Source organism: Lepidochelys olivacea (assembly GCF_965140295.1).
Source record: "Lepidochelys olivacea isolate rLepOli2 genome assembly, chromosome: 1".
In the NCBI taxonomy this organism is placed as follows: Eukaryota; Metazoa; Chordata; order Testudines; family Cheloniidae; genus Lepidochelys; species Lepidochelys olivacea.
Window position 1 is genome coordinate 118,295,161 of NC_140411.1, and position 121,896 is coordinate 118,417,056.

General features: G+C 42.4%; 3 protein-coding genes across 6 annotated transcripts; 1 reads left to right on the forward strand and 2 right to left on the reverse strand.

Annotated features, from left to right (window-relative positions):
* Positions 1-21,355: 21,355 nt before the first annotated feature.
* On the reverse strand, positions 21,356-55,003 carry TMEM182 (transmembrane protein 182; the record flags this gene model as incomplete). Of its 2 annotated transcripts, none has more annotated exons than XM_084621491.1 (5): positions 21,356-22,264; positions 36,304-36,441; positions 49,470-49,568; positions 50,126-50,225; positions 54,158-55,003. In XM_084621491.1, 5 exons carry the CDS (start codon positions 54,260-54,262, stop codon positions 22,029-22,031), a joined length of 678 nt encoding a protein of 225 aa, XP_084477617.1. In that variant the 3' UTR covers positions 21,356-22,028. The 2 variants fall into 2 exon arrangements, with proteins under 2 accessions (XP_084477617.1, XP_084477616.1); XM_084621490.1 differs by lacking the exon at positions 54,158-55,003 and adding an exon at positions 50,621-50,761.
* Positions 55,004-64,844: 9,841 nt separating this feature from the next.
* On the forward strand, positions 64,845-83,384 carry MFSD9 (major facilitator superfamily domain containing 9). 3 transcript variants are annotated; one of them, XR_014710220.1, is made up of 7 exons: positions 64,845-64,978; positions 69,452-69,539; positions 73,756-73,799; positions 75,304-75,433; positions 77,438-77,647; positions 78,222-79,227; positions 82,638-83,384. XR_014710220.1 is itself a non-coding variant. In XM_084619052.1 (7 exons), exons 1-7 carry the CDS (start codon positions 64,865-64,867, stop codon positions 79,131-79,133), a joined length of 813 nt encoding a protein of 270 aa, XP_084475178.1. In that variant the 5' UTR covers positions 64,845-64,864; the 3' UTR covers positions 79,134-82,157. The 3 variants fall into 3 exon arrangements, 2 of the variants coding, with proteins under 2 accessions (XP_084475178.1, XP_084475177.1); XM_084619052.1 differs by lacking the exon at positions 82,638-83,384 and having other exon boundaries at positions 78,222-78,396; positions 79,082-82,157; XM_084619051.1 differs by lacking the exon at positions 82,638-83,384 and having other exon boundaries at positions 78,222-82,157.
* A 957-nt stretch (positions 83,385-84,341) lies between these two features.
* On the reverse strand, positions 84,342-121,111 carry SLC9A2 (solute carrier family 9 member A2). The gene is made up of 12 exons (XM_084647474.1): positions 120,791-121,111; positions 112,185-112,648; positions 109,271-109,521; positions 100,604-100,821; positions 98,770-98,972; positions 97,807-97,896; positions 96,435-96,505; positions 95,244-95,405; positions 94,309-94,408; positions 93,280-93,411; positions 91,146-91,236; positions 84,342-86,749 (listed from the first exon to the last, which is right to left on the reverse strand). The coding sequence occupies exons 1-12, from the start codon at positions 121,053-121,055 to the stop codon at positions 86,379-86,381; spliced, it is 2,418 nt and encodes an 805-aa protein (XP_084503600.1). The 5' UTR covers positions 121,056-121,111; the 3' UTR covers positions 84,342-86,378.
* Between the last annotated feature and the right edge of the window lie 785 nt (positions 121,112-121,896).

Consider the following 121,896-nt stretch of genomic DNA (forward strand, 5'->3'; position numbering starts at 1 on the left):
CTGATTGCTGGCCCTCTTTTTGCCTGGATGATGGCAGCAGAGCTGATGGGCCTCCTCCTTGTCAACAGCCTTCCCAGCATTGTAGCAGCAGGTCACTGTCAAGGCTTGTGACCATATATACAGCCCTCTGCCATGTGCAGAGATGGCTCCACAGGGCAGTTTTCTTGGGGTGCTGATTTTCCCTCCCCATCACTTTGCTAGGTGTTCTCACTGAAGGCACATTGCTACATGTTCTGGGCCTGAAACACATGCAAAATATTTCCAGACAAGTGTCCTTTCTGTTCCTCAAACATCCCCCCTCCTTAGCTCCTGTTTTCCCCCTCTTCTCCCCACTGCTGCTCTCCCTGATATTGTTTGAGAGAGCCAATGATTTAAAACTCTCCCCTTGCCTCCTAACATCCTCACAGCTGAGCACACAAAGCCAGTATATGGAAGGGAGAGTGTACCAGCACTGCTGACAAAGGGGCCCATAACCATGGGTGAGTTCTGGTATTTGCACAAATTAAAACTCCTCCTCCAAACATAGGTGCCAACAAAAACTGGCAAATGTTTGTGCAAAGGGAATAAAAAGGGCAGAAACGTGACCAGATGGAATCACTAGCCAGCTTTAGCAAACACGCTTGCTAATTAATTTTTCCATTGTTTGCCCAGCTTTGTATGTAACTGAGACCAGAACTGGTTTATCAGTAATTACCAAAAATTCTGAAATTTTACCTGTCAGCATACTGTGTTACTACCCAGTGTACTGATCTGTGAACTGTGTATCTCTTAGTCATTTATCAGAAATATTTTAAAACTCAGCACTCGTATTTACTGTTGTTGTCTTTGTAAAAGGGGGTGAAAATTACTTATGTATCAGATCTCATTATGAAAGTTTTTCAAATCTAATGGCCTGTTATCTTCATGGCTCTGTCAGTGTACTCTCTGGCTGCAGTTAGGGCTCATAATCTGTGGTTTGGAAATCAGTTCACTAGAACTCGAAACACATTTCCCCATTCCACAGTGACACCTGCTGGGAAGAACTGCGCTGATCAGAGACAGGATCCCCTGCTGCTTAGCTTGGCAAGGGGCTGTGGAGTGCAAAATGAAGAGTCTATGGCAATCAGGCAGATTGATTCTCCTCCTTTTCTTCCAGATTTAGCTCTTCTCTTATCACAAGGAAAACGGATCTATGCCAGCATGATTAATACCCAGAAACTCTTTGCACAACTCCATAGTCCTGAGAAACAGCGCTAGTTTTTCAACCAGAGACCTGAAGGAGAAAAAAGAGTCTAATAGATCAGATGGATTGTTCAAACTCATGAGCCAAATTCATCCCAGGTGTCAATGTGATTAAAGCAGGGATGAATTTGCCCCACTGTGCCCAAACTCATGACATTGTGTTTTGTGTTATGTCCCCTTCTCCTTATGTGCCTTTAGCCACTGCTCTTATTCAGTCTTTGGCTCCCTGATACCAGCATGTCTGGCCCTGGAAATGTTTTCTGCATAAAGGACTGCAATAGTATAATGTACATAATGACAAGGGAAATTGAAAAATCCCCCCATAACTGAGGGAAATGATAACTTTAGAAGAAAAGTGCCAAAATGTTATAGAAATAAATGACAAACACCAGAACATTAGGCAGGATAGTGAGCTATGTAATGTATCTTTAACAGTGTGGAGTTCATACAATGTCATATCTAGAAAAAATTTGGAAAAATTGAGGGATTATAAAGAGGAGAGAATTTCTAAAATTAGAAGCCTCTTATTAGAGCTTTAACTCCCCCTGTTGCTGGGAATATTCTTCTCGGCTGAAGGACAGAAATCCCTTTTGATTGCTGTGAAAGATCTTTGTGCTGTACGCGATCTAGGAAATGTTCAGTTCCTTTAATTGGTAGTTTGGCTTTTTGCTGCTCCTCCTCATTTTAGCTTTTCAGTGATCCCAAAACAGCTTAACTATAGCAGGGTAGTTTCCAAACCCCTCCAGTATATTTCCTTTTTCTCTTCAGAGCAGTACCAGCTTCCATGCCATGTCCCTTGTTTGACCTGGATGCTTCCTGCTGTTTGTTTTGGTTCCAGTGCCAGCCTGAAGGTGCTAGAAACTGGACCACAGGCCATTCGATGAACAATGGGAGCCTTTATACCAAGAAAGTCTTAAAACGTTCCACAGTGGTGGCTCTTGGGGCCCATATTCTTTAATCCTCCAACTTCTGATGGCTCCAATGAGATTTCACCAACTGGGAGAAATCTCAACCAAAGATAAGGACATTTGAAAAGAAAATAGAGCATATTTTAATCAAAAAAAGCTCTAGCTTTCTTTTTCTTGTTAAGTAGCTCATCAGTGAGATTTTGTCACAGACCTATTAGGATTTTCAGCAAAAAGCTTCTTTTACAGATGAAATGATGCCCTCTGGTGACAGATAGCAGCATTGCAGCACACATTTTTATTCCTTTTTTGAGCCCTGATAGAAAAAACAACACACGTCTTTCTTTCTCTCCAAACTAAGGAAGCTGAATTTGGATTTCACTGTAAATCAGGCTAAATTGCATTTCCCTCTTTGCTTCTATTCCATAGACCAATTATGTGCTCATTTCCCTATACATTTGCAAAAACCCTACTACTTCTGCTTTATCACGGACTGCATTTTGGTTCGTCATAAAACTAGCTTCAAGAGAATTGGTCTCAAATACTCCACCTCTCTACAGAGAAATTTCTGCCTCCATTTAATGAGTCAGAGTAGTGTCTCACTGACAGTTGCACATATAGACTGACAATATTTCTATCTTGCTTACAGAGTGTGATATATTTTATATAGATTTCTCATGTATGTTATACATATCAAATATGAGTGTAGATGTATGAAATAGATACTGTAGTTCATCTTACACAAATAAAGTCGCATGTGTGTAGATTTATACATAGGACAGAAAGTTTAGTTTCCAAAGCCTCATGTTCTAAGGATCAAAAGTTCAGGAATTCATGTGGTATAAGTGCTCCTTGTAGACTTTAACTATATCTCTCAAATTGCTTGCCAGCAATATCTTGGTGCAGAGACTTTTAGGATGAAAAAGTCAGCATGGGTTAAATCCTCTTGTTAAATCGCCGCCTTATTTTTCCTTCACTGCTCTGTTTGACACACCCTTGTGTGCAGCTGTTTGGATGATAAACGTAATATCTCTATGCACTCGGTACTACACTAGTAACAGAGCCAATGAACCTGCAACATGACTGGTCAGAGAGCATGTGTTCAAAAGACATATATGCCAGGATCTGGAGAATTCGTGTTTTATCTGTGGCTCCTGTTTGGTTTAACTCATGAACTAAATTCCCCCTCTTTCTGAATGTATGCAACTCCCTGTAAAATTAATGATTACACTCTAATAACTTTAGTGTGGGTTATAAATCCAGAGCAAGAAGAGAATATATACCATACTCCCCGAAGCACTAAATGATGAGTAGTGAATGGCTGTAACTGGGGGCAGAATTATCTTACTGGGTGGCTGTCCCACTAATCTGATAGCCTCAATTCCAAGGCAGATTTTCATTTAGCTGACGTAACAGAGGTCTATAGTTCTTGAGTTCAGGTGCTCAAGCAGCAGTAATATGCGCTGTCTAGCTGATGGCCATAATGTATGTGTTGGTACATGGGCATGGACTTGTAACACTGTTTTCTAACAAACTTAGGGGTTGCATAAATGTCATGGAACTACTTTGTTTTTTGCTGTGTGGTTAATTTATGGGGATGCTGATTTTCTTATGCTTTGTGTCATGCATTTTGGGACAAAAGGGGTGTATCTTTTTTGCTCCACTTGTTAGCAGTGGGCCACAGAGCAAATAGTCTAAAGCTCTTTGGATCAAGTCAGGCAAGTTAACTTGAATGGGTTTTACTGAAAGAAAAATGTATTATGTATTATTTGTATTACTGTAGCAGCTAGAAGCCCTGAACATGGACAAGAATCCCTTTGTGCTAGGACCTTTACAAACACAGAACAAAAAGACAGCCCCTGATGCAAGAAGCTTACAATCTATGTATTAGACAAAAGATGAGATGGATACAGATACACAGGGAGCAAGGAAACAATGAGACACTATTGGCTGGCCTGATAGGCAGCAGACTCAGTACACCAGCAACCTAACCATTCTCAAAAACTTGTCCCATTGTGTTTAATTTGAGAATGGAGGCCAAAACTAACAGGGAAGTACTATCTTTAAGACCAGCATCCATGTGCAAAGCCAGCTCTGGAGGAAAAAAGATGAGTTTAAACATAGATGAAAGTGGTGTAAGAGATCTGAAAAGTGTCATTCTACCATGCAACAGTTTCAGCATGGTTCTCCAAAGATACCACTCTGGATGTGCCTGTATTGCATATCAATTACATTTGCTTATTAACTCTTAAGTTGCTTAATCAGTGTATAACATAAGGACTTGTCTACACTTGAAACGCTGTAGCACTTAAGTGTAGACAATCACTTTAGTCTGGTGATAGGAGGGGTTCTCCCATTGCTACAGTTAATCCACATCTCCAAGGGGTGGTAGGTAGGTCAACAGAAGAATTCTTCCATTGACCTAGCGCTGTTCACACCAGGGGTGAGGTCAGCTGAACTACCTCGCTCAGGAGTGTGGATTTTTCACACCTCTGAGCAACATAGCTGTATCGACTTAACTTTTGAGTGTAGACCTAGTCTAAAAAAATGAGAAAAAAGACTTTCTGGCATAACTGATTCTTCAAGTTTGTTTGTCAGATCCTCTATCTTGCTATATGTTTCTCAAAAAAAAAAACTATTAAGAAGTTGAAATATGTGTAGCAATACTTATTTTGTTTTCAGGCACTTTTCTGTTCAAAAGAAGCCAGACACAACTTTTGCATAATAACTAAGAAATATTCTAATAAAGCCAGATTGTGAACCACTTACTCACAATAGTAAGTAGTTACCCAAATAGTCTAATTGATTTTTCTGGGACTACACGGTTGAGTAATTGCTTAATATGTTGAGTAAGGGGTTCACAGTCTGGCCCTTATGAATTTAGAGCCTGTTTCTGCTACCCTTACTCATACTGAGTAAGACTTAGCAAGTAGCCCCATTGGTTTCAATGGGATTATTCATAGAATAAGGTACCACCCAATGTGATTAAGACTGGCGAAATCTGGCAAGCAAGAGTACATCGAGTCAAGTTTTCTTTCTGTGACAGTGGCCAGAGCCAGGTGCTTCAGATGAAGTGTGAAAATTATGAAATAATCTATCGGAATTTCTTTCTCTGAATCATGAGGGTTTATAGCCTTCTGAAAAAAAAAGAAAAAAAAAGATTCTATCTAACGTAACTGTTGATGAACATATCCTTACAAATATCTCACCTTTTTTGAATGTCACCATGCTCTTGGCCCTAACAATATCTAGTGATAAGGAATTCCACTGGCTGTGTTGTGATTAAATACATTTATTTTATTCAAAGGTGGAACTAGAATAACAGGTCTCTGCTCTACAACTTATGTTACTTGTTATTTCTCTCTCTGCATCTGATCCATTAGAGGGAGAGACTGAATCCCACAACGCCAATCCTTGCCGCACCTCAGCCATAACTGTTTATTTCTCCAGTGGTCTTAGCTTCTCTTGGAAAACTCTGTAGCACTGAACTGTTTAACCACAGTCAGTGTTTCTAAGCTGCCTTTCTGCCTAGACAGGATGGCTGAGATTCTGTGCTGTGTGTCTTAGATGTGCGAGTAGCATAGAACTCGCAGCACAGGAGGACAGGGGCTACGTTGGCTTTAAGCCACCTTTACCCACTCCTGCGCAAAGGAGCCCTCAGAAGGCCTTACATGGTTGTCTTCCAGGGTGCCTGCACAGGGAGAATTTTCCTATAGTTGGAACTGGAACTTTTAGGGCCAAATTTATGCTGCTCTGACTCTCATATGTGGCATAAGGAGCCACAGTAGGAGTGAGGATCTCACCTAAGCAACTTAAGGTAAACTTTATCATTTGTTCAGGAATATTCCAGAAAAAGGACATTGCTGAAACCACCCAGTGGTTGTTCCAAACCACCCATGGCCAAAGCCTTACAACCTGCAAAGATTTCCGAGTTAACTGCTCTCCTTTTCATGACTGTTGCTTGCCTCACATTTAAAAAAAAAAAAGAAAAAAGGAGAACTGCATCCAAAAATATAGTGTCCTTACCAATACCTACCATTCCTCTGATGCTTCAGCGTACAACATTACCACATATTTTCTGAGATAGGTTAAATGTAACTTGATCACCCAAACTCCTCAGTTCAATTTATTCATTGGGGTTAACAGCTGCATAAAGCCAAGATTGGTCACTTTACTCCACATAGAAAATCCTCCTATCCTCCGCGAATAAAACCTCCAAATCCCCTTCTGTACGAAGTGCTTATTGGTTAATCCTTTTGGGGAGTTGCTTGTCTTGACTTTGTTGAATGTTTTGTAAAATTCAAGATCAGACTCATTTTATTAAGAGCAGGATTCAAATCTATTTCCCATTTAAGCATCCTTGCCCTCTACTGCTACAAAAACCAGGTCTCGGACTTAATTTGGGAAGACAAAAAGGGTCCTTTTCAAGAAGCAACCATCAAAGATCAATGACCATCAAAACCCTTTACTTAGGAGAAAAAAAGAAAAAGGCCAAGTTTCAAGATAACATAGACACTGAGTCAGATTGGAGTGCCTGAAGCTGGTTCATTTTTTTAAGTCATTCACAAATACTATATCTGTCCTTGACAGGTCATTTCATTCTATTTAGCACTTTTTATTCTCTGTGGTTTATAAGCTCTTAAGCAAATGTAAGAGGGAGGAAAAGCTAATGTATCTGATAATACAGTATATCAGACTGACAACCCAACTGAATTTCCCCTGTGGTGCTAGCACAACACTGTTCTAAAAAGTAATAATGCAAAAAAAAAAAAGAAAGAAAGAAAACAAAAGAAAGGATCACAGAGATCATGCCATCACATTTAATTTTAGAGAACAAAACCCAAAGCTGATTTCTGTTTAGATCAGTTGTATACTAGTTGGAACATGGGTTCCTAGCATTGCAACAAAGCAATATGATATGAACTTTAAATAGCTGCCAAATAAGCATGTGGTGGCTGGCAGCATTAAACGTGTTGCAGTGAGACTGATCTGTTTCAAAGTAAAGCCACATAACAGAGGATAAGTCAATTTGAGAGGAAACATTTTTCATTCTGTTTCTGGGTTTCTGTCTTATTTACTTTTGTTTCCATCTTAAAGGGACACTAATTCAGAGATTTTTCTTGCCCAGTCTGATGTCTCAATCCTACCTAAGTTATTTTAGAGGGAAATGTCCTTGTGTGGTCCCCTCCCTGCTTTACTGATGATGCCCATGCCATCCTTCTCTGCTTTCCTTCAGGGCATTGTATGGGAAAGAATAGTTTGCTGTATGTAGAAGTGACATCACAGAGACCATCCCTTTCTATTTATCCAGTTTTACATCACTGCCTATTCTGCAAGTCACCTGTAGCGGGTTTCACTTAGGAGCCAGCAGACCTAGTAGTCAGGCCACAGCCAAACAGTCTCTCCAAACCTTGAGGCTGCTCTCCTGGGAAGTCCAGTGGCCCAGCAGCCAAGCCACAGTTCCTCGGCCCCCTCCCCTTTCCCGAGTCCGGAGGATCTCTCAGGAGGTTGGGGGGAAGGGGGAAGGATAGGGGAATCCGAGTCCCACTCTCCAGCAGGTCCTGGCCCAGGGCCCAAAGAGAGAGAGGCACGGGGTGACTCAGTCCCTTCTGACTGCCAGTCATCAGCAGCCTCCCCTAGGGAGCTTCCTACTTTCCATTTCTCCTTCAGTTTGGGTGTGACCCCAGCCTTCTGCCTACACACTCAGGGTACTCCAGAGCTTCAGCTGGAGGTGGAGGGTGGGGATGGTTCCCAGCTCAGCCTCAGAATTCAGTTGTCCCTCCATAGTCAGGGGGAAGCGAGATCCGGGCCAAGTCTTACTCACAGTCCCAGTCCTTCCCCTGCAGCTTGCTCTGCCTCAGCCTTCTTGCAGCCAGTCTCTCTTCCACACTCCCTCTTGCCAGACTGCAAGAACTCCCTTTTAAGCAGATCCTCCACAGGGAGCATGCCTGACAGCTGCTGAGGGGCAAGGCCTTCTTGGCCCAGTACTGTTCCACCACTCCTTTTACCTTAGTGCGGGGTCTGTAAACCCCATCACTCACCTAACCCCACACACTGAGCATCACAAGATCAGTCTGTGCAGACAGGTCTCCTCTATCCTGAGAAAAGAAGTCTGTGTTCTTGTGGTCACATCCCACTTAGAGCAGGACCTCAAACTTCTATGGCTGTAGTGAGCGTTACAGCACATAATCCACAGGTTATGGTTTTTCACAGTGTCCAGCCACAGGAGGGGTGCATGAGCTGTCATGAGATGGAGTGGCTGTTCCCACAAGTAATAGAAGAGCGTTTCAGTGGTCCATTTTAGTGCTAAGGCCTGCTTCTCTATCACTAAGTATGCCATTTCCCAGGGGAACAATTTCTGACTAAGGTAAACGATTTGTTGTTCTTCTCTCTCCACTTCTTGGGACAACATAGCCCCCAGGCTAATGTTGGAGGCATCCATTTGCAGGATGAAAGGTTTTGAAAAATCAAGATGGAACAGAACAGGCTCCCAAGTCTGTTGATCTTTTAATTTCTTGAAGGCTATGGCACAGTCCTAAGACCACCGCTCCATCTTGGGGGCTATGTCTTTCACTAGGTCCATCAGTGGGGCTGCAATCATGGCAAAATCTAGGATAAACCACTTATAATAACCCAGCAGTCCAGGAATTGTTGTACCTGACTCTTTGTGGTGGGTTTCAGGCATTCTGGCTAGGCCGGGACCTTTCCTACCAAAGGGTGCAGGCATCAGCTCCCCATTATATACCCCAGGTACGTCACCTCTCAATTAACTGGGTGGCACTTGGTGGGGTTAGCTGTAAGTCCAGCACTTCTGAGTGCCTACAAGACCACTGCAACATGTTTTAAATGCTCATTCCAGGACTTGCTATAGATGGTGATGTCATCTATGTATGCAGTTGCATACTGATCATGAGGCCAAATCACCTTGTCCATCAGCCTTTGGAACGTGGCACCATGCCATGTAGGCCCAATGGCATAATCTTTAATTGGTACAGGCCAAACATGTAGAAGATCATCTTTTCTCAGGACTCCAGGGTCAAAGGAATCTACCAGTAAACGCTGATTATGTCAAGGATGAGGATATATCTGATGGCTCTTAACTTTTCTAACAATTTGTCAACCCTCGGCATCAGGTAGGCGTCAAGTTTGGACACACTGACCTTCCAGAAGTCTATGCAGAATCTGGTCAACCCCTCCTGTTCAGATATCAACACTATAGGGCTTCGCCACTTGCTATGTGACTCTGCGACCACCCTAAGGTCTAATGTAGCTTGCAGTTCCTTCTGTACCACTTCCCACGTGTGCCTCGGCAATGGCTAAAAATTCTCTCTTACATTTTTCCCTGTTTCAGTCTCTATGTGATGGAACGCTAGGTGAGTCTGTCCTGGAACTGTGGCAAAGACTAACAAGAAGAACTGAGTGAGGTTTTGAATCTGCTGCTTATGCTCCATATGCAGATCTTCTCCCACTGGGACTTGGGTGGAGCTGCAGGAGTCTGGGGCCCGAGTTCCAATTTTGGGGGAAACGGCACTACCAGGAGCCTTTAGCAGGTTGACATGGTACACGTTAGTGTCTTTCCTCTTGTACGGTTGACAAATCTCACAGTTTACTGCCCCCGTTCATCTCATCACTTCAAAGGGGCCTTATCATCTAGCCAACAGTTTGGATTTTGAGGTGGAAAGGAGTAACACCCAGTCCCCCAATTGGAACTCCTGGACATGGGTTCCCTTGTTGTATGCTTGTGCTTGCCCCTGTTGTGCTTTGGTTAGATTTTCTCTTGCAGACTCTTCTAAGGACATTAACATCTCTCTCGGTCATAGAACATACTGTACCAAGTTCATGGCATGGAACTTCAATCCTCCCACATCTCCCAAAGGAGGTCTAGTATTCTCCTTGGCAGTCTCCCATACAGTAATTTGAATGGGGAGAACCCTGTTGACTCTTGAGGGATTTGGCAGATGGTGAACAGGAGTAGCAGAAATAATTGGTCCCAGTGGAGAGGCTCCAAGACTACAAACTTCCGCAGTATACTTTTCAAAGTCTTATTTAATCTCTCTACCAGCCCATCGGAGTGGGGGTTGTGCTCTTAAAGATTTTATCTTGACCAGGCTATACAGTTCCCTCATAAATTGGTACATAAAGTTGGTGCCTTGATCTGTGATTATTTCCTGAGGGATAATCATCTGGATGAACACTTTCATGAGCTCTGGAGCAATGGCTGTCGCTTTCGTGGAGCAGAGTGGAATTGCCTCAGGATACCATGTGGTATTATCTAATATGACTAGTATGTGCTGGAAGCTGGCTGCACTGTTTTCCAATGGGCTCACCAGGTCCATGTCAATCCTCTCAAATGGAGTCCCTACCACAGGTATGTATATCAGCAAGCCCCAGGGAATCACACTGGCATTCCAGGCAGGAGGCACACTACTCTTGTACCTCATGTCCAGCCAACAGAAATAAAACTTCACTCAGTAGAGAGTTTTCTCCTGAGCAACATGTCCCCCACAGGGTATGTCATGTGCCAGGCCTAGTATTTCCTGTAGGTACTTAATTGAGACAAGCGAGTGCATTCTAATCTCCCTCATCTGATGGTCCTTCACTGTTCTATTTTCTCTCCAGCTTGCTCAAAGTGTGGCCATTGTTTCAGGAATCAAGGTTCAGCCACCTCACCATTCACCCCGACAAGTAGTTCATAGGCTTGTCCCAATGTTGAGTTGTTTCTTTGTTCTTCAACTAAATCCACATTGTCCAAAAATATTTCAGTCAGCGCCAGCTCACTTAATTTCTCCTATCATTTATCCCCTTGGGGGAAAGTCTGTCCCGCCCAGCTGAGGCATCGTCCACAGGGGCCAGTGTTCCTTCTCCCGGGTCTTCCTTCCTGCCTTCACCTGCTAAGGCTTGAAGCTCTGCCATTTCCCTTTCTCCAGTGTTGCTGTTGGTCCCTCACAGGGCCTCCCCATTCTCAGACCTCATCAGATCTCTAAAAGCCCTCTAATCTCACCCAGTTATCACCAGATATGCCAGGTTCAGGGCTGTCCCCACACAGATCTCCTCATTGTGATTCTGCATCCTCAGCTGTACATTCTTCGTGGGGTAAGGATGCATATCTCCATGAATGCACTGCGAAGAGACAGTCCCTGTGGGAACTGTTTCAGGCCACTCCAGATTCTCTCTTACCAGACTCTGGCAGCAACTCGAGTCAGTCAATCCTCGCACTTCCATGCCATTGACCTGTATGGGCTCTAACAGTTTTCCCGTCCCCCTTTTATGGGCCTTAATTCAGCCAACCACACTTGGCTGTAGAGGCGGTCCACGTATGGGCAGGCACAGCAAAAGTGTTCTGGCTCCCCACACATGAAACAAGCCCCTGTCCCCAAGGAGGGCCCCATCTTGTCTCCTGACACTTTTATGGAGGGGCTGGCTCCCAGGTCCCTCACCTGTCTTATGTCCTGGTTCTGGTAGAGGAAGCGTGTCCCAACCTTCTACTCTTGATCTGCCCCCCACCCTTGCTGGGCCCAGGTAGCACTGTTCTTCTGGGCCACACCCCCACTCTCCCTTTCTGTCGCCTGGGTCAGTTGAGGTGGGACTGGACCAACCCGAGGGGTTCCACCCTGGGCCTTGTGGAGAAATGGTAATCCTTCACCAAGGTAATCCTTGGAGAGGGTTTCAGGATGTTGGCACATCACCCATTCCCATCCTCCAGCCAGGAGAATCTGTGTGAACTGTTCTAGGACAATTCTTTTGGCTATTTTCATAGGACTGGAGCCACTGCCAGCAATGTTCTCTCAGGTCCTGGGTCACTATCCATAGTTGTGCCCCAGGTAGCCCCTGAAATCACTGGCAGTATGTCTCTGCAGAAATATCAAAGGTGCCTCGGTTGGCTGTCTTAAGCAAGTCTTGTTCAGCCCTCGTGTTGAGACCCCAGTTCAGAGCCTGGGCTGCCTCTGTGGAAAGGGATGCTAGCAGAGTGGTCCAGCTCTTTGCAGGCCAGCTAGCCACCAGGGCCATCCTTTCAAAGGTTACCAGGAATGCCTCTGGGTCATCCCACCTCTCTATTTTTGTTTCTTTCAATGGATGACTTGAGGCCAGGTCCAGGCTGGTGTTGCCTGCTGGGGAACTCCCTGACATGCCCTGGGGATGAAACAGTGTGGCCATCTGCTGCACCAGTTGTTGCTGTTGGTCTCTTTGCTGGGCCACTAATTCCCTGATGAGTTGTTGCTGCTGCAAGGCTTGCTGCTGTTGTTGGGTGGCCAACTGCTAGATTAATTCATAGAATTGTAGGACTGGAAGGGACCTCAAGAGGAGTCCCCTGCACTCCTAGCAGGACTAAGTCCCTGAGAGGTATTTGTCTAACCAGCTCTTAAAAACCTCCAGTGATGGAGATTCCACAACCACCCTGGGCAATTTATTCTAGTGCTTAACCACCCTGACTGTTAGGAAGTTTTTCCTAATGTCCAACTTAAATCACCCTTGCTGCAATTTAAGCCCATTGCTGCTTGTCCTATCCTCAGAGACTATGGAGAACAACTTGTCTCCCTCCTCATTGTAACAACCTTTTATACACTTGAAAACTGTTATCATGTCCCTGCTCAGTCTTCTCTTCTCCAAACTACACAAACCCAGTTTTTTTCAATCTCCCCTCATAGGTCATGTTTTCTAGACCTTTAATCATTTTTGTTGCTCTTCTCTGGAGTTTCTTCCACATCTTTTGTCCACATCTTTCCTGAAATGTGGCACCCAGAACTGGGCACAATATTACAGTTGAGGCCTAATCGGCGTGGAGTAGAGTGGAAGAACTACTTCTCATGTCCCGCTTATAACACTCTTGCTAATACATCCCAGAATGATATTTGCTTTTTTTTGCAACAGTGTTACACTGTTGAATCACAACCCAGATCCCTTTCCGCAGTACTCCTTCCTGGGCAGTCATTTCCCATTTTGTATGACTGATTGTTCCTTCCTAAATGGAGTACTTTGCATTTGTCCTTATTTAATTTCATCCTATATATTTCGGATTATTTCTCCAGTTTGTCCAGATCATTTTGAATTTTAATCATTTTGAATTTTAATGCAAAGCATTTGCAACCCCTCCCAACTTGGTATCATCCACAAACTTTATAAGTGTACTCTCTATGCCATTATCTAAATCATTGATGAAGATATTGAATGGAACCAGACCTAGAACTTATCCAGCTACTGAAGTTATGCTGACTGGTCTGTAACTCCCCAGGTTGTCCTTATTTCCCATTTCATAGGGAAATAATATAATTGGGGCTGCTGTTGTTGTTGCTGCTGGCCTATAACACATTTCAATGGGTTGTCAAAATCCATCTTTTGCTTGTTCCTCTTCCTCTCTAGTGTGCCCGCATTCTCCACCAGTTTGTAGCGGGCTTCGCTTGGGGACAGCAGGCCTCGTAGTCAAGCCACAGCCAAACAGTCTCTCTCAGCCTTGAGGCAGCTCTTCCAGACAGTCCAGGGGCCCAGAAACCAAGCCACAGTTTGTTGTCCCCCACCCCAGACTCTGCAGGATCTCCCAGGAGGCTGGGGGAAGGATAGGGCGACCCAGGCCCTCCCTCTCCACTGAGTCCAAGTCCAGGGCCCAAGGGGAGAGAGGCGAGGGGTGGCTCAGTTCCTTCTGACTGTCACTCATAATCAGCCTCCCCTGGACCACTTCCTATATTCCCTGTTTTCCCTTCCATGTGGGGCATGGCCCCAGCCTTCTGCTTTCACAGTCTCAGTAGTTCAGGGATTCAGCTGCTGGGAGAAGGTGGATGCTTCCCATCTCATCCTCACAGTTCAGTTGTACCCCCAACCCCCACCGTTAGTCAGTGGTAAGGGGGATCCCAGTCGAGTCTTACTCACAGTCACAGTCCTTGACCTATAGCTTGCTCTACCTCAATGGCTACAGCCTGTCTGCCTTCTTTCAGCCAGTCTCTCCTCCAACCTCCCTCTTGCCAGACTGGCAGAGCTCCCTTTTAAGCAGGCCCTCCATAGGAAGCATGCCTGACAGCAGCTGAGAGGAAGGGCCTTCTTGGCCCAATACTGATGTGCCACTCCTTTTGCCTTCATGTGGGGTCTGTAATCCCATCACAGCACCCTATGCTTTATTTATTTGTTTTGATTTGTACAAACTACAATACAAGAACACCCAGCCAGAGCTCTGCCCACCCTTGAGCACCTTTTAGATATGTATAAATAATAAATGACCTGTAAATTACCCCAGTTCTAATAACCAATGAGAGCAACAAACTAATCAACCTCCCCACATATCCCACATCACCACTACTCAGTTCTGCACAACACGCATCTCCTCACAGCCAAGGGAGAAAAGATGGGCCTGGCAGTATGCCCCAAGGCCCAAGACTAACCACCTGAAGTTGTTACAGACCTGGGTAAAAAACAAGATCCAAAGCTGAGGAGCACTAATGGAAAACATCTTGCCAGCCCCCCACTATCTCTTAGAACAGTGGGGCTCCAGCTCAGGTGCCTTCACTAAACACTATTTGGCAGCATGGGGGAGAGAGGCATGGGGGAGAGAGGCAGTCTCTTAGGTAGGTCCTATGATCCAGTTTCAAGCTGACGAGGAGAGGGAAATTATCCCCCACTTAAACTGGATATAATGGAAAGGGGAGGGCTGAAGGACAATATGATACAGTTATATTTGCATTTTTCATCTCTTCCGACACCATTAATCAATAAGTACCAACTTCTGTTCTGTCATAACTCCTTTGCCTCCAATTGAACTACACTAGATTTACTCCAGTGTACCTGAGAGTATATTTTGATTCTAATAAAGTGAATTTCAGCAGTCAGGACTTTCCCACTTGGACCCTGAAATTCTGGTTTGGGATTTCACCAAATGTAAGGTCATCAATCTAGGACTAAAGAATGTAGGCCACACTTCCAGGATGGAGGACTGTATTCTGGGAAGTAGTGACTCTGAAAAAGACTTGGGGGTCATGGCAGATAATCAGCGACTGTGAGCTCCTAGTGCAATTCTACAGTCGAAAGGGCTAATGCACTCCTTGGACGTATAAATAGGAATCTCAGGTAGGAGTAGGAAGATTATATTACCTCTGTAAGTGGCACAAATACAACCACTAGATCCAGTTCTGGTGTCCACACTTCAAAGAGGGTGTTGATAAACTGGAGATGGCTCAGAGAAGACCGATAAGAATGATTAAAGGTTTGGAAAATATACCTTATCGTGATAGACTTAATCTACCTAATTTATCAAAGAGAAAGTTAAAGGGTAAGATGACAGTCTATAAATACCTAAATGAGAAATTGAAATTGGATAATAGAGGGCTCTTCAATCTAGCAGACAAAAGTATAACAAGAACCAGTGGCTAGAAGTTGAAGCTAGGCAAATTCAGACTAGAAATAAAGTGTAAATGTTTTAAAACTGAGGGTAATTCATCATTGGAACAACGTACCAAGGGCTGTGGTGATTCTCCATCACTGGTAATTTTTAAATCAAGACTGTGTGTCTAAAAGCTATGCTCTATTTCAACTACAGCTATTGATCATGAAGCAGGAATTAAAACAGGGAAATACTATGGTCTTTGATATACAGGAGGTCAGACAAGCTGATTACAGTGGTCCCTTCTGGTCTTAAAATCTATGACTCTATGAATAAGTTAGTGTTCTAATTAGTATACTGAGGCAGGGTTTTGCTCTCTCTTGAACACATATAAACAGTCCATTTTTTGAACAGTGCAAGCAAGCCAGTTTGTGGAAGTCTGCATCCCAACATGGTATGTACCTTGTTTCAATTTGAAAGAATTCTTAATTGTACCCGCAGAATGGTACATTTGATTCAAGCTATTCAGTAGCTAGCATGCTCTAGACATTACAATCCTCTATGGCAAGACTGTGGCATAGTGTCTGATTCATAAATCACTGGACTTTAGTGCCTCAGCCTTCTGAATTCAGCTGTTACTAGCTCAAATTCCAGCCTTGGGGTGGGGCTAAGTAAAGTTATTCCCATTTAAGAGGACAGTGAATTTCAGCTTTGTGCAGTGAGAATATTTTGACAGGTTTCAGAGTAGCAGCCGTGTTAGTCTGTTTCCATAAAAAGAAAAGGAGGACTTGTGGCACCTTAGAGACTAACAAATTTATTAGAGTTTATGCTTATATATATATATCTTATGTAAATTTGTTAGTCTCTAAGGTGCCACAAGTCCTCTTTTTCCTTTTGAGAATATTTTGTAGTCCTTTAGGTCCAGATTGTGAACCCCTTATTCTTACTGGTGAGCAATTACTCACAGGGGCTAGGATTGTAACTTTACAGTCTGTCCTGAGTAAGGAGCAGCACACAGCTGCACTGCCTCAGGAACAGACTAGGGACTGAATTATGACTCAAATGATCACGGTTCCCCCTTGCTATGGGGAAGAGTTCATTACTTCATCCTTTTAATGGAGCAGTTTACACTCCCTGTGCACCTGGCCAGCTACTCTGGTTGACAAGTGGGGAGAGGTGGGGCACAGAAGCAGGGCTTTTTCCACTCTGCCTCCTTTAAGGTTTTATGCCGCTGCCCATCAGTGCAGTATCTTTCCTGTAAAATCAATTAGAAATATCAAAGATCCTGGTGGACTTCATGGAGACTCTGGCTCCATCCCCCCCGCCCCCCTGCCCACCTACAGAGGAGAGTGCTGCATACATAGCTCTTTTTCTTCCCTACTCCTCAGCTGGGGACACAATCTGAGCAGGACCATGCAGGGGAGTAAGGGTGGGGGGCAGCTTACTGGTTCTTGCTTAGAATCATAGAACTGTATGACTGGCCGGCACCCCAAGAGGTCATGTATTCCAAACCTCCTAGACCAGTGGTCACCAACCCGTTGATCGTGATCGACTGTTCGATCCTGGGCACTCTCTCAGTCGATCGCGCTCTCCAGTGGTGTAGCAGGGCTGCCACTAAGGCAGGCTCCCTGCCTGCCACGGCCCCACACCACTCCCAGAAGTGGTCAGCACTCTCCCTCAACCCCCGGGGGAGGGGGGGCTGGCAGGGGTCTCCACGTGCTGCTTCTGCCTGTAAGCACTGCCCCCGCAGCTCCCACTGGCCAGGAATGGGGAACTGTGGCCAATGGAAGCTTTGGGGGTGGTGCCTGCAGAGAGAGGTAGTGTGCAGAGCCACGTGCCCCCCCCCCCCGCTCCTCCTCCCAGAGGCTGCAGAGATGCATTGGCCCCTTCCGGGAGTGGCGTGGGGCTGGGACAGGCAGGGAGCCTGCCTTGGCCTTGCTGTGCCACCCGATGGGAGCCGCCCGCAGTAAGTGCCACCCAGTGGCAGGCTGCACCCCAACCCCCAGCCCTGAGCCCCCTCCCAGAGCCAGCAGCCCAAATCCCCTCCTGCACCCCAACCCCTTGCCCCAGCCATGACCCCCCTCCCAGAGTCAGCACTGCATACCCCCTCCTGCACTCCCAAACCCCTTCCTGCACCCCAAACCCCAGCCCTGTCCCCCCTCCCAAAGTCAGCACCTCACACCCCCCCTGCACCCCAACACTCTGCCCCAGCCCAGAGCCCCCTCCTGGACCCAAACACCCTCCCAGAGCTTGCACCCATCACCTCCTCCTGCACCCCAACCCCCAAGCTCAGCCCAGAGCCTCCTCCCACCCTGCAAACCCCTTGGCCCCAGCCCAGAGCCTGCACCCCCCTTAAAAACCCCAACCCCTTGCCCCAGCCCGGTGAAAGTGAGTGAGGGTGGGGGAGAGTGAGTGACGGGGGGGGGTGGAGTGAGGTGGGTGGGGCTTTGGGAAGGAGCAGGGCCTCATGGAAGGGGAGGGGTAGGTCCTGGTTTGCCCTTAAATTCAAAAAGTGATCTTGGGCGTAAAAAGTTTGGAGACCACCCCTGATAGGTGTTTGACCAACCTGTTCTTAAAAACCTCCAGTGATGGAGATTCCACAACTTCCTTTGGAAGCCTGTTCTAGAACTTAACTATCTGTATAGTTAGAAAGTTTTTCCTAATATCTAACCTAAATCTCCGTAGCTGCCGATTAAGTCCATTATTTCTTCCCCTACCTTCAGTGGACATGGAGAACAACTGATCATGATACTCTTTATAACATATTTGTAGACTGTTATCTGGTCCCTGCTCAGTATTCTTTTCTCAAGCATGCCCAGCTTTTTAACTTTGCCTCACTTCCTTGCATGACTGAGTAAGGGTTGTGACAACCTATCACCTAACACCTGTAACTTGGGATCACCTATTCAAAGAGAATAAGCAGCTGTTCAAGGATGTGGAAAGCAGCACAGCTATTACTCACATGTTCTGTTATTAACAGTTTGCTAACACATCGTGGGGCTTTTTTGGAGTTTGTGACTAATAGCTGAACACCCTGCAGAGTAATAAAACCAGATTCTTTCTTTGTTTCCACAAAGGAGATAATTCCTTTGTCTCACTAATTTAAATATTAATAAATTACCAGGAACCTAATGAAGTTCATGCTCAGCCGGAACTCCAGCAACCTGCCTAGAAACTAGAATAAACTAGGGAGAATCTTTCATTGTAATCTCAGCTACAGCAGCATTTGCCATTTTGTGTCAGTCCCTTCTTCTGGACCCAATAACAGCTGCATCAAATGGCTGGCAGAGCCACTGCTCCACAGTGTCGCCTCTGCGTTGTTCTCCACAAAGTGAATGCCCCTTGCAGCCTTCTTTTCACTGGAGACCAAGATTCCTAGTAACACCTCCAGCCTCCAACATAGTCCTGTGATAAGATCTGGTAACAAAATATTTGTTATTATTTATTCGTCCCCTTTCACAATCTTTTTCCAGATAAATTAGTTGATAAACATTTTTTTTCTCACTATTTCCCACAGACTGGTCAGCTGAGAGGTCAATTAAAATACAGATACGGTTGGGAAAAATTCATTTGACGAATTTCACCAGATATTTAGATTAAGGCATTTAACCTTTTTAAAAAATCTTTTACTGTGCTCTAATCACAAAAATACTGGTGTCTCCACCAGCGTTTCCAGATAAACATTAAATCTGAAGAATACCACAGACCAAGACTCTCTAGCTAGCTTGCCCTTCCTGGAGTCCTTAAAAGGATGTTGCTCTGTAATTAAATTTATTGAAAACCAAAGTACCAAAGGCTTTTAGGCACAGCCCTGAGAAAAAGGCAGTGTTCTTAGCTTGACGCGTCAGGAAACAGCACCTCTGAGCACCATTCCCTCCCTTTTTCCCCCACTTTACTGCTGGTCTACAACAGCAGCATATCATAACATTCTGCTCAGTGGCTCAGACCCTCCGACTGCTGTATTGGGAGTGTGTGCAAACAAAGCCCCTCTCAACCCAACTAGCCCAAGTAGCGTGCATGACAGGTGTAAGGTGGGGTCTTACTCTCTCTTTAGTCCTTGTATGGGCTTGTAGTGACAGTCTGGCCCCAATGTTTTTTTATGGAAATTGGAGAGACTACTCAACCGGCAGTAGAACCAAACAACCAAATCAGATCCTCAGGTAGTGTAAATCAGCAGAGTTTCACTGTCCTTAATAGAGCTACCCTGTTTTACACCAGATGAGGATCTGGCCCATGATGTCTCAACAAAATATCTGACTACTGTAATTTGAATAAATGAGAAAAATGGGTTTCAACCAAAAAAAGCCACCGTTCTTCCCCTTGCCACCTGAGTTCTGCCATAAGAGCAGAAAAGATGATGGAAATTGAAGTAATTGCTACATCACAATGGTAAAATAATTCCAAAGTGTGAATCTGAGTGAAAATGTCCTGAAACTCAGCCATTTAGTACACGCACAAAGGTGCTAGAAAGTGAGGGTAACCAGCTAAATGGAATATTCAAGCCTTTACTAAAAATTATCATGCTGCTGAGACATGAGCAACATAATCCATTCAAAGAAAGGCAAGATTCCAAAGTTCAGTAAAAAGGCAGCACTGAATTTTCAAGTGAAAGGTATGGGAATGACATATTGTACATCTCTCCTTTATCCTCCTATTTAGATTATGTCACAGTCTGGCCCAGAGTGCACCATTAAGGAAAGCTGAATTGCATGTAGGTAGCTAGCCAATTTAGCTACATAATAGAAAGAGTTCTGAAAATGCTCATAGGCTGAATTAAGGGCTCCACAGGAGCCTTTGGCTCATTCCTTGAAGAATCTATTAGTTGCTCTTGCATACATTGGAAGGTTTACAGGAAGGAGCCCCGCTCTGAGGCTTCTCAGCACTCCACAACTTCTAAGGGTTGCAGAGAAGTGTGTCACCCCTGCGGATCTCCTAAGAGGTTGTGGAGAAGGATTCCTTCCTGGGGAGCATTGGACAGGGCTTGCCAATGTTTTCTAGTCAAATAGCTCTTGATCATCAAATTGACTCGCACAATTGCCATTGAATATCTAAGGTTATAGAGAAAAAAAGAGGACATACTGTATTATTTGAGAAACAGCATATGATCATGTAATTCAGGACAGGATCATAATACATCGGCAGGGGGTGGGAGGGAAGAGTTAATTTGGATTGCTGCTGGATTGGAAGCAACAGACAATCTATCCCACCACATCTTCTAAGAGGTCACTGCTTTCCTGCCAGTTAGAGATGCCATTAGTACTCATAACAGCTGTGGAATGAAGCACTGGGTACTAGAAGAAACCAGCATACAATCTTTATGTTTCTCCATCAACTCAAGACTACTTTGCAGTGAGTTACAAAGTGCAGACTCTACCCATGCTCTCAGATGAATTGAATTTCAACCAGAACTAGTCCCAAGCGAAAGAAATTTCCCTAATATTAGAACTCTACCCCCTCCACTTTAGGAATACAAGCACCTACACTCATGCATGCAGGCACAAATACACACAGCCAGCTATCCCCAGTTACATAATGTAGGTCCAAATTCTGCTTCCCTCCTCACTGGAGTAGTCTCATTGCTTTCATTGGGGCTCTTTGCAGGAAAGCAGGATTTGGTCTATCATGTTGTAGATTTCATATACAAATATTTAGACACTTGAGGGCTGCAGAAGACATACATGTTCATGCACTTTATATTGTGTTCATAATAAACATTTTTAATTAAAAATCTCATTATACAGCAATTTTTCACTATTTAAAGTATGTAAATCATGGATAATGTTTGAAAAAGCCAATCATCAAACATACCTACAAAATGTCCTGGTAAAAACTTGATTTAAAAAATGTACACCATATGTGTTATTATATAATTTTGGCATACCTTTAGTTAGTAGTTTAACTATATTATTTTGGCTTACAGAACCATGCCACAAATGAACACAGATTTCAGAATATAGAAGAATATGGCTTTCAAATGTTTACATAGCAGTAAAACATATCATGTTGACAGTTAAGCTATTACATGTAGATACTAGCCCCAAATCACTATTCACTGGAATCATCTTCTCTACTGCCCAGTTCACGTGGATACTGCATGAACAACTGTACTCTATTTTTAAGTGCAGAAGTGTTTGTTCATAGTAAAGCAAAGGAAAGTTTTGGAAAGGGGGAGAGGAGGTGGATTAAATTACTCTGTTGAACACTTGTTTTCCTCTGTCTTTACCATTCTCCACAAGGACTTTTTTGACAGTGGCACGAAGTAAATGGCTAAGACAAATGTAGAAAATCCTGATTTGACCCATTTTTATGTTGTTGGTGATTTTTTGCCCTCCCTGTGCAGGGAGATCTAATGCTGCAACTAATGTTATGTGGAGAACCATTCCATGTAGTACCTAAAGAACTTAAAGAAATTGGATAGGAATGAAAGTTATTTTTTTCCCTATACTGAGTTTTATGTCCCATAGGAACGTCTCAATTAAACAAGTAACGTAAGCAATTCTAGAAGTGCCTCTACAAACGCTATATAGTAGTAGCGGCAATAATGTACATAATTTGTGTTCCAGTTTAAAAGTTTTATCACAATCCCAGTATACCCATTATTAGATGTGTGATAAGTCAGAGTGCAGGTGAATAGTACGCCCTACTAATAGGAAGAGCATTCCTGCAATCAAAGCAAAAAATATTCCTATAGGAGCCAGTATGAAAGACCAGCCATAGTGCACATAAGCAACAAAGTCTGGGCAATCAATTTTTTTCATATTCATGTAGTTTTCCAGATCAGCCATTGCCTGGACCCAGATGACATACATCACGACCACCAGTGAAAACAAGATGCCTGAAAAAGAAACATGAGAGTTTTACTGTTAATGGATATGAAATAAATAATTATTATATTTACCGATTATGGTATCACCTTGGAACCAGTCAATGATCGAGTCCTGTTTGCTAAGTACTGTTAGCTATCTTCACATATTTGTTGCTTACTGCTGTTCTGTGCCCCTTTTTTGTTTCTGAATTGCACCAGAGGGGCACAGGGAAGCATCAGCCCAAAGGGAGCCAATTGCAAGAGTGCTGCTGATTCTGGTATGCAGTTCAAAGCCACAATGAAGCAAAACAGCAACATGTTTATGTCTTGGATTTGGCTGGGTATCCACTGTATTGTACTTGAACCTGTGAGGGCTCTAGAGATAACTCTCTGCTCCCCAAGTTCAGGGATTGCTTCTGTGTCTTGATCTTGTGCAGGATGTCAAGAGGGTGGGAGGGAGACTCCTGCATTCCCTTCACCTCTTTTATATGTCCACGCCAAGGCACTTCACAATGGTACCTCATGTCAATGGCATCATTTAGAATGTATTCAGTTCAGAGATTCCACTCAATCATTTTATGGGCAAATCCTGTGGCATCACACTGGAAAAGTCCCCAAAATTTCCCTCTGGAATAAGACTGCAATATGAAAAAAATTAAAATTTTAATAATAAAAATGAAGTCGTATGTTAATATTTACATCAGATTTACAATAGCTTCCTGAAAGGAATTCACCATAATACAAATGGCCTTTTCCTCCTGTCACCATTCTGGAGATTCCTTGGATTGCTTACAAATGGAAAAATAGGAACACACGTCCTGTAAACTTTATTAATCATTTTTCCACTACTTTATGTACCAGAACCAGGTAGATGGAGCCAAATGCACCACCAGTGCTGGCTGAGGTATTGGTTACATCCCCACTACTACATTTTATTCCATGGAATATTAGTATTTCAAAAATATGACCTTGCAGCATGGATGCCAGACTGGAGTTGGGGATCATCTGTTAAGGTAAGGACCTGATCCTGAATTTTTTGCACACTCCAAGACTCCCATTTATGACAACGGGAATTCTGGGTATACTGAGATTACAGGATCAAGCCCTCAGTTTGCTGCCTTCCATTTGTTCAAATGTTAAAATGTTAGAGGGATGTTCTACTTATTAAGTCTCCATTCCATTATGCTAATATGAAGATTCCACTGTTCAGTAATATTAAAAAATACTCATTCATGGGCACTTTGCAACAAAATATGACAATCAATAGATTGCACAGAAAAGAGCAGGGGAGTGGGAGTCAAAGGCTTCTTCTGTGTTTATTCCAAACTCTGCCAAAGTAACATAAGCTAAAATATACTGAGATGTTGTGTGTCCAATTTGAGTCACCTTGGTACTAATTTTCACAGCTCCCTTTGATTTCAATTGGTGTGGCATATTCTGGCACTTCTGAAAAATCAGACCAAGGATGGGCACACAAAATCTTTTGTAAAATTTTAACCTGAACTTCTCCGTGCATCATCTGTAAAATGGGGATAATATTTACCTACTTCAGAGGTTTATTGAGAGACTTACTGTTGGTGTGACCCTTTGAAAAGACAAGTGCTATGTGTTATTAAATAAATAAAGGGGTTTCCAGCCAGACATTCATTTTTGGAATGTGGTAGCACATTTGTGAAAACTGGAGGCCAATTATTTTCTACTAGGAGCTTGGTTTTCCAGGTCTCCTAGTATGAAGTCAATTGCTGTCAAGTAGTTAAATATAAAAGGCCTAAAACCAGCTGAATTGTATTCATGAATCATTAGTCAACCCAAATTCAGAGAGTTAAGTGCACTGACATGGTGCTTTATTGTCAAAACACAATACATTTATACTGCCTCATGAACATCTGACAGGAGATAGCTCACAACTGTTTAAAGTTTATGAAAACTAGACTTTGAAGACTACCAAAAAAGAGCTAAAGTGGTTAACCTGAGGCATAATCAAACCATGACTTAAATTCCCAAAGGATCTGCAATTTTAATGAGATTGAAGGCAAGCAGAACTGCTATATAAAGAGTGAGGCAGGTCTCTATACACACTGCCCATCTATGAAATACACATTCCGGATTACTTATTTTCCAAATGCTTGATTTCATGACAAAGTCAAAAACCCCAACTCTACAAGGTATAAATTAAATTTTTAAAATCTTTTAAGCAAAATGTTGCATAAAGTCAACCTTGATTACATGAAAAAAGAAAAGGAGTACTTGTGGCACCTCAGAGACTAACCAATTTATTTGAGCATAAGCTTTCGTGAGCTTTCGTGCAGTTTCCACAGTATGCATCCGATGAAGTGAGCTGTAGCTCACGAAAGCTTATGCTCAAATAAATTGGTTAGTCTCTAAGGTGCCACAAGTACTCCTTTTCTTTTTGCAGATACAGACTAACACGGCTGTTACTCTGAAACCTTGATTACATGTAGTACTGATGTTGTATTAGACATACAACTGGTATTAGTGAAATAATCTGAGATAGAGGATACCTTAGCGCAAAACATGCACAAGAAGAAATCAAACTGCAGATTCTCCGAATAAATGTGAAATTGAGCAAGAGAATCTTGTGACAGAACACCTATCAACAACAGCTACTGTAGAGGACTAGCACAAAATTGGAACCGAACAGAATTATAGAGGACACAGTCTAGTATTTTTCTGTGTAACGGGAGAAAAGTCTCAGGGCCAAATACATTAATGGAGTACAGCAAAGATGGCACTAGCCCAAGACAGTACCCAAATATTGAAAGATGCCTTAATAATAATGTGACAAAATCCATACACAGATTAAATTATCTCTCGGCAGATGGTCAACTGTGACTGTCCTTGGGGTACCCAGGACTGGAGTCACCTTGTTACCTCCTGCCTTTAGTGAGAGGTGGCCTTGCCCGTAGCAGGTGGATTGTTAGCTCCCTAACACCACCAGACTGTCTGCCATTCAAGCACTAGTCTCTGAGCTATGCCAGCTCTGTCTTTGCCTTGCAGGTTAACAATAGGTGCGCCCCACATCCCTTTGAAGCATTCCCCTGTGATATCCAGCCCCTGACACTGGCTTCTCACAGAAATCCCAGATCCTCTGCCCCCATAGTAGCACTTCACCCTCGTCTACTAGTTTTACCTTGAATCACTGTGCCTGTATAACACACAGCACTTGTAATAAAACAAGAGAAGGTTTATTTAAGAAGGAATAGAGATTCCACTAGAAACAAATGAGTGGTAGAAATAAGTGGTTATGATACAAAACAAAATCATAAAATGCAAACTACATAAAATGCCTACACTTATTAACAGTCACCTTTCCTATGTAAAAAGAAAAGGAGTATTTGTGGCACCTTAGAGACATGCCACTAGTCCGCCTTTTCTTTTTGCGGATACAGACTAACATGGCTGCTACTCTGAAACCTTTCCTATGTAGTAAAGTAGGTGTTCCCCTCACCATTCAGTCTATCGGAGAGCCGACTGGTTTTATAGGAACCAGGATGCAAACTTTCATGAAAACACCCCTGCTCCATAATGTCTCCTCCGTTAATGGATACAGAGTGCCCCTCCCCACTGTGTGTTATACTGAAATAGTCTTTTGTCTTTATTCACAGGCAGGGTGATCCCCTGTCTATTGTAATATTTTTTTTTTTACCTCCAAGTGGTTTTGATTATTTGCAGTTGTCTCTGATGGTTTTCCATTGATAGTCCTGGGGTGGGGCAAGGCTAGACCACTGAACTTTGCATTACATCACCAGCTAACCAGGCAGAGGTGACAACTCCCTCCTGCACCACGACATTATCCCCTGGTGACTGACTTTTACTTGAAGTCCACAAAGCATACTTTCACTATAGTTACATTATTCCTTAAGTACTATCGATACACACATCTCACAATGATTATGAGTTTCGATAAGTTATAAGCTTTCTGTGGATACCTTATGTTATCCCTTCTGGATAAATAACCTGGAAGAGATGTGTTCGGTGCAGTGAGTTTGTTAAGTCTGAAACAAGAGTTGTTTGCAAAGAACAGGGGACCTTTACCAAGGGGCCTACACATCATATCAACATCATACCTACATATCATTTTAATTCCCTCAAAAGAGGGTGCAAGTACGACCTCAGTGGCACATGAGCCTTGTGCTGGCCCTCTCCACAGGGATGTGTTTCACCCAGAGTAAGTAAAAAGGTGAAGTGGTGACATAGGTGCTTTTATTGTAACAACAGCTAAAAATAACTAGTCCTTATAGACCTCTAGCACTTTCAATCTCCAGTGCACTGTGCAGCTATGTACTAGATAACATGATTAGAGCTTCTGGTATTAAAAATGACTGATTCCTGAAATGTGATATCTTACTATCAGCACCGTGGAATGTGATCCCTTACTATCAACACCCTTCATACTCACAGCAATAGTGAACAACCCTTATAAATTGTTAAGTAAGGGCCCAACTTTGAATAGCTGCAGAGAGGGGAGCAAAAACTGCAAAAGCAGTGAAGCAACATAGACTAAGACAGATATCATCATGTGATTTCAGAGCAGGGCATTGAGACTTATGTGTGCCAAATTGTAATGCAGGGAAACCTGCTTAAGAAAATGTAACCTAAGCAGAGAGAAAAATACTTATGGAAAAGGTAGAAGGAAATGAAAGGGACCACATATAAACCACATTTGTTAACTGAGGCACTAAGACCATTTTTATTATTTCTAAGTGCCCCCAGCAGGTAATAAGGACTAATAAGTTTTCTACCTTTTAGTTTATTGCTGAATTAAAGTCAGAACTTAAATTCTTGTGCATTCCATCACAGAAAAGAACACATAAAATGGGTTGGGAAGCAGAATTTAGTAAGAGGCAAAACCCCACTTTTTTGCTCATTTCATCCTGTATTCTGAAATATTACAGAAAAACACCCTATTAATAGCAATGTCAGGATCTGAGGAGCAAATCATCAGCATAGTGTTTGCTTTATTGCTAAATCATCTGCTTGGAAACTTCTGATGTTAGGGTTGGCGGCTTCCTTTTAGTAAACCATCCCTATAGGAATCCACACGTGTGTGCTAAACTTTAAGCACATGTTTAAATTTCATTGTCTTTAATGGGACTTTCCTCCTGTTACTCATACTTAACAGATAGTGATATTGATTCAAAGAGAAGCTGTTTGCTTAAGGGTTTTAAACAGGCACCTATTACCATTGTATGTAAGTACTTCATTTTATATACAGGGACTATAATAATTTTTAAAGGAAGTTTCTCTATAAGATAATAAGAAAAACATAACTTGTTTTGGTGTTTGAAGCTTTGAGACAGCAAGCTAAATCAGCATAATGCTGTATATTCCCTGATATGTACAAGCTTTGGGCCTCATTTTGAAGCTAATTCACTAGTGTAAATCACAAGAAATAACAAAGTCAATGTAAACCTTATATGAGTGAAATCAGAATTATGTGCGTCATTTGTAATGAGTATTTATTTAGATAAAGTTTACATCACTTGTGGAAGGTTGCAAAAAATAATTTCCTGTTAAATAATTTGCTGTGGCTGCTCCATCTTATTTTTATAGACACAAATTTTCACCACTAGCTCATCTCTCTCCTTCTAAATATTAGCCATGCCAATAAAAATCTAGTAAGCATCCATTCAAAGTGTAATTCGAATCTCAGTTCATTACAAAGCAGAATGTAGCAAAATGAATATCTTTATTGGGGAAATCTTATGCTGACCATCTGTCATGAACTCTCTTGGCCAAGCTTCCAGCCAAAATGACTGAGATTAAAAAAAAAACCCTCACAATTTCATGAAACAGATATTTTTAGCAACATTTCAGACTGTGGTATATTTCTACATTTTTCAGCTTGTAGACCTTTTGCAAAGGGTGTGGGTGTCCATTTGCCCTTGCAAAGCATAGAACAAAACAGCAGTTGGGTGAATCAGGAATGATGGGTGAAATTATTTCGAGAACATGAAATATGTCTGAGAGAGATTAGGATAAATAAATACTTTCCCCCCCTTTTCTTTCCATTTTGCATTTATTTTTTTTAAGAACACACATGTTTGATACACAGCACTGTGCAGTGTGATAAGACATGGACTTCTCTGAGGTCACTCTTTTCTGTCGTTAGCATTTGTTCTTTTGAATTTCTTTCAAACAAATACTTTTGCATATTGCAGAAGAAAAAGAATACCGAACCTTTAGAAATGTCTATGAATTCAAGAGGCAGTTTCTTGGCCTTTAATACTCATTCTTCCCTCGAAGAAATGCCTTTCACTTGTCAAAGGAAAATGTCTGTTTATAGCACAAATCTTTCACTACATAGACATGAAGACAACAGGTGCTGGACAGAATGATGTGAGCCTTTTGCTTGTGCCTAGGAGATTAGAACCCCTCTAATTTGAAGGCAACTTTTTATAATCCCATTTTTTTTTATTTTAATTTTTTTTTGTCCTCAGGTTTACTTCAGGCTTCTCTCACACTCTAACCGCTGTCATTATCACTCCTGGGACCTTTATAGGAGATAGTGACAGACAAATTCTGCTCTTAGATATGCGCACCAGATCTCACGTAGAATAATAATGGGGTTGGCATGTACATCGGAGGGCAGATTTTGGCCATAATTGAGCAGCTAAAAAGAAGACGATTCCCTTCACATATTCTGTCTCTATCCGCAAAAAAGTGAAATAATCCTCAATACATTTCTGATCTCAAGTGCCCACAAGGGCCTGATCCTGCAACGTGCTGTGCATCTCACGGGGACCAGTGAGTCCCATCAAGAAAGCTATAAATTCATCCCAGGAGGTGCACAATACCTTGCAGGATTACGCCCATGGTAATTATAGGCTGTACTGCTGTCAGTGAGTATGTTATGGAATGCACCCATTCCCCTTCTGTAATATATTCACACAGGAGGCAGCCATAATGCTACTTACTGCTTGCACTATGAAAGCCACTGTTGTTGCATGCACTGTAATGCTGAAGGAGGAGCTCTGGCTGCAAGGTCAGCATTCTCAGCACACCTCCTCAAGCATCCAGCAGGCATTATTCCTTACACAGACATACTGCCTCCCTCCACACTGCTCGCTCATACACACATACACACACATACTTACACTTGTTCTTTATTGGGTCTAGCAGCCATATTTTGGTTCAAAATATACCAGTCCCGATAATATCACAAGTCATTCTCTTCGGTAGCACTCCTGGTAAATCAGAGTGGGATTTTGTCCAATTTCTCAGCTTTTCTTCATTATTATTGATATTTCAGTAGTGTCTAGACTAGGTCCCTAGTGACCTAGGTACTGTACAAACAAATAATGAGAGGTAGTGTCTTCCCTGACATGTTTACAATTAAAATAGACAACAGGTGGGAGAAGAAATGGAGAGATGTGAAGTGATTTGTCCAAGGTCACTCACTAGACCAGTATCAGTCAAGAATACAACCCAACTGTATCCAGGGCCCTATCCACTAGTTTATACTGCTTTCCTACTACCTCGTCACAAATGCAAAAATTCTGCTGTCTCGCAAGTCCAGACTAATGTCTTCAAAAAGAAAGAAAGAAAGAAAGAAAGAAAGAAAGAAAGAAAGAAAGAAAGAAAGAAAGAAAGAAAGAAAGAAAGAAAGAAAGAAAGAAAGAGCAGGACTTCCAAGGATTTTTAGAGTGTAAAAGAATAAAGCTGTACAAGAGAGACAAGGTGGGTGAGGTGATGTCTTTTATTGGATAGTAAAAGACATTACCTCCTCCACCTTGCCTCTCTAATATCACAACACCACTACTGCATAAAGATTTACAAAGCATTTAAAGCTAGGAAAGATAACCTATCATTTCGTATAAATTCTTAACTTTTAAAAAAGAAATGATTATGTGGGAGCTAGAGGAACAAATGTAAATGTTTGGGTTTTTTTTAAATAATCAATAATAATAATAATATAAAATACTTAGTACTTGTGCAGGGCTTTCCTTAGGTTGATCTCAAAAGTCTGTTAAAGGGATGTAGAGATTATTATCACCATTTTACTCAGAATTTGGGCCAGGGTATAGATAGATAAAGTGGTTTGCCCAAGGTCATGCTGCAGGGCAATAGCAGAGCCAGAAATGGAGCCCAGAGCTCTTGGTTTCTACCTCAGAGAATTTATCTCCAGATTTTGTACAAAATAAAACTTGTTGGGTACCCCAACATTTATAGACTGAAACAAATAACTGAGACACATAACTTACGTACCACCTTACATGTTTCATGACATTTGTTTGTTACCTTCCCTTGTTCCCGATATATTGGACACAACATCCCTATTCATTGTTCTGTCAAACCATCTTATCTTGTACTAAATTGTGGTGTATCTGTACTAACTTTGAAATATATTTACATATTTAATGCCTAATATGCTAGCAACAACTTTGCCAAGTTCATATACTGGACAGTGAACCTTTAAGAATCTGCTCTAATACATGGCCTGACTTTAGTTTACAGCCTTTGGCTTAGGCCTTAGATCTTGCACCAGGCCCAGTGCTTCATACTCCCCCTCTCTACTACAAAATGATACCTCATACTCTCCAAGACTGACAAAGCAATGCTTCAATACGATGCCCATATCAATTGTGCACTTGTACATTGGGAGACTATATATTGTGTAATATATGAGTTTAAGAGTAAAAGTTGCAACTTCAGCTCCGAGTGTTTGTGCTTTTGTAATATTTACATTATACCATTAAAGAGGAGCAGATGAAGTGTAGTGGGGGAAGGAGATAATACCCTTGCAACTTAATAACCTGCCAACATAGTGTTATTTTTGTTGAGAAAGTAGTACTTTGATGGAAAATGGTAACCAGTTCCAATGAGCTATGGGAGTCAATAAATGAGGGAATAGCATAACACTGCTTATTCTTTTATGTAAAATGTAGGCACCAGTACAAAAGGAGACAGAAAACTGGCAGGAATATAGAAGAGTATATTTAGGGCAAATTCAGAGATACGTTTAGAGGGACTCTAAGTTGCTATAAACTTATGCCTTTTTTCGGCACCCTTCATGTATTTTCATAGCAGCTTAGAGTCCCTGGGGGTATGTCTACACTGCAATGTAAGCCACCAAACCACAATGCCATCTGCACACATCTCTCAGACTCAGGCTTGGAACTAGGATCTTAGGATCCTGTAGGGGTGGAGGGTCTGAGCCCATATCAAGCCAGGACTCAGGGTTCAAGCCCTATTGATGTGTAGTGTAGATGGAGTCCTGCTTGAATCAGGTCCTGAGAGTCCACCAAAAGTATTTCACAATACCATGGGCCAACTTCCTTTGTCCTCTCTATCCCAACAATCTCCAATCAACTCAAATAAAAACAGCATTAACCCTTCCATTGTCTTCTGACCACTGAGCTGCAAACGCACCATCAGAGAGCCTTCTGTGTTTGCAATGGAGACTGAACAGAACAAGCCTTTTGCAAAATGTGCTGCTTCATCGTCATGGGAGCACAGCCAGATTTTGGTGACTCTCTGGTCTGAGGCTAGCACAACTGTGGCCTTTAGTAAAAGTACCAGGAATGAGCATGCATACAGCAGATAGTGAAGAAGCCGGCAGCTTTACACATTTACCAGACCGGTAACCAGTGCAGGGAGTGGATTAAGCAGCTCAAGAGTACTGGAAGACCAGGGATCAGAACCACACCTAAGGCAACTCACCAAAAAACTTCTCATTTTATGAGGAGTTTGACTGGGTACTGGGCACTGTATCCAGCAAAGAGCCAGTCATGGTGCATGATGACCTGGTCAGCTAGGATGACGCCCTGCTGGCCCCAGAATCCAGCATGGGGACTGATGGGAGTCAGCAGCAGGCACCGACTGAGGACCAGGAAGTTATTCTGTTGCTGAAACTGGTCTGAGAGCAGGCTTTGGAACAGGATCAGCAGCAAATTCTGGGTCCATACTCAGAGGAGCTGTTTGATACTCCCACAAGGAACATCCCACTGCTGAGTCTGCAGCAGACACAGAAGGGACAGAACCCACCCTTGATCCCAGTAAGTTCCTGGCTCCAATTTAATGTTAATTGCTACACTAATGGGAGGTATTTCTACTCTAAGAACCAATGCAAAAGGTATGAGAAACATGCTGCAAGCCACGGCATCTGCTAATGGCTAGTGTCTTGTTGTTCTCCTTTTCCCCCTCCCCCACCACCTGGAGTTCAAAAGGTGCCTGAGAAACGCAAACAGTCAAGTATACCTTTAAAGAGTATTTTTACTGGAAAGACACAAATTTTTGCTAGGGCCATTCTGGTTCTTAAAAATAACAACATCACATTGTCATGCATTTAAGCTTGCTGCTCTAATCCGCAACAGTCTATGGAGCTGCCTGGAAACAGTGAACTGTGTGAGTATGTTTGGGGAAATGTTTTCCATTTCCAGAACGAGTTCATTTCAATTAGACATAGTCCATGCCAACCATAGGTGACAAAATCCTGTGCCTCAAAAATGACTGTAGTTTGAATTTTTATCCAGAAATGTGCTGGCTGCGGGGTGAAGGAAGGGTGTGGAGGTCTGCGTGTTTGCATGAACCCACAACAGGGTAAGCCAGGTGGAAAGCCAGCGCAGCATCCTGTTGATTCCTACATGAATTCTGACCCAATCGTGGGTGCTGATAGCTGCAAACTTTTTCTGAAGCAGGAACCCCATGTAGGTAGTCACACTCTGGATAAGGGTGTATTTTCCACGGCCACCTCGCACTGACATTATTTTATTATCTTGGGGTAAACCACATAGAATCATAGAATATCAGGGTTGGAAGGGACCTCAGGAGGTCATCTAGTCCAACCCCCTGCTCAAAGCAGGACCAATCCCCAATTAAATCATCCCAGCCAGGGCTTTGTCAAGCCTGACCTTAAAAACTTCTAAGGAAGGAGATTCTACCACCTCCCTAGGTAACGCATTGCAGTGTTTCACCACCCTCCTAGTGAAAAAGTTTTTCCTAATATCCAACCTAAACCTCCCCACTGCAACTTGAGACCATTACTCCTTGTCCTGTCCTCTTCTACCACTGAGAATAGTCTAGAACCATCTTCTCTGGAACCACCTCTCAGGTAGTTGAAAGCAGCTATCAAATCCCCCCTCATTCTTCTCTTCTGCAGACTAAACAATCCCAGTTCCCTCAGCCTCTCCTCATAACTCATGTGTTCCAGACCCCTAATCATTTTTGTTGCCCTTCACTGGACTCTCTCCAATTTATCCACATCCTTCTTGAAGTGTGGGGCCCAAAACTGGACACAGTACTCCAGATGAGGCCTCACAAACGTCGAATAGAGGGGGATGATCACGTCCCTCGATCTGCTCACTATGCCCCTACTTATACATCCCAAAATGCCATTGGCCTTCTTGGCAACAAGGGCACACTGCTGACTCATATCCAGCTTCTCGTCCACTGTCACCCCTAGGTCCTTTTCCGCAGAACTGCTGCCTAGTCATTTGGTCCCTAGTCTGTAGCTGTGCATTGGGTTCTTCCGTCCTAAGTGCAGGACCCTGCACTTATCCTTATTGAACCGCATCAGATTTCTTTTGGCCCAATCCTCCAATTTGTCTAGGTCCCTCTGTATCCTATCCCTGCCCTCCAGCGTATCTACCACTCCTCCCAGTTTAGTATCATCCACAAATTTGCTGAGAGTGCAATCCTCCAGATCCTCCAGATCATTTATGAAGATATTGAACAAAACCAGCCCCAGGACCGAACCCTGGGGCACTCCACTTGACACCGGCTGCCAACTAGACATGGAGCCATTGATCACTACCCGTTGAGCCCGACAATCTAGCCAACTTTCTACCCACCTTATAGTGCATTCATCCAGCCCATACTTCTTTAACTTGCTGACAAGAATACTGTGGGAGACCGTGTCAAAAGCTTTGCTAAAGTCAAGAAACAATACATCCACTGCTTTCCCTTCACCCACAGAACCAGTAATCTCATCATAGAAGGCAATTAGATTAGTCAGGCATGACCTTCCCTTGGTGAATCCATGCTGACTGTTCCTGATCACTTTCCTCTCATGTAAGTGTTTCCGGATTGATTCTTTGAGGACCTGCTCCATGATTTTTCCGGGGACTGAGGTGAGGCTGACTGGCCTGTAGTTCCCAGGATCCTCCTCTTCCCTTTTTTAAAGATTGGCACTACATTAGCCTTTTTCCAGTCATCTGGGACATGCCTGATTGCCTCAGAAACCTCTGCCCCCACCTTACCCACAGTCGACTTTCCAACACCAAACTGGTTGGCAATGGACCTACAGCGCCCTCGGGTGGCCACTTCCAGATGGCTGTAGCAATCCACTTTTGGACCGGCAAGGGAGGCCTCATGTATGTATCTTTACGCTGAAGGCTTGGGGCAAGCTGCTCACAAGGCTCCAGAAATGTAGCTTTCTTCATGCAAAAGTTCTGGACCCACTGCTGGTAATCCCAGGTGTGCATGACGATGTGATCCCTCCAGTTTGTGCTTGTGACCCTGTGCCAGAAGCGCTGGTCTAAGCAGCGGGCATCAGCGGCTATAATAAGGGCACTGAGCAGCAGCAGACAGTGCTAGTCTGCCATGCCAGTGGACTCTTCCTCCTCTGCCTTCTCCTCTTCCTCCTCCAAAGCTCTATCAGGTGCCTTTGGTGGGTCAGAAGAGGCTGCCAAAATGTCTACCAGCACCTCTCCCTGTTTTCTCACACAGGAGTGAAAGCGCAAGCAAGAGAACTTCTTGAAGAGGGATCTCCATGTTGCTCGACAGGCTGCACTGGCAGGCTGTTCAAACTTCCTCTAACGTGCAAGGTGAGCAGTAAAGATTTCCCACATGTTCAAAAAGACCAGGTTTTGAACCATGTTCAAAAGGACCACAGTAGCCACATTTCAGAAAGGCACTAGGGAGTCTGGGATATGGTTGGTTTGATTCGGGTCTGCATAGTGTAGTGTAGATGCCAGAGCCCCAAATTCGAGCCCCAGTTAGAAAAGTCTTAATGTAGGGTTAAGAATGAGTGTAGACACTCAAGCCCCAGTTTCTCTAACACAGGTCATCTGATTCATGTCCCAACTAACCCTGGGCTTACATTGCAGTGGACACTTTCACCTTGCAATTTGGCCAATAGTTTTGAAATTTTCTCAACATACATCCGTCCTCAGTTTAATAGGCCTAAATGGACTTTGCCTTAGCATATTTGAATATATGTTGTTTGTGTTTATTTTAATGTATATTATACATCTGGACACCATCCCTTTGGAAAATTTTCTTTCTGTACTCTGATGTGCAAGAACCAATGGAAACACACAAAAACGTCTCCAGTTTTTTATTGTTCTGCTCAATTTACCTGGGCTGTTACTATTCCTGTACAAGTCATATTTTGCTCTTCATCATATTTCCTGGATAGTAATTGACATTTTCAATAAAGAAAACGTTAAAAAAGGACAATATGCTAAGTGTGTAACAAATGAAATCTAAATCAACACATGAACTTTAACAAGGGGACATATTTAGGGACACCAGAGAGTCAGAAGAGTCTTTAAGGTTACAATTTCACAAGGAGATGGGAAGTCAGCTATAAGCCATCCTTCGTTGATAATTTTTTTAGAGCTACTATTTATTCAAGTTTCACTTTACAAACAATACTCCCATGCACTCCAATCTCATTCAAAATCTTTCTGATATAATGCTCATATGAATGTACTGGGGCTTGCAACTTCAACAAAGTCCATTATGATCGTTTTTCTTGCAAAAATATCACCTTAAATCAAGCACTCAGAAATCACGTTACGATGGGCAGCACTAGTAAATATTATTTCATTTTGTTTGTGAAAAGTAGTCTAAAATTGAAATGTAATTGTGTGATTTAACTTAAATCTTGGGGTCTTTATCTTAACCCAAAAGTAACTTTTATACAGATGTATGTCTAAGAAACATTGGAAATAGCATCTCCAAGTGAGGCCCTTGACGTACCCAGAGCACGGAAGTATAGGATTTTTTTTACTACTGGGGCTAATCAGGTAGATATTTAAAAGTGGGGAAAACAGCCTCACTGTGTTGACAGCTACCATTGACTGAGTGTACATGATACCCACCTGCAGCGATGAAAATGCCTCCTCCTGCTTTGTATAGAATATGGCTGGCAAAGGGAGCTGCACAGATGATGAAGAAGCTGGCCACCAGAACAGTGATCACCCCCAGGAGCATGAGCACAGTCCAGATACCACGATAAACTGGCAACCAGAAAAGAGGGAAAGAACACAAACATCCTTAGAACTCAAATACAGTTTTGTAGTAAAGATTTTTTTTCTATTTCCATTTTTCTTATTATCAAACCAAACAGTCATTCCAGGACTGCTTCCATTGAGTATACATTTTACCACATGGACTGAATTACTTTTGAACCCTAGATTTTATCTGGTGATCATGAAATATATAATAGAGGGGTATGAAACCCTGGAACTCTGTATTTACGCAATGTATGTATGCTTAATAAGTTCATTTACTTGACCAAATTTAAGTACTTTAAAAAATGGTGCACCAAAACGGTAGCCAGGAAACGTTTGGATCACTGCTCAGCTTGACTGGGTACAATTGTTCTACCAAATTGAAGAGGGGAAAAAGTAGTAACATATTGAAATATCACCACTCAACAATCTAAGATCCGGCCCTGAATAGTTTTTAAGAAACCTATCACAGCAAAAATGTAAATGATGTTTCTGAAGAACAACTAAGTGCTTTTAATCAGACCCATTCTGTCAGTAAAGCTCTTTGTACTTTATTAAATTCAAAATGTAAAGTTTCAGAAAACCCTGTTAGTCAAGGACAATCCATGCTGAATTAATGGATGAAGCTGGTGATAAATGGGCTAAGAGTTTTGTGATACATGGGCCAAAAAAGTATTTCTAACAATGATTTTTTAACTGGTTAATTGCACGTCTCTTAAGCTAAGTCATCATTTGACAAAGGCTAATATAGCAAAATTAATTCCTCTTGTAAATTTAAGAAGAGGTGTACTAATGCAGCCCATTAGTCAAATTAGGAGTTGTTACAATCTCTAACTCTGGATCTGAAAACTGCAGAGCTCTGGAAATTCAGTCAGTAAAAATATTTCTACCTGGCTAAGGAAAAGCATGCAAACCAGATAACATCGAAGAAAAAGTGACTTCTTAGTACCATTGACCATTAGTTGGCATGACACAACTAAGCAGCTTTTACATTTGGATTTGTAAACTGAAAATTTCAAATTTACAGCTCTTTAGAAGCAGCCACTCTGGAGTCACTCCGATTTTATCTAGACTAGGATTTTAAGGTGCACTGTTGGGTGTTAGTTAACACCTTCTAAGTAATATGTTCTAAAAGTCTACAGGCTTTAACTTGACCAGCTTAGCTTGTGTTGAAGTTTACACTGCCTTGTCTATGGTAGACTTTTAGAATGTGTTAGTTATAATATGTTAACTAATACCTTCTTGTTAACAGAGATTTAAATATTAATCAGACAAATCTTCAGAAAGGTAATCATATTCCTGTAGCATCCATGGGCCAGCTCAGGGGTAGGAAGGACTGCCCTTCCATCATCTGTCCTAAAGTGGCTATCAGAGCAGCTAACTGTATTTTTAGGTTCACAGCCAGCGCAAAGGGTTCTTCCTTCACAGATAAACATTGATGGAGAGATCTCCTGGGAACTAGGGCCCCAGTTCAGTAAAGCATTGAAGCACATATTTAAAGGTAAACACATACTTACATGATTTATTTTAATGGACAGTGAATCACGGGTTGAAGGAATAAATCTCTCAAGGCCTTCAGTCTTGGGCCTTTGAAGAAGTGTCATATTGTGATATTCACATGGGTAGTTCAGGAAGTTTCATGAAAATCTGCAGGCCCATTGGACATTACTTCCCCATTTAAAACCTAAGCTGCAAAACTAGTCTATAACCACCCAACTATTTTGTGTTGATGGCTCAGGAGACTTGGAAGTCACATATAGAGAAGGACATATTGGCAAAAACATACCTGGCAAAAGCTTTCCTCTGTATCTTTATGGTTGGTCAGAAAAGTCACATGGAATTGTTTCTGTTTTCTGAGTGGACAAGAACACAAGCACCTCCAGCATAAAAATTTTGGTATGTAATCTGAATATTTACTTTCTGGAAGTACTCATACAGGCAGCTTTGAAATTTGCTTTGTGTGAAAATTCTATGAGCAGACCTTGAATTGCTTAAATGTTCATGGAAAATGAACACAAAGGGAGTACAAATGTAACTAATTCAGATTCATTAAAACCTTCACTTGAGTAAGGAAAGCTTTCCCAGTTCTACTAACATAACTTTCTTATTAGTATAAACTAAATACTGCTAACATCTACATGTGACAGGTGGTTTGTGTGTGTATATACATTTGTATATATGGCTCCAGGTTTTTTGTTTAAAATATTTACCTATGATGCCTGTAAAAATAATGGCAAACTTCTATGACGATCCCAAACTCTTTTCTTGCAGCCAACAACACATTAATTGCCAATTTTGCACACTAGAAAGTGAAGCAAAGTCTGACAGGCAAGAGTATATAACTTTGCAAAATCAAAAATTGGGATTTTTCAAATCCACTATTTATTTGCCAAACCATTGTCTCTTAAAAAGGAAAAAGAAGAAGTCATAGTAAAATACATGGAGGGAAGCACTACTGGTAATGAAATACTCAGTTGTCAATGACATTTGTGGTACTTGTCTGGGGAAACACTCTAAAATGGTGTGCCTTCTTCCTGAAGGGCTGCACCCAAAAGCTGGTAACAGGCAACTTCTCTCCTGGTACCAGAGCTCTCAACTGTGGTGTTCTGTAGGATTCAGACCACTCTCCTAGCCTATTCAGTATTTACAAGTGGCATGGGGACAAACTGTGAGTCTCTATGGACTCAAATGCCAACAATGTTTAGATGATACTCAACTGTTTATCTTTCATCCATTAAGCCCTCTGTCATTCAGCTATTCCACTATCCAGCCAAGATCAGCATATGGCTGTGAAAGAGTTGGCTGAAGTTAAACTCAAGCAAGAATGAATTTATTCTGGTAGTTAAAGGGAAAGATTTTACAGTGCTTGTCACTATGTGATGTCTCCACTAGTCAAGGAAGTTTGCCCCCAGACTTTAAGGTAGTCAGAAGTCTAAGAGTCCTTCTGTAGTGTCCACTGAAACTGGCCTCCCACATAGTGTCAGCCACAAAAAATATATTCATTCATCAATCACTAGCTAGGAAACACCATGCCAACTTGGCCAGGTGTCCATGAACTCCTTCATTACTTCCAGACTGGAATATTGCAATTCCATATATGGTGGCTTGAAACCATCATCCTTTGAAAAGGCTGTAACAGGTCAGAATGGAGTAGCTTGCCTTGTCAGCAACAGTACCCCAGTACTTTTCCACTCCGCTGGGTTCCTACTGAACAATGAGTTAACTTTAGGACCTCAGTATTCATTTTCCAGGTCCTTAAACACTTAGACCCAGGATAACTAAAAGACTCCCTCATTATCCAAGATCTCGCCAACTCTACTTCTCAATAACAATGCAACGGTCTAAGGGCTTCTTTGTGCAGGAGACAGGTCATTCTTGGTGGTGGACCACTGATTTTGGAATACATTCCAACGGGAACTATGGATGACCACGAACCTCACTACCTTCAGATCCAAATGCATATCCCACTTCTTTGACCTTGCTTTCCCACACAGCAACACTTAATCTATTGGCATCTCTGGAATAAATACACCAAATCCCACCTAACTCACTCCCCTTGGGGGCAGAATAGAGAGTATCTTTATCTGATTATGTAACACACATTCTTGTCATTATTTTAAACTCTGGAAGATGTTTAGAAACCACATTGATGGGCCTGTCTAAGAACAAAAACTTAAATGTTTCAAAACTTGATTTTCATGTAACATTGCCATTTTATTTTAGACTGATTGTGTATAAAACGAGTACTCTGCATTAATGCATTTTGAGCCATGGACATGTGCTACCACAGGTGCCCAAAATGAAATTACAAAATACTCCCAAATTGCACAGGAATGATATGTAAAAACTTGCCAACCACCTGGGAAAACTAAGGGTCAAATTATGCAGTCTTTACTCAAACTGAATAATACCTTACGCCAAAAGTCAAACCACTACTACTCATAGGAATTTGGACATCAGTTTGCAAAACAGCCCATAGAAAGGGACAGTATGTTGTTGTGCTGCCTGAAGCTGCCTGGGATGGGGAGATTATAACTCCCCAAATCACTATCTCTCTGTCTCCCTGCTGCTCTGGAGAGTGAGTAAACTACAACCGGTCTATAAGGGTTGCAGCGTGCATTCCTCTACATGCCAGTGTGCTGCCAGGCATTTTGTGGGGAAGGGAGCAGAGTCAAAGCTCTCCACATGCCCTCCCTCTCTACACCTATGTAAGGAGGGACATAGTAGTTCAGGGGGGACTGCTTGCAAGAAGCGATAGTATTGTGTGCCTGTGCAAGGGATTAAAGGGAGTCTTACACCCCTTCTACTCCCTTGAGACAGTGCTTAGGATAGGCTATGTTCTGGCTCAAAGTAAGGTACTACTCAACCGTAGCCAGGGTGGAAGAATCAGATCCTAAGTAAATTAATTTCCCAGATGTACTGAGTTAGCTAACTTCAGTACTGTATTTGTAGTATTTAAGTCAAAGTAAGAAAGTACAAGGGAATACTGCACATTCTGAGGTAACCCTATAGACAGTATTTATCTTACATACCACCATTTTATGGTGCAATAATTTAAAACTTAACAGTTCCATAAATCAGTTCAGCAAACTTTCCCTTCATCTCGACACAGAACTTCCCTTGGGAGTGTCAGGCAAGCCTGAAAATATAATCGTGCTTGGAACAAAACAGGAGAACAGGCTGTCTGTCTTTGTGCTCTGCTCCATTCAGAATAGAGCACAGGAACATTAACATTTTCATGTGCTACCAGTTTTCCAAATTGCTTGGCATGTAATTTTGTCTTTTTATTTATTTTTCCTGAAGAACAACATCTTCAGTCACTAGTGAAGCACTCAGGTTGATTCTCTTGTTCCCTTATTAGCCTGCTTTATTCCAAAAACCCTATCAACCCACCAACTGAGGATTAAGGGGATTCCCTTCAGAGCTTCTCTACATCATTTATTAATTAGCTGAAGTGGCTGGTCTTCAGCAGTGAACTGAATATTGAGAAATGGTTCCCGTGGTAGCTGGGGGAAATAGCTCTCTACCCCTGCTAGCAAAGGAATTCATGATCTGGTATTTTAATGCATACCTGTACTACAGATAAAGAAGAAAAGTAGTGGTATGTTTGATCTAGGAAGACTTAAAGGGTGCCTAATGTAACTACAGCAGTACAACGGTGTCAGTGAGGTAGAGAAACATGATAGGACATGATCATACTGGCTTCATTAAGCATTACTCTCAGCTGTTTTAAAGCTTATGTCAAGGGATGTGAGAGGATTTTCCAAAGAAAGAGGGCATCCAAAGTATCACTGGTGACAAATATATTGTGAAATGTTATGCAGAGAATCAGGACTTGAATAGTCCACAACACACACATCATGTGCAAGGGCGATGCATACCCCAGAATCTATAAAATAAGATATTCTGGCATAGGCTAGTTGAGGATACAACTGTAACAAGGGTGTGCACAGATCTCTAGCTGGAGATCTTAATACCAAATTCATGAAACTATTCCAATTATTTTATTAATCTTTCTGCAACACCTAGAATTCTAGCTGCAAATGCCTTAAAATTTGGTCCATTCAGAGAACATACTGAATACATTTCTGATTTCTGAGTCTATAGCAGTGGTTCCCAAACTTGTTCCGCCGCTTGTTCAGGGAAAGCCCCTGCCAGGCCGGGCCGGTTTGCCACTGCTTCCTGCAGCCCCCATTGGCCTGGAGCAGCGAACCGCGGCCACTAGGAGCCGTGATCGGAGCTGCGATCAGCCAAACCTGCGGACACGGTAGGTAAACAAACTAACCTGGCCCGGCAGGGGCTTTCCCTGAACAAGTGGCGGAACAAGTCTGGGAACCACTTGTCTATAGAAAGCAACAAGTTAAAGCAAAAGATACATTTATTAAAATACTGTAAAGCCAAAAGCCCTTTTGACATGTGTGTGGGTACAGGTGTATGCAATCATGAAAAAGGAGTGCTAACTGATTTGGAGAAGAATTGACCTGAACATTAACCCACAAACTCCAATACTGAACTAAACTTTGTTTTTCTTTGCCTTCTTGTGTTCTGCCAGGGACAGAAGTATCAAAATGTCCCCCCAAAAATATAAAATAAAAGCTAGACGTAGAGGGCCTGATACAGCAGTGTAAATCAGGAGTGGTTCCTCTGAAGTCAAAACCAATGTAAGGGAGATCAGTTGGGCCCATCCTGTGAGTATTGGGCCAATCCTTTCTGAGACCCAGCTGGAAACAGTATAAATCTTGCCAGACAGTTTTTTTTCATAAGATTTCTATTACCAGCAATTACCGCTGAGTAATAATTACTTCTTTTAAAAACAAAACAAAACACTGAATCTTAACAGTAAAATAAACACAATTTTCATGCTGCTGATACATTTCTCTGTTAAATATTTCTCCTTGGAAATGTATAGCTGGAAGATTGTTGGGCTCAAATATGTGCCCGTATTATACAAAACAATTCTTGCCCTGGAGATAGAAACCTTAGAGGTAACATATGACATTTTTATTTTCAAATGCCAGGGCTAATATTTCACAGACTAATCGACTAGACATGTATGCTAGTTCTATTAGGTTGGTCTCAAAACAGGAACACAGCTGCCAAAAATTTGATTCAGTCATTAAAACATAATAGTTGAAAAAACTGAAATTCTCCTAATCTCTATGGTCATTCTGCATCCATATCATTATGTATTATGTTAAGTGCTGACAGTGTGTGCTCAGTACTGTACAAAACACAGACTATAAATAGATAGGATGAGGAAAAAAAGCTAGTAAGGGCTACTGTTAGGGTTCCTTCCCCACTCTGAACTCTAGGGTACAGATGTGGGGACCCGCATGGAAGACCCCCTAAGCTTATTCTTACCAGCTTAGGTTAAAAACTTCCCCAAGGTACAAACTTTGCCTTGTCCTTGAACAGTATGCTGCCACCACCAAGCGTGTTAAACAAAGAACAGGGAAAGAGACCACTTGGAGACGTCTTCCCCCAAAATATCCCCCCAAGCCCTACACCCCCTTTCCTGGGGAGGCTTGAGAATAATATCCTAACCAATTTGTTACAAAATCATCAAAGACCCAAACCCCTGGTTCTTGGAAAAATCAGTCAGGTTCTTAAAAGCAGTATTTTATTAAAAAAAAAAGAAAAGTAAAAACCATCTCTGTAAAATCAGGATGGAAAATACTTTACAGGGTATTCAGATTCAAAACACAGAGGATCCCCCTCTGGGCAAAACCTTAAAGTTACAGAAAACAGGAATAAATCTCCCTCTTAACACAGGGAAAATTCACATAAAACAAAAGATGAACTAATCTGCCTTGCCTGGCTTACCTATACTGGTTGCAATATTGGAGACTTGGATTAGGATGGGTTGGAGAAGATGGATTTCTGTCTTGCCTCTTTCAGTCCCAAGAGAGAACAACCCCATAAACAAAGAGCACAAATAAAAACCTTTCCCCCGCCCAAACAAGATTTGAAAGTATCTTGTCCCCTTATTAGTCCTTTGGGTCAGGTACCAGCCAGGTTAGCTGAGCTTCTTAACCCTTTACAGGTAACAGGATGTTACCTCTGGCCAGGAGGGATTTTATAGCATTGTATACAGAAAGGTGGTTACCCTTCCCTTTATATTTATGACAGCTACATGTCAGATTATTCAGATGGTATAAATTCAGTGGCTTTCTGAGTTGGCTTCAAAGGAGCTATGCCGATTTAAAACAATTGAGGAATGGCTCTTTATTTGCAAATCAATTTGGAAATATCAATTTTAAAATCAAATGAATGTCTTGACTAGGGACCAAATGTTACAACCCTCATTCTTGGGAAGAGTCCCAAAGAGGCCAATGGGATTACATGTGCAAATTAGGACTATTTGCATTGCAAGACCTGCACAATCAGTTCCAGATTTGAAAAAATAATAATAATATTTCTTTAATTCAAAAAACATGTTGTAGCAAGTTATTCGACAACATAGGTGATACTACTTGAACTTTGGTGTTAAGTGATCTGGTATAAGTCATGAGATAGAATACATTAATAATGATATCACTGCATTACTATTTTAATACCATATCCTTACTTTTTCAAAGTAGTGTTCAGCATTATCTGTGCGATTCCCACCAATATCATGAGAATTACGTGGCTAAAAATGAGCGTACATGTTTCTGATTAATGTATTTTGACGATTGATTCATTTATTTATGCACAGAATAATTTTGGTTTTCTTTCATTGTTCGTTTGTAACTTTTATTATTTTATAAAATTCAGTGCAAGTGGATCCAGTGGCAGTACAGCGAGAGTCTGTAGGTGTTTGCCTATTATCTGCACACTGTCATTGTAAACTGTCATTCTATCACCGAAAGACATATGGTGTTTACAAAAGTGAACGTGTAAAGTAGCACAAAATAATGATGACTGTATAAAGTGTAACAAGTTACAGTTTTGAAGCTGTGACTCTAACTGTTAAAAGCTGATCATGTAAGCGTGGGCAACAATGCAAGAAAACCAGGAACACTACAATGTACATTTAAATCTCCGAAAAAGCCAAGATTCTGGGTGGCTTGTGTCACCATATCTCTACCCGAGTTGCCCACTGAAGGCGTTGCAGCCTGAGTTTCAGCAGCAGAATGAATTGGTCTCTGTGCCTGATGTTTTATAAACTTGTATATTAAATGTATCTACCAGTGTTTAAAGACAGCCATAAACTCTAAGGCCTCCATCTGCGTGCACATTTTTGATCACTGTCACTGAGCATACAAGCATTACAGCTTGAAAACTGAGCATGCAAAGGAATAAGCAAACAAATGGAGGGTGGATTGAGGCACCTTTGAACTGTTGCCCCTAAATGCTTTGGGCCAAATTTTCACTGACATTAACAGAGTTATCCCAGCAGGGAATTTGGCCTCCTGTGTGCTACTTAAATCTTCCAGGTTTAGAAACTCCTTGGCCTTGGGAGACTATTTTCTTTTCTCTGCCTGAGCAGCTTTAGCTGGGCAAACTGGAAATGATGTTCACAAATAACTGATCTCAGTGTGGGACCGGAAAAGCATGAATATTAGTGTTTCTACTACAGCCTGCAGCTAGCACCAAATTGTTCTGATATGATGCAAAGCCCATTAAAGTCAAATCGCACATACAGGGTCAAATCCTGTGCCTTTACTTGGCTTGAAAAATAAATAGCTTAGAGAAAAAATTTTGAAAATTGCATAACATGCATACATATATTTTTTCACACAAGTTTTAGCTTTAAAACTTCAGTTGTTGTTTTTACTCAGATTCACAGATTTTAAGGCCAGAAGGGCCTACTGAAATAATCTAGTTTGACCTCCTGCATAACACAGGCTATAAAACTTCACCCAGTAATTCCTGCATCAATCCCATAACTTTTGTTTGAGCTTAGAGCAGTGGTTCCCAAACTTGTTCCACTCCTTGTGCAGGGAAAGCCCCTGGCAGGACGGGACGGTTTGTCTACCTGCCGCATCTGCAGATTCGGCAGATCGTGGCTCCCCGGTGGCTGCGGTTAGCTGCTTTAGGCCAATGGGAGATGCTGGAAGCGGCAGCCAGGACGTCCCTCGGCCCACGCCACTTCCAGCAGCTCCCATTGGCCTGGAGCCGCGAACCGCAGCCACTGAGAGCCGCAATCAGCCGAACCTGCGGACGTGGCAAGTAAACAAACTGGCCTGCCCTGCCAAGGGCTTTCCCTGCACAAGCCGTGGAACAAGTTTGGGACCCACTGGCTTAGAGCATCTCTTTTGCAATATGCATGTTCCAAAAAGGGTGGCTAGCATTTTTTTCAGAAGGAAAAGTGATTTTTTTTTCCCTCCACAGTTTCACAGTTAAAATGTGGCTTGCAGGATTCCTTAAAATAAATAGTTCACCTTCAGGAAGAGACAAACTGGAAGATTTTACCTCCAAGGGTGAATGTCTGAGAAAGTTATAAGCATGTGAAAATGGGGGTTATAATAGAATTTGTTTTGCAACCTTGAGGTTAAGGTAAGCTGGGACCATCAGCAAACAGTAGAAGCACAGATAAAGGGAAGCAATAATATCAATATTTTAATAGTTTCCTTTTGTTGTATGGTTAGTTGAGATACAATATTGGACACTGCCAAATAGATACAAAAAGTAATAGGTGAAATCCTGGCTCTATTGAAATAAACAGGCGTTTTGCCATCCACTTCATCAGAGCTAAGATTTCACCCAGGGTATGTTAAGAATAAGAGGATACACTTCTAGTATTTCTAAATTTAACAAATGTTGATCCTGCAAGTTGTCAAAAGCTTGTTCTACTAAAATATTGTGGATATGGAAGTGCTAGACTAAAGATGAGTAAGTTTCTGTACTAGCAAAAACGATGATAATGTAAAAAGGCATTAAATAGCAAAGGGGGTTATTATGATCATGATAAAATATTCTTGAATGTAAATATCTGCTCTAATAAAAAATTAGACTCAGATGCTGAAAATGAACTTGTGTGCCATGAACTGGATGCAGAAACAATCTCTTTCTTACCAGAATTTTAATGAGCTCCGAAGCAATCCAACTGTATCTATTTGTACAGTAGGGATGGCTCTGAATATAGAGTTCCTGGGATATCACCTATTGTACAATTTTCTCTGTTTTTAATCTCCTAATATAAAATATTGCTAAGTAAATTATATTTGAGCAATGGATCTATTGGCAAATATTAACTAAAATTAAAAAGAAATGTTGATGATGTTCCTTTCTCCCATTCTTATTCTTTGTTTGTCGACTTCTGTGTAATCATATAATGTAATTTGGGGATTCCTTATGAATTTATGAATGATTAGTTGAATGCAAACTCCTCCTAGGGTATTAGGAGAGGAAGGTTCCACAATATGTCATTGGAAAGACAAATTTCTCTGGTGTGCCGTAAAGTCATGGATTTGACCTGTGACCTTGATTGGCCACGTTTGACCTCCTCCTGGACTACTAGTTAATATTTTTAAAACGTCAACAGAACTGTTGACAGTACAGTTATTTTCTTATGTAAGCAGTATATGCTACAAGAATCAGCTCCTGAAAACACTTACTAATAGGTATACCTAGTTCATGACAAGAAGGTTTGTCCTAATGGGAGGAACACAGGACAGACTAAGAGTCCCACCTGTTGCAAGAGCAGGAAGGGGAGGTGCCTGTTTTTCCTGTGAGGAATTGGGACATGTGAGGAAGCATAGTCCTCACAAGAAGGTAAAACATAGCCAGGAAAGGGGCCAGGTTTCAAGAAAGAAAGAGCCAATTGCCCTCAATATGGGGCATAGTAGTGGTAGTAGCAGAGAAGGCCAACAGGTTTGTAATGACAGAAAGTGGGAAGGAACTAGAAGGAAGAAATGGTCCCATGAAGATAAAACTGAATGATACTAGGACAATTACAGAGGCTAACCAATATACAGTGGGGAACTCAGATCCTGAGGGAAAGGCTGCTGAGGGAGAGCAGACCAAGGCAGGAGTTACAAGAGAAGTTGGTAGCTGTAGAGCAAGCCATGCAAGTGGCTTCACAAGACTTAGAGTATTAGCAGAAGTACCAGAACACCATGGAAGAGAAGAGTAAACTGCTTCTCATGGTGGGTGACCCAGAGATGGAGCAAGATGACTTGCAAGCCCAGCTTCAGCAACTCCAGGATAGAAGGTATCCATACTCACCCCACACAAGGCATGAGCTGGTTAAATATGGCCAATTGACCTCATAGGCTGCACCTCGAGGAGAACCAGGGACAAAGTCTAATTGAAGATGAAGCCCACCTGGGCAGGAGCAGGCTGGGGCTTATATAAAGCCTGGAAGTTGAGAGCAGGAGGGAGCTATAGGGAGGTGCTCTGCAGTCACTCCAGAGAGAGAAAGGGAATTGGCAAGAGGAAAGGAGATCTATGGGGAGAGTAAGCCCTGGACTACAGAGTGGCAAGAAGCCAAGAGGGGTGGGGTAGCCACTGCAAATAGAAGAAGCTTGCGTTGGTAAATCCTGAGGTGGGGCAGAAGACAAAGAAGTGAGGTAGGAAGGTGCCCAGGGAAATAGCAATGGGGTCTGAGATTGAGTAGATGGTGGTTGCTAGGCATCGGGTCCCTGGGCTGGAACCTGGAGACAGTGGGGAGCCAGGGTTCCCTACCAGCCAGTGGACCTGGACTTGGACCAGAGACTGTCTGACATGGGATATGGACAGCTTGTCCCATCGGATGCTGACACCTGGAAGAGGAGGACTAAATAATGATCTGGCTGGAAGGCCGAGTCACGGAGAGGGAGCACCCTAAATCCCAGCAGGGGGAAGGGGCACAGTACAAGGAACTAATGGAAGGGAGAGCTAGACCAAGCAAGAGCTGATCTCTAGACCCAGGCACAAGGAGGCATCCCAGCAGTGATCGAACCCCATTACAAAGCCCAACACAAAGACACAGGAACAAAAAACATTGAGGGAACCACTAACTCAACCAATCAGAGAAAAGCATAAATAAATGCAATAGGATAATTCATCACATGAACAGTCTAATTCTATGAGACTGGCTCTTAGTTTAGTGGAGTTTAAAATAAATCTTCTCTTTGAAGACACTAAATTGTTCTTTTATATTCTTATATTATCTTCAATTTTAAGATTTTTTTGGGAAAGATACTTTGTTTATTGGAAAAACAGAAGAACAGATTCTTAAAAAGGAAATTTCACATTTGGAAACTATACCCCCTATCCAGCAAAGGCCTTAAGCACATGCTTAGCTTTAAGGATGTGAGTAGTCCCATTGACTTCTATAGGATTATTCACATGATTAATGTTAAGCATGTGCTTAAGTCTTTGCTGAATAGTAACCTAAATATTATGGCTTCCAGAAATGAGCAGTGCAGTCCTGGTGAAATGAAATGATAGAATTTTTACTTACATTTTTACTTCCAAACACATTTTAAAATCATATGGACTATGAAATTCCAAAGCTCCATTAATTAAACTGCGTGAAATGGTAAAGCTACTTCATACTGAAGTATCCAAATTGTTTTCCTGAAACTATAGGCACTGTATACATTTGAAGCCGAGAAAGTACTTACTGATTGCAGAGTCATAGGAGGTTGAGTTGTGTTCATCTCGGATAAAAGGAAATGGAGAAAGGTAGGCATGTGTGCAATTCTTAGACGGCGATTGGTTGGCTAGGGGGAAAAAAAGCCTAAACATTAATGTCAAGTATTTATATGATCATGAGTTGTATTTGTGCTGAGTAGAACACTTTTAAACACATTCTCTAAAGTGGCAGACTGAATTCTATGGGTCCAGCCTCCAGGTTCTTATTCAGGCAAAAGCCCCATTAACCTCACTGAGGGTTTTGCCTGAGTAAGGGATATCAGCTGTCAGCTCCATGCCATCTGGGGATTCCTGGACCTAAGGAGAATGCCCAATTAGGGCAGCTGTAAGGGTAATTTGCACTGCCAAAGCAGTAAAAGCAATCATTTTGGTGGCCAGAATCTGGGGTGTGTGTGTGAGAGAAAGAGAGAGAGAGAGTCCTTATTTATGAGATAATAGCATAGATATAGATATAGATATTGCACCAGATAAAGAAGAAAAAGAATAGGAGTACTTGTGGCACCTTAGAGACTAACCAATTTATTTGAGCATGAGCTTTCGTGAGCTACAGCTCACTTCATGAAAAAGAATTTCAGCCTTTGCATTAACATGGTAAAGGTAATGTAAAAATATAAACTACACTTACTGTACCAGAATTTCCAAATATTGTTAGTGTCCTCTTCTACAATTCCAAGAAACCAGCACCTCCAGAAGAAACCTTCATGGTGGAAAGTGACCACCTCCTCCTGCACAAAACAAACACAATCTTTGTCGCCTGCATGCATGAGCACAGTCAAGGTATTTTTCAGGTAGCTAACAGAATCAAATCCCATCAAATACAGGTTTTTAGTTGAAAATGCATCTTACCTGAATGCAGATTATTTAAAGAAAATCTGTACAATTATAGCTCCTTTGTCAAAAGCTCAGCTCGCACCTCGTGGTTCTGAGCACAGTGGGCCTGAACAAAGCCAAATTAAGTAAATAAAAATCCACTAAGTGCAGTAGGCTTTGGATCAGGCCCATAAACACCAGAGTCAGACCTAGTGTCCATACAGTATGTTCTTTCTACGTGAAGAAGAGATTAACACATCTGTGAAACTAATGCCAGCTATTATTCTGAAGAAAAAATATACATACTAACCGTGGTATTGTTTGGACCTTCTGAACATCTTCCAACTTCTGTAGCAAGAAGCCAGTAATCTGTCCCAAAGGCCACCAAAAAGAGCAAAACTCCCAGCGCCCCGAAGAAGCCTCCAAAAAATATCCCCACATTCAGTTTCATCATTGATTTGTTTCCAAATGAATCTGAATATTTTTTTAAGTATTTTAAAAATCAACCCTCTCAAAGTAAAAAATTAGGCAAGTGGACAATAGGTGCTGGTTGGAGAATTCACCCTGTGTTTGAAAAAATTTCTCTTTCCTTGCCTTTCGGTTTTTCCCTGTGCCTTGTGGGTTGATTTGTGTTCCCTGACTTGTGTTCCACAAGGCTGACTTCAGCCTGACAAATGGAAAGGCCCTTCTATTTTAGGACATTGATGGAAGAGCTTGACTCTGTTTCTCTATCAAGGCGTGGCCAGTCAAAAATAGCTGACCTTCCCCTAACTATTCAGAGAGACAGGGAGTGACTTGAAATATTATTGCAGTTGGTGCACCAGCAACAGTGAAAGGGAAATGAAGCTGCAGAGCCCTCATTATTCCACCTGGGCTGCATTGCAGCACATAGTTACAACAAGCACTTACAACATGTAAATTTGGCAGTGAACATTTCTCCTGCCATTAGCAGGAAAGCGAACACACACAAAATCCCAACTTGAATGAAAACTTTTGTTGTAAATTCAGTTTGCTTTAAAAGGGAATATTTTGCAATTAGCTTCAGTTAATTATGCTAGATTAAGTCTTCAAGTGCTTTATTTACTTATTCAGATTTATATACAATACACTTCTACCCCAATATAACGCGACCCAATATAACACGAATTTGGATATAATGCGGTAAAGCAGCGCTCCGGGGGAGCAGGGCTGCGCGCTCCGGTGGATCAAAGCAAGTTCGATATAACGCGGTTTCATATAACGCGGTAAGATTTTTTGGCTCCCGAGGACAGTGTTATATCGGGGTAGAGGTGCAGATAATAGCACCTATCCAAGGCACTCAGCCACCCCCTACACATATTAAACTGCAATACTGTAGAAAGAAAGCAGTCTCCAAAACCAGAAAGAGAATCAAATCCCTGCAGCCACAGGTCTCAATCCCTGCTGCATAAATGTTAGCCGTTCTAAAAAGAAGGAGCTTTGCCACACGCTCTGAAGGCCAATGGAACATGACAGGGGAATGAATTCCTAAGTCCCCCACAGAGAAAGCCCTACCAGTACCCTTCTCTTTTGATGGCAAGTGAGCATTCCCAAGAATATATGACACAACATGAGTACATGGAACATTCCCAAGAATGGGTGCTGATATGGCACAATGTTCCAAACCCTCCAGTCCTTACTCAGGCAAAACTCCATTGATTTTCCATCCTGGGAAGCAGTGAAGTTAAGGGAGCTATGGCAATTTACCCCAGCAGAGGATCAGTCCCAGAGAACCCTATTATTTTGGATAAGCTAGCTACCCCGCCACAGGAACACTGCTGGCAGCAATCTTTCTGGATCTTACACAGGCATGTTTGGGGAAAGAAAGTGAAAGAAGCTCCCTGTGCCAACCAACATCAAACCCATATCAGAAAACCCCACAGCTGAGTGGTAAAGGTTTTTCAACGTCTGGATAAGATTTTACACAATTAGTATATCTAACCAATGCCACATATGCAGGTTGTTAGAAGACATATTTACTGCAAACCTGATATATATTTATTAAATTAGAATAGCGCAAAATGGAAGTGTGATATTCTTTTATGGCGATGGCCCTTTTACACTGAACAACTTAGACACATGAAAGTAAATGCATTTTTCAATCACAGATTGTCAGTATTTCCTTTTTTTTAGAGTTACTGATACTATTTATTTTGTCACACTACAAAGAAGCATGTGCAGTGAATGTGGTTCAACTATAAAAGAAAGTAAAGCAACTTTTATTAAGGGATTAGTCCTGGATTAGAATGGTGTGTTCTACTAACAGAACCATGGAAAGTGTCATGAAACAATTATTTAAAGTCAAAGTTATCCTATTACCTTGGGAACTATTAACTTACAAATCATTTTTGCCCAAAGCTCAACAAATCTTGATCTTGCAATCACTGAAGTCAATGGGGGTGAGGGCGTTGCCATTGACTACGGTGGATCTAAAGTCATGCAAGTTCCTACCATAAGTGAAACTTTCCAACATTGTCTTACACATATTATATTATTTGTATTCTTTTTTTTTCAGAATGATCACGTGTTATAATACGATCTATTATAATGTAAAGTTTTATTTAATAACTGGACACAAAAGGTCAAAGTGAGCTGATGTGGAATTCATTTTGATTTGCTGTACATCATAGATTGCCTTAAAGAATATTATTTCCCAATTTTATGGAATATAAATTTATTTTCAATTTTATTAATTTATCCCATCAAACATATCAGTTGGACAACACTGGGGCCCGTATTGAGAAGGTGAACAAGCCTGAATTTGGTCTTCTTTACAATATTATTCTAAGTGAAAATAATAATATTAATACTTACAGGGGGTCCCTGGTATACTTCGGGGTTGCATTCTTGAAAAGGGCAATAGAGATCAAAGCGACCTCTCAGCGCCTCCTGCATGCAGGGGAACAGCTGTGTCTCAGCATGCAGGAGGCGCTTGGAGGGATGGGGAGAAGCAGGGCCACCGGCAGACAGGAGGCGCTGGGGGTGGGGGATGCTGGCTGCTGGTGGGTACTAAGCACCCACAGAAAAGCCATCCAAAAGATGAAGCGACGGATATGTGGATCAGGACCAACATTAATCGGAACACATTCCCATATTCATGAGTGACAGATATGTGAAATGACGGATAAGCGGGAGACATATACGAGGGACCCCTGGTCTATAGTTGCTTTCTTCCATACATCTCAAATCATTTTATGAAGATAGATAAGCATAATTATTCCTATTTTTACAACTGAGGAAAGTGCAATTATTTATCCAAAGTTACAGAGTAAGTTAATGCCAGAGCAAGGAATAGAACTCAGGTTTCCAGACCCTAAGTTTTGTACCATAACCATTGGACTACAGATTGTGAAAGTAATAAAACACTTAATTTAATTCTTGGTATATAAGCCTGTGCAAGAGACACTTGTAGTCAGGGCTGGCCCTGGACCAAATGGTGCCCCAGGCTAGAAGCGTCTTCAGTGCCTCCCCTACCCCTCCATTTGTTACATTTTTAATACCTTATTTTTTATTGCATTTGTAGCCCATGTCACAACTTTGGTGCACAATTTGCATCCATGATTTATCCCTGTCATATAAGAAGATAAATGTGGACGCTAGGATCTGTAAATCTGTATTTATTAATGCCATATATATGCAAATAAAAAAATTAGTTTCCTCTAAGCTGACAGAAACTTTTTTTAATTTTAAGAATAACTAAAATATTCTAACATCAAGAAATTGAACTGTGTACCAACATTGGGTGGAACAGTATTTAAAAATTTTACAGTAGGTGACAGCCTTAGAATGTTAACCCTATTCCTTTCGTTCCAAAGGTCGCTTTTCTTACCTTTTCCCTCACAAACTCAAGCACAGCATTAGAGAGATCTAAAGACTGGCCAATGGCATTTTCAAGCAATAAAATAGCAAGCAATGTCAATCTCTCATCAGCCATTGTCGATCGAAGATATGTTTTAATGAGCCTGTGCTTCAAAAAGCTACGCTCACCACTTGCGTAGCTGGCAGCATGAGCAGAATCTTCAAAGCGATCCACACATTAGAAAATGTGTCCTTCAGCTCTGCATCATGAAAGAATTGGAGAACTTGAAGTGGAGAGTGCTTTCTGTGTGGCAAAATGTGACGGATGTTGTCCAATTCTATATAGAGATCTTTGTCATTGACATCCAACCATTCCCCATGTGTCAGCATCCAATGAAGGTCCATAAAATTGTTCAAGAGTGTTTTCCTGTCCACTGGCAGCTTACTGATGTCATACCAAACCCCCCAGATCTTTTCGTGGTGCTTCATTTGTCTGAACCTTTCTTTGATGGACCCTTGAGCAGTGTCAACAGCGAGCAAAAAAACTCCCTCTTGAATTTTTCTTCTGAGCTTCCCATCACCTCATCTTTGTCCTCGTAACAAAACTGTCTCTTCTTCCAATGAATACGAGTTTCCTTGAAGACAGGCTCAACTCCTAAGTTTTCCACCCTTCCTTTGCAGCAGTGATGGCATCTTCAAATCCATTGTCTCTGTAGGCCACAACGAAATCAAGGCAGCTTCTCATCAAAGAAGTAGCAGTCGCGATGTCCATTGACTAAGTTTGGAATCATAGAATATCAGGGTTGGAAGGGACCTCAGGAGGTCATCTAGTCCAACCCCCTGCTCAAAGCAGGACCAATCCCCAATTTTTGCCCCAGATCACTAAATGGCCCCCTCAAGGATTGAACTCACAACCCTGGGTTTAGCAGGCCAATGCTCAAACCACTGAGCTATCCCTCCCCCCATGCCTTGCTTATAATGATTACTTGGAACAGGATATTGTGCCAAACCACAAATCACAACTGAGACCAGAAATTTGAAGTCAGAGATCTGGTTTGCCAGGCTTTTCGCCTCATGTCGGATTCTGGCCTCAGCTTTACTTGACTGTGCTAGTTCCGTCAGGGTGTCATAGACCTCAGTCACTTGGTACCTCACTGGCCTTATGCTGTCAATACGGCTCTCCCAGAGAGTGTCACTTACCAGCTTCATGGTCAGATTTGTAACACTGTCCATGAGGATCTTCCACCTGATAGCTGATGCTGAAAACAGGATGTATATCCTTTGTAGTATTCCAAAGAGAGATAACTGAATCTACAGAAGATGAAGCTGCATCTGACACAACCAGGTAAGGGAATGGCAACCAGAAGGCATGAAGAAAGATTCAGCACAAGGATCCTTGCCTGGGTGCCACTGTTTCTTCCCTTTGTGTTCACACCATTGTCATAGCCTTGGTAAATCTGCTAATTCTTTAGTAATAGGACTTCCATCATTTATGCTTCACTCCTCAATTTCTTCTGCACTGAGATGATCACTCCTGCCTAACGCACGGTCTATGTTGTTCTGTTTCAAATATTTTCCCATCAGATTTGCCCCTTGCTGCAAACTATATTGCAATTGAGCTTTTCACTTCCTATACGGAGCTCCTGAAGGTTTCTTCAGGGGCATCTTTTATTTTCTGTGGGGGGAAACAGACAGTATGAGGAAGAGCAAAAGTCTATGTTCCACAGACTTAGAAAGTCATTACACATTACATGTTAAGCATGGCAAAAGAAGTAACAGTATTTCTTTTATATTGTTGTGTAGAAAGGGGTTTGATAGATAGCTCTGGCATCTCATTAAATATGTCCTTTATTAGTTGCTACTTATCTTCAATTCTTAAAACACAAGTACACTTTCACAATTACACAATAAAACAAGGTTCACAATATTGCAGCTGGGCTCTCACTTCACTTCAGTTCATCCTTATATCTCACTGACTGACTGGATACGCCACGCCACACCATGCCCCTTATATACCTGCAAGGGCATGGATGACAATATTCTAAGAGGTTCAAGGAAAATGTAGTTCTCAAAAAGTCTGTTAGGTTCTCCAAGGTTTCACAAAGGTCCACAACATTCTAGGAGGTTAGTGGAAAATTAATCCACATATGGAATACTTGAAACATTGTACCTCAAACATTATATTTTCCCTTTTGTTGCTAACAAAAGAAACAACACCCTAAGCCCGGCGCCCTCCAAGCCCCGCACCCCGGGTGATCTCCTGGGTTGCCTGTCCCTAAATCCAGCCCTGCTTGTAGCAGACAGAAGGAGAGATACCTATGGCTCTGATCCTGCAAGCACTTCCACATGTGAGTAACTTCACTCATATGACTAGTTCGGTTGAACTCAATTGACAGCTACGTCATTTGTTTATTTTTAAAATACTGTACATGCCGTGTTTTGGTTCTTAATTTAGAATGTTCATTCTAAGAGGCCCTAATTTAATTATTCTCTTCGTTATTTATGGCATGATCTCTGGCCTTCATATCTTCCAAATACTCTAACATCTTCAGTATTATGCCTTTCTAAATTGGGAATGAATCAGAAGCCATATTAAGACTTGTTATGTCCTAATGAAAATTCATGTTGTCCACCACTTGAATACTTGCATTAAACCCTGAAGGTTCATCACTAGAAAGTAAAATCAATCAAGGTAAAGAAAAGTGTGTCTTATCAAAATAAAACAATCATTCTTTTGAATCTTACTGTAAGGTCAGTCACTGATTCATAATATCTAATGCCCATAAGTGTCTGTAGTAAGACTAGGATTTTAAAAACAAAAGTTAACTGGGCCAAATTCATCCATGCTATAAAAAATTCCACTGAGTTTAATGAGTTTATTCTAGGGATCAATTTCTCTCATTACGCCTAATTTTTGTTAACTGATTTTGTTACTTTTTAGTGTGCCAGACTGTAGTAAAGGACCTAATACAAAGGATTAATTCAGATATATCATTTAAGAAAACTGACAAGATTTTTAAGATTCAGTCTGTTTTGAATAAGCCTACAACTGACTCCTAACTCTGCATGTTTCTATCTATTTATGTGTTTCTATGGCTCTGCAGCAAGTGCAGCATCTGAACACCTCCCAAGAATTCAGAAGTGAAATAACAATAACAGTCTGTCTCTTTTTTTCTTTCCCAGTCAGTAGGAGAAATGGCTTGATTAGTTTATTGGAGAGGGTAGGGGGTATTTGTTTGCTTGTTTATGTTTGTGTGTGATTGAGTCAATGTTTTGTGTGTATGTTTAGATTTGGCAAGCAGCTCCTTATCTGTGCTGGCAGATACATCCATGATCTAAACACAGCATTTTATACTGGCTTGTGTCTCAACGTATACCAAGGAACTAGTATGGCAGTTGCTGAGAAAATTGCTCCTGCAGCTGAATCCTCCGAGGATCTCATAGCCCATTAACTGCTAAAGAAAGACATGTTAAATAGCTTTAGAAGTTCTCGCTTACTCATACAGAAACTAGTCCACAGCAACCATCCCCAGTTGGATTATATGGTATCCATTACATCATATTCAGAATACTGGGCATGCACACTGGGTGAAAATCATCTGGCCTAGGGACCTCTTAATGTCTATGGAGTTAGGGCACAAGTCATTACAACAAGGCTTAAACAAGACTAAAGTGGTGCATAGGCTGTGTGCTGGCCCTTTGCAACGGGGTGAATGTAACCCGTTCACATAAGGATTTGCAAATGGTACAATCCTTAGTCATGCTGAACTCATACCTGATGCAGCTTATGAAGAAATAAAGGTTGCCCTGAAGCTCCTTTATTCTTCCCCAATCCTGGCCACAAAACCAGCCTCCTATAAAAGTTAAAGCTGCTTTAACATGCATCAATTAGAACGATCCCTTCGGGCTCATTCACCAACAGGAGATCAGCAGAGCACATCACCCTTTGGCCCTGTCTCCCTGTCCCCGTCACATCCCCTCTCCGCCTCGGTATACCCCACTCCAGCCGGGATGCTGGGGGAATCTTCAGCTGCCTCTTTGCAGTAGCTTTAAGGTCACTTGGCACTGTCTGGAAGCAAAGTGACCTTTGTAGGACTCAGGCTCCTTCCCTATATATTTATATGAGATAGGTATCATAAACTGGATTAATATTTTGTGTAGGCACTGCTCCCACAGTGCCACTGTGGGCACTAACTATCTGACAGGTGAAAAGTTTTCCAGTGTGAATCCATGTTATAGTCATATGCAAGGCAGATGTTAACAATATGTGTCTGACAAGTGATGGCATTAATACTCATGTGATGGAAGTGGAGCTGCTCTGTAATAATTTAGGAGTGCTGTGTGCTGACCTGGTTACTGAATGAATGAATGAATGAATGAATGTAGGATGAACAGGACTACAGCAGTTTCAAAATGATTGAGGGCAAGTTGTTTGGGGGAACCGGATTAAGATACAGGCATGTGCTGGGACGTCTGCCTGGGTTACCATCAAGGAAGAGTAATACTTCAGGTAAGATGTGTGTAGACTGTTATTCTAAAGTCCTTTCTCACTAAATGTTTTGTTCCTATTATTAATAAAAACAATACTTTGGTTCAAGCAGGCTGTCTGATCGCTATATACTGCTTGCCAAAGACTCCCAAAAAGAAGATCACAGGTGTTTGAACTCAGTCAGAGCTGGTAAGCACAGTTGATACATTGGAACTGTACCCCCAAGCACAGCCTAGGAGAGGGAAAATTGTAGAATTCCACCCCAAGATAGGTAAAGGCATAAGGCCTGATGCCTAAGATGTGCTCATAGAGTCCAGAAAAAGGGCAAAAGTGCAGCTAGCCCTGTAATCGTGACAACTCTATCCAAAGATGTCCTTAAGATGGTTCATGAAAGTCTGAAAAGTGACACAATCTATTTGCCTTCCTGAAGGATTATATTCTGTTTAAATAAATGATGAATAAATTAGTAGTATCAACAAAATGACATAGCCTATTTAGTTCAGATTTGTGTGGCTGGGACAGAGAGGGTTTATTGTTGTTCTTTAATCTCAGAGGTAACATAAAATTTATCTCAGATCTGTAGCAAGCAAGAGAACAGGCCATGTTGTATAATGCCTCAAGCTCTAGAAATCTTAATGATCTCATTGAAATGTAGTTGGAGAAGCAGGGCCTGCAACAGCTCATACCTCAACTGTTGAAACATTGTTGATATCATGTACCAATCACTTGGACCCAAGCTGCTCTTTCAAAGATACTCTTAGGCTACCTTTTACATTTTATTTTTGCTCATCCAGTAACTCTGCCCTAGAAAAAGTGGCCAAGGTTCTCAAATTTTGTTTTAGGACAAGCACATCCTTTGGTGTTTCTAGGACCATAGCATCATTCCATAGTCTTAACCATATGCTTGGATCTCTAGGATTTCCTGGTTGTCCTTACAGAGATCCCTAAACACCACCTTCTGATGTGACATGGAGTCAGCAGGATCCCCAGAGCTCCAAGCATAAAATGCACGGATTCAAGGTGTGTTGTTTAAAAAAATAGTTCTAACTTATTAACACAAACAAAAAAATATATAAAGAGACAAAAGTTGGTTCTCTAATTGGGCCTAGATCCCTTCCGTGTCTGCAGCCTACCAAATTAAGCTTCTTCTGCTAGGATTTCTCTTTATACCTAGGGAAGATTCTCATCATGCCTCACTCCGAAAAGGCACTCAGTCATTTCTCTGAAGGCACCATTCCTCCCTTATGCAGAACTCCTAAAAAACAGAAGTATGTTGGTTAATATTTTTGATAGACATAGAAAAAGAAACAGAGGACAAAGGTAACTGCTATACTCAACTCTAGTTACACTAAAAAGAAAAGGAGTACTTTTGGCACCTGCGACACTAACTGAATGCATCCGATGAAGTGAGCTGTAGCTCACGAAAGCTTATGCTCAAATAAATTGGTTAGTCTCTAAGGTACCAGAAGTACTCCTTTTCTTTTTGCAAATACAGACTAACACGGCTACTACTCTGAAACCTGTCTAGTTACACTAGCAGTGAAAACACCAAAAGAGAGGAGAAAGCTGAATTGGGCTATATCCTTGAAATAATTCCTTCCATTAACCAGATTTTTTTTTAAAAGAAACCCTTCTAAGTCACCCTGTCACTAGGGTGACCACCAGTCCCGAACTGGATGGGACAGTCCCAAAATGCAAAGTTCAAATCCCAGTGCCAGGCTGAATGATGCCAGGACAGCATTTGTCCAAGATTCCTTGCAGTGCTGCTCTGTACCTACCAAAGGCTCAGGGGTGGTGGAGAGAGGGGAGGCTGAGGTGAGCCTAAGCCCCCCTTACCACAAGGCTCTGGCCCTGCTCCTCCTCTTCCCCCCGAGGCCCTGCCCCGGACAGACCGGAAGCTGGAGCTGGTCCAGGCTGTGGTAAAAGCTGCCTAGGGAGCCCAGGCCACTGAGCCTGAGAGCAGCCCCCCAGCCCATGTCCCCACCTCCTGGGGTGTGCTGCCCAGGGCAGGTGGAGGGTCCGGGGCTTCCCACAGTGGCCTGGGCTCACTAGGCAGCTTTTACCACAGCCCATCTCCAGCTTCCAGCCTGGCCAGGGGGAAAGGCCTCAGGGGGAAGAGGAGGAGCAAGGGGCAGGGCCACGAGGGAGGTGGGGGCAGACCTCCTGCATGTATCCCACTTTGCCTTTTGAAAAAGGTGTCACCCTATCTGTCACACTCATCACAGTGAAGGAGTACTTGTGGCACCTTAGAGACTAACCAATTTATTTGAGCATAAGCTTTCGTGAGCTACTGTAGCTCACGAAAGCTTATGCTCAAATAAATTGGTTAGTCTCTAAGGTGCCACAAGTACTCCTTTTCTTTTTGCGAATACAGACTAGCACAGCTGTTACTCTGAAACCACTCATCAAAGTGTATAGCTTTGAGGTTGCAGTCAATAAAAAGACTAATTTTCATGTCTCAGATCTGTAAATAAGCACATAAGAACGGCCCTGCTGGGTCAGACCAAAGGTCCATCTACCCCAGTATTCTGTCTTCCGACAGTGGCCAATGCCAGGTGCCTCATAGGGAATGAGCAGAACAGGTAATCATCAAGTGATCCATCTCCTGTCGCTCATTCCTAGATCTTTTAGAAGAGATTACTCTTCAGATACTATTAGTATGATCAGCAGTTTTAAAACTCCAATCCATTTACAGTTCTGGACTGGTGGATTGTAAGTTTTTCTTCTGGGCTCAATCTGTATATGAAAAGTTGAAATGACTGCTAAATGCACTCTAGTGATCTGAAGTTGTAAACCAGAATGAAATAAGTCATTGTTAGATTTTGTAAGTTTGATGATAAATGGTACATTTGGGGGTCTTGATCTTGCCTATTTGTAATGCTCAAATTCAAGAATGTGTGCATTCGTTGTCTTAGATCTGTCTCACAAAATGATTTTAAGAACTTTAGATGAAAATTTATAAGGCTTAATATTTTGTCTTTCTTGCTGAGGGACTGAATATGTTCTCAAAATTTTGTTAAATTTTAGGATGTGCCTGTGATGGGAGTTCAGAGGGCCACACAGTGGTTAGCGCATCTGACTTCCAGCCCGTTGCCTCTGTCAGGGCAGTAGAGACACCAGTTCCTGATCTTAGGGTGGGAATCTTCAGCTTTCCACCCACATCTGGGCCTCCGTGGCCCTTAAGGTTACATATCTGGGAATTTGGACTGTCTTCTTCTTGTCTTCAGGTCTTGTTCTCAGAAGACAAACACAACTCCATCTCCTATTGTGTACCCTATTCTTGATCAAGACCTTAACTCTGTAACTGACTATTTAAAAACACATGAAGATATAATTTATCAAGCTCGCAGGTACACATCAACTGTTCATTTCTTTTGTCAAACATCAACTATCATTCTTGGTTTTACCAAGTGGCTAGAATAAATAAATGAACTGATAAGGACTGACACAATGAATTTAGGAGGACATATTCTATAAGAGAGGCTTTGGCTAGAAAGGTGATGGTAATAGGTCAAGGATTGGCAACCTTTGGCATGTGGCCCATCAGAAAAATCCGCTGGTAGGCCGGGACGGTTTGTTTACCTGCAGCGTCCGCAGGTTCAGCCGATTGCAGCTTCCACTGGCCGTCGTTCACCATTTCGGGCTAATGGGGGCTGCAGGAAGTGGCACAGGGCCTTATGTGAAGTCTAATTCTTCTTAAGACATTATTGCAGGCTTTGAAGCATTGTCCAAGACTTTAATATTTTAAAATAGGTTTTGTTTTATAAAGAGTTTATGCTTAATGTAAAAATATTGAGCTGCTCTTCCTTCGAATTTCTTAAGTTTTCAGAAAGTGTAGCCTTGCTGGGTGATTCCTAAGAGGCTGAATTAAGAAACCTCTTCTGGTTTTAACATAATAATAATATGTTGCATTATATGGCAATTTTCATTTGAGAATCTCAAAATGCTTTACAAACGCTATTTTATGTATTTGAATTAAAATAATGCCTACCAAAGTCTTGACATTCAGAAATAAACAATACAAAAATACAAATACAGAGCCAAAACAGCAGCACAGCTCCTGTATTACAAGCCAAAACCTCTTAGCATCCATCTCTTCGACCATCTCAGCCCATTTCAAACACCAGATTGAACAAATGGGTTTTGCAGTGTACCCAGCAGGTCAACAAGATGAAAGCCATTTCAGATTACTGGGTGGGAGGGCATGAGAAATTTTCTACATAAGAACAGCCATACTGGGTCAAACCAAAGGTCCGTCTAGCCCAGTATCCTGTCTGCCAACAGTGACCAATGCCAGAGGGAATGACCAGAACAGGTAATCATGAAGTGATCCCCCTGTCGCTCATTCCCAGCTTCTGGCAAACAGAGGCTAAGGACACCATCCATGCCCATCTTGGCTAACAGACATTGATGGACCTATCCTCCATGAATTTCTCCTCAAGGAGCCAGCTAAAGGTTTATAGTTTGTGTGGTCAGATTCTTCTTTTCGGGGCTGGGTGCAGAAAAGTGTGTATGAGCTGGGGAAGGGGTGGCTTTAAACCATCTTTAGTGCCCCTTGAGTTTTGGCTCCAGGGCTGCTCTAAGATGCATCGGCTCCTAAGGACCATGGGTGTGCTGTCACACCTTTACAAACGAGCCGTGGCATAGCGTGCTCGGGCCAAGACCTCTCCTGCCCTTTCTTTTCTCCGACACAGCCCTTACGCCAGAGCTGTCACACTGACCCGCAGAGAACCCCCGCACCCCATGCTGGGGACCAGCCCCGGCGGGGCTGAGCCCGGGCGGTCGGGCAGAGCCAGCTGGTCAGAGCCTCGGAGACCGGGGTCGCGTATTTGCCAGCCGTGATCTCACACGAGTGATAAGCGGGGGTGGGTGGAGGTGGCGTTGATTTGTCATCAGGGCTTGAAGCCTTTAAGGATCATGTTCCCCCATCTTTTTTCTCTCCTCCCCCCCCCCCCCATTGCCCAGCAGCTGGATCCCTGCTGGGATTGTCACAAAAGAACAAGATTCCCGGAGCTGGGGCTTTAAGAGGTGGGTGGTACCCGTCACCGGAGGGGAGCAGTCTTGTCAGTGCCTTCCTGCAGCCTCCAGCGCCAGACTGCGCCTGTTACGCCCCATGAAACGGCGCCATTGTGCGGACCCGTTCTCGCTTCGTGCAGTCCCGCTTTTGCCCCTCTGCCAAACGCAGGGGCTGCGGCTGTGCGGCTGGTCCCCAGCATGGGGTGCGGGGGTTCTCTGCGGGTCAGTGTGATAGCTCTGGCGTAAGGGCTGTGTCGGAGAAAAGAAAGGGCAGGAGAGGTCTTGAAGTGATCCCCCTGTCGCTCATTCCCAGCTTCTGGCAAACAGAGGCTAAGGACACCATCCATGCCCATCTTGGCTAACAGACATTGATGGACCTATCCTCCATGAATTTCTCCTCAAGGAGCCAGCTAAAGGTTTATAGTTTGTGTGGTCAGATTCTTCTTTTCGGGGCTGGGTGCAGAAAAGTGTGTATGAGCTGGGGGAGGGGTGGCTTTAAACCATCTTTAGTGCCCCTTGAGTTTTGGCTCCAGGGCTGCTCTAAGATGCATCGGCTCCTAAGGACCATGGGTGTGCTGTCACACCTTTACAAACGAGCCGTGGCATAGCGTGCTCGGGCCAAGACCTCTCCTGCCCTTTCTTTTCTCCGACACAGCCCTTACGCCAGAGCTGTCACACTGACCCGCAGAGAACCCCCGCACCCCATGCTGGGGACCAGCCGCACAGCCGCAGCCCCTGCGTTTGGCAGAGGGGCAAAAGCGGGACTGCGCGAAGCGAGAACGGGTCCGCACAATGGCGCCCTTTCATGGGGCGTAACAGGCGCAGTCTGGCGCTGGAGGCTGCAGGAAGGCACTGACAAGACTGCTCCCCTCCGGTGACGGGTACCACCCACCTCTTAAAGCCCCAGCTCCGGGAATCTTGTTCTTTTGTGACAATCCCAGCAGGGATCCAGCTGCTGGGCAATGGGGGGGGGGGAGGAGAGAAAAAAGATGGGGGAACATGATCCTTAAAGGCTTCAAGCCCTGATGACAAATCAACGCCACCTCCACCCACCCCCGCTTATCACTCGTGTGAGATCACGGCTGGCAAATACGCGACCCCGGTCTCCGAGGCTCTGACCAGCTGGCTCTGCCCGACCGCCCGGGCTCAGCCCCGCCGGGGCCCCGCCCCAGCCCCAGCCCCGCGCATGCTCGTTCCCCCGCTGTGGCCGCCGGCGCCGGGCCTGGCTGGAGCATGGGGGCCTGGGGGCCGCCGCCAGCCCCGCGGCCGGGCCCGGCGGCTCCTCCTGCTCCGCGCGGGGCCGGGCTCAGCCGTTTCGTGCGGTGCCTCTACCTGGTGGGCTTCCTGGTGAGTGCGGGGCCGCAGCGTCAGGGACCTGCCGGGCGGGGGCTCGGTCCCCCGCTTCCTGCCCTGGGGGGGGCTGTGTCCCGGTTCCTGCCCTGGCCGGCGGGGGGGGGGGGGGGTGTCCGTCCCGGTTCCTGCCCTGAGGGGGGGGGGTGTGTGTGTAAGTGTAAAAAAGCAAATATTATCCAGCCTGTAGGTGAACCAGGACCGCAATGGCGTCTCCGCCGCTAGTCTCCACTGGAACACTCAAAAAACCCTGAAAAACGATCCTCAGCTCCATTGCCCGGCACTCCTGCACCCCGTGGCAGATCTTCTCTGCTGTTTGATGGGGGATGTATAACAAATGTAACCTTAAATATGTGTAATCCACATATAAAATATAATCTGTCCCATACTGTAAATGACCCTAGAGCATCCGGGTTCGAGAGCTGCCTTTTTATAGTCTGTTCGGACACCACCCATTTCTCCTGTGTTTGTATTTAATGTCATTGTCATGGTTGAAGCTCCCATCGCCTTGACATCAGTAGCAACTACCTGGCCAAAAAAACCCTGAAGTTCCTGAGGGAGTCCTAAGGGACTGAAAAATTCCTCCAAATGTCTGAGTTTAGGGATGGGCAAAGACAATCTCTGTTCTGTTCAGTACTCAGCACATCCATGGCACTACTGAAAACCCGGAGATTTTAGAGGCAGTTCTGAGGCCTAAGAGATTTCCCCAGGATCTGACACTTTGGCTAAAAGCTGCATTCCAGCAGGCATACCCTTATCCTTGCTGTTGTCCTTTATTTCCCATCAAATAAGATGACCATCCATTCAGTATTTTAAGGCATATCATTTATTTAGTGTTTACTTCCCTATGACCCATATCCAATAAGGAGTTACGTTTTATCTGAGTGACTCTTAGTATGTTTTCAATAACCATACAAAGGATCATGCACTGTTATACAAAAATCATGCATTTATATATTGACTAAAACAGTGTGGGGTAGTTTCTCCTAAAAATAAGTTTTTTTCCCCCCCATACAGTTGTCCTTCATTTATTTGAAATGTATATGGTCTACCCTAGTCTCAAATTATATCTTCACCTTCACAAAGTGGGACTAAAGGAACATCTTTGGTTTACAAAGTCATATTTTTTAAACAACTTTTCTTATTTTTTTTTAAAAATGATTGGATGTATATTCTAGTCAATAACTTTTAGTGAAGACAATTTGTCAGACACTTTTATTGAACTAAATCATGTTAAATCTTGCTTTCTGAGCAGCTCTTGTTAAGGGATTGAGTGGTTTGTTCTGTGGACTCAGAAAGGGAGCTGCACTCAGGAACTCTTCAGCTCTAATCCAGGTTCTGTCACTGACTTCCTGTGTGGCCTTGGATGAGTCTCTTAAGTTTTCTGGGTCTGATTCTGCTTTGGCTGTAGAACTTCCAGCCCTGTCCTATTCCCAGATCTCCCCCTGCATGCAGCATGCCCCTGTTGAGCTGAGTATTCTGAATGGGGAGTGCAGTCACCAAATCCTGTTCAGCCCCTTGGAAAGTGGTACCACAGTGGTTTCTGTTCTCAGACGCCACAGGTGTGGTGCTCTGCTCTTGTTCGATGATGATAACAGTTGGCTGCATGCGTGTTCCTGCTATGTGCTGCCCCAGCTCTGCGCAAATAGCTAACACAGCAGACCCTGAGAGAACCCTGAAAAACCACAGACTCTAGTAAGATATGAAGGAACCCGAGCCAGGTTTATTGTCAAACGAAGCACAGTAATAGTTCCCTATAGACTCTACAGGGCATACTACGAATTTGTGCTCCCTGGCAATGGACGCCGCTCAGGCAGTGGTGGGACACTCCACTGCCCCCTAGGCTGGACAGAGACACCCCCCCAGGGATGTATTCTTATACACAGGTACAAACAAGTTACATAACACTCCTGACGTATTGAGGTGCAACCCCTTTACGTAACAATGCACCACCCTTCTACGCAGTAAGGTGCTGCCTCTCACCTTGTACATGTTGGTTCGAACAAAACAACTCTATCCATCGTACTCGCCTTTTGCCCCTGTCCTTGTTATCTATGTGGACGGTATAAGAATGTTCTTGTACCATTTGTGTGTGGCTCTGGTATCCAATACACTTTAGATACATGTTTGTGCAACAGCATATATTTATGCAACATCAGCCCTTTCCTTGCCAGCTTCTGTGAGCAGGGCCTGCCTCTGGCTCGCAGCTTAACTTGGCTTTATGTCAGCAAAGTCTTGACCATTACTTTAGCTCAGGCATTAGGTCTCATACCAGGCCTCTGATACCAAGGGTTTATGTTTCAGGGCCTCATCTTACTACAGTTTCATGCAAATATAGTCTCTATTAACATAGGCAAACTAGCCATTCATGTCTAGGACTTTGAGTGCTTTCAGTTCAACTAGCCAGTGTGATAGTTTAATGCAGAAATAAGCATCTAAGATTGATGAAACGGGAAAATGCTTTTGTATGTATTACTGCAAGTTACTTTTGTTTAAACTAGCCAAAGAGAACTGACTTTTTTCTTTCATGTCTTTTATATTGTTTTCCATCATTGATAAATCTATCTCATTTTTGCTTTTTTTCCTTTGTTTGTGCTTCCTCTTTAACTCTGTCTTTTTCCTTACAAGTCTGAAAAAGCAGTAGGCAGTAGTGCTCCATAGAGCTTGTCTGTTTTGCTGCATCCGATGAAGTGAGCTGTAGCTCACGAAAGCTTATGCTCAAATAAATTGGTTAGTCTCTAAGGTGCCACAAGTCCTCCTGTTCTTTTTGCGGATACAGACTAACACGGCTGCTACTCTGAAGCTTACATTTGTCTTTGCAATGTTTCATAAACTGCCTTATGCTCATTATAGGTAATAATTAGAACCCTTCTAATACTGAGGTAAATTTACTTTGCCATAGAAGGCAATTGGCACATTTCTAAGGGTGACCACTGTGAATAGTAGCTGAGCGATGTCACTGAGCTGTTGTCTGCTACATAACCTTCCCATAGCCAATAAATTAGAGTTTAGAATAACATACACTTCTCTCTTTAAAATAAGAAATAATTGCTGTTCTTCACTGACATGCAAATGATAATAACAATTACTGGGCTTAAATATTGTGTTACTTAAGGAGTACCAGGGATCAGCTATATTAGTTTTGTGAGTGTATGTATATATAAAAATTAGCCATCATGACTGCTTAATGAGATATTAGAAGCATGTGACTCGATGGTATTTATAATGACATCTCTATTCTAGTTTTGGATGGACTATTATGAATGTTTAGTGCAACTGCAGTAGTCTCTGATAAAAGGTGAGACTACTGCAGTAGTCTCTGATAAAAGGTGAGACTGCTTCAGTAGTCCCCTTCAGCACAGTTCTACTCTGATGTAGAAGTGGCATGCAAGCAGCATTGTACAGTAAAGAATTAGCAGGTCAGTGTGGTAAGTTAACAAAAGATAAAAATTTGAAAGGACAGGCCAGGAGATCCTTGTACAGTATCGAAGTGAAGAACCCTCACATGCTGTCTCGTCTTCCTCTGATGCTACTGAGGAAATCTCTGCTTCCCTTATGCTTTGCCTTGCCTCTGTGCTGTATCCTACACTTTGCCATTGTAATGTAAGAAAAATAATGTAATCTATTTACAGGAATGGGCTGTCTTGAAAGTCTCTCTTCCCATTGTAGATGATGTTTTTCAACTGAAAGGCTACACTTTACATGCATTTTCCGGTGCTTTAAATGTTTGTTTTCATAACTTAATTATTTGTACAGAGAGATGCTTTTTTTTTATTTCCATGATACACCAGACTATTTATATTGCTGTATTAAAAATGCAATATAAATAGTGCAAGCCTATCATTTTGAAAATTCAGAATAATTATTCAACTTCCTATATATATTAAGCATTAAATATTTCTTAACTAGATCTTCTGAAAAAGTGTAGCACTGCCTTTTTCATGTATTTAGAACCATTCAGAAGATAAGTAGTTCCTGTCAGTTTTTATCTTAAAAAATTGTAATTTGTGAACATACCACTCAGATTGCAAGGATTATGGAATGCAACATAACACATTCTCTGTCATGCAAAACTTTTTATTTCTTGTTGACCAGATCAAACTTTTGGTCAGGGGTGTGATGAAAGTGTGATTTGTGATCAGCATAGCTGTGCCTTCTAGAATCCCTAGGGTTGATGCAATTATGCCAGCAAAGCTGTGCTTTTACCAGTACAGCTTGTTTCACTCAGGGCAGCTGGAATAAGCTATACCAGCAATAAGCTGCATCCACGCTAGAAGCACTTGACCGGTATAATATTCTGGTATAGCTGTGTGGGTGGAGCCTTCCAAATGTAGACCTGATCCTAGATTGTTATTCAATTAAAATGTAAAACCCTTTTAAAATACAGAATCATTTATTCCTAAATCTTGACTTTCTGTATCTTTGTAAATATGCTCAATTACTGAAATTCCATTCTCCCTATTCTTTCAGGACTTCTTTGGTGTAAGTATGGTTGTGCCTCTGTTAAGCCTTCATATCAAGTCTCTAGGAGCAAGTCCAACTGTTGCAGGAGTAGTAGGTGAGTACAGCATGGATACTGATTACCCAGGACATGATGTAGAAGTCAGATACAGTAACTCCTCACTTAACGTTGTAGTTATGTTCTGAAAAATGCGACTTCAAGCGAAACGATGTTAAGCAAATCCAATTTCCCCATAAGAATTAATGTAAATGGGGGGGAGGGGTAGGTTCCAGGGAAAAATTTTTTCACATATATATACACACACACACAGAGTATAAGTTTTAAACAAGCAGTTTAATACTGTACACAGCAATGATGATTGTGAAGCTTGGTTGAGGTGGTGAAGTCAGAGGGTGGGATATTTCCCAGGGAATGCCTTTCTGGTAAATGATGAACTAACATTTGGCTGAGCCCACAAGGGTTAACACGTTGTTAATGTAGCCTCCCACTCTGCAAGGTAGCAGGAATGGAGGGAGGGGAGATAGCATGGCAGATAGAGACACACACCCTGTGTGAGAGAGAGAGAGATGCACATTATGATCCCACTGAGAGTTACCAAAAGCAACTACAGCATTTGCTCAAGAAACTTCCTGAAAAAGCACAAGATCAAATCCGCACAGACACACCCCTGGAACCCCGACCTGGGATATTCTATCTATTACCCAAGATCCATAAACCTGGAAATCCTGGGCGCCCCATCATCTCAGGCATTGGCACGCTGACAGCAGGATTGTCTGGCTATGTAGACTCCCTCCTCAGGCACTACGCTACCAGCACTCCCAGCTACCTTCGAGACACCACTGACTTCCTGAGGAAACTTCAATCCATCGGTGATCTTCCTGATAACACTATCCTGGCCACTATGGATGTAGAAGCCCTCTACACCAACATTCCACACAAAGATGGACTACAAACCGTCAAGAACACTATCCCCGATAATGTCACGGCTAACCTGGTGGCTGAACTTTGTGACTTTGTCCTTACCCATAACTATTTTACATTTGGGGACAATGTATACCTTCAGATCAGCGGCACTGCTATGGGTACCCGCATGGCCCCACAGTATGCCGACATTTTTATGGCTGATTTAGAACAACGCTTCCTCAGCTCTCGTCCCCTAAAGCCCCTACTCTACTTGCGCTATATTGATGACATCTTCATCATCTGGACCCATGGAAAAGAAGCCCTTGAGGAATTCCACCATGATTTCAACAACTTCCATCCCACCATCAACCTCAGCCTGGTCCAGTCCACACAAGAGATCCACTTCCTGGACACTACAGTGCTAATAAACAATGGTCACATAAACACCACCCTATACCGGAAACCTACTGACCGCTATTCCTATCTACATGCCTCCAGCTTTCACCCTGACCACACCACACGATCCATCGTCTACAGCCAAGCTCTGCGATACAACCGCATTTGCTCCAACCCCTCAGACAGAGACAAACACCTACAAGATCTCTGTCAAGCTTTCTTACAACTACAATACCCACCTGCGGAAGTGAAGAAACAGATTGATAGAGCCAGAAGAGTTCCCAGAAGTTACCTACTACAGGACAGGCCTAACAAAGAAAATAACAGAACGCCACTAACCGTCCCCTTCAGCCCCCAACTAAAACCCCTCCAACGCATTATTAAGGATCTACAACCTATCCTGAAGGATGACCCAACACTCTCACAAATCTTGGGAGACAGGCCAGTCCTTGCCTACAGACAGCCCCGCAACCTGAAGCAAATACTCACCAACAACCACATACCACACAACAGAACCACTAACCCAGGAACTTATCCTTGCAACAAAGCCCGTTGCCAACTGTGCCCACATATCTATTCAGGGGACACCATCACAGGGCCTAATAACATCAGCCACGCTATCAGAGGCTCGTTCACCTGCACATCCACCAATGTGATATATGCCATCATGTGCCAGCAATGCCCCTCTGCCATTTACATTGGTCAAACTGGACAGTCTCTACGTAAAAGAATAAATGGACACAAATCAGATGTCAAGAATTATAACGTTCATAAACCAGTTGGAGAACACTTCAATCTCTCTGGTCACGCAATCACAGACATGAAGGTCGCTATCTTAAAACAAAAAAACTTCAAATCCAGACTCCAGCGAGAAACTGCTGAATTGGAATTCATTTGCAAATTGGACACTATTAATTTAGGCTTAAATAGAGACTGGGAGTGGCTAAGTCATTATGCAAGGTAGCCTATTTCCCCTTGTTTTTTCCTACCCCCCCCCCCCCCGACGTTCTGGTTAAACTTGGAGAGTGGTCAGTTTGGATGAGCTATTGCCAGCAGGAGAGTGAGTTTGTGTGTGTGTGTGTGTGTGTGTGTGTGTGTGTGTGTCCCCGGGGGGGAAGGGGAGGGGGTGAGAGAGCCTGGATTTGTGCAGGACATGGCCCACCTTGATTATCATGCACATTGTGAAGAGAGTTGTCACTTTGGATGGGCTATTACCAGCAGGAGAGTGAGTTTGTTTGTAGGGGGGTAGAGGGTGAGAAAACCTGGATTTGTGCTGGAAATGGCCCAACTTGATGATCACTTTAGATAAGCTATTACCAGCAGGACAGTGGGGTGGGAGGAGGTATTGTTTCATGATCTCTGTGTGTATATATCTGCTGCAGTTTCCACGGCATGCATCCGATGAAGTGAGCTGTAGCTCACGAAAGCTCATGCTCAAATAAATTGGTTAGTCTCTAAGGTGCCACAAATACTCCTTTTCTATTTCCCCTTTAAGAACTCTGACCCCACTCTAAGTACATTGCCTTTTTAAGTATATCAGGAAGTTTAGACAGCAGCTGTGGCCAGCAAGCTCTCTCTGTCCTGAGCCCAGTTGTCCTCCCATCCCCCCGTCTCCCCCCCCGCTCTATATGGAGAAGGAGTAAGCGGGGGGGCAGGAGCAGGGGGGAGGGGGACACCCTGACATTAGTCCACCTCTTCCCCCCCCCCCCCTTCCCCAGCAAGCAGGAGGCAGGAGCAGCACATGGCAGTGGGGGGAGGGACAGCTGAACTGAGGGCAATTGATAGCCTGCTGGGTGGCTGCTGCACAGGGAACCTAGGGGACCGGGGAGCTGATGGGGGGGCTGCCGGTCCACCCTGGTCCCAAGCCTCCATCAGCTAGCTACAACGGGCTGCTCTTCCTGCAAGCAGTGAACAAAGCAGGTGGCTACAAACAACGTCATAAGGGAGCATTGTGCAACTTCAAATGAGCATGTTCCCTAATTGATCATCAACGTAACAATGTTAACCAGGACAACTTTAAGTGAGGAGTTACTGTATGTATCATAACTAACCTTCAGTAGCCACACAGTGGAAAACAATGGCAAGCTCTAAGCAAGATAGACATTTTTCTGGAGCTGATTCTTCCCCCTTATAATCATGATTGTCCCACTATTAAGTCATTGAATTTCTTCATAGTTGTCTTCAGAAGCTACTATATGGTGGTTCCAAATGATGACCTTTTTGGATTCTGTAGCTTCCTCTCCTCCGTTAAAGTGATTCTGGGGTACTGGCTTATAACACAAATACAGGTCTAGTGCACAGTTTAGAAATCGTAATGATGATATAAATGTCTTCTTTATATCCAGATTTTTAATATCCTGCCTTTTCAGTTTGCATGGACTAGAACTCCTTCTGATGTTAATCCTATTTCTGAGTTTGGTTGACAGAAATGTTGTTTATGCAGTGACTTTAGTGTACAGTACATTATCATCTCTACACTTTGCATTGACTTAAGCATTCAAAAAGCCAGGGAGCTGGGGTGTCCTTTAATCAGTAAAAGAGGCTGACAAATATTGTACTGTTGACTCCATGCTGGAATTGTTGTTTTCTTTCTGTTCCTTCTCTCCTACTGCCAATTGCTGCTAGGTTCTTACCCTTCATTTTGAAGGGTAGGATTTGCAATTTCTTCCAGGCCTGCTGCTACAGTGCCCTGTCATAATGTTTGGTGTAGGGTGCCAGCTGTCCCAGTTTCAGTTATTTTCCCTGGCAAAGCAGCATACTGCTGCTTTCACTCTTCTCCGTTGAATAGTGTTGCAATTTTCAGACACTCAGAAAAAGAGGAAGATTCATCCATCAAAGTGGTGAAAATCTTGTTCATGCTGGACTCCACCTCTGCTTTTCCCTATTGCCTCTTCCTGTACTTCTAATTAATTATTTTGTTAATTTTCTCACTTTGCAGAACCATTTTAAAGCCAGTTTCACAAGTCTGTTCATGCTTAATTCTCAGTGTCTTTTTTCACTATTTTTATTTTAGGATCTCTTTATGGTTTACTGCAGCTCTTTTCCAGCACATTTGTGGTAAGTTTTGAATACTGGATCTTAAATATATATTGGTGTTTCTATTAACTTTGCAGGAAAATTAAAAACATTAATGGTAATATTTTGGAGAATGTGAAACTGTACATTTGCTAGCATAGCCCACACACCTCCTGTTCTGTCACATCTAGTGGTACTGAGACCACTGAGAGAGAGTGTGAGAGAGAGATTGATTGAGTCTGAGTCTGCTCTACAGCCTTAGCTAACAGCTGGTTGTCTTTTAGTTCATGTGGTAGAGGCTCATGCTCTAAGCTACAGAGGTTCCTCGTTTGATCCTGCCCTCGACTACCAGGGTCTGTCGCGTTACACTAGTGTTTACACAAGCCTTTGAGGTTGGAGGAACTGCTCTTACTCTATGTGGACTTTTTGTTTCAGTTATAGGGACTAATCAAATCCTAGTACACAAGTTGAAATTTTTAGCTGAAAACCAAATCTCTGCCTAGATTTGAAAGTAGTAGTTTAAGCAGTCAAATATTACTATGTGTCAGGCATGTAACATTCTGTTTAATGTTGTGTTGTTATTAGAGCAGTTTTCTTTAACGCGGTAGCCTCCATACAAGAAATAGTATCATAGGCCAGATCTCTGAAATTGTTATATTCTCCGATTAATATGGAGTCTATTGTAATTTGCCATTGGCCTTAATTCATGCAATGTCTCTCAAACTTTATTTTTTCCCCATAGGGTATGCTTTTTCCCCTCCTTTCCCAAAACAAATTGGCACAAGGACACAACCCAATGCCATAGGTCAGGAATGCATACTGTACCTGCCAACATTCAAATCTGTACTTTGGAGCCAGTGCTCCTAGGTTTCATCCACACATTTTGCACACAGTCACCTTTTCCTCTGTCTGTTGCAGCTTCCCTGAACTTATGTGTAAGGCTCCTACCCTTCCTACTTAAAGACCCTCTTCTGCCATGCTGCATGTGGTGAATTAAGTTGACTTATTTTATATAGGTTATCTTTTAATTTTCCCCGTCTCGTGACCTCTTTCTGTTTGTCTGCCCTCAGACTGATAGCTCCCTCAAGCCAGGACTGCCCTCTTTGAGTGTTTGGCAGGCATCTAGCACACAGTAGTTGCTATCATATATAAATAATAATGGTCAGTGTTGGTGTGATGACATTTTCATTAGACTGTCGCCCATGATATTTCACTAAATTGTCATGGGTTTACATAAAACTAAGATGAGACATTAAATTAAATTAAGCTTGGCTTTCATACCTCATCTAGTAAAATTAATTCATGGTGGAAGCAGGTGCTTCTCCGATTGACTTTAGGGTTGAATTTAGTCCATCATGTCCAGCCTCTGGCATCTAGACACAATACTATTATGAATATTATCTAAACTGTTTATGAAGGTTTCCACTGATGGTCCCTCAGGGACCTCTCTTTTGAGAAAAGAAGTAATCGATTTAATTCAGATATGCATATCGTTCACAATGGGTAGTTCAATACTATAAAAAACACTCATTTATTGTCTTACCAGGGCTGCTGGAGTGATGTAATAGGAAGACAGTATTCCCTGATTGCCTGTATCCTCTTCAGTGCAGTGGGTTATTTGCTGCTTGGCATGTCCACCAGTGTGTGGTTATTTGCCATTGCTAGGGTACCTGTAGGTGAGTAATTGACTTGATACCTGGATTTATATTTAGTCCAACGTTGGTTTGAGAATTATTGCTGGGGAAATCATGGTATTTAGATGTGGGGACAAGCTAGATAGCAGCTTTGAACAGTTTTACTTATCACAGGTACAATGGTTCTTTGGCACCTATGGAACCCCAGCTTTGAAAAGACCTCTAAGTTGATCTTTTTACTATTTTTTTTTTTAATGAGCCATGTGACCAGTGATTTTTCAGGGCTTGGCTTTTTTTGAGGGTGTGGGAGGGGGTAAACAACTTCTGAGACACTTCAGTGCAGGGACTGTTTTTTCAAAGGGTGGGTGCTTATCACTTCCTGAAAATCAGCCACTTTAACGTTTCTCAAGTCGAGCACGCAAAGTCGCTAGTAACTTCTAAAAAAGTTAGTCTGTGTGCACGACATAACATGATATAAGATCTTCAATACATTTTTGTCATACTGAACGTATATTTCCAAATAGAATATCATCTAAAAGCTTAGCTCACTACTTAACAGAATGTGTATGTTGTATAAAAGCATATTTGTTAGTGCCACTAACACAAAGTTTCCATCAACGGACCTAGGGATTACAGTGGACGAGAAGCTGGATATGGGTCAACAGTGTGCCCTTGTTGCCAAGAAGGCCAATGGCATTTTGGAATGTATACGTAGGGGCATTGCCAGCAGATCGAGGGACGTGATCATTCCCCTCTATTTGAAACTGGTGAGGCCTCATCTGGAGTACTGTGTCCAGTTTTGGGCCCCACACTACAAGAAAGATGTGGAAAAATTGGAAAGAGTCCAGCGGAGAGCAACAAAAATGATTAGGGGACTGGAACACATGAGTTATGAGGAGAGGCTGAGGGAACTGGGGATGTTTAGTCTACGGAAGAGAAGAATGAGGGGGGATTTGATAGCTGCTTTCAACTACTTGAAGGAGGGTTCCAAAGAGGATAGCTCTAGACTGTTCTCAGTGGTAGCTGATGACAGAACAAGGAGTAATGGTCTCAAGTTGCAGTGGGGGAGGTTTAGGTTGGATATTAGGAAAAACTTTTTCACTAGGTGGGTGGTGGAATGCGTTACCTAGAGAGGTGGTGGAATCTCCTTCCTTAGAAGTTTTTAAGGTCAGGGTTGACAAAGCCCTGGCTGGGATGATTTAATTGGGGATCGGTCCTGCTTTGAGCAGGGGGTTGGACTAGATGACCTCCTGAGGTCCCTTCCAACCCTGATATTCTATGATTAACGTCTCTGTCTGATAAAACTCTCATAACAGGTTTTTAAAATTCTGACTATCTAGCCTCATTCCAAAGAAAACTTTTTTGTTTCCTTGATAGAGGAGGCAGTGGGTTGGTTTTGGTTCTTTTTTTGTATGATAAAGAAACTTCAGTGGTTTGTTTGATAAATCTTTAAAATTTTAACTACCTCTTTAGAGTTTTTGTAATGCTCCTATATTGCCAGTGGTTGTGGACTGTGGTGGTGTAAGGTAATCCTTTTGTGAGGAAAGAGCAGAGAAAGAGATTTTATTGTACACGTGTGGCATTTTTAGAATGGCCCAGAATTCATATTAATTGTTGCTGTTTCTCAGCCTACCAACACCTACTGGTTAACAACCTGGGATTGTACTGTACCAATTGCAAGTGTCCGTAGCCAGCTGTATCATTCTTTCCCCAGCACTGACCACAAGATGCGATGTCTCTGGTAGTTGCCTCACCTCTACTGGGATCCACCAATCAGAGGTGCTGCTTCTATCCTATTTGAGCTGTTGTGCTCACTTGACGCAGATGTCTGTTTAACATGATTCCACTAGCCAAGGGAGTGGTTGCTGCCAAACTCGTCACACGTCCAGCTCACCACTTCTATGACACAACCCCTATAGCTCAGGCATTGGACGATTTGTAGCTTATGGAATTTTCAAACAATAATTAAACACAACCTTATAAATTATATCCTATGCTAAATAAATATGATATCGTTTTCCTATGTGTTTTTATGTTAACTTTCAGGTATTTTCAAACACACTCTCTCCATATCAAAAGCTCTTCTTTCTGACTTGGTTTCTGAGAAAGAGCGCCCTCTTGTAATAGGACATTTCAATGCAGCCTCTAGTGTTGGTTTCATCCTGGGTCCTGTGGTTGGTGGCTACTTTACAGAGCTAGAAAGTGGCTTTTACCTGGCATCTTTCGTCTGTTCTTTCATCTTCATTCTGAACGCTGGTAAGTTGTATGTAGTATTTTGCACTTCAGGCTTTTTCAAGAGATTTGTGTTCGTGTTGTTTGTACAGTAATTTGACTGTAATCCCTTTCTGTTCTGTGCATTCAGACTGCTCTTTCAATGTGAACTACATCTCACGTTTTGAAAATAGTTCATTTAAGACAGCCTTCCCCCTCTTTATTTCTTTTTTATATCCAGATACAAGAGATGGAGTGTTATTTTTGTGTCTAGAGCTGGAGAGTGGGAGTCTGAATCCTGGGTTCAGTTCTCAGATCTGCTATGTATATGCTGCATGAGCAAGTCACTTAACCTTTTTCTCTCTTATTATAGAGCCCCATTTTAAATATGGGGAAACCAATAGTAACTACATGGGTTATGTTGTGCTTAATTTTTGTAAACTGTTTTGTGATTATTTTAAGATGAAATGTTGCCAACAAAGTGCAAAATACTTTCATTTGTCTTTGATTTATACAGTTAGAGACACCATTAAAACATAACAGTAACTTACATGTTTGAGCATGGGGTAAAGAGTGTACCTGTCTACAATTAACTGATCGTATTTCATTACCTCTACAGGCCTGGTCTGGATGTTACCATGGAGTGAGGAACACACAGATAGTAATGAAAATGAACAGACCACCAGTAACAGCAAAGTGACAGCAAAGGCAAACTGTGACCTGCAGGTTAAATCACTAGTTAATGGAGCAATGAAATATGATACTCCCCTCCAGTCTCTATGGATTCCAGTTGGGTCAGTGCTGAAGAGGATTAAAAGCATTGCATGCTCTGATCTGTGGGATGTATTTTTAGTACGGCTACTAATGTCTGTAGCTGTAATGCTGTATTATAGCAATTTTGTTCTGGCAATTGAAGAGAGATTTGGGGTGAAACCTAAGCTCACAGGGTACCTCATAAGCTATAGTAGCACCCTTGGAGCACTTGCTGGTTTTCTACTTGGACCAATAACTAGACTTTATCAACATAACACTTATGCACTTTTATTACATTCCACTGTTCTCACCTGTGTGTTGATAATGCTATATTCCACAGCACTCAGCATATGGACGGTCATTTTATCGTCAACATTTTTAGCATTTTCAACCACTGTAGGACGCACTTGCATCACTGATCTTGAGTTGACCCTGGGTGGGAATCAGGCCAGTGGCACGCTCATAGGAGTTGGTCAGTCTGTGACATCTGTGGGACGCATAATTGCCCCTCTTCTCTCAGGAATTGCACAGGAGTTCAGTCCCTGTGGCCCTCCAAGTCTTGGTGTGGGGCTGGCGCTGGTAGCTATTTTGATAATGCTTGTGAACACACCACGATATTGCAGCGGTAGAACTGCTAAATTAAAAAGTGAATAGCAGCTTATTTTGGACAGGCTGGTGCATCATCAATAAAATGCAAAGCACTAAAAACCTGTATTGTACCAACAGGCTGTTTTCTCAAAGGAATGGTACAAGTTCAAGGGGAGGCCAGGCTGCCTGAGCCCTCAGATTCATACAGACTTATCTGCTGCAGGATCATACCTCAAGACAGGAATGCTCAGAGCTGTAGTTCAGAGAGAAATTCTCTTTCAGAGGTGCAGGTATCATTTAAAAACTTTCGTGGATTGAGAATTGTATTTTCTTTGTGCTAATAAGGTTGAAATCCCTTCAAGAAAAATTATTCTGAGTATATAAATGGCTGATGAATAATCCAGTTTGCAGCCCCACATTGAAACATGACAGTTAGAATGATAGGCTCTTTGACTGAGAGAGACAGACTAGTGAAGTTTTTTATTTAGACATGTACAATTTGTTATGTGCACTTATCAGTATGAGACATTAAGGCTGACCTGTATAAACCATTGGCCTCCTGTGACAATGGCTTGTTGATAAATCAGAGGTTGCATATATAACTTGTGACACATGCTCTGCCTAGAAGCTTTCCCATGCAGCATAATTAGCCATTCCCAACTGGCTAGCTGACATTCTGCTTTCACTCCTCTGTCCCAATATTTCTGGTAAATAGAGCTGTGTATGCTCTAGCGCTTATTTTTCTTTTATATATACTATATAAGGTATTTTAAGAGAAAATGCCATCGTGCAGAGTTAGGGTGATTGAAGATGAGACCATGTAAATTACAGTGAAATTTGCACTAGTGGTACCTGGACTAGTGAACACCTCCATCTGGCAACCTTCTCTCATAAGTGAGTATTTGAAGGAACTCCCAGAACTTCCTGTGCAATTTTGTTCCATCTTCATTTTAAGAATAACCACTCTTTCTTGTTCTTTAAATGGTTGTTTAAGATACTTTTTGGAAAATCTAGTGATGTTTTAAAGTGTTTGTTCCACGTAGGATTAATCCACTATTTTTCATCTTTGAAGACATAAATTTAAATCCCAATTTAGGTAATCAGGGAAAATGTGTGTTTGGCAGCTTAATCTTCGTTTGTCTGCGTGCATTTTAGCAGGCCAAAGCTAATGGAGGTTGATGCGGGTAAAGATTGAAATGCATTGACAGATTTATGGAGATGGTTTCCATAGCGCTGACCGATACTATACAAGGTTCAAGTCAGCGTTACTAGCCCATCACGTTTTTGAGCATTACGTTTGAGCCACTGTTTTTAAAAAAAAGTTTGTTCTTATAGTGCCTTTTATCTGAAAGTTTCATAGCACTTCCCGTTAAATTATTTGATGTAGTATACAAAGCCGCTCTGCAGATTTTTTTTAATTGAATTTAGCATATATGATGTGCACATGCAACTTTAAATCTTACTTCAGAGCTGTCACAGATGGCATTTTGTAATTTTGTTTTTAAATCAACTTTTCTCCTTCTTGAAGTCTCTTCTCTTACAGAGTGCCTGCTCCTGTTTGAAATCACTGACAAAATCTCTTTGATCTCAGTAAGAGCACCCTGGGAGCACACATATATATATATATATATATATTTTAATAACTTTAAATTTTATAGGCGGACACAATGAGACTAGTCTATATATGTGCTTGTTTTCGGGAGATACCCTTGATTTCTGTGTGAGAGTTAAGCTTTATGCAAAAAATGGAATCTTCTCATTTTTAATGTACTGTAGATTTCATCTTTTTTTTAATTGTGCCCTGGGATAAAGTTTTGCTATGTGACTTAGGACTTGGGCTCCTAAGTGCCTATTGACTTTCAATTGAGACTTAGGCACCTAAGTCACTTTTGATAATTTTATCTCTGGTGACCATTTAAGGAAGAGCCTCAAAATATCGCCCTCACTAATTCCCTTGCCCTTTTTCCCTCCACTAAGGAAAGAAACATAATTCCCCAGAACAGGGACCTTTATCATAGAATCATAGGAGATTAGGGTTGGAAGAGACCTCAGGAGGTCATCTAGTCCGACCCTCTGCTCAAAGCAGGACTAACCCAACTAAATCATCCCAGCCAGGGCTTTGTCAAGCCGGGCCTTAAAAACCTCTGAGGATGGAGATTCCACCACTTCCCGAGGTAACCCATTCCAGTGCTTCACCATCCTCCTAGTGAAATAGTTTTTCCTAATATCCATCCTCGACCTCCCCCACTGCAACTTGAGACCATTGCTCCTTGTTCTGTCATCTGCCACCACTGAGAACAGCCTCTTTGGAACCCCTCTTCAGGTAGCTGAAGGCTGCTATCAAATCCCCCCCTCACTCTTCTCTTCTGCAGACTAAATAAGCCCAGTTCCCTCATTCTCTTCTCATAAGTCATGTGTCCCAGCCCCCTAATCATTTTCGTTGCCCTCCACTGGACTCTCTCCAATTTGTCCACATCCTTTCTGTAGTCAGGAGCCCCAAACTGGATGCAGTACTCTAGATGTGGTCTCACCAGTGGCGAATAGAGGGGAATAATCACTTGCCTCGATCTGGCAGTGCTTCTACTAATGCAGCCCATTGTGCTGTTAGACTTCTTGGCAGCAATGGCGCACTTTGCTACTGCCGCTTGGAATGAAGTGGAAATAAAGCATAGTGAACTGGTATTTGGTATAAAGGATTTAACACCTTTGGTGGTCGTCTTGCCCGACAATCAACAGATAGAAAGTCATCCTAACTTGTGACACTGATAACAAAAGTGTGGGGCTTTCTTAGACCAAATGCACCATGAAATTAGTTTACACTAGATTTAACAATTGTCTGCATACCACTCTTTGGGGTGATAGGACTCAACACTTCACTTTTTATGTTTATGCACAAGCTGAAGCACTTTGTGCTTTCCACAACCTTTTTTTTTATTTTTTTTATTTAACATTGATTTTTGGTTTGGAAGATATATTGTATTTTTCTTACTGTCTAAATCTGTATTATGGAAAATTAATATTTGGAGTGAGAAGCCTGTGGAAGATGTGGTCTCAGGGACATACTGTAGCTGATGCTACTGGACAAAGTTGGCTGTATTTATAATATAATGTGATTTTGAAGTACTTTAGAAAGGATTACTCTCTGTAGTGTTAGTTACAAAAATTGCACTAAAATTCTTTCTTTTAAAAAGCAATAAAGTGAAATGACATTCCATTTTTATTAATGTTTCAGTCATTGTCTTCTGTTAACTTTATATATTGTTCCTTGTAATGCACTTGAGAAGACAGGTGGCCAAGTCAATGGAGTTGGATGGGATGCACATCCAATGCAGTATTTAGTTTCTGTGACTGCCTTCTTTCAGTTCTTTAGTCTTCCTCTGCCTGATTGACTTCTTGGGTTCAGTTGACCTCTTGCTGCCTGATCAGCTAGGCACCCATTCAGGAAAACATCTCTATTCAGGACATCATTTAAGCATGTGCTTAACTTGAAATGCATATGTACATCCCACTGCCTTCTGCATGTACTTAAAGTTAAACATGAGTGCTTTCCTGAGTTGGGTCTAAGAGCAGAAGGAATTGGGGAATGGGGCTGAGAAGGCAGTTCAGTTGCATATGGTAGCTGAAGGGAGTGCAAGAAGGTTCTCTATTCCTTAGGAACTGCTGGTAATACCTTCTTGTTCTCTTATTCCTGTAGTCCCCAGAGATGAACGTAATGTCTCCAGCCCTGTCACCAGCTTCCCCTGCCAGTCCTGCTCTACAGCTCTCCTCTGTTTTCTGGCTCCAGTCTATGCACCTCCCTGACCTGACCACACCCTTTTACACAGGAGGATGTTATTACTAGGGGCTGCTCCTACACTCTTCTCCCAATTTCCATGTTGTTCCTGGCAGTGCCTGCATCTGCAAGGTTTGGATTCCCCTCTGCGGAAGGTAGTTGCTGCTAAATGCTATCTTTGGAGATGCCAGCTTTCACTTAATGGCAAATGGGATTTGATCTCTACTTCACCCAGGAAGGCAGGGGCCATCAATGGATAAAAGAGAAACAAAGAAAGAAAGGGGAAAGAGCTGGAATGCAAGTTCTGAGACTGGGCGTCCAGAGCCACGATTTCCAGTGCCTAGGAAAATAAGCTTGGCATCTTGCCATTCTCACTATTACCATCCCATGAGTCACACCTCACTGCTTTTCTTCTGCCTGGAGTCTTGTCTTGGGGGGTTTTTTGGCTTTGCAATTCACCTCTTGAAGCTTCCATGTTTAATCATTATTTCTAGTCCATATGACTGTAAAGAGAGCTTTCTGAACTTAAGACAGCACAGCTTTGACTCAATAGGCCTGCAGTTAAGGTTGAAACAATGGCTCGAAGCCAGTGGCATGAACACATTCAATCGGATATTAAGTCAGAAATTATTGATCATATTATAAATAGCAACACACAATATTTCACTTCACAGAAATATCAAGCTAATGTTTTTATTCCATGTAGCTGAATGTTGCATACATGTGAAAGGATACTGCTATAAGCTTTCAAGTTCAACCAGATTTTATTTTTTGTGTTCTCTGTGTATGAATTTACTCCAACCCACTATCACATCCTGTAGAATTACAACAGCTTGCCTTCCAGAAAGTACTTCGTGAATTGAGTGATAATATTTTAAAGTTTCATTATAACCAGATGGCTAATCTCCCCCAGCCCTTCAATTTCAGTCTCCAATCTTTGAAATATGCCCCCACTACTTAACCTGACAGAACTCAGGTCCCAGTTGTCTCTGGACTAGACCATGGATTTAATGCCCCAATGTGATGTCCTATTAGAGGATCTGTGCTAACCTGCAAGAAGTATTCTCTTTGTTAGGTAAACAAAGTGCTGATCACTATCACTATAGATCCCACAATATTTTTCACAAGGACAAGTATGTTAATTTCATCATCCTGGCCAAACTTCAGTTTAATTCTGTCTCCCTAAATTTCTCCCTTTGCTTCTGTGTTACAGAAATTATTCCGTCATTGCAGACTTGTTTTTCTTGAAGGGAATGAAAACCATGTCTATAGTCTATACATCATTTCCGCCAATAGATGGTGCTAGGCGACAGACATTTATTTGGCTTCTAATTTCCCAACACCCATGAACTTTCTTTGACATGGGATAACAAAAGACAAAATTCACATTATAGGCTGTAGCTGAAGGTGCTGATTAGAAAGTCTTAAAGATAATGTTCCAATTTACTTTCTCTCTGTAGGGAAAAAGGTAGTAAGAAACATACTTCAAAATATTGTGAGTCTGTAACTGTATGGTATGCATTTACTTACTGCTTTTCATTCATAGATCTCAAAATGCATTTAAAAATAAGCATCATCCTGTTTTATAAATTAAGTAATTGAAGTACAAAGAGGTTAAGACCCAAGTTTCCAAAAAATGGCCCTTAATTTTAGGTGCCTCAGTTTTGGGGTATGCAATTTAAACACTTGGGGCTGTCTTTTCAGTCAGACTGAGTACCCACTATGCCAGCTGAAGTCAGTGGAACATGCAGGTTCTCAGGAGTTGTGAGAAATCAGGGGCCACTTTTGGAAATTTGACCCTAAGTGACTTGCTCAGTTAAAAGTCGCTGATTTAGTCCTTATCAGCAAAGGAAAGAGAGAGTGAGTAAACCAAACTAACCTTCTACATGCATAATGTTATCACCTTTTTTTAAAGTCACAATTCAAACTTAATGCAAACCCCCAAATCATAATCTCATGATGGGGAAAATTTGGACCCGGATTCAAATGTGAAAATTCCAGCACAGGCTCATTTCTAATTCGGATATGACGAGAGTGAGGGAGTATATGCTGATCATTCAAATAGATGTAAAAGGGAAAAAGCCCAAGATGCTGTTGAAAAATGAATTCAAAATTATTTGTATAAATTAACATTGTAGCATCACCTCACTCCATCATAAGCCAAAGAGAAAAAGATGGCCATGCACAGGTGACTGATTCCCACAATAACTAAACATGGCCACAGTTCTTTTTGCAAAAATCAACATCTCACAGTAGAGAAATTATCTTGACGTGGGCCTTTGACTGAGACTTTAAAAAGATCATCTTTCCATCTGCATACAATTGAGAATTTGCATTTGACAGACGCGAGAACTCCACATAACCTGAACAGTAGAAAAGGATTACAGTAACTGCAGCAAAATTTAGGAAAGTTTGAGCCATCCAAAAAAAACCCCAAAACAACCCTCAAACATAAATAAAACTAAAACGGCCAGCTCTAAACTGAGATGAGAAAGACATGGGTGTTTTAGCAGCAGTAATAGTAATTTATTTATTTTATGGTAGTATCTAGTGACTCCAACTGATGCCCCATTGTGCAACATGCTGTACAAACAAAAACAAGAGATGGTTCCTGTCCCACAGAGCTTACAATCTAGGAAAAGACAAAACAGACAAAGGAAGGACTAATATCCCCATTTTACTGAGGGGATACAATGAGACCAAATGAGCCACCCAAAGTCAGAAGCAGTGCTAAGAACTGGACACAGATTTCCTGAATCCGACTCCATGCCTCACCGTGACACCATCCGCCCTCAGCCTGTGATGAGTGTTATAACAGTTCTGCTGCATTTCCACAGCAGCCACAAACTGAGACAGAGGAGGCATCAACTCCTCTGAGGGCCCAATCCTGATAACACTCAGCACCTATCTACTCCCATTGAGATGAATGAAAGTTGCGGGCATTCATTGCACTGAAGGTGCTCAGCACCTTTCACTGGTTATATGCTGGGGGAAAAATGCTGATAGGATTACTCTGGAGCTAGTGTGCTTCACCTATCTTTACTGCCCATTTTCCATGAACTGAATGTGTTTCAGAATCTGCTTCTGTAGCTAGGTCTTCCTTTTCTGATCCTGTTCCAGCCTTCACAACCCCTAACCGCATCCTACTATCCTGGCCATTCTAACAATAATCTGCATTGATTAATGTATTTGTCTTGCAAGGTCTATGGGACAGGGGCATAGTGCAATTTTCAGTGCTATTCACATTAAAAATCTGATCTAGACAAGCAAAATTCAATCATAAATAACATCTTAAATGTACTAGAATATTTTTAAACATTCTCTTCATTGTATGAGGTTTTTAAAACATTCTTATTTGGATAATTAAATATCAAACTTGGGCTATTTGGTTCCAGAGCTGATGATGATAAAAGGCACATTTTCCCCTTAGTAGTAAAAAGAACATAATTGTCAGAGCATTGCTAAAAGTTGTTCATAAAAGATGTTTTCTTTTGCATCTTGGGTTTAGTATTTGCTGTAGTATTTCATCCAGTTAATTATATGGGCATGCAACCCAAAGGATCCACACCAAGTTTTTAAAATAGATCCCATTGTCCAGTCAGATGGTTTAGAATACTAATTTAAATCTGTAGTTTATTATTGATAGTTCTACTTCAGCTGTTTTCAGTATGGCTGATTCGGAGATGTATTTTTATGCCTTTCAGCTTCTGATGCCCACCTGACTATTCGCGGTGGTGGCATTGGTCTTGTTGATCTAACATCTTCAGTCAAATTTTCTTCACTCACTGTTCCAAATCTTGGGCTCGATAGCAGTGGTTGCCTGAACCCTCCGGATGCTTGAGCTTCATTGTCCGTTTCTCTGCGATCTACCCTTCCATCTTGGTCTCCATTAACTTCATTTCTCCACTCCATTCTAAATTGCCGCAGTGGCTGCTGCTGGCTCTGGTCTCGCAAAATTTTTCGTGCTCTGGGTTTTAAATTGAGCACTGTGGTAGGAAGCTCCAATTCAGAGTCACTGCTGTCAGCACCCCCTACTGTTAATTTTAAAACAAAAATAAAATGTTAGTTGAAGAATATCACTGTCTACACAGTGCTGTAAAACAAAATAACTGAGCCATGCACAGTATCAACCACAAGAAATAAAAATGCTTATCTGTATTTTGAAATTCACAGCCATTTTGCCTGTTTTCCCAGAAATTTGCACAGATAGAATTTTGCACTTGTGCTCAGTTGGCTGAATTTTTCACAAGCATTTGTGACATTTCCTTATACATTTCCAGTTATTCTAGACAGCAGTCCCATGTGCTCCCTTCCACTTACACGAGGGAAAGGGAATGCAGACATATGGATGGGGCTTCTAGGGCACTTGGGGTCGCAGGGCTTGGACCATAGGGCTAAATATTGCAGCGTAGACATTCAGGCTCAGACTGGAGCCTAGGCTCTGAAACCTGTGATGGGGGTGGGTCTCAGAGCCCAACTGACCCAGGCCCTTAGACTCAGTGACCTGGGTTTTTTATTGCAGTGTAGATGCATCCATAGGTTACATCTACACTTCAAGCTGGAGGTGTAATTCCCAACTCGGGGAGACATACCCGCACGAGCTCTGATTGAGCTAATGCACTAAAAATAGCGTCGCTAAAAATAGTAGTGTGAGCAGTGGGATGAGCTAGCTGCTCCGGTACAATCCCATCTGAAATACTAGGCGTGTACTTGGGCAACTAGCCCCTCCCACAGCGCCACGGCTACATTTCTGTTTTTAGCACACTAGCTAGCTTGGAGGGTATGTCTCCTCAAGCTGGAATTTATACCTCCAGCTCAAAGTGTAGCAATGTCCATACTGGGAAAGTGTCAGGTCTGCTGCATTTACTCCCTCCCCAGCCCTGAAGAACTCCCACTGGGAATGTTCCACAGATATTGCTTTGGTAGGGTTTGTATGGGCAAGAGGGGTGGATGAGCTGCTCTTTGCGATGTTTTGCCCTCTCTGTGCAGCCGTTATTACACTGGGCATCCTTGCCTAAGTAAATAGTACTCAAATCACTGTAAAGTCAGCCTCTGTGCATGCACACTTCTCCCTGAAGGAACTGCATGGCCCAGGGTGGAGGAGGTCCAGAGAAGCAGCACAAAGGGACCAACCCTCCACCAGACAAAGGATCTTCCCTAGGGATCTGTGGAGGTGGTAGGTCATGTCTCCTCCTCTCTACGCCACCAGAAGGGACAATGTCAAGGAAATACCATGTAGTAAATCTTACAGTTTCCAACCCCTCAAACCCCTTCTCATTGGTCTCCCCAGGGAAGAGTACAAATTGTCTCAATGAAAGCTGTGGTAATTTATCAACAAATAATCTTAAATGGTCACTGTCTGGTAGTTTAAGTTGATAATATTCCTGAAGATAGATATAGATCAAAATGATTTTCCGTTTAGCAGCATTCCTTTAAATTTCTTAATATTTTCCTCAATATTTGCATACTTTCCATAATTTTAATACTTCCATATTTTATAGCATTTACTATTTACAAATGAATTGTGGTATTTCCTATACTTAAGTCAGTTATGGTGCTTTAAATCTATTTTTAATAGTATTTAAGAGGAGTACATTGTGGGACTGTCATAGGAATGGTTCCCATTAGTACTCTTCACAGCATTTCTCTTGCATAAAGGAGGAAGAGGTCAACAAAATATATCCTCATATAATTGTCCATCCACCCACATAATTTCACAGAAAGAAAACCTTTCTCCATCTCTGGTGGCAGGCTTTTTTCTTTTTTTTCTAAATGTGTCAAATTATATATTTTTTGACAATTGAATAATCTTGAGGCACATTTCCTTTTCAGTGTTTAATTTTAAGTGACAGTGGATGACCTCTGTAGACAGAGCTACAGAATAAAAGGCATCACTACACTCCAGGAAAGCAAAGACATAATTACCAACTTGCAAGGACATGGTCCATCGCTAAACTTGTGGGGGGGTCATATTCCACTAATTATGGTGGGCAGTATGGTCTGGAAATGTCACTGAATCTAAATGTAGGTTTCAGAGTAGCAGCCATGTTAGTCTGTATCCATAAAAAGAAAAGGAGTACTTGTGGCACCTTAGAGACATGCTCGAATAAATTTGTTAGTCTCTAAGGTGCCATAAGTACTCCTTTTTAATCTAAATGTATTGCATCTTCCCAGTGGTAGCTCCTGATTGTTACTTTACGTGGGAGAGAATCAGATGGAGCTCATTCTATCTACTTATAAATTATAATAAAAATAATATAGAGGGCAAGCCAGAGATGTTCCATTGAAACCATTTTTCTATGGAAAACTCAGATTTCAACAAAACGAAATTTTTCACAAAGGCTGTCTACTTTCCATGGAATATTAAAAAAAATTTGGTGAGAAACCAAATGCCTAAACACCGGTTTGGCAAACACTGAGATATTTGGGGAGTGAAATACACTACAATATCCAGAAAGACACATCACCCAGAGGGAGTCAAATTCATTCACTGACCAGCATTCTGAGCCAGTTGCCATAGTAACACTCAGCTTGTTAATAGTGCTTCATTTATAGCACAAAAAGCACTTTGCAAAAGAGAGTAAGTAGTATCCCCATTTTGCAGATTGAGAAACTGAGGCACAGAAAGACACATTGATATGCCCAAGGTCAGTGGCAAAGTTAGGACACTCACAGTCTATTCCCAACTCCTGCCAGATGTTCAATGACCTAGCCACTGGTTATGGCTACTGTTCACCTGGTTTGGACTAGTTGTTCTCTTTGGACAATAGTCTGTGGATCTAAGATTTCATTCTTTCTAATGCCTGTGACAATGACTCTGATCTGCTATGTATGGGTTGTAATGCAGAGAAGATACTCATTTTTTAGCATCAAAGTTTGGGGTGAAAGGAGAAGCAGGCCAGATGTTAGCATCTAACCTCATCTTTATGGGGGAATCTTTAAAGGGGATAATCCCTATGGTGAACATATAAACAGAGAAAGTCATAAACACCAAAACACAACAGGGGCCTGATCCTACAAACCTTCACTCACAGGACTAGGCTTGACTCATATGTGCCTGTTCCCACTGAACTAAATCATAATCTCTTACTGATTTCAGTGGTACAGAACTGCTACCATGCGAAATCTCATTCACTTTTATGGGAGTAGTTATGTAAGGACTACTCTCATGAGTAAGGGTTTGCAGGATTGGGCCTTAAATGCAAATATCCCTTGGTATTAAGAAAAAGGGAATCATGGGGGAAAGGTGTTTGTATTTTGAAGACATGTGAATCAAGGCCTAAATATTTTGCTTTCCAAATCTTTGTTGCCCTGATTTACTTATTTGTGTTGTTTCTTCTGACTCCCTTTTCAAATGATGTGACCACTTTTCTCTTCCTCTTACCCCCTGAATATAGAGAGTGGAATCCTGGGCTCACTGCAGTCAATGGCAGAACTCCTACTGGCTTCCACAGGGCCAGGATTTCACCCACAGGGTCCAGGCTCTTGTTCTCACCATTGCCCCCTAGCTCGACCCCAATTAAATATATTCTGCCACCACCAAACTTTATTGGAGCAAAAAAGCCACTTTAATTCAGTTAATTATCAATAACGTATTTCATCTTAAGACATGCCAGTGCTAATTACAAATTAATAGCCCCATAAGAGCAGTATTTGCAATGGCAAAGTAACACAATACCATCTTAGGCAGTGGTCCCCAAATTGTGGGGCACGCCCCACCTAGACAGCCGCGGAGGAACATTCAGGGGGGCATGCAGCGGGGTCTGGGCCAGCTTCCACAGGGGGGCAGGAAGGGAGTGCCATCCAGGCCCACGCTGCTCCCAGCCCAACTCTGCCCCCAGCTGCAGCTCCACTCCACGCCCAGCTTTGCCCTTATTCCTTCTCCACCCCCAGTTCAGCCCCCAGCACCACCTTCAGCCCAAGCTCCTCCCCTGAGACTACTGTGTAGTAATGGGGGGGTTGGTGTGGACAGATTCCATTCCTGGTAAGGGGGTTGGGGGCACTGTTCCTTCTAAGCTTCAAAAATTTGCACAGAAGAAATTTTTTGCGCACACAAAATAACGTGTCAAAAATTAGAGGGAACATTGGCTGGGGGGGGAAAGTGACAAGAAAAATATGGGCACCACTGCTCTAAGGTGACATTACAAAAATACTTCCTCTTCAGCTGAATAGTGCTGAGGTCTCATAAACAACTGAAGAAGTTACTGAAGCTGTAGTTTAGGAGCAAGGATATGGGCACCATCCTGCAAACCCTCACCCAAGCAAGTAGTCCTTACTCATGTGAGTAATCACGTTGATGTGAACGCTATGGCTTGCACGTGTAAGGATGACTCACATGGGTAAATGTGGCCCTATCTGGGGAGTCTGTCCATCCCAAATATGCCATATAGTAGGCTGTGCTGCCGTTGGTATCAGAACATGTTGCATTACCTCTAAAAGATGTTTTATTCCTTATTCGTAATTTCTCTGGCAGTTTAGCGTCTTTAGGCAGGGACAGAAACCGTGTTGCTTTGGAGAGAGCCTGTATAAATAAATGCAGGAAGTGTTAAATTATAGTAGAGTGAAATATCACATAATGAACACCAGAAACACAAGGGAGATGTCTGAAAGAGTTTGTCTACTTTAGGAAAAGAGCTGAAGGTTAGGCTGAGGTTAGCAAACACATGATAGTTGATCATGATCTTTTCCCACCACAGACCCGGGTTAATCTTTTGCCTCAGTTTAGCTGGCTGAGGCCTGCCCTACCCAATGAGAGGCCTAAGGTTAATGTCAGCCAGCTAAACTGAAATAAAATATATTAATATGCATCTATACTAGAGAAAAGGTCTGGATAGGTCAGAGTTAGTTACATGTTCATTAATCCCAACCTTTCCTTGACCACTTTTGCTAATGTAGGAAAACCCAAAGTCTTTCTATACACAATCCCTGTTTAGAACTTTATTACTTAGTTATTAAAATTAGCTCAAAGTTGAAAGTTGGCTTACAAACTCTCAGAGCAGGAATAAATCTAGGCCCTGATCCTGTAATCACCTATATATCTGAGTAACTTGATACATGTGAGTAATCCCAGTGAGGTCATGGGGCAACTCATTGCATAGAGTTAAACACACGTAAGTGTTTACAACAGCAGGGCCTAAAGACCTAGCTCCTGCAAGGTGCTGAGCCATTAAAATCATGTGGAGTTGAAGACACTCAGCAACTGGTGGTAGGTAGCTTACTGCATAGGACTCTTAATTTTTTATCTACAATTTCTCAAGTGAATCCAGTTTGTGAATCACTGTCAAGAGAATTTTTTATATAACTTTTAAAATCTGCCCCCTTTTCCTATCTACCCATCCCACTCGTGTACCCAAAAGAAACTTGAAATTGAAATCCATTTCCTATCAGACATTTGTCCTCTGGATACTGCAATGCTACGCATGAGCACTGAGCTGAAGGCATATTGGTTAAGTAAAAAAAATCCAGCATTATTTAAGAAAAATTATTTTAAAATTTACTGTCTGTGCATTTTGACAATCTGGCTCGGACCCCCTGTTCCTTTTCCCACCCACAAAATTTCTTTGTCCTGTATTTCTCTCTGGCATCCCTGACTAGTAAATCAGTTATTTGCATGATCAAGGCAATGTGTAGCCATGGCTGCAGGGACAGAAAAATACTGTGATTCCAGAACAAGATCCAGTATTACACTAAATGCCATGGTAGCCTCAATAATGATAACCAAATACAGTGATTCTCGCAGATGTCACTCTGATCTCAGCTGTAACAATGAGTACAGTAATTACAAAGTAACCATGGAATGCAACAATAAATATTCAAAGAATGATTAATTTTCCATTCTCCTAAAGTGGGTAGATGGATTGATTTCAAAGCAGCTGCCAGTGTGGCCTCTGCTGGAAGACCCTTTCCCCCTAGTCTTTCAGATATGACCGGAAGTTTGTGATTATTTCAGTACAGGTTGACTCAGCCCTTCACATCATTTGAAGCAGAATAAATTGCATACCATGCAATTTACTTGGTGGGGAGAGGGGTCCTTTATGTGCCTCCTCAAAGCTGGAGGTTTTATATGCCCTCTGTGGATATTGCAGAACGCCTGGCACTTTTCAAATGAGGGGGTTGGTCTGCTGAGCTTGGTCAAAATTTCTCTTCTTTACATTGTTGCGGAGCATCCTATGGACAGATTTTCTGCCTCAGTGCCACTGTCTATCTCAGCCAAGCAGGCTCTATTAGCATACAGCTGTGTGTCTGTCATGCTATGTGTATGAAGTTTGGGAAGTTCTTTTTGTGGACATTTCAGATGACAGCTGCAATAGAACCTCACCCTACAACATGTTCCACCCAGATGCAACTGCATGGCACTCTGTGGAGGTAAATGGGGCTTCACACAAGCTCCAGGGCTCGTGCACAGAACAAGGTGCAAGATCAGAGCCTAAGTGTCAGTATTACAAATGACTGATTTTTACATGTTCCCTTACACATTCAAATTTTCCTGTGTTTCAAGGGGACATTTTGCATGATATTTAGCTATGACAAGTTCTTTTCTACAAACATACTAAAATGCAAATACCGGTTTGTCCCTAGACAGGCTGCAGGTTTTCTTTACACTCTCCCTCAGGCTGTGCCGGCGACGGATAAGAATTTCTTTGGCCTGTTTTTCACTTGCATCTGCAGCCAGGCTGTGTCTGTTATATGACATTGTCTGAAAAATAAAGGCAGTGGTAACATTTTCAGAAGCACAATGGCAAATGCATTGAAGATGTACAAACAGCACAAAGTGCACTTTTTGCTTTAATGTTCTATTAAGTGTCACAAATATCTTGCAAACCAAAGCACATTAAACATTGATTAAGAACAATCTGAGTGATTAGGTCAATGTTTCTTTAGTCATCTGTTCCGCAGGCGTTCTGTTCGGCACCTGCCTTTGTTAAATCTGCCAATATTTATCATGAAAAAGAATTAGGGGGAAATGGCTTCATACAGTGTTTATGCCAGACTCACACTAGCTCATTCAGTGTGTCAATTGAGGACACTCGTTTGAAGGTGATAAGATCAGTCACCAAAGGGGGAGAATATTTTCAGCTCCAGCCAGCTCCTCATTTGAACACCTTCCAAAAACCCAGACACACGAGCCATTTTAGCCACAGGAGGGTGTAAGTACCGTGTCCTTTTTGCTTTTAGTTCACGACTTTCTCAGCTCATCAATTCGTACTCTCAATAGAAACAACCGCACAACCACTGAAAATGAGCAGAGCAGTCTCACATCAAGAGCTGACCAAAACACTGGCATGACAGAACTGGGACAAAATTGGAGTTTGGTTTCATGGGGCTATGTGCACATGACCCTTCAAAAGTAAAGTAAATAAGCTGGATGTAATGTAACAATAATATTTAGCAGCCATACAAAGGTATAAACACCAGTAAAGCCCTTATGGCTTATTGTGAACATAAAAGAGACAGATCCTCAAGTGGCATAAATCCAAATGGAGCTCCACTGATTTTCACCGGAGGAGAATCTGGTCTGAGAATGGATTTTACAGATAACCTTTACATTCAAAACTGATGTGGGACATTCTATTAAGTATAACTTCACCCTTACTCGATGTCGTATTTGATAGAGATTCTTTGTTAATATTTCTCGCATATTATCCATTTCAGCAGGGGAAAGCGGCCTTACTTTATCTTCCAACAGATAGTCACTGTTGCAAAGTAGAAAAAAAAAGAGAGCTAGAGAGAGAAATGCTTAATACCTGATCATACAAATTAAAATTACCAATTTTCTTCCTTAGAGATAAAAATAACATTTTACACAGGGGGGGGGATTTTTTTTTTTTTACAAGATGAAGGTGTAATCCTGACTCAAAGCTCAAAACTCACCCAAAAATGTCATGCTCTCTCAAAATTCTATACAGGTTGGATTAAACTACAGATTTGATTGAGGTACTTTTCAAAGTGCCCCTGAAACCTCCTTTCCAGCTGCTGTACCCAGGGCTGGCCCTAGACTAAATGGACCCCCCCACACACACACACACCCCCAATTTGTTAAACTTCTGAATAACTTACAGCAACCTGAGCCCAGCGCCCCCAAGCCCAGCACCCCGGGTGGTCGCCTGCCCCTAAATCCGGCCATGGCTGTACCAGCTGCTTTCAGAAGACCAGGCACTGTCCCAAAAGTTAGACTCAGCTCCCTATGGAAATGTGCTGCACTCTGGGATACTTGTGCCATCAGGCTCTCCAACCTGAAAGAGCAAAGGTCACCTTCAGTCTCTGTGGGCTGAAGGTGAAACTGAGCAACAATGAATCCCTTCACTTCTCTTAGTGGGGCAGTGCCCAAGCGACCCCAAAGCTACAGCCATCACTCTCGCTGATAGTATTCATTTCAGATTCATTGTGGGGAAAATGGTAATTGCACAGTCAGTGTCAGGCAACACTAGGATACCAGCCTTAAAGAAGAGATGATCCCTGTACACAAATGGTGTAGTATAATAAACCCACACACCTACATGGAGGTTTATCCACACTGGCTTTACTCACTTGAGAGAATCTGAGGATGGGACTGTACTTATCATCCCACTTTCTGCCATCTCAATGGCGTGTTTGATTTCCAGCTTCTTGTACAGGGAAACAATGCTTGATTTGGGCTGGTTCTCCCGGATTAGAAGTCTCCGCAGGAACTTATTGTCAAATTTTTTAAACCTGTGGGGGAGGCAAACCAACCCGACCAGTTAGATTCTGTTACAAATAGTTTGGGAAAGCAAATATTCCACGGCTGCAGTGTTGGGGATGGAGGTTACTCCCTGCAGGATGGATTTCTGGCATGTCTATCAAATATCATTGAATGAGGTAATCAAGGATCAAGTAAATCTTTCTTTTTGCTGGGACTGGCCTGTGTTTGGGCTCATACATTCATCCTCTAACAGTGACCTTTAGCTTTTAATTGTGTTGGCGTATTGACAATTATTATTTTTAATTAGCCGTTTGCCTAAAAGACAAAGGGAGCAGTAAATATTATTGTAATAGCGACAAAAAGGCCTTGGCTTAAACTCACTGCCTTTCATGCTCTGAACTTTTAATGGCCCCCTGAAAAAGAACATTCAAATTTGTTAGAAGTTCTCGCCTCTAGTGCAGCAATTGGATGCTTACTGAACCACTATTGATCCTCCTTCTCCTTACTAAGTTTGAAATAAAACCATCCAGAACCGGGCAACAGACAATCCGCTGTTCAGATATTCAACTCTTTCAGGCACCTCAAAGTCAACTAGTTCCTGAGTCTTCCTGTGATAAGAGCCAAAGGATTCTGACTGGTTTCCACCAAGCAAGGAGCTAACCCTGTGCTTCAACATTACAAAGCCATACAGGCTGGAATAGCAAAGCAGGCTGGGGACTACAGGTTTAGACAGACTCTCAAAAGCCATACAGAAAAATTGCAAAAACAGCCAGAAATGGGGAATGAATAGTGTGAGGTGATGGAATTCCACAGCCATGGGTCAGAGGGCTGGGTTTTTTACCTAGCCTTAGGGTTTTGTTCTGTTTTCCTGTAGTTTTGTAAAACTGTTTTGTCTCACGGTGTAACCCACGCATGCTAAAACCAAAGCAAACAGGAGTAAAACCCTGAGGCGTCAATCTGCTGCCTGACCGGCTGCTTTTGCAATTGGTGGGCCAGCTCATCCACTCAGCCAACTTAGTCTCCCTTCTACAGTGAAGAGTTTTAAATAACATTCTTACTTATCTTTCCAAAAGTTGTGACCCCAGTGTCCGCACACATCTTCAATTCCCGTCTTCACATGATCAAAGAACTAAAGGCAAAAATACAGATTCATTATGAATTCCCACAGACATCATTTAGCTTGCTCTTAGATATGACATTTTAACAATAGCTTGGTTAAATCACTGAAGTCTTGTCTATATTAGAAAAGTTGCACCAGTTTAACTCAATCAATTCAAAAGTCAATCAAGTTAAAACAGTGCAAATCTGTAAAGTAGAATCATAGAACCACAGGGTTAGAAGGGACTGCAAGGGTTAATAGATGCACTTAAACCAGTTTAGTCTGTGTTGAAATTGCTTTAGGTTGACTGGAAGGATTGTCGAGTGCTTCAGGCACTAGCCTAGGACTCAGGAGACCTGGCTTCAATATCCTACTCCACCACAAACTTCCTGTGTGACCTTGGGGCAAGTCACTTAAGGTACATCTACATTGCATCTGGGAGCAAGCCTCACAGCCCAGGGGCACAGATTTTTGTTAGCGGGATTCATGCTAGCGTATATAAAAATAACGGTGTAGACGTTGCTTTGATGTTGTAACTTGGGCTCTCAAACTGGGGTGTGTGGGAGAGGCTTAAGAGCCTGAGCTCCAGCCCCAGCAGCAAAGTCTACACGGCTATTTTTAGTATACTAACGTGATCCCTGCTAACTCAGTTCTGTGGACTTGGGCTCAGAGGCTCGCTCCTAGATGCAGTGTAGACATATCATCAGGCGTAGGCCCTTAAAAGCATTTAGGCTCCTAAATTCCACTGAAATCAACTGGATTTAGGTACCTGAACACCTTTGAGGATCTGAGCTTTCATCGCTCTGTGCTTCAGTTTTCCATCTGTAAAATGGAGATAATAGAATTTCTCTACTGCTCCGAGGTGTGCTGTGGGTAAATACATTACAAATTGTGATGCAGCCAGAGTGGGATTCACAAATGTATTTAGGCACCTAACTATGGGAGTATGTATCTTAGATTCAGAGAGAAATTGATGTAAGGTAGGGTTATACGTGTTTAAGTGTATCTACATTAGGGTTTGCACTGATTTCACTAGTTGAAGTTAATATCAGTTTAGTTAAACATGTGCCACTGTTCTAGCATAAGCAAGTCCTAAAACTGCAGCAAATTCATATATAAAGCGTAAAAGGAATGTAATTTTAGCACAGCAGATCAACAATTTAGAAAATGAACAATCCAAAGGCTAATATATATCTACAAAAGAAAGTTTATCTCCTTGTGGCACAGGCTTATTACAGGTCAAATCTGGTCCTACTGAAGTCAATGGGAGCTTTGCAATTGCCTTCAATAGAGCCAGGATTTCACCCTATAATGCTGAAGTTATGGCGTACCCGATTGTAAATTTCTTCACTGACAGCTGGCTGCTTTTTATTCGATCTTTTAACATCAAGAAACTCCACCAGTGGGCGAATTGTTATTCCCTGTACAGAAAACAGAAAAGAAATCCTTGTTTACTCATAGACATAAAGGAATAGAGACATACATTTCAGTCATATGCCTTCTTTTTTTTCAGTCAGAACTGTGACAACCAGCCTGAGGGTCCTCATGGCTCCCCAAAGACAAGTATGGTACAGTAGTTTCAAATATGAATTCACCCCTGTAATTAGCAAGTGTTGCATTTAGTCGGCAAAGTGCTCTCTCACATAACACAGTCCCCACTAGCAAATCAGAAATGAAGGGAATCTCCAAACTAGGATTGATGTCCATAAAAAAAGGATGCATTCATCTGACAAATCCTATTAGTGACATGGCACTTGCTAACGGCAACCATTTTTTTCCAGTAAAAGTTTTTCAAGAATTCCACGATGAAGAAAAACAATCAGCTTTTGAAACCAGAAGCAAATCTTTCATAATTCAAACACAGATTTGTTACATTCTCCATCAGCTATTGTTTTAGAAATTAAAATTCAGGGCTGACTAAATAGTAATATGGAAATTAATATCCAAGAGTAGGTGACAGTGGAATTTCTGGTTAGTATTTATCCTCAGTTGGTTATTTTAAGAGAAGGCACCAACTTCTGGCTTGCCCAACATGCTGTGTTGGCTTTTAACATTTACTTATGGAGGAAATGTTTTCTTTTTATTTTAATGCTACTTACACATTAACATAAGCTGTAATAAATACCTGACACACCTTTGCTGCCTAGTGGCTACACTGCATTTTTAGGTTTGGTCATGTGACAAAACCCTCTGAAAAAGGCTCATTCAGGCAGATTAAACATTTTGATTTTCTTCTCAAATGCTTCTTCACAAAACATCTGGGAAACAAAACCTGACAGGAGGAGAGTTCTCACCTGAATGAAAACGGTAAAGAATATCACCACAATAGTAGCAGTAATGAACAATTTCTTTCTGGGGATCACAGCAGCAGGAAGCAGAAAGACAAGAGAAAAACAGATGGCTCCTCGGAGACCTCCATAGGCAATAATGAACTGGTCCTTAAAAGTTAGAGGAATTGTCCGGAACACGTTAATGATCTGAGTCAAAACAAAAACACCTGAGGAAAGGATGAAGACAATAGTCTTAGGGAAAATTGAGGTGACATGGAAAGCCTCATCATTACTGATGTTTATTTTTATGACACAGAGTTTATTTGTTTTTGTTTTTTTTAAGAAAGGAAATGTCTGTTTACCAGATTGAGAGATTTTTAATTTAAAATGTTGGTAACATTTTCAAAAGTGCCTAAGAGACTTAGGAGCCAAGTCCTATCTTCAAAAGTGACTTAAGCACTCCAGTGGCTAAGTCTCATTGAAAATGAATGGGCTTTAGCTCCTAAGGGCCAGATTTACAAAACTATTTAGGCACCTAGGTCCACCCGGTGAAATTTATATAAGCATGAAAGCTGGTTAGGTGCCTAATTCCCACCTATGGGAGTCTATGGGAGCTCAGTTAAACTCCTAAGAGCTAGATTCACAAAGGAACTTAGCCATAGCGGTGCTGTGTGTCACAACACCTAACTGTTAGACAACTAGAAATCACCAGCATTCACAGTCAGTTCCCCAGCCAAGCTAGCCTATGGGAGATGCTGAGGAGAGGGTTGTGTCCTAAGCCCTACCTTTCTCAAGCTCAAAGAGTTAGACACCTAAATCCACATTGGATACAGGAACCTCCCTCTGCTTTGGATTCTCAGCTGTGAACTCCCTTGAAATTAAATTCCTATGTTGTTTTCTGCAAGAAGCCAGAGGGGAGAAGAAAGAGGAGCTCCCACGTAGCTTTTAGTTCAGTGGCACAATACTCACCTGGGATGTGCAAGACCCCTGTTTCAAGTCCTCCCTCCCCTTGAGGGGGAAAAGGGGATCTGCCACTTCTCAGGTGAGTACCCTAGTCACTGGGCTATGGGACATTCTGATACGGAGGTTCCCTCACTCTCCTGTTGAAGCTGTTCCACTGTTCCATATCATTAAAGAGGTACTGAAGGAGAAGGAGAGGACCTTGGGTCTCCCCCGTCCCTGGTGGACACTAGGTGTCCTAAACACCAGACTATAACTGAGCAATTCTCAGCTCTTGTGCTTTCACTCCTTCTGGCCCAATGACCCTTTAATTATTTATCCACAGTGGAACAGCTTCAACAGGAGAAACTAAGCCCCATATCAGAATACCCCATAGCCAGTAGTTAGAACACTCCCCTGAGAGCCAGGGGATCCCTGTTCTAATCCCTTCTCCTCTCAGGGATAGAGGGGACTTAAGCTGGACATCTCCCACATCCCAGATGAGTACCCTAGCCACTGGGCTAAAGGTTATGAGGGAGCTTCTCCTCCTTTTCCTCCTCCCCCCATTTTGTGTGAGGCCCGATTCAGTAAGCAGACCGGATTGGGCCTGCAGGAGAGTTAGGTGGAGAAGCACCTATCTTCCTCTGGTTTGTGCATTACTCCGGAGTTTAGGCATACAGACACCTAACGTGAGGCTGCAGTGCGCATGTGCAGAGGTGGAAACATAGGTGTCTACAGAACTTTTAATGCAAAAACGCAGGCACTGAGCAAGTTTGACACCTATAGGGTTTGGTGGCAGCTGAGGGGGGTGGGGCTTGTGAATCCCGGTAGGGCCTGATTCTGAGATTGGGGTGCCTAAATGCATGTTTCACTTGTAAAGAATGCTCAAGAACAAAGTTGCATGTCAAGACTTTCTTACCCAGTGCACGCCAGATCAAACAGAAGAGGAGGGTGAAGCTAACAAAGGCCCAATTCCATTCATGGTTTTTTCCAACCGTGGACACTCCCATGAAAATAAAGATCAGGGTCTCACTGACACTGCTCAGCATCTTCATGAAATACTTTATGGTTGTGTAGGACTTCTGGGAAACATTCTCCTCCACATACTTATTCATGGTCATGGCACAAGCTGTTATCCTGCAAAGTTAAACGTTAGCATTTAGTTTATTTTTTAAACCCACTCATCTAAAGAGAACCCTACTGTAATGTTCAGCTAGGAAGGACTCCCTTCGATATTGGTCATCTCTTAAATAAAAAGCATAATTAATTCTACCAATGACCTATTTTCAATTATATATGTAGAATGTATTTATCGAGGGTTTTTTTTCACAGAGATGTGTTTTCTAAAGAAGTATTAGTTTAGAGAATCTTTTCTGACAGGCTGATCCACACAGCTAAAATGAAAGGCCCTCTGCACAGTCACTCAAGATTCTAATGGTGAGCTTTCAAAACAACCCCTTCAAAGAAACACAAAGCAAGACATCACACCTGTCCTTCAGCATACGTATGTTGCCAGCATGAGTGACTGAAATGGGGATGCTCATCACAATCATCCAACATATGAGGGAGGAAGCAAAGCTTACTAAGACAGACATAGACAGCAAGGGCCAGGGACCTAGTAGTTTCTTTCTATTAAAGAACTACATCCGTATTTCTCCCTTATTCCTCCATGTCCTCTGATAACAGGTATTTCTATGTCCTTGTCCATGATGGTCATAACTCACTATAATAATCTATTTCTGTTCATGGACTGACTCTGAAACAGGGTAAAAATCTCAAAAAGATCTTAACGTTTCAGAATAGCAGCCATGTTAGTCTGTATCCGCAAAAAGAAAAAGAGTACTTGTGGTACCTTAGAGAATAACAAATTTATTTGAGCATGAGCTTTCGTGAGCTACAGCTCACTTCATCGGATGCATGCAGTGGAAAAACTGAAGTGAAGTGATGAAGTGAGCTGTAGCTCAAGAAAGCTTATGCTCAAATAAATTGGTTAGCCTCTAAGGTGCCACAAGTACTCCTTTTCTTTTTGCGAATACAGACTAACACGGCGGCTACTCTGAAACCTATTATTTTTAGTGCTGCAGCACAAGCCCCGTGAGACCAAGTAAGCTGATCCACGCTCTGAGACTGGCTGATGCAGGGTGTTGTTTGCTGTGTAGATGTATCCCTGGTGTCTTCCAGTTTTCAGATGGTACTGTCCCTTCAGTATTCAGCAGGCTGCTCAACTAACCCTTGAGTCGCACAGCACTTATGTCATAATGGGAGTATTGCAACCAATTTATGAGCAGGCACAGTGGCATCCAAATAGATGGACATAAGTGTAGGAAGCTCAGTGACTAAGAATTTACCTCAAGTGTGTGTGCTGAGAGCATGATCCCTAGCTGAGATTGTCAAACAGCTGTCCCCACTGTGCTTAAGGGGATATGCTACCACCAATACAGCTCTTTGCTGATTTCCCAATTAAAAACTGGCTTCATATAAACCTGCATACGAGTTTTTGGTCAAAGCACATGAAGCCCAGTGGTTTGCAGATAGAGATGGAAAGACATGTATCCATTTTGCCTTTCTATATGTGGACCCTGAAAAATAGCCTGTACTAAAGCTGCACATCCCAGCATGCGACCATAATTCAATTCCTTATATGTTTGACATGTGTGTTACAACACTCAGAGTCACAGAAAATTCAGGCTAAACTTGGACCTATACTCTTCTGGTATTTGGGACATGGTTTTCTGTTCTCCAGTAGGATGATGCCTCTTGTCTGTCTGTTGGAGACTTTCAGGGCAGAGGGCACTCAACTGAGAATGTTCAGCCCCTCGTCACAGAGTCCCACCTTTGAGACAGCCTTATCATCCCTGTCAGTCATAACCGCCCCACTGGGGCACGGAAGAAGTGGCACTCATAGAGAAAGGTCAGGCCAAACCCATTGAGGGCTCTAGAGATCTGAATCAGCATTGTTATACACATCCAAAATTGAAAGGAGAGCCAATGCAAGGTACAAACACAATGAGACAGTATGTGCTCCATAGTATGCTGCAGTCGTCCAGTTTGGAGGTGGCACTACAGGATAACCAGGACTAGGACTGTCTTCTCGTGGAAAGAGCAAACTAAATGTCCTTGAACACCAAAGAGGGAAGAAGGCATTTCTGGTGATAGATCCTATTTGTGCATCCAAAGTCAGCAGTGAGTCCAAAGTGACTTCAGAATAATGCACTACTTTGAGCAGCTGTGGGAAGATGACAATGGGAGAAGCTGAGGTTGTAGTTGCTGACACTTTCTCAAAACGTTACCCTCTCCTACTAAAACTGCTTCTATCATTTCCTGATTTAGCTCGATCTTTTGTCCAGGTTCCAATTTCCTTCAGATACTGGGAGACAGTGTTGTTTGCTCTGGATGGGAAAAACTAATAGCTGATTATATTAAGTCCTTGACTCTTCTAGGATCCCTTGGCACAGCCAGAGCCATCAGTGACTGATGAGTCTTACCCCAGTCGGGGGGGAATCCAACTCTTCCCTCTCCTTCTGGCAGGCAGGGCTGGAGCTGTGTGCTCTGCTGATCCCTGACTAGCGGAATGGTCCCCAAGAGAGTGCAGTATGATGAGTGGAACTGGGAAAAGAGGGTCAGGTTTTAGGAGGGAATGAGTTTGGTGAAGAAACAGGTGCCCAAAAATGCAAGTTGGGTGGGGCTAGGGCTAGGCTAGGCCATTACCACTTACACAGCAGATCCTCATTGTGCAATACTGGCCCCAGCATGCTTAATAACAATCTCTTTTCTACAATGCTGTCTTCCTGCAGGCTCACTTATTGCTAATGAAACAGAGACCAGTCAGTGCAATCTGGAGCAGCCATTTGGCTCCTCTAATGTGCTTTGAGGCCTGGCCCTGTCCCTGGACAAGTTTAGGATGGAGGAGGAATAAAGCTGGTTTAGAGTTACCTTTGCATCCCCTGGCCCTCATCTGTGCTGAGCATGAGTTTGACATTGGTGAGGATTGTGTCAATATCTCCTCATTGTCTCCCCAGTGCTTTTATGCAGTGTTGAGTAAAACTGAAACTAAGATGTAGTCCTCTGGGTCCCTACAGAGGGACTCTTTGGAAAGAGGAGCTCGTCATGACAGTCCAGGACCTGTCAGAGAAGAATGGGTGAAGATCTCATTCTTCCCCCCTCAACACCTTTGGTTTAGCTTGAATGTATTGTCCATGATAATGTAGCCATTGTCTTTTGCCAGGACTCACTAAGGTTAGCCTGAGACAAATCCCAGAAGGCTATGTGAAGAAGGGTGTCTAAGCAATATAATATTTCACCTTCCTAGCTCACAAAAGCTTATGCTCAAATAAATTGGTTAGTCTTTAAGGTGCCACAAGTACTCCTTTTCTTTTTGCGAATACAGACTAACACAGCTGCTACTCTGAAACCTTCCTGGCTTTCTGATTTATTGGAAGCCTGACCATCACAGTGTACAAACTAAATAGAAAATGAAATGAAGTGTTAGATTCTATTGATTACCCTCTTAAACTTAATTTTTATCATGATTACAGACATGTGGGAAAGCCCTGCAACTCCAGGGTGAGTCAGCCAGTTCTGGGAGCAGTTTGTTTTTGGATCCTGAGCTAATGGAGACTGTGTGCGGATGTCTGAAAAGAATCTGTCACCAGATTAAGTTGTCCCTCTGTAACTTAATACATCTCATATTTTTAACCACTAAAATTTAAAGGGACAGCATCCTCATTTTTTATATTTTTTTCCAATACAATATTACTTTCACTTATTGCATGTCAGTAACTGACTTAATTCAGTAATGTACAGGGATTGAGTCGTGCTAAAAATCTTCATTAATCTTCAAATGATGAATATGCTACAATTAGTCAATGTGTAATTTTGCATTTGATAGCTCTTTAGATCAGTTACTTCTGTTTGAACAAAAAAATCCTATGTGAGTTTCTTCATTTGGCAAAATGAAATTACAAGATAGCTACCAAACTTCTAAAAGGTGCAAAGTGCAAATATTATTTTAATATTTTCTTTCCAATGGAGGTTAATATCGTCAACATAACCTGCGAGTGGGAAAGTCTGGGTGTTCTCTTCATTTTGTTTTGTACTTCCTGTTCACATCCAATTTACATGTAGCTCCTGCATTCTTTGCCCTCAGACTGTTGACTGCCATGTTAAAATCAGGAAAAGAATAAAGGACTGATTACCATCAAACTGTATTTTGTCTCCCTTTGACGAATGTAAAACCACTTGCACTAACAGTGCAGGTTTTGTTGTGGCTGGAATAAACTAGAGCTCTGTATTAAATCCTCAAGTTTCTTTGACGTACTAAACTTAACGGTCGTTTCAGTGCGTGTTTCTTGTAGGCTGTTCATTCATTGTTGCAAAAAAAGAAACACATATTAATAGTTCTGCTGTTTCACAGCCCTTCTAAAAATTATAAATAGAAAATGTAGCCGTATAACTTGAGGTGGCACTAGCCTGAAAAGTTCAGCTCCACAGCGACTTTTTCTCGTTCATGGTTTTGATTCAGGCCCAGCTCTAATTACAGCGTAATACATGTCCTCACCTTCAGAGGAGAACACTCTAATCGGGACTATCTAGGAGATGATTAATCCATTACAACCAACTATTTTTGATGAGTCATCTGGCCAGGAGTTATAAATGGCTATTTCAAGAATCACTTGTCCCCATGACAAGTATGTTGCATGGGATATTTTGGTTAAAAGGAAAAGGCATTAACTCCTTTTTTTCCTCTTCTCCTCTGACTGCAATCAGTTTCACAGCTGCACACAGGTGAGGAGACAGGGTCAATAGATATTATTTATTCGATAATGCTGCATTTTCCTTTCCAGTAATTTACCAGTGCCACAACTTTAATATGTCAGTTTCAGTGTTTCTTCCATTCAAGTTTCAGAGTAGCAGCCCTGTTAGTCTGTATCCGCAAAAAGAACAGGAGGACTTGTGGCACCTTAGAGACTAACAAATTTATCTGAGCACAAGCTTTCGTGGGCTACAGCCACTTCACTGGATGCATAGAATGGAACATATAGTAAGAAGATATATATATATATATATATATATATATATATATATATATATATATATATATATATTGCCATACAAACTGTAAGAGGCTAATTAATTAAGATGAGCTATTATCAGCAGGAGAAAAAAACTATATTCCATTCTATGCATCCGATGAAGTGGGCTGTAGCCCACGAAAGCTTATGCTCTAATACATTTGTTAGTCTCTAAGGTGCCACAAGTACTCCTATTCTTCTTCCATTCAGGTAAATGGAATCTGGATTTTAGAAGTTCAGGGCTAAGTGGCTGTGATATATGAAAACCTACAGCTGGGGGGCAGGGAGAAGAATGTCTTTGAAAATAATCTGAAATTAATCTTTGAAACAGCATGTTTTAAATTAAATATACACAGCCTTCCATCTGCATTGGTACAGTGATTCACTGTTCAATCATCTCTGGCACCTGCAGCTATCATGTATGCTTCAGACATGTCAACAACCTTTTCCCACAATGTAAGGATCCAAGACTTCTACCTGGATGATAGAGTAAACACCACTTTCAACCTCATTTTCAAAACAGAGAATATTCTGATTTTCTAAATAATACACTATAGGACTGTTCTGATATTTCATAACTTCTGTCTAGACAGCCACTAGACAAAAGTGGCCGGGTTTAAAGTCTTCTACAAATGATGAAACGTCTGGCAGTGCTGTCTTCTCCAAGTACTGCACTGCAGGGTCAGCACTCACTGGGAGCCCAAGTCCTGCTGTGGGACTGAACCCACACCTTCTAGTCTTTGCTGTTCAAGATGACTAAATAGATGACAGAGGAAAACCTGGACCTGCTAGTACATTTTTTATTTCAATGCCATACACTATATGCTTTTTGTGCTTTATTAAATTAAGAGGTAGAATATGCTTTTGCCCTCTGCCCAGTGTATGGGGCAATACATAACTGCACTGCCCCCAGAGACCCTCTGTCCATATTCTCAAGGGGGAGAGAGGAAAAATAGATGCACAGTGTCTGCTTACCCTATCCACAACCGGAAGGCCCAAGTAGACACCACAGAAGAATAAAGGGGGAAGGGAGCTTGCTCTCCAAATGGGCCCACAGGTCAGGCTATGAATGATCATTATTAATCTATTCCAGAAATGACTGAGCACAGTATTGTGGATATGGCATGTTATGGCTAGGAGTAAAATATTTAACAATATGAAACAAGTTCAGAGTAAAAACACATGCAAGATACCTTTGATGATAAATATATTGTGGTCACATAGTTGGAATAGTAATAATACAACCTACCACTTCCTCCATCTTTCATACCCACGCAGGGACCAATCACATGCTGACACTAAGGCTGTCATAGTAATGAATATTTATCGATACAGCTGTATACTTTCAGTATTATTCTGCCCCCATGTGCTTATTCCATTTATACATTAGGAGACATGCACTGTAATTAGTTTTATATTAGGCTCACAATGTCCAGTTCAGCATTTTCATGCAAACTATTATGACTTTTTTATATAATGCTTCACTCCCCTTTTTGATATGGAAGCCCTTTAAGTACATGCTGTCAATGACATTTGACTAAGAACAGAAGGAAACTGGAAACCACACAAATGCTATGAATAGCAACCAGTGGAAGAGATGGGTCATTTCAGAACTAGGTCAAATTGGATTCGTATATTACTTTATTTCGGTTCTTATCTGACAAAGAAACACATGCACCCTTCAGTTCCTTACTTCCATTAGTCTGCCTCCCGCTGCTTTCTCTTCTTCTTTTTGGGGATGGGGAGAATATTTCTATGTTTATAGTACTTAAATAATTAGGGTTCTTTTCCCCATTTAATTGCTTCTTGGCCCTGGAAAAACTTAAATTACCACACCAGTGATAAATAAACAATTCTGTCTTCAATCAGATACTAGAAAAGGTTCTAAAAACAACAACAATTTCACCAAGTATTAGAGATACTAAGTAGTAACTTTTAAGTTTCATAAAATGTTATCACTTCTAAAACCTGACTGCCTCATGGTTGTCACAAGAACAATGCAATACTTAAGTGGTGAAAGAAGATTGTTCTTTACACAATATTGCTTGGAATTACAATAAACTGTTTTAATTTATTTGATGTCATGATGGTCTTTTCTAAAACTGAGGTCATTACAGGTCATTTTATGCAGTACAGAGAGGGTGACTTAGCTCTTCCTAGTGAAGTGCTATAGGGGAGTACAACAATACTTTTATCTGTCAGAAATAACACAGAAAATATTATTTTTATATGTAATTACACACACCCCCCCCCAAGGGCTAGACTCACAAAATGACTTAGAAGCCTAACTGCCACTAGAGGTGTCTAAATTCAAGAAACAGGCCCACTGGGATTCACAAGGCCCCTGCTCAGCTGCCTCCAAGCCCTGTAGGCATTTAAACAAGCTGAGCACCTAATTTTTTGCAGTAAAAGTTCCCTAGGTGCCTATGTTTCTGCATGTGCACTGCAGCCCCATGCCAGTTATACAGGGAGCCTAGGTGGCAAACTCTGGCTTGGAAAATTCCAATGATTTTTCTAGGCACCTAAAAGTAGGCATTTTGATGCTCAAGGTATGTCTACACTGCAATAAAAGACCCACATCACAGCCCCAGCTGGCCCAAGTTAGCTGGCTGTGGCTTATGGGGCTCAGGTTGGAGGGCTTTAAAACTGCAGTGTAGACATTTGGGCTCAGATGAAGACCAGGCTTTAAGAGCCCACAAGGAGGGAAGGTCTCAGCTCCTGGGCTCCAGCCAGAGCCTGAACATCTACAATGCAATTTTATAGCCCCACAGCCTGAGCCCCACAAGCCCACATCAGCTGACCCGGGTTTTTATCACAGTGTAGTCGTACCCTCAATGTCAACACGCCTACGTTTTTTTATTAATCTAGCCCAGTGGTGGGCAGCCTGCGGCCCGCAGGATAAATGCGGCCCCATCAGGGTAATCTGATTGTGGGTCGTGAGACATTTTGCTGACATTGGCCATCTGCAAGCATGGCCCTCCGCAGCTCCCAGTGGCCGCAGTTCGCTGTTCCTGGCCAGTGGGAGCTGTGGGAAGCAGCAGGCCACAGGGATGTGCCAGCCGCCACTTCCTTCAGCTCCCATTGGCCGGGAATGGCAAACCATGGCCACTGGAAGCTGTGAGGGGCCGTGCCTGTGGATGGTCAACGTCAGCAAAATGTCTCACAGCCCACAATCAGATTACCCTGATGAGCCACATGCGGCCTGCGGGCTGCAGGTTGCCGACCACTGATCTAGCCCCAAGAAGCAAAGATCAACAGTTATTATAAGATCACTTTAGAACAAGATTCTGAAATTCTTACTCCCATTGGTCCTAATCTTACTCCCAATTTAGTAAATGAAAGTTTTTTCATTTAACATTAATGGAACAGCATTGTCTCCATTCAACAGTACTTATTCAAATAACTTACTACTCGTTGTGAGGTACAGGCTGCAGAATCTAGCCCCCTCACTGATGTCTCATTTTGCGTTGCCATTTGGTACTATTATTACTAAAGTACCTTTTTCGTGTACTTACGCCATAATGCCTGAGAAGTGAAACATTTCAGCTGTTATATATGACAAGTAACTGTAGAGGAAGACAAAAAGTGGCTCAATCACTCGGATTTTATGGGTGAAACGGGTTGTAAATGCTGCCACAAATCCCAAAAAGATTCCAATCAACACTCCACCAATCCCCACTACAACGAATTTAGCAATTCCAGCAAATACATCAATGGTCTCAATTGTGTGCATCTGGCAGAAAGTCTTGAACAAATTGTACAGGACCTACGGAGAAAAGAAAGCACATTACTTTTCAAAAGCCTTCCCATTTCCTCTCAGTGGCACTGTAGTCCTGCATTCTAATGGAAGACTTTGTATTTTTGTCTTTACCTTGAATTCACTTTAAAAATATGCTACTTATATACTTATAATATGTATTTATATGTTATTTTTATCCATAGATCTCAAAGTACTTTACAAAGAGGTGTAAATATCAAAATTCCTGTTTTGCAGATTAATTTTGCAGACACTGAGGTACAGAAAGGCCATCTGACTCGATCAAAGTCACTCAGCAGGTCAGCGGCCACACCAAGAGTAAAACCAAGTTCTCCAGATTGATGGAAATTCCTGTGTCCCATCTATGCTGCCAATCATTTTCAGATTTCCTAATTTCACATGTTCCCTGCCTGAGGCAATATTTTCCAGACTCACATTTTCGCGGGGACAAAAAAAAAAAAGAACGATTTGTTTGATCACCAGTCAAATCAAGTAATTTCATTAGACATTTGAGGCTGTGGGACAACAGGTCTGAAAACATATCTGCTCAGCCGAACTGTGACAGATGCAAACCCTAAATGGCCACAATGCCGCTCCTGCCAACTTCTGTTTAGAACAATATGGAATGTGATCACCTGGGTTATATTTTGAATACAATCAACTGATTAGAGTTGTGCAAAATCATGACCAGAAGCCATAAGTAGGCCCAATGCCAAGATACTGGGCCTTCTAACAGTCATTCAGATATCTTTAAACTCTCACGGGCTCTAAAGCGGAACTGAATTGATTATAAACTCCCATTGACCGCAGGTATTCTGATTCTGAAACATTTCTGGATAAAAATAGAAGCCCGAACAATGTCTAAAAAAGACCAACAAGAGACCTCAAAGGAGCTGCAAGGTGAAGTTGTTAGCATGGTTTGTTCATCTGCTGAATGAGGTCTGTTGGCCTCATTCGGTAGGTCCATAAATTGTGTCCTCTATATCTGACCCCTACAGGCTCAAAACCTCTGTGATAAATGATTCTCTTTAGCAGCAGGTAGGCAAACATGAAGACTGTATCAAAGATCTGCAGTCTGGTTACAGCACCACCACTGCAGTGTATGCACAGAATGGTGGGTGGAAGTCAGTGTCATTTTGATCATGGCACACATATTTCAGGCCTGAGAAACAGTGGGCTTTTTGGCAAAGTGTGCTCATTTGTGTTTAGGTTAGATTCTGAAGAGTGATTGTTTTCAATAAAAACAATTACACAATGAGAAGGCTCCATATAAACACGGAGAACAGCCATTCCCCAAATATTCATGCAAACAGAAATGTCTTTGCATGAATGATTGTTAAGAGTAAATAAAGACAGGCATAGACATGTCTGAACCAAACAGCCATTTGGAATTGGAATTAATATTTGCCTGCGCTGTTTTTGCAGTACTGTGTTTGGCCAAGCCTAATAACATCATAGGCATGGATAGAGAGCCTCAGCTATAAACTAAGAAGAAAAGTCAGGCTTTAAGAAAAGCTTTAAAGACAGGATGTGAGTCAGTGGCTTGGAAGGACATAACATCAGGTAGATTGGGAAGTGTAAGTGGAAAAACAATATCCCAACTATGGAGGATCATGGGAAGGGAAAGAAAAATGGCCAATACTGAAGGATCAGATAGAGTGGATGGGGGAGATGAGGTCAGTGACCTAAACTGGAGAAAATCCTTTCAAAGTTTAAAAATTGGGAAGACAACTCTTTGTTGAATTAGGAGATGAATAGGTTTCAGAGTAGCAGCCGTGTTAGTCTGTATCCACAAAAAGAAATGGAGGACTTGTGGCACCTTAGCGACTAACAAATTTATTTGAGCATAAGCTTTTGTGAGCTACAGCTCACTTCATGGGATGCATGCATGAGATGATTAAGAAGCCAATAATGGAGAAAAGAGAGAGAGATGGTTCCAATTCATGGAGCTGTCTGGTCCTTGTGACATGTGGAAAACTGGAGTTACATTGATCATAAAACAGGACATTAGAGGAATGATAACAGGAGATTATTTATGCATGGGTAAGGATTTCAGGAAAGATAAGGACAGGTAAGAATAAATGCCAGTAATATTTGAAATACAGTGACAGCGGATTTACACATGGGGAAGTGGATGGCTCAGGGAAAGGGTAATGGACTCTGCAGACTTTCATCTCTAGGTCAACACAAGAAATTCAGCTCAGCTGGTTAATCATTAGACATCTGATGGCTACTTGGTGTCCTATAGGAAATAAGTTGGTGATCGCAGTGCAGCTCTAACTGGGCAGGCGCCCAAATCAAATTAGCACTAATTGGAAACTGTGTTTGTAGTCTCCATATGATTTGCACTCTTTCTGGGTGTATCCATGAAAATTCATGCTGAGCACCTCTTCTCTCCTCCCCTCCCACACAGACATTTCTGCATCAGGGGAAAACCTCTGAATTTTTATTAAAAATTCAATGATAAATACCTAAAAACTTCATACATTAAAATCCATGAAAAATTTATATGCCTCCATTAAACATTAACATGTAGGTCTAGTGTAAAGAAAGAATTTGATAAACTGGCTTTGGCTCTCGGTAGATAATGGCAACTAGATAGAAAGACATATGGCATGATGGTGCCATGTGGTCAAGTAGCAGCAACAGTAATTGTTTATATAGTAACTTACCACAGTTACAGCATCATTCAACAGAGACTCTCCAAACACTAGGATGTAAAGCTGTTCATTGACATGAATATTTTCAAAAACAGCCAGCACTGCCACAGGATCCACAGCTGAAATTAAGCTTCCAAAGAGCAGACTCTGCAGCAAAGTGATATCAGTCAAGCCAAATATTTCAATCTGGCAAATTCCAAAAAGGGAAAGCCCAATGCCAATAGAATTCCAGAGTGTGCCCACTACCGCATACCAGAATATAGTACCAAAGTTCTCAAAGAAAAGGCGAGTTGGCATGAAATATCCGGCATCGAGTACAATCGGTGGAAGGAGATACAAGAAAAAAATATCACTCTTTATTGCAGGTGGGGACTTTTCCTTGGCTCCAAAAATAATTCCACCCAGCAGTAATCCAACCAGAATAAGGAGGCAGCTCTCAGGCACGACCGAGGGCAACTTGTGATAGAGATGAAAGCCTTCAAGGGGAGTTCAAAACACAAGAAAGTAAAATAGTTACTTCTCCAGAATCTACGAGCATATCGTGTTATTTTCTTCTTTATACTAAAGAAATAATAATCACATGATAACTTTATTTTCACTTCAAAGAAATGTTCAGGGAAGCAGAAAACAAACACACATAATCTTGTTGTGCAGCAAGAGGTGGAGATAGAATACTGGCCCTGTTCGGCAGATATGTAGATTTGATAGCCATCTCCCAACCCACCCATTCACCAGGCAAATCCAGACCATGCAGTAAATACACATGTAAATGAGCAGAAAGAGATCTGACTTGACATTTGTGCATAAGTTTACCAGTTGTGGTAACTGTGCACTCTAATTAGGCAAGAAGCCACTTAACATTTTGCATTCACAATTCTTAAAATCTGGGCCTTAGTGCCTCATTATTTCACAATTCTATTGAATACCCAGTGTGCTGTCTGCTGTACAAATACATAGAAAAATTCTTGGAAGAGACTTTCAGTGGTGACATAAAGGTTCCATAACCTATAGGCCCGGGCCAGATTAAGGCAGGGGCGTTAGGGGCTGCAGACCAGGGCCCCAACTCAAGTGGGCCCTGCAAAAATAAATCACAGGCAGTGATCTCCAGGCCGCTAAAAGGGGCTGTCAGGTAGGCTGCCTGCATGCCGCGGCCCCACACCACTCCTGGAAGTGGCTGGCTGCTGGCATATCTCTGCGGCCTCTGGCAGTGGGGAGACGGCTCCACAGCTGAGCTGTGGGGACAGTACTTGTGGGCGCAGGCAGTGCACAGCGAACCCCTGCCCCCCTCCCCACAGGGGCTGCAGAGACGTGCCAGCAGCCAGCCGCTTTCGGGAGTGGTGTGGGGCTATGGCAGGTAGGCAGGCAGCCTGAGCCCTGCTGCGCCACCAGCCGCCGTCCAGGAGCTACCTGTGGTAAGCGCCTCCCCACTGGAGCCTGCACCATGCATCCCATCCTGCACCCCAACCCCTTGCCCCAGGTCAGAATCCCCTCCTGCACCCAAACTCCCTCCCAGACCCCGCACCCTGTCCTGCACCCCAATCCCTGCCCCAGCCCCCTCCTGCACCAAACTTCCTCCCAGGAAAAAGACTTGTATACAGGGACACCACAAAATCTAACAGTCCCGGGCCCACAGGAGAGTTAATCCGGCCCTGTCTGAGGCATCCAGACAGTTCAGTTTTGCTTTTAGGATTTGACATGAATGTACCTCCTACACACCAAGGATACATTTCAGGTTCGGCAGATGCCAGTCTTTTCCATACCACCCTTAGCTATATTTAATGCCTGTAATTATTTATGAATGGAAAATAGGGCTTGTTGAAAATCAAGAGCAAACAAGCCCACCCATAAGGTCTACAATTCTTGGCTAACTGGAAAGCATTGTAATGGTTTTAAATTGGTTTTACCATTCATAAATATAGTAAACTTTGAATGTGGTAGTAAACATCATCTGACTCCCCACACTTAGAACATATGGTAATATAAACCGATTTAGGTCCCAACTGAAACCCACTGAAGTCAATGGCAGGGCTCCTATTCTCTTCAATGGGCTCTAGATCAGGGTTTAATGAGCCTCTGACACCTCATGTTACATTTTGTGAATTCATTCCATAGACGCCGACTTCCTCAGTTCCCAGGGGGGTGCTCGACCCCTACTGTGCCCCAGGCCCTGCCCCCACTCCACCTCTCCCACCAAGTCCCCACCCCCACCCTGCCTCTTCCCACCCCTACTCCACCCCAGGCCCCACACCCACTCCACCCTTTCCTCCAAACCTCCATTCCCGCCCTGCATCTTCCTGCCCCCGCTCTGCCCCAGCCCCACTTCTTCCTGCCCCCGCTCCTCCCCCTCTCCCCAGTGCCTCCTGCATCCCGCTGAACAGCTGATCGCAGCAGGTGGGAGGTGCTGGGGGAGGGGGAGGAGCTGATCCATGGGGCTGCTGGTGGGTGCTGAGAACCCACTATTTTTTTTCTATGGATGCTCCAGCCCCAGAGCACCCACGGAGTCAGTGCTTATGACTCGTATTTAGAAAATAGGTTTTTTTCCCCCTTGCAAGTGTGTTTCTTCTGTTTCATTTTTCCTCCAAAATATCAAGAATGTCAAGTCTGATCAGACTTGGCTTCGCTGAAGGATCTGTTGGGAACTCTTTAGTAGCCCCTCTCATTTTTAATGCAAGAGATGGAGAAGTTGAACCTTTAACAAATACATCCAGAAAGTGTTCTTCAGTCCCTGAAGTTTAATGGCTGTTAACATACACACCATTTTTTAAACAACCTGACTCTCAATCCCTTCCCGTCTCAGAGCTATCTACACACACAAATTGTACCAATTTCACTATATTAGTATAGTTAAACCAGTACAATCCCCCTACTGTGGGTATAGTTACACTGGGATAAAGGGCCCTATATTTCTATAGCTATTCCCATACAGGAAGGGGAATAAGCTAAACCAGTATAAGGTCTTGTCTAAACTTGTCTAACAACTTCAGTGAAGACGCTACCTATGCTAACAGGGTGGGTTCTCCCATCAGCATAGGGAATCCACCTCCCCAAGAGGTGGCAGCTAGGTCAACAGGAGAATTCTCCCATCAACCTAGCACTGTCTACACCACATGTTAGGTTGGTTTAACTGCATCACTCGGGGTATGGAATTTTCATACCCCTGAGCAACACAGTTATACCGACCTAATTTCCTAGTGTACACCAGGCCTTAGATGCCTTTATAGAGACATAACTGCATCTCTACTCCAGATGGTACTGATTTAACTATTTCAGTAAAACTCACACCCACAAACAATATAGTTAATTTGATACAAAACCTTTGTGCACACCAGGCATCAGTTGCCCAGCTTTTGATCTTATAACACCATATTTCACTAGTTTTCTGCTCACCATAGAGTCTTCTAGGGTAGACAAAGGGCATGGGTTGATGAACAGCGAGTGTGTGGCAAGATGGGGTGTAAATCTAAGTCATGCTAGCATGCTACAAACTACCCGTCTGTGTGGATCTTGGTACCGTGCACTAAAAGTTCCCTAGTGCGCTCTGATCTACTCCCATTTCAAACAATATTAACTGTGCGTATAGACAAGCCCCATGTCTGAATTTCTTGTGTAAAAAGCAAACAGAAAAAAACTGCAAACAAAAACCTTTCAGGCCTTTTTTATTATACACCATAAAGATATTTTTAAACTAAAAGGGCACAAGCATAGTTATTTTTTCTATTACAGGGCGCCGATATAGCAAGTTTGCCCTCCAAAATATATCTAGCGCACGTAAATTCAGATTTTTTTTTTATTTCAAGAATAAGAATCTGAGTGAATGTGGAAGAGCTGCCAAACTCACTCAGTACCACCTGCACTAGGACACCTCCAGTTTGCTGCCTGGTCACCACCGGTAAGGGCTTTAAGGGACATGAGAACGAGCCATTGGGGACCGTAGGTGGTGTTTTGCACCTTCCAATCAGTTCCATGTGGAATTGTCATGCTTCGCACTGGTTTCTGCCATGATAGAAGACCAAACTTTCCAATAAAGAGAGTGAAATCCCACCGGACCCCTGGAGTCAAGTTTCACAGGTTTCTGGGGCTTGCTCCTCCCAGAAGGATTCCAATTTTTCCTGCTAGTTATAGCCCTGCGTGCTTGTTGTGGTCAACTGAATCAAAATTTTTCTTTCTGACACCTGGATTCTGCACAGGTAATATAAAACCATAACTATGCCTTTTATTGCATCAGGGTGGAGAGCTGGCAACTCCTAGCTTTCATGAATTACCTTTTATTGTGCATCTGTATTTTCACAGGATGGCACGGTAAGTGGAACTATATAGTATGGGTATGCAAAGACATTGGGCAAGGTTTACTGAAACTAGCAGAAGACAATGGAAACTGCACCTCAGTATGTCAGCTCTGAAAAGAAAGACTTTAATTAATGAAAATTCCAAGTCGTAGTCATACTGCTATTACTGCCACTTAAAATATTGAAAGCTGGTTATATGAGATTTGGGGTAACATTTACAAAAGTACCCACGTGATTTAGGAGCCTAAAGGCCGTTTCCAAAAGTGATAGGCTAGATCCAAAAAGGGACTGAGGTGCCTAACTGCCACTTCAGATGCCCAAGTACAAAATTTAGATCTTCAAAACCCCTGCTCAGCTACTTAGCCTTGGAGGTGCTTGAATTTCTGCTGGTGCAAATGTGCAAAGCCACTGACACTGCAAATCTGCTCATCAGCTAAATTCTGGCAGATTCTCAAACTAAGCATTCCCCTGTCTATCCTGCCAGGGGGGTCCAATCTGGTAGGCATTCTCCGAGCACACCTACACCACACAAAAGACATCCAGAAGGAGGCTCTATTAGTGGTTAGAACACTCAAGCAGGATGTGGGAGTTCAAATCCCCCCCTGTCTAATTTGAAGCAGAGATCTGAAGCCAGATCTCCCCCAGAAATGCCTTAATCACTGGCCTATAGAGCTATTTGGGATGGTACTCTATCAATTTCTCCTCCAGAAGCTGTTTCACTGGGTATAAATAATTAAGTATCCTTTGGGCCAGAGAGAGTAAGAATGACTGCATAGGCCCACTTTGTATAAAATATTTAAATATTCATTGGAGCAGGGACCTGGAACCTGCTCTCCTAGGTGAGCGCACTGACCACTAGGCTACAGAGTCATTCTCACACTTTCTCTGGCCCCCTTTTGGAAATTTTACCTCCTAGGCCAAACCCCGTAGTTATTATTAATACAAAGTAAAGCTGGTGGGACATGAAAAAGCTAATTTCAGAAAAAACTGAAACATTGAAGTTGTTTTCATTGCCAAGAGTTCAAAGTGTACCCATTTTTTCTGTTTTGTTTTGTTTTTTTAATTTGTCATGAATTTTCTTCTGGAATTTTTCAAAATGCTTATCAGAAAAAGTATCAAATGCCTTATTGAAATAGACTCTCTAAAATTAAAACTTTTGAAAATCATTTCAATAACTTTTTATTTTAAAAAATCTGATTTTTTTAAATGCATGGTATTGCTCATAAAAACAAACATTTTGGTAACGTAAATAGTTTAAAAATCATTTTGAAAAAAGCCATTGTTTTCATTCTGTGTTGAAACAAAACAAAACCTTTTGTGAAACTGCATTGTGTCAAAATGCCCATTTTTCACTCAGAAAGCTCAGGTTTTAGATTCTGGGTTCTCTTACTCTCTCTGATTTGCAGTAACCACAAGCCACCCCCGCCCTCTGAAACCTTCCAGATGAAAACACTGATGAGATCGACAAGTTCTCTGCGTAACATTTTGGCTTCAACAAAACTGCATATTTTGACAACACTACATTTAGTCAAAAATATTCTGACCAGCTCTAGTAATAACACCACATTTAAATATACTTGGCCTTCAGGTTCATGAAGTTCTGTTCATGTGCAATGAGAGGTTATAAAATCTGATCATATCCTATGAGCTTGAGTAACTTTTGATAGGGTCTTACTGTTTAGTGCATTTTTTAATAAAGCAATGTTCTGTATTACTGATAAAGCTTTCGATTATTGTATCTGAAAGAGTTTTTAAAATCTAATTTACTTCTCATAGTTTATGCTGTTTGTTTACTTTTTGCATTGCATTCAACTTAGAAAATAAAATTAGACTAGTCTTTTTCACCTTCTGGACTCTTAAGCATTAGCAAAGTACTGCAATATTTGGATAGCAAACAGTCCACCAGAATATTTATGTTTTTAAATGACATCATTGGAATTATAAAAATAATCACAAAAATATTTCCATTGGTCTTAGCTTCTGCAAGGCTTTTTATTACAAAACCTAAATTTTGGCCTAAATCAACTTTACAGTACTCTTTTAAATGAGGAGAGATAGATACAAAATGAATGGCATGTGTTTATATCAGGTGATTAGTTGTAATACATTGGTGCTCTATATATCAAAATTAAATATATAGGCCCTGAACCTGCAAACCTTTATGTACATGCTTGAGGTTAACCATATAAGTAGTCCCATTGGAAGGGTGTAAATTGTAGTAGCTCTGTTGAAGTCAAGGAGACTATTCTTAAAGTTAAGCACATGCCTTAAGAGTGTTTGCAGGAGCAGAGCTATATGGCTACTAAGCACAATGTGGCTCTGTATATCTAGATTTCACAAGTAGAAGACTAAAGTTTGACAAGTAAATGATAGCTAATTTGGCTCAATAAGTAGTTATCCACATGAATGTATTCATAGTTTTCAGTGAAATGTGTGATACAAAAAAAGGCATTTGAAGTCAAACAAACATGGTAATGTTATGTTTTCCCATTTATTCCTCAAAGGAGGTTCTTCGAAGCTAAGATTCTCAAGGACTGCTTAGAAAGAGACCTAGTTAAAAGAATGTCATCATTTATACATGGTCTTTACTGATTTTTACACAGTTCCTAAAATCCTTTGTTTTCCAGATCACTCTGTTACTAGTTTAAATTCATATTTTATTGTAACAAGAAATAAAACAGTTAATTTAAAAACAAAAATATATTTCCCGAATGAACAGAAGACAACACCGTGAAACTATGCAATACAAACTTTTCCCACATCAGAGAATGAATGACCTTTCTAACCACTCAGTGCTCCTCATCTTTCAGAGACTATTCCCTGGACACAGCTGAGTGGTAAAAAAAAAAATTCTAAGGGGAGGCTTAATCCACACTGATTAACATTTTTGTGTGCTTTCCATCAGTCCCTTGCCATCGATTTTCTTTCGCTGAAATTCTTTATTAAAGATAAATTATATAATTGCCTACCATTACCTAGTGTAATATTTTGTGGAAAGGAATACAGTGTTCATAGACTTCTTGTAAATATGTATCTAGAGACTCTAGGGAATGTGTTTCATGTATACACAGAAGGATGAATGAAACTATTCGTTTTTTTAGTGCTACATTTTTAATATTTTGCAACCAAATGTTTTAAACATTACGTTTTGTTGAGCCCTATTATGAGGGACATTTTCTAAGGGTAGTTTAATCTAATGTTCTCCTTCATACTGGTTCTCTCGAAGAAGCAAAAAAACGGTCAGCCAAATCATGCCAAAGGCTTCAAATTACATCACTAAGCAATAGAAGAAAATCTAGGGGTCACTTGTCAGTAACTCTAAAAGTCAGCTACCACTCTGTACCTGACCTATCAGTCCTCATTTTCAAAGGAAATCTTCACAACATCTTCAAAAGACTAGCCTGGGAGCTTAATTCATAACTTTGCGAGACACTACAAATCAAGGACTGAACAGAGATGCTGGATTTACAGTTAATTGCAACAATGTATAACTCACTAACAACCCCCCACAAGCTGCCTTCCCTGTCTCTTTTCCATTCTCCCCATGAAGGGGTGTAAAAGGGACACTTCACTTGGAAAAGTTCCTTAAATATGCTAAACAATCTGTTGTTTCACCTTGTATTTACCTGTGACACTGAGCCCTTTCCCAGACCCGAAGAAGAGCTACAAAACTTGTCTCTTTCACCAGTAGAAGCTGGTTCAATAAAATGTATTATCTCATCCACCTTATCTTTCATCTGAGCAGTTTTCACTGAACTTGTCACACTGAAAGGTAATTCACAGTGACTTGCATTTGTTTTAGTAAATCAGTGTTGTTCACTGTTCCTCTTAAAAAACCAGCAGGGTCAAAGTGAAAGCCACGGTTAAGTTAAAATCTAGAATCTAGGTGGGTGTTTGCCAAATGAACAATCAGGGAATGCATATATAAATGAAGCCATATCGTGGGGACTTTCTCTGCTTTTCAGGGGTTTCTGAACAGTAGTGGGACTCTTGAGTGAGCAGTAGCCTTATGTGTTTGCATTCTCACTAGCCCTCAGCGTATAAACAGACAGGGAGAGCCACATTATCTACCCATATATTTGCCTGTTTTTAACAGCGAAATAGACAGGCAAAGCGTGCATTGCAAGGCTCGCCCTTTGCCACACTGGTAAAAGCTTCCTGCAGGCAGCTTTCCCCCGCCGGTGAAGTGCACTGGGCACTGCCCCCACCCGCCCGCCGACCGGGCTCCCACCCAAGTCCTGTGTGAGCCAAAGGACTCGGGGCAGTCGCCCAGCCTCAGCCTCCCCATCGGTGCCAGCCCCAAGGCTCGCGGGCCGGGCCGGGGTCACTCACCGATCTTGGCCAGGGAAGCCAGCAGGATCCAGAGGGTGATCTCGAAGGGGATCTGCACGTGCGGATAGTCCAGGGTGAAGATGTGGACCCGGGTCTCCTCGAAGGGGGTCCCGCTCGGCGGCTGCGGAGTCCCTGAGCTGCCGGGGTCGGGGCTGGCGATGCCCATCGCCGCTTCGGAGAAGGCAGAGACGGCGGCGGGCTCCAGGAGCCAGGCGAGGAGGAGGACGAGGGGCCCGGCAGGGAGCCGGGGGCAGCGGCAGCCCATGGGGGCGGCTGGTCAGGGTCCCGCCCTGCCACTCAGAGCATGAGCCCCCCTCTGCCGGGCCGGGCACCCGCGGCCGCTGCTGCCTCGCTCCCCGGGCTCTGGAGGAGCCGGCTGGATGCGCCCCGCCCCGGGGCGACGCAGAGGCGCCCGCTCCCTCTGCCCCTTTGCTGCTCGCCCCGCGCAACGCCCCTGCTCGCCCCTTCCTGCCCCGGCCGCCCGCTTCTGCCCGAGGGCCAGCCCTGCGCTCGCCCCGGCAACGCCCCTCGGCGGCCGCCCCGGGCACCGGGGCGCTGGCTGCCACCGCGCACCTACCGCCGGCTCCCAGGGGCCAGCCCGCTCCCGGCGCGGCAGCGAGCGAGGTGCGGCTGGGCCCAGGAAATAGTCAGCCCCGGCTCTCCGGATCTGGCTGGGCAGGAAGGACCCCGCCCAAAAGCTGGGGCTGGGGACAAGTGGGGAAAGGGGGAGCCGCTAGGCAGCCCGATCTGTGCGCGCCGCATGGCAGAGCCCCACCCCGGCCGCTGCAGTTACGGCAGCCTTCTGCCACCTGCCCCAGGATCCTGCCACTGATTCCTCCTCCTGGGACCACCTCACCTGCACTCTGCCCACTAGGCCTCCTCCCACTTCTCCCAGCGCTCCCAGCTTCTCCCAACCCTCCCTCATCTGTCAGTGCTGACTCTGAGAAATCAACCAGCCAGGGAAATGCGGAACTCCCCCACCCGCACCCCAATATCTATATATACACTGGCCCAAGGCCCGGGACAGAAGGTACTCAGTTATGCCTCTCCCCCCTTGGTGATGTCTCCTGGCCCCCCATAATGCTTGAAAGGAGAGATTTCTAGCC

Excerpts from the sequence above, each read along its gene's own strand:
- SLC9A2 (XM_084647474.1), bottom strand. The coding sequence starts at position 121,055 with ATGGGCTGCCGCTGCCCCCGGCTCCCTGCCGGGCCCCTCGTCCTCCTC. Across the intron at positions 109,522-112,184 it reads TGAATGATGCTGTAACTGTG|GTCCTGTACAATTTGTTCAA; the intron begins GTAAGTTACTAT and ends TTTTCTCCGTAG. Across the intron at positions 91,237-93,279 it reads GCCTGTCTAGGGACAAACCG|GCTCTCTCCAAAGCAACACG; the intron begins GTATTTGCATTT and ends TTATTTATACAG.
- MFSD9 (XM_084619051.1), top strand. The coding sequence starts at position 64,865 with ATGGGGGCCTGGGGGCCGCCGCCAGCCCCGCGGCCGGGCCCGGCGGCT. Across the intron at positions 69,540-73,755 it reads AACTGTTGCAGGAGTAGTAG|GATCTCTTTATGGTTTACTG; the intron begins GTGAGTACAGCA and ends TTTTTATTTTAG. Across the intron at positions 77,648-78,221 it reads CATCTTCATTCTGAACGCTG|GCCTGGTCTGGATGTTACCA; the intron begins GTAAGTTGTATG and ends TTACCTCTACAG.